At 35.6% G+C, this 135,225-nt stretch overlaps 2 protein-coding genes and 1 long non-coding RNA gene across 8 annotated transcripts; 2 read left to right on the top strand and 1 right to left on the bottom strand.

Annotated features, from left to right (window-relative positions):
• Positions 1-15,066: 15,066 nt before the first annotated feature.
• Positions 15,067-74,292, bottom strand: LOC117572816 (ras-related protein Rap-2b). 3 transcript variants are annotated; one of them, XM_034255919.2, is made up of 7 exons: positions 73,859-74,292; positions 51,520-51,707; positions 50,957-51,254; positions 46,590-46,821; positions 30,127-30,324; positions 15,985-16,077; positions 15,067-15,919 (listed from the first exon to the last, which is right to left on the bottom strand). In XM_034255919.2, exons 3-7 carry the CDS (start codon positions 51,043-51,045, stop codon positions 15,572-15,574), a joined length of 960 nt encoding a protein of 319 aa, XP_034111810.1. In that variant the 5' UTR covers positions 51,046-51,254; positions 51,520-51,707; positions 73,859-74,292; the 3' UTR covers positions 15,067-15,571. The 3 variants fall into 3 exon arrangements, with proteins under 3 accessions (XP_034111810.1, XP_034111809.1, XP_051858968.1); XM_034255918.2 differs by having other exon boundaries at positions 50,957-51,707; XM_052003008.1 differs by lacking the exons at positions 15,067-15,919; positions 15,985-16,077 and adding an exon at positions 29,941-30,055 and having other exon boundaries at positions 50,957-51,707.
• LOC127565261 (transcription factor SPT20 homolog) lies at positions 18,578-21,522 on the top strand. Its single transcript, XM_052002998.1, has 2 exons — positions 18,578-18,844; positions 18,911-21,522. The coding sequence occupies exons 1-2, from the start codon at positions 18,707-18,709 to the stop codon at positions 21,176-21,178; spliced, it is 2,406 nt and encodes an 801-aa protein (XP_051858958.1). The 5' UTR covers positions 18,578-18,706; the 3' UTR covers positions 21,179-21,522.
• Positions 74,293-106,877: 32,585 nt separating the features above from the next.
• Positions 106,878-111,949, top strand: LOC117576381 (uncharacterized). Of its 4 annotated transcripts, none has more exons than XR_007955208.1 (3): positions 106,878-106,950; positions 107,022-107,113; positions 111,589-111,949. It is a non-coding gene; the product is annotated as an uncharacterized LOC117576381 (long non-coding RNA). The 4 variants fall into 4 exon arrangements; XR_004572942.2 differs by lacking the exon at positions 111,589-111,949 and adding an exon at positions 107,183-107,544; XR_007955207.1 differs by lacking the exon at positions 107,022-107,113 and adding an exon at positions 111,428-111,519 and having other exon boundaries at positions 106,883-106,950; positions 111,589-111,947.
• Positions 111,950-135,225: the final 23,276 nt, after the last annotated feature.

The following is a 135,225-nucleotide window of genomic DNA, read 5'->3' as shown; positions in this document are numbered from 1 at the left end:
CACTTGCGAACCGGTTCAGCAAGGAGTTTGGGGATTTGTAAATCATGGAAGTGTATTACATCCAATTCAGTGATAAACATTCGTCACTTAGGCAACTTAGCACATAACTGCTTTTGCATGACGAATCTAGACGAACCACTTGCGAACCGGTTCAAAAAAGAATTTAGGAATATGCAAGCTAAGGAATCTAATTATTCAATTTTGTGATAAACATTCATCATTTATGCACTTTGCGGACACATAACTACTATTGTCAGACTCCTCACTAGCGAACCGGTTCAGCCTACATCTCAATATATGATATGGTATTCATCCTTGAGAGCAGCCTCTTTATGATTTATTTGCTATTTTAATTATAATATAGCTACAGTAATCACAAAGATATCCAGACGAACCACTTGCGAACCGGTTCAGCAAGGAGTTCAGGGATATACAAGCCAAGCTATCGATATTATACCCAATTCTGCATTCAACATTCATCACTTATGTACTTTTTGGGTAAATAACTGCTATTGTAGGACTTATTCTCACTAACGAACCGGTTCAGCTTACATTTCAAGCACATTGTTATGGTATTCACATTTGAGAGCACCTCTTTTATTATTTGTTTGCTATTTGAATAATACTTTTAGCTTCACTAATGCCAAAAATATCGAATCGAACCACTTGCGAACCGGTTCAGCAAGGAATTCAAGTGTAAGTTAAGTCAGCGATTTCATTTATCCATTGAATGATTGTTCAATATAATCATCAACATCTACCGAACCGATTGATTATATAAAAAGCTTTTGTGAAACGCAGCTAAATCAGTTGTCAGTTGTTTTACTTAATTGTGCGGCATAAGCTAAAATTATTACAGAGGGCGGGATCAACGTCTGTCAAATTTATGATCAAGACTAGCTAAGACACGACTGTTAAACACCAACCCGACTTTAAAACGATTCGGGGAGGTCGATCGTTGCATTCAAGTGCCATATGCGGATGTCGACAAGGTGGAATGAGTAGCCGGTTGATAAGGGAGGGCTGGAGAGTAGAAAGAGAGAGAGAGAGAGAGTAGAAAGGAAGATAAAAAGGAAATAAAAGGAGACTAGCGATAAGGGACGAAGTGAGAGAGAAAAAGCAAAGAGAGACGGAGGGAGTAAAAAGCGGGTTTGAAGCGAAGGTGGATCGAGTTCAATGCTTTGCCGCCCTTAATATTTTTGTACTGTTTCTAAACTTGTGTCGCGAACTGTTTGCATGCGGCGCAATAAATAAAGCGACAACAACAACAACAGCAATAAAAAAAAATGTCAAAAAACCATTACTGATAAGCGCTGAATGAATCAGGTCAAAAGCGCGCATGCGCAACATTCGACAGCAACAACAAAAAACCCGCACAACAACAATAACAACAATAATGATGAGTAGAACACAACACGGGACAACAACAAACACACAATGTAAGCTCCATATACATGCATAATGAATTAGTACAAAAAACAACAACAACAAAAAGAACATCGGCAAGAATTTCGTGTTGTTATAACACACAGAGTGGCAGTCGCTGATTAGCGACGCCATCGTCGCTGTATAAACTAATGAATACGTACGTTAAGTACACGACATACACTACAGTGGACACTCGCTGCGAACGACAACACACCACAACCACAACAAATTCAAAATGAATCAGGCAAATAAGGAACGAAGTCGCTTTTGGTTTTGCAAAATGATAACAAGCTATCAGTCAACAGTGTGCACTCGCTAAAGAGAAGCTTTGATCTTATATACTATAGTATATAATCCATTTTGTTATTGCTAAAATTTTTACGAAATTACGTGAATAATTGAAAAACAATTATTCTCACAATATAAAAAAGGTTTTGCCATTAGCCAGTGCTCACTGTAGTTGCAGCTCAAATTACAACTGAGACAATCAAACTGATGGCAAGGTTGTCTCTAAGCAAAGCTCAATGATATTTCACTTGTCAAGTTTAACGGCTTGTGCTGTAGGAAGCTTCACTGTGGAAGCGACTAAAACAGCTTAAAGTTTAAACTAAAGGGATTCACTGTATTTGTATTAATGAATTTATTGCATTCTGAATTGTAAATCCTAAAGCAACCGAAAATTTCCTCCCTTATGATCGGTTGCATACTATAGTTGTCTCTTTCGCACACTAGCTCGCTCGATAAGCTAATCAATAGTCTCAGGGGGTTAGGAAAAAAGCTTCCACAATGCGCCGACTCAGCAGTTTCAACTGAATTATTTTGTCGGCCCCAACACAAAGTGCGGCCCTGTTTTTCACTAAATGCTGCACGTGCGCATTAACTATATATATTTGATATGTATTTTTTCAACATTTCATTTGTTTGAGTTTAACACACTCGACAGTTTATTAATTATATATTTTTTTGTAATTTGTAATTTGCTTGCCTTTTGCTTTTCCCACTTATGAACGCACTTTTCTTTCACACACACAGCAAAAAAATATGTTTTAATTTTTTATTTATTTCGATTGGAGATTTAGTTAGTTTTGCTTGTTATTGTTTATTGCATTTTCGTTGGTCTCGTCTGGTTTGGTTTGTTGCTGTCGCTCTGCAGTGTTGGTGGCTTTTCCGCCTGCCCAGTGGAAGTTCTATTTGCGTTTGCTCAGACGACGACGACGATGCGACGCGACGCGACGCACACTGACAATAATAACAACAGAGTGGAATACAACAAAACAAAAAAAGTGAAGCAAGTACGAAAGAAAAATAAATGCGCTGAAGAAGAGCACGGCAGAGATATGTATGTATGTAGATAGACACACACAGAGCAAACGCGGACGCGCGACGCAAAGCAAAGCAAAGCGAGTAAACGACGACGACGACGATGACAACAACAACTATGAGACGACGACGACAACGACAGCACAGAGCAAAGCAGAGCAAAACAGAACAGTGCGAGCGAGCGAGCTGAGCGACCACACTGCGCCAAACCACCCCACGGATTGACGCCGTGTGCTTGCAGTTTCATTTTCGGTGACGACGTCGACGACGACAGCAACGACGCAGGCGGCGGCGTCGACGCAGTTAAAAATCAATACTGCGCCCATGCGTCGACGTTGTCGCTTTGCGACGCGTGAGACGGCAGCAGGCGAGCCAAAAGCTATGCGACGACGAGTGCAAGTGCGACAGAGATGGTCATACTAACGCTGCCGCTGCCTGTGCTGCCTACGTACATATGTATTGTATATATATATATATATGTTCATAAAAACATACATGTACTTGTTGTTGTTAAAGCGAATAACCACAAATACACACATACAAGAACACAACACAGCAAAACAGAAAAAGCCTTTGCCTTGCCTGCAAAAGTGCAAGCTCAGCAGGCTGGCAAGGTGTGCGCACATACACAACCGAAAAAAGCTTGCATGAAAAAAGCTGCTCTTGGCAGGTCAAAAGCTGTCACTTGCATGCGTGCCCAGCCTAATACGCCTCCTTTTACTCCACAAGTGTAAGAGAGACAACCATACATTATATACACAATACATACATGCATAATATGTGTCTGAGTTTGTGTAGAGGTCGGCAAAAGGGGCTGCGCAGCTACCCCCAAAGGCGAATCAGAAACATCCCCCACGCAAGCTTCACTGCAGCAGCAGCAGCAGCACAATCTGCAGTCGTCGTCGTCTCTGCTGCAGAGGCAACAATAAAAACAACATCGCACGCAAACGCATTACGCTTGGGCAATGAAATCATGCAAGTCGAACTGCATGTGTTGTTGTTCTTGTAGTTGTTTATGGGCCACTCGGAGCACTCGCCACTCACCACCCACCACCAGAGCAGCAAACAATGCCATCAGGTAGCATAAGCACCACCATTGTATGTGTGGAATTAGAACAAGCAACAACCCCCTAAGAACATGGGCAGTGCAGGGTAGGGTGGAGTAGAGTAGGGTAGTGGGGGGTGGCTTGGGTTTGTATAGGTAAGCTCGTTTCACTTGCGCGTGCCAGGCAAACGAGAGAGTTATGTTTACAGTGCTGGCCGTAAATAATATGACAGTCAAAACAAAAGGCAGCTACGATTGTTATTGTCGGCAATAAATAAAAGCCAATGAAAGTGTTACTATTGTGTTGCTATATATGTATTCTATTGAAACTGCTGTTTTTTACTTTTACTATAAATACTAGTAATACAAAAAAATAAAAACAAATTTTGCAAGGTTTTCGGTGTTTATTTATTTTCAACTATCTCTTAATGCATCAATTCAATTTCAATTTCTAAAAAATAAGAACATTCTTTTCAGAATATGCTCTAATAGACCTTTGGTTGAGAATGAGAATTTATTTTTGTTAACCTATAAATTCCGCTTAAAACAAATTAAAAGAGATCTTATATTTTATTTTCCTAGCTTAATACTTATAAACAAAACACATACTTGGCTCAATATTTTTAATAGCAAAGGTGTGCTTACTTTTGTTGCCACCAGTGTATACAGCTCGCTCGTATTTTGTTTGCTTTGGGGTGGTGCGTGCGCAACGTTCATGTTCACATGGCTTGCTCACGTGTCTCTGTCTGTGTGCGTGTGCGCTTGTGTGTTGTATGCGTTGAATCTGCGCAAAGTTGCTTTCGTGTGCGCTGAGAAGCATGCTACAAGCTTTGTCAAGTCAGTTAGAGACACACACACACGCACACTCACGTGAGTGTGTCTAACAATGCGTGAAGGCGACAGCTAGAATGCGCCAGCGTCAATCTTCAAAGTGTATTTTTTGTTGATTACAAATTTGATCCGATCGAATAAACAGATAATGTTGTTGATACACAAAATCGAGAGATGAAGAGAGTGAGATAGAAGAGGAGGACGACATGTGATATGGACGATAGCCAGACATAAACATATAAATTGCACACAAATGAGGGTCACACTTGGCGCCTGCGCTTTGGTCACACTTTGCTATGCATTTATTCTATTATCGCCTATGGTTATTTTTATAGCGATAGCGACAGAGGCAGAGAGAATGAAAGCGAGCGCAATGCATATAAGAAAGAATACACAAAAGCTGTTTCAGTGAGCTGCGCTGCTTGAGCACACACACATACAGACATGCATACACTTGCATAAGTAAGTGCATGCGCCCGCCGCCTAGATTCTATTCTAAATACAAGCACACCCACAGTCAAATACATACATATGTGCTTGTGTATTTGTATGTGCAGGCGCTGGCAGCTCTCCCACTGCGTCAGCGCGCTCAGTAAGCAGCTCTTTGCTGCGCTCCACATTATAAATAATCAATAGCTATTGTTTTTCATGCGCGCTGTCTCGCTTCCGCTCACACACATACGCCCTCTCAGAAACAGAGAGAGAGAGCACGACAAAGAGAGAGCTTTTCGCTGCTCACTTTTGTGTGCGCTCCCATTGCTGCTGTTGTACTTGACGCAACGTCTACAAAAACAATAAGACTGCGATAAAGTAGGAATATGGGAAAGAATTAAAAGAAACAACAACAACAATGGCAACGACAAATATAAAGTTACGCATGCGGCGGCGGTCGCGACCGCGGCAGTGGCGACGGCGCACACCAACACCCAAAAAATTCTATCCCCCCACCATTTCCATATATTTCACACAGCAACAACGCATGCCCTGTTTCATCTACATACACTCATATTCATATACATACATACTGTATGTACGTATTTATTTTGTTTCATTTTTGCCAGCACCTCAAATAAACGAAAGCACACATAGTACAGGCAGCAGCATAAGTAGAGTAATAAATGAATCAAAACAGTTCCAATTGGAACTGTACTTGTTCAACTAAGAATTTTCGAGTCAACCCCCCTCTCAGACAAGCATGCTGCTGTTGTTGCTACAGTGGCGTCATATTTGGTGTGCCCAGTTAAAGCTTTGCTCTCCAACTCAGCATGGCTGCTGTGTGTGTATCTGTCCTTATTTCAAGGGTGAGCGCTGCTCACCAACCCCCATAAATACATACACTCACACGTACTATATACATATACATGCTTTGCTTACGCCCGCATGGCCAGGTCAACAAAAAAAAACCCAGAAGAAAAAATTCGAATTGGAATTCGAGCTTGGAATTGGAATGGAAGCGAAAAAGCAACACGAAAAGAACAGAAGTGGGGAAAAAGCGCCAGATGAAAATAGCCAGAAAAATCATGTATTACGCATACGCCTTGTATGCAGTTACCTCTCTTCTGTCCCTTTAATTTATTATAAAATTATAAATGCAAAAAACGTTGCGCAGGGAACGGCGCATGTTTGAATTAGGGACACTCGCAGTAAGAAGTAACTGTTATATGGCCACAGCGCCGCTGCCGATGGTGTCTAAAAACAAGAACAATTACAAACACACACATAGTACGTATGTACATATATATGTATGTGTGTAACGAGAGGATACTCAAAGGCTCCAATGGATTATCTAACAGAAGTTACTCACACACACACACACAGACAAATACTGCAGCGACGCCATTTTTTCGTTTCCTTTGAATTAAATATATAACTGCTGCACAGAGCGAAGAAGTCAAATAAAATAGCATAGCATTTTGCGACTTTTGTTTTGTTTGTTGCTGTTGCTCAAGTCCAATTGGATTTTGTCGGATTTTGCGTAAAAAACTTTTTGCTTACTGCGGCTGTCTGCTCTGAAACTTTTGCGTTGCCCTGCGCGTGCACACACACATACGCAAACGATACGTGTATTGTAACTGCGAGTGGGTATGTATGCACATGTACTTGTATATGTGTTTGCTTGCTGGCGCGGAGCAGGCCCAGTGCGAAATTGCAGTGGAAAATCGAAAATTCTTCACGGCTGCGTCGCGCTCACACACATACAACTGTTTATATACATATATATGTGGATGCATAAATATAGAGGCTATGTGAATGATACGCACCTGCGTGTAAATGTGAACATCCAATGTTTTTAGCTTCTGCCCGCGAGTTGTTCTATTGATAACATACGCACACACACATACGTAAACGTACACGCACAGATAGATGTGTGTTGTGGGTATGGGTATTATTTATGCACATGTATACGGCTGCTGCACACACATTCGCACGCACGCACACATCCCACAGAAGAGACAACTGACAACAAAAAATATACACACACGCGCGTTAGGAGTCGCGTTCTCGACGCCGCCGCCAACGTCGATGGGTTGTGTTGTGTTGTGCTATGTTGTTGTTTCCACTACTTATGAATCGCGGCTGCCGCTGCGTCGTCTGCGTCTTTTATTATCACAGCGGCATTTTACATTTGCGCACAACTGTTTCTTCGTTTTTTCGTCTTATTCTATTTTTTGCAGCTTTTGTTGTTTTTTTTTTTATTTAGGTTCTAGCCAGCGTGACCGCATGCTGCTTACCAGAAATATCCTATTTTGCTGCACGAAATATACCAAATATACCATATTTGCAATTTACTGGCCTGGTTACACTTAATATATTACGATGGCGGCTAACTATCAAATGTGAAATAAAATAATCTCTTGAATTTCTTGCGGTTTAACTATTATTTTTACGAGTGGTGATGCAAGACGTAATAAAAAAATGCCTGGTGAAATGCAATTGGGAATGGCAAAAGATGGTTGAAACATCGACAGGTGACCGCAGGATGGTTTGCCAAATATACTATCACCGCAATGTTGGTATTATTGTTACCGTCGCTGTCACACTGCTTGCAGAGCTGCAATGTTGATAATGGTGTGTACAGGGTTGTATCGATTAGTCGCTTAGGCGGGCAATTTGAAATGTATATATCCTGTGTTGTAGTGTCCGTTGTCCCTGAATGTGAGAACGCTTTCAAAGCATTTGTTTTCCAGTTGTTTTACAATCACACGTAAGCCCTTCACAAGGCAGCTAGCAATATCGTATGATAAAAGCAGCTAAGCGCGCCAAATGAAAGACTCACATGCAATGCGTAATGCACAAAACTTTACACAAATCACAAGCACATAAAAAAAAAAAACAATCAGTCAAAAAAATTTATAATTACAATTAATTTGTATTAATTTATTTTGTTCGTATTGCTGCCGTGGCGACAAACCGATGTTAACTGCTGCCAGCTGAGGCGATGTGACGGCTTTATAAAACGCTGCCGGACACGACACACACATACACACACACACCCACATATACACTTGTGGTATACATGTATATGCACATGTTGAGATTAGGATAATGCCTGATAAATAATGAAATGCTAAGCAACAGAAATATTTCAACGAAAACTCTTAATATTCGTTGTGTCGCAAGCCCGCACAACAGTCACAAAACAGCACAACAACAAACTCAGCATAATTTTATAATTATTTTCATTACTCTTGCTCTCTCCCCCTCTCTTTCTAACATTCGGAAATCTTTTGCCTGGAATTTTGTAGTTTATCGCTTCGGGAGTCACCCATACAATACAATATGAGCAAGGTTGCAGACCACAACGGACCCGACTTGAACATTACACATAATACCACCACACTATATAATGGTTCCACCATCTTGAATTCTTCAACTTTGCGGTATTACTAATGTTTTCCAATTCAAATTCAAATTGATTTTCTAGCTCAGATTTGATATTAAAGCTAGGATTTTCGATCAGAAGAGTAGGTTCTACAGATCAACGCTGACTTAGCCGGGATATGGTTTGTGTTTCTGGTTCTCGTTTTCGTTCTTGTTCTTGTTCATCAGCTTATCAGCAGACGCGTCACAGCTTCCTTGGACGTCTCGCCGCCTCTATCGAGGCGGTTTTCCATACACACATGTGTGTGTGCAATATGTGACCGTTATAATTGTTGTCCGACATCATGAGGGTTCGGTCCCCTATAATCCACACATATCAATCACACACACACACCCACACACACATAGTCAACGGGAACGGTTTCAGCAACGACAAGTATATTTAGCTCGTATCCAATCTGATAATAACACATGAGTAAGTCCAGACTCGCGGATGCTTTGAGCGAACTTCTGACTCTGTATATATTATATTATCGAGTATTACGTCTACTTCTATCTGCATTTGGAAAATGTCAGTTCTCTTTTTCCTTTTCTTTACGTCGCTTTTCACTTAAGTTTTCCTGGAATTCTTCCGTGACTTAAGACGGTCTGATAACGTCTTTCTCTTGCTCTTCTCGGTTCAAATCATTTGGGTTAATATTAGACATCATTTTACCAGCAAATTTGATCCCGCAAATTCGTTGGAATTATCGCCCCGCATTTTGATCCATTTATAGCTGGAATTTGCGGGAAATTCCGTCACTTCGAATGCCAAGAGCATGACTTTAGTGTTAGGAACAAATTCTTTCTTAGTCTTGATATAGGAGGATATTTGGTATATGATCCTTATTGATCGTAAAATCAATATTACATACATATGTACATATATTAATATGACTAAGCAGATCTTCAGGAATCTGAATTAGTATACAAAATTATTTCTGTTTAGTTTATTTCCTTTTACTCGGCTGTGTCATAAAATTTCATATTTTCATATATAACTCACATGAGGTTAAACCATTTTTTTTTTATTTATAATGCTTTGTTTATTATTATATATATTATTACATCCGCGCTGACGTCTTAAAATAGTTCGTAAAAAAAGCTTGACGTGGTTGAAGAATGGAATAAATTTGTGTAAGCAGGGTTGTCACCTCTTCTACATCTAGGGTTGTCGCTCTCTGCTTATGGTGATCCTTGTTGTTGTGCTGTCGCAGGATAACTGTAACGAGCGCCATCAACTCGCTCCGTTTATATGCACACTGTTGCCTGGGATCGTGCTCGTGCTGTGGACACGTGCACATCACTAGCACATCTCTAACTAGCAGCTGTCAATTGCCTTTGAAGTTCATGGGACAACGCAACAGCAACAGCAACAACAACAATGGCAATTACAATCTTAATGTGCAACGTGGCACGGCCACATGCTGCTCTGTTATGCCACGCTTCGTTGCAACGGGGCAGGTGGGTTGCGGGTGGGGGAGGAGAGAGGAGGGAGGAGGGAGGAGGGAACACTTGGGAGTCAAGGGAGTGGATGCCGCTGCAAGTTACGCGCTGGCTTTGGCGCCACTTTAACAGTTTCGCAACGAGTTACAGCAAAGGCAACAACAACCACAACAACAACAACAACAACAACAACAATGAAATACGTAGTTGAGCCGGCCGGCACGATATGCAAATATTTTGTTGCTGTTGTTGCGTTCGACGATTTAATAACGCGGCGTTGCATACTTTTAGGCTGGCGCAGTAAAATACGCGGCACACGCCCGTTTAACAAGAGAACTACGACAGCGACAACGACAGCGAAAGTAGTTACAGCAACAACAACAACTGTGACAACTACAAAACAAAGTAGTGCACAAAAGCGACACCAACAACATTGATAGCAACCAGCAGACAACAACAACTTGCACTGTTTTATAACGCGGCATTTCGCATTGCATACTTTCAGGCTGGCGTGTTTCGTTCGACGATTTAGTAATGCGGCGTTGCATACTTTTAGGCGGGCGCATTAAAACACGACAACAACAATAAATACGATAACAATTATGACAACGGGAACGACGGGAACAACAGTGTGTTGTAAGCGAGACGAGACGCGTTGCAAGCTCAGGTTACGTGCCGTGCTCTGCCGCTGCTGGTCAGATTACAATGATGACGATGATGATGGTTGGCTGGTTGGTTGACTGGTTGGTGGCACAACAACGAACAACAAACAGCGAACAACGTTGCTGCGAAGGCGCCGCGAATCCGCTTACAACTTTCGGATATCGGTTTCGATTTCGGCTCCAACTGACAGATGGCCATGGCCCCATGGACACACACAGACACACAAACACACACACACACACACACAGAGGAAGACGACCCAGCGACCCAATAACCGTGGCCGTAGTAAGAGTCTACTTAGCAGCTGTAGCACGAGTCGTGTTGTAAGCACAAACGTGAGTACTACGTGCCACACACACACACACACACATGCTTACAAGGGGCACACTTACATTGTCAGCATACACATATACACATATACTATATATATATGTATATATCGCTCATACGCAACGTGAACACATTTGCGCCTGCGTCTGTTTTCAAAGACATTGTCCTGTTTGGCCTGCTTATGCTGCACTCACTGCACTGCTGGGTATATGCACTTTACCATATAATAATATAATATTAAATAGTTTATTAATTAACAACAACTCTCATGTGCTTTACTTTTACTTATATTTTTGAATCTATTTGTTATACATTTTCTACAACATATTAATATGTTAGTTGTTAAATATATATATTTTCGCTCTTTATTTATTAATTTTCTTTGTTTGACAATATGCAGAGTATTTGGCCGTCGACTTTGCCGCTTGTCGCATTCGGTTTAACCTTGAGCTTGGTCCTTTTGCACATTTTACGCTTATTTGTTTGGCCTTGTACTCGTGTTTGCTATTGCCGCTTAAACACACTCACACACTCACACACACACACAGAGACAGAGTGGCACAAGCCCCCATACCGTTAAACGTTATGTGGCCATTATTATCGATTATTCTTCTTTGGCTGCCACACCCCTTTTTTCGGTGTTATCATTTGCAGTGTGCACAGAACTTAAGGAGTTGAATAACACAAATCAAATGTATAAATAAGCATCATTATGTGTGATTTGTGTGTGTCAACATATCGAACATACAATATATGGGATAATTTAATCATATTTGCTAATGCACAGACTTGTGAAAGCCAGTTGAGTGCTATAGCAAGCAGCTGGCGGATGTAATCCTAATGTGAAGTTGCAGAGCAAGCAGTTCACATTGGGCAACAGCAAGCAGTTCGGCACAGGATGTCCATGGTATATTAATCGTTAATCGCAGCTCCCACAATAGAATTTACAAGATTCAGGAAATGTTGTAACATTCAATTGTGCATACCTATTGTTTTCGTTCTTGCAAAAAAAATAAAACTTTCTTATATTGGAAATAGGTTTAGCGGCTATTTCAGTCAGCCTATGTCAAGCAGTGGATGCGTCGTGAAGCTAATTGCTGTGGAAGGACGATAATAATCGATAACGATGTCAGATGTTGCCCGCGAACCTTTAAATGTTTCAAAACAGATTTCAAAAATGCATACTTTATGTATTTGTTGTATTCATTTTTTTTATTGTTTTGCTCTTTATTAATTACATTTATAATTATAAATATATATTTATATTTATGTATATTTATGTATATTTATGTGTATATTTGTGTATGCATATGTATTGCCGCATTTTGTGTATGTACTTGTATACAATTGAATTTATGTATGCATGTATAATATGTATGTATATTTAAGTAAATTTAAGATATCCAGCTGCAATATGATTTCTTTCATACCTTAGAGCGAGTCCACTTTGCCCTTTCCACACACATAAAGCAGAAGGGGGGTTGGGGAAACAGCTGATTATACAAATATTATAATTATAATTACTCGTACACAAAAATGTTGTTAACTTTGGAACTTAGGAGAAATGAAGAAGCCGCAAAGAAAACTTATAGAGTGTATATTTGGCATATAGTTTTTATATATTTTCAAAAAATGGACACATCAGTATTTTTTCTTCTCAAAGGGGAGAGCTAATGACGAGTACGAGTTTAATGTATATATATGTTATGTAGTATGTATATATATTAAATTTTGTTTTTAAATTCACATCAATAAAATGTCATTTCGAAATTGCAGCGGCGTATACAGCGGACACAACCTTAAGCTCCAGGTTAATGTACAGATCTAGGTTATATTTATGTATATGTATATATATGTATGTATACACTTAGTTCGAGTATGTAATACAATACGATACGATAATCAAAAGATGCAATTCTCAAAAACAAAAAAAAAAAAAAACATTATTCGGTATTTGCCTTAAGTTAGCGACATCTTTTTAAGCGCTCTAGTCAATTCAATGTGGCTTTGCTTGCTTTCGATAATCTTTTCTTATCTTCCCTTGAAATTTCCAAACTGTTTGTTTTGTTTTTTATCGTGTTATTTAGCGCATTGCGAACACTGACTTGGTGAATTCGTGACTTTCTTAATGATGCCACTCTATTTCATGCAACCACATAGCTTAGAAAGAGACAGCGATATGAATGAGGGAGATGGAAACAAGTTTGAGTCACACAATGCGCTGCCTAACTAAAAATAAATCACATCAATTTCGTTATAAATTTTAATGGTTTTTGCGTTTTAGCTGTTATCATAATGATAATTTCATTTAATACACTTGACTAATTACACATTCAATACACAGAACATAGCTTCAATTTCGTTTTTTTCCCCCGAATTTCAACTGTTCGTAAAGTGGATGTCACAGGGGGGGGGGGGGGGTAGGTAGGGACACAGGGGTTTGATTTAATTCTATACATAAATATGCATGTAATTGTTCGCTCGTTTAATAGATTATTTGTATACACACACTCACACACACAAAAATGTTACTACATTCATAATAATACGATTTGCTTTTTTTATTTTATGCTTTCTTTTTTTTTCTAGTTTTATTCTGTTATTAAATACATAAATTCTCTTAGTTTGCAGTTTTTCCGTTATTTGTATTTTTATTTTTATTGTAACATATCGATATTTAAATATTAAACAAGTTGCAACTTGTGCTTTGCATTCGTATCATTTTCGCATTTTTGTTTTGAATCTTGCTTTGAATTCGGTTTTCGGTTTTTTTTGTTATTGTACAACATATTTGCTTTCTTTAGCTTTGCTCTCTGCTTTCACTGAAGTCAGTATTAAATGAAATTCAAGCAATTGAAGGACATAATTAACTCGTTTTCAGAGCTGATTCAAGTTTTGAAATTTGAACTTGAAAATGTTGCTAATTATGCATTTCAATTGCCGCCTTCGGATGTAGTATAGTATTTTTTGTAGTATATGGTATATTTAAGATACAGATACAGACACAGACACATACACACATACACAAATATGCTGTTGTAGTACACACACATACATACATACGTTTGCTCTCTAATGAATAAGGTTAGCTTTAACATCATCTTATCAATTCGATACCATGTCCAATCTTGTAATTTATGTACCTATATATAGTATAAACGTTTAGTATATACAAGTACATAATAAATACATGCTACACACACGCACACACACACACACATACGTTTACAGTACAAACAGTTTCCCTTCTTTGTCTAGTTGCTTTTTGTTACTATGTTTTTTGGCCTTAGTTTCATTTTGTTTGGTGTTTTCATTGCGTTTTCAATCTTAACCTTCTTCATCATCATCATCATCATCATGATCATTATTAACCTTCTTTTGCTTAACTAACCAACTACAATACAATACGTACTAACATTGAATAATAAACATATGTATTTATGTATGTGGTAATAGTAATAGTAATAATAATAATTATAATAATAATATATAGGTAATCCAAAACATAAACAGTATCATGAAATGCTTAACACTAATACTTTATTCACTATGCATTTGCTTTAGCTTTCCACACTCATCTAACTCCTCTATTCATACCAAATCAAATTTGTTTAAGCATAACGTTTTCTTTTCTATTCTTTTTTCTGTTTCTGTTAGGAACTGTGTAAGAGAGTAGCAAATAGTCAGCTCATTTATAGTATACCTAGCTCACACAGCGTGCTGAAAGTTGTTGTCCCCAAACTTGCAACATTTTTGCAGCTGCCTTGCAAATTTCATGCAGATCGATGCTGAGATGTAAAAGTTATTGAATAAACAAGAAATTCAAATAGATTTCATTGAAAGCTTCGCGATAAAAGTTTCGCTCTTAGCGAAGTGCTCAACCCCCTTAGCGGGTGTCGGAACCTCGCTTCCTTGAAGATGCGAACTTATTTTCGGTGCAAGTAGCTAGGTAATACACACACATGCACACACACACACTCAAATACACTCACACAGATAACTAGAGTGAGGGGAATGCGCATTTAAGATGTTCCAGGAGCGGTTCAACAGTTTACTTCATTTAGAGAGTTTTTCTTTAGATGACTTTCTTTTCCGTTGTGCTTTTCTTTTTCTAACAAAATTGGTTTCATTTCTCAACGGATTTCTTTGGTCTAGTTTTCGTTTTGTTTTTTTTTTTAAGTTGTTTGTTTTTTTTTTGTTTTTTTGGAAACGTTTCGCTTCTGATATTGTCGTGTTGTGTTCCCAAAAAAAAACTAGACAAGAGTTAGAGACAAGAGACAGATAGAGAGAGAAAGATTGAGAGAGAGTGAGAGAGAGAGAGAGCGAAAAGTTGCTCAAGAATTTACATATAATAGAGGTACTAAAGTGATTAGCGAAAGGTACACTTGAGTTGAGTGACTATAATCGATCGTAAATACATAAATCCATTTTTTCATTTATTTAGTATTTTTTTGTTTTTTTTTTTTTTTAGCTATTTCTGTTTTTGTTTTTTATTTGTTGAAGCATTTGAAAACCATTTGTAGGAGACCGTTTGTTCAGTTTCAGTTTCAGTTGAGGTTTTAGTTTATTTTCCTTTTTTTTGTTCTTTTGTCTTAGGTTGTTTGCATTTTAAGTGGGGAATAGGACGAGGAGGAGGGGACAGAGTGCTTAGGAAATAGTGCAGGAATTGCGCTTGGCGCCCAAACTGCGCTCCTGAATACGTTGCAGATGCTGCAACTGCGCCGGCGTCGGTGTATGGGAGCCATGACCACCTCCACCGCCAGCTGCGCCAGAGGATGTCGATGCCGAGCCGGATCCGGAGCCATGTGGCGTCGCCTGGTGTCCATGCTGCTGCGACTGCGACGACTGCTGATGATGATGGTGATGGTGATGATGATGCAACGGTGTGCCCGGCCCATTGTTGCCGATCTGCTGGGGCAGCGACTGGCGGCGTCGACGCAGTGCCGGACTCAAGTTGTACGTGATCTTTGCCTGCGCTAGCAGCTCCTTAAACACCTGCGAGGAGAATTGATTATGCTTATAACTGAGACAGAGGGAGAGGAGAGGGACTTGCGACTCACCTGCGTGATGTTGTCATTGTTCGCAGCGGATGCCTCGACGAAGCCGTTCTCCCAGTCAACAGTCACCACGGACTCGGTTGTGGCGTACTCCACCTGCAAACGATAAGGATTTATACATATATTCGTTATATATTTTTATACTTTATGAATAAATCATATATATATTTCATACATATTTATTAACAAGTAAGAAAGTTACAGTCGAGTGTGCTCGAGTGTGAGATACCCGCTACCCATTTTTAATAAAGGCAAAATATTGCGGTATTATTTTCAAAATATACCGAAAATACTATAAAATATACCAAATGGTATGTTTGGTATATCGATATAGAACACTATTCAAAATATACCATAGACGGCACAATGGACCAGATTGTCGGCCAAAGCAACTAAGACCCCTAGTAAGTAGATATTTTTGCCCATACAAAAGTATTTCTTAAATAACTTTCACAATTTTTATCTGATCGCAACCAAATTTTCAGAAATAATAACTACTATAGTAGTTATTATATATACCAAAATTCGGAACTCTAGCTTTAAAAGTACGCTTGTTATTCGATTTTTTGATTTTCGGGGGCGGAAGTGGGCGTGACAAAAATTTGAAACAAACTTAATCTGCGTGCAGATAGTCTCTTATAGTCTCTGAGATCCAGTGTTTCATACGGACAGACGGACAGACACACAGACGAACAGACGGACATGGCTAGATCGTCTCAGCTGTTGACGCTGATCAAGAATATATATACTTTATAGGGTCGGAGATGCCTCCTTCTACCTGTTACATACATTTCCTGCCGGCACAAAGTTATAATACCCTTCTACCCTATGGGTAGCGGGTATAAAAATACAATTAAATACTTGAATACTAGATGCTTGATTGCAGTCAACAAATAAGTACGAAAGCTACAGTCGAGTGTGCTCGACTATCAGACACCCGCTACATATTTTGAATAAAGACAGAACAGTACTGTATTATTATTAAAATATACCACTAAAATATACGATGAAGTAATAACCGCAGTATATGTGGTATATTGATCTAGTACCACATTCAAAATATACCATAGATTACTAAAATATACCAGATTGCCAGCCAAATCAAATAAGAACCAAAGTATTTTATAAACTTCTTAAACACCTTCTACAATTTTTATCTGATCGTAATCAAATTTTCAGGAATCTACAGTTATTATTGTATGTCCCAAAAAATAACTTAAAAATTACGTTATAAATTCAATTCATTTCGATTTTCGGGTGCGGAATTAGGTGTCGCAAAATTTGAATCAAACTTGATCTGCATGCAAACTTGGCAAGTGCTATCGAAACAACTCTATCTCTTGTAGTCTCTGAGATCTACGAGGGTAGTCCGATAAGTATTAGCCACACCGTCCGATGGCGTCACTATCGCAAGAGAAATTTACTATCGTGTAGTACATTCAATCGAATCGGACTCGTAGTTTTGACTGTGTGTAGAAAAATTGAGAAAGCAATGTCGGTCTGTGATTCGATTTTTGTTTTATGAGAAAGAACGCTTCGATGCTGTGTACGGTGACTTTTCTCCTTCGATGGCGACCGTCAAAAATTGGTTGAACGAGTTTCAACGTGGTCGCATTTAGGTTTTTGATGAGCCAAGACCAGGTGCCCCGAAAACGGCTACCACGGAGGATAACGTGACAAAAATCCACGATCTCGTATTGGCAGACTGGCGATTGAAGATACGCGAGATAGCTGACACAGTAGGCATCTCAAAAGACCGCGTGGGTCCTGCATGAAATTTTGGGCATGAGAAAGCTGTGAGCGTTTGCTCACTCCGGACAACAAACGCAACCGTGAGACCACTTCAGAGCAATGGCCAAATTGTTCGAATTGGGCTACGAACTGCTACCCCATCCACCATATTCTCCAGATTTGGCCCCGTATGACTTCTTGAGTTTCCAAACTTGTAAAAGTCATGAAGAGGTCGTCGCCGCCACAGAGACCTATTTTGCAGACCTCGAGAAAAAAGTATTTTTCAGTCGGGTTAAAGTAGTTGGAGCATCGCTGGGTCAAGTGTATCGAGCTAAAAGGAGATTATGTTGAGAAATAAATCCAAAATTGTCGTTTTTCTTTTGGGGGCTAAGTACTTATCGGACCACCCTCGTATGTACACATATGCCGTAATTTTAGTTTCAGCTAATGTGTTCCTTAAATAAATGTTAAAACTGTCGAAAAAAAGTAAAGAACAAATTATAGTTTAGGGTTACACTCCTTGAGTGTCCGTTCAAAAGAGTTTGCACTACATTAGAATTGTTTGATAAGTAAATAATTCTCCAGTAATGACATTTACTTAGCTCCTAATGTCGATAATTGCAGCTCCAATTTCTTGATGACAAATATTAAATGTTGATTTCGAGTATTTCAAGATTTTGCAATTGCAAAGAGAAACTAGAAATTGATAGAAATTAGAAGAAACTGTAATTTTACCGACAAAAGTTATTGAAACATCAAATTAGCTTTGCTTTACTTGCCACTGTACATTTGAAATAAAATAACTCAAAGTAGGCTGTGCAAATTTTGGCACATTAAAGTTGACTTCCTTGCGTAGACGTTGCTGTAAAATTCAGTTTTGGCTCTGCCATTGAACATTTCACAACTGAAATCAGAAAACTCGTAAAAATCTAGTTAAGTGGTAAAACCGTGTGAAATTTGTAAGCCGTGTGAAATCGGGCATAGAAGAGAAAGCATGGAGGCTTTGCAGGAGCTGCCGCCAATTGGTTCCGAGCGTGCTGCACGACGCGCTGCGATGAACAGTCTCAACATCAACATGTGTTCGAACAAGGAGAACGAGGATCTCGAATGCGGTTGGCAGCGAGAGCAGGTGGTGAGTAAAAGTCTTCTATATATGTGTTAGTGTTATGTTGTTGATGGCAACAAATACATTTCGCAGTCGCGTTTGTGTGGCAATCCGCCGGTTAGCGGCGAAATGGAAGCTTGGCTGTGTTTGCAACGCGAGATGCAATTCGAGCGCGAACGTTGCCAGCTGGTGCCGTGGCATTTCATTGACGATGCCAAGTGCGATGAGAAGCCCAAGCTTTCCCCCGGACTGACACAGCAACAGAAACAGCAGGCACAATCACAACCACAAAGGCAACCACAACAGCAACAGAAACTACAACCACAACCACAACAGCAACAGAAACTACAACCACAACCACAACAACAACCACAACTACAACCACAACAGCAACTACAACCACAACAGCAACCACAACTACAACCACAACTACAACCACAACCACAACCACAACAACAACCACAACCACAACAGCAACCACAACAGCAATCACTACAGCAACTACAACCACAACTACAACCACAGCCACAACAGAAACTACAACCACAACAGCAACTACAACCACAACAGCAACCACAACTACAACTACAACCACAACCACAACAACAACCACAACAACAACCACAAATACAACCACAACAGCAACCACAACTACAACCACAACAGCAACAGCAACCACAACAGCAACCACAGCAGCAACCACAACAGCAACCACAACCACAACAACAACCACAACCACAACAACAACCACAGTCAGAGTCACAGACACAGTCGAAGCCGTTGCCCATGGAGGAGACCAAAAAGTTGACGGCGCAGCTGTTGAGCGCACAGCAGCAGACGCGACGTCTCGTGCAGAGCATCGAACAGCTGATGCCATCGCTGTCGAATCGTCAGCAGTTGCAGCAGTCGTTGCAGCAACTGCGACTGTTGCACTTCTTGCTCAAGCGTCAGCTCAACTTGCAGCTGTACCAGGAGATGGAGCAGCAAGATCAGCAGCAGCAACAACAGCAGCAGCAGCAATCGTCAGCATGGAAGCAGAAAGTTCCAAAGGTGTCTGAAGACTCGCAGCAGCAACAACAACTAGAGATGCAGCAGCAGCAACAACAACAGGTGCAGCAGCAACAGGATAGGCAACAGCATGAAATGCAGCAGCAGCAACATCAGCAACAGCAGCTTCTACATGATCAACGGCAACAACAGCTACAACAACAACAGTTGGAGGAGTCACAGCAGCAAATGAAGATGTTGCAGAACGAAACAATGCATCTGCGCCAGCAGCAACTAGCACATCAGCAGCTGCAAGAGCAAATGCAAAAACAACATCATCTAGTGCAGCAACAGCAGCAGCTGAAAATGCAGCAATTGCATCAGTTGCATATGATGAACCAGCATCTGCAACAGCAGCAACAAGGATTGCCGCCGGAGCAACAGCAAGAGCTGAAGAAATTGCAGCAACAGTTGCAGCATCAGCAGCATTTGTTGGGGCAGCAACAGCAGCAGCAACTACAACAACAACAACAACAGCAATACCAACTACAGCCACATATACCAAGTCAGCAACCACATCAGTTGCAGCAACAGCAGGAGCAGCAACGGCAGCAACATTTACGGCTCTTGCAGGAACAGCAGATGCTATTTGAACGCCAGCAACAACAAATGCTGAAGCTGCAACCACAGTTGCCGTCACAGCAACAGCCAGATGTTCAGCAGCAAATTCAGAAAGAGATTCAACACATTGAACAAAATATGCGGCTAGAGCAAGAGCACATGTTTCAGCAATTGGAGCAACAACAACAGCAACAACAGCAGCAACAGCATCAACAACAGCAACAGGTACCGCAACAGCCCTTAGTTCAACAACAGCAACAACCACAACTACAGCAACAAACATTGTTGCAACAGCAGATCCAACAGCATCCAACTCAACAATCTGTACAGCTACAACATGATGTGCAGAAGCAAATACAGCAACAGCAAGAGATGCAGCAGCAAATGCAACAGCAACAACAACAACAATCTATATATGTGGAGCATGTGGAGGTCCAGATTTTTGTGTATAAGCTGCAGCAACAACAGCAACAGCAACAGGAACTGCAACAGCAAGATGTTGAGCAGCAAATGCAGCAACAGCACCAGCAAAAAATGCAGCAACAAGAACAGTTACAACAACAACAGCAGCAACAGCAACTACAAGAACAACAGCAAGAACAACAGCAGCAACAACAAGAGATACCTGCATTGCAGCAGTTGCAACAGCAACCTTTAGTGGAGAAGCTGCAGCCACAGCATCAACCAATGCAACAGCACACAGCAACAGCAAACAAACAAGCTGCAAGCATCGTTAATACAGCAACAACATGAGATGCACGAAATACAACAGTTAATGCAGTAGCAACAACAGTATCGAAATCATAAACAACAACCAATATTTCAGCAGGTGCATCAGCAACTTTTGGTGGATCAGCAAATGCAGTCACTACACTTGCAGTTGCAGCAGCAAGCACAAGCACAGCAACAGCCTTTAGTGCCTCAACAGGTGCCTGCAGCCTAAGTAGCAGCCGCAACAACATCAGAAATACCTTCAGTAGCAGCAGCAATAACACACGCTGTAGCCAAATCCACAACCATTACAGCGATTACAACAACAACAACAAATGCTTCAACTGAAACCAAAATCAGCACATCAACAATAACAACAACAACAACACAGCGAGAGATACAAGAACAACCAAAGCATGAGCAACAGCAACCATCGCAGTCACTTAAAGAACAACAGTGTCTGCCAGAGAAATAGCGAGAAGAACAACATCATTAACACGCAAGCTTAAGGAGCAACAAAAATTCAGTAAACATATTCATCACTGCAGCAAAATTCACCCAAACCAACAGCAACAACAATTATCCCAAGTCAAAACGATCGAGGAACAGCAACAGCCGCAGCAACAGCAACAGACAAAGCCAAAAGTCGAGGCAGTTAATGTGGAGGCGCAAATCTTGCTGAGCATTCACAATAATCGAGGAACATCGTGTTTGTGATTGCTGCGAGTAAATTTCACATTTGATACAAGTCCCAAAACCCGAGCAGGAGCCGCCAAATCTAAATACCAGCAACATACATATCAACATCAATAAGCTTCAGCAGCAACATCAAGAAAGGAACTAACTAAAAGCCAAAGCACAAGCAACAAAAACAACAACCACTATTAGTAATTTAGGATGCAACAACAACCACACATAACAACCACACATTTAAACTGCAGCAACTATAAACTTAACAGACTTGGAAAACAAACAACACAAGGCAGCAGTATATAAATCATATCGATATATATTATCCAAGCGAAATATCGGTATAGATTTATATATTCCCAAAAGGAGAACACATTTTGAAAATGATTCAATAAACACTTTCATATGATTTTAGAATTAAACGCGTATGTCAGGTTGCGAACTATACTGTGGAAAACTATCGTAATATATTCACTACATTATATTATAAATGCACCCAAATAAAGACTTATTATAATTATAAATGAGATCTTAAAAAAAAACATAGTTTATCAAAAATATGTATTTAAACAGGTGAGAAAACGAGATACTCGAGATACATTGTGAATTAAAGCAATTATTTTTAAAATAATATATCACAAAAATACTAAAGGTTATATTTGGTATATTTATATTGTACTACATTCAAAAGAGTGCAAAATATATCAGATTGTCAGCCAAAGCAAAGAAGACCCCATATTTTGTTTTTTGTATTTCTTCTAAAATATACCAAAGAACATGTTTGGTATATCCATGTAGTACTATATATTCGAAATATACAATGAAGGATAAAATATACCAGACTGTAAGCTAAAGCAGCAAAGGACCTTTCACTCACTTTTACTCTTTCATTTTTCTAAAATACGTAAAATATACTTTTTTCTTGAGAAATAAGTTCAAACGTGTCGATATCATTGAGCATTCGGTAAGAAGTCTATTATGCGTTTTGCTATTAATTCTTATCGGGATAGAAACGCACATAGACGTCTAAATTGCGTTTGGTAAGTGATGAAAAAATGAAGTGAAAATAAATAATAGTCAATTGCGAAAGACAGAGACACACACACAGACAGAGACAGAGACAGAGAATGAGAGAGAATGAGCAGACTAACAAACTGCTGACAGAAGATGAATTTGGCAAAAACGAAAAAGGGAAAAAGGGAATTGAAGGCAGCCTCCATTTAGTTAGAGGGGAAGGGGAAAGGAAGGGGATAGATAGGCAGTTAAGCCGAAATTCGTAGGGAGACAGATAAGAGAGAAGGAGAAAGAGAGAAGAGCTCGAACCCGAACCCAACTACACAAATTGTGGCACAGCAAGTTGAACTCGCGCTGAACTCCCGCGCTGAACTCAAGAGCCCAAGTAGTGAACCAAGCCAAATTCTTCCAAATGAACAAACCCAAACATAAAAAAAGGCAAACCGTGCGTGGCTGCGTATTTTTTGGGTGTTCTTGTTGTTGCTGATGTTGTTGCTGGCCAACTGGCCAGATTCTCAAGCTTGTCAGTTTGTCAGCTTGCCAAAGAAATAAAAAAGGAGTGCGAGTAAGAGAGAGAGAGAAGGAATGAGTTTGCCCGGCTATCCGGGGCAAACATTGGCTTTAAAACGGCCAACAACAAACTGTGTCCCAGCATAACCTAAATACATAGTAAAAACCGAAAGCGCCAACAAAAAGTTAAATTCACTTCGTTAAACAAAGAAGATACCAAGCGGCTGATAGAGCTCGACTCAACTCGACTCGACTCCACTCCACATGCAGGCATCAAAAGTTTGAGCTGATTATTCGACTGCCAGATACTCTGTAAATATTGATTTTACTCTGTTTTTTGTTCATTGAAATTGCCTTGGAAATTGATCGATTTATTTAAATTTTGAAAAAGAAACAGATTTAACGTAAATTTATCTATTTCACTTCCACTCGAATTTCACTTCAATTTCACCTGTACGTTCCATAGACCCCTTTTTACAGTAATTAAACTTAACTTGTATGTTAAAATTATTCATTCAAAAAGAGTGTTTAGTTTATGAATAAACTGTGTTCAAATAATAATATATTCCATAGAGCATATTATTAAAACAAACATTTTTGTAAGTCAAAAATTGAATAAATCATATTACCAGATAAACAAAAGCTTAAATATGGTTGATATTAAAAAGTATCTGTTGCTTATTTTGTTATTATATAGTATTAAAGAGCTTTTAGTATTTCTGTTATGTTCATTGAATGGAATTGATCTTTTCTGTAATTATATTTAAATATTCATTAGATAAACTAAAGCTTGAATATAGTTTAATTCAATGAATTCTAAGTATGTATGTGTTTCTTTTATTTTGTTTCTACTCTAGTTTTTGTTAGTATTTATTTTTTAATTACAGATTTTGATCTTTTGAATTTTGCTTCTTTTTTTTATATATTTTGTTTTTGGTCAGCTCTTAGTTTGTCATTATCTTTGATATTGACAAATATAGTATTCTGCTTCTATAATATTATAGTAATATACAGTTTTTTTATGGTATTTTTGTTTCTTATTTTGTTACATGAACTTTTCAATTGTCTATACTTTAGAATTGACAAATAAATAATTTCTAATACGAACTCAAATATTTTTATTGAATTATCGCCGCTTAATTTGATACTCAATGAGTTATTCGACTCTCATCATGTCTTAAGCTGCTTACAGGGTATTTATTTAAAAAAAAAGAAGAGAAGCAAACCCAACACGCGACAGTTTGCTGGTGCGTTGCGCTGCTGGCGTTGCGCAATTTGCATTTTTATTATATTAGAAGTCGGTTAAAGTCAATACACCCAAAAGAAGACACTTGCCAGCCAGAATTGTCTCGACTATTGAAATTGACAATACACTGTCAGCGTGTGTTAGTGTGTTGGTGTGTTGGTGCGTTGGTGCGTTGGTGTGTTTGTGTGCGTAAAAAGGCACGCAGCTGAGAAAAAAAGAAATGTAAAAAAAGGGGCACAAAATGAAATATCAAGTATGCGCCAAGTGGACCAAACGTTGGTGCCAAACAGCAACGAGAACGAGAACGAGAACAACAACAAAGGGGATAAATTAAAATTGAAATTTGTAAAGAAGCAGCAAAGTCGAAGATAAAGGCGAAGATGAAGTCGAGAGAGAGCACAGAAAAAAAGGGTTGTGCCTCATTTTATTTAAAAGTAATTTAAAATGATATAAGTAGATTTCATTTGACAGTGCTGTGATTTATTGCAGCGCAAAAAGGGCTTAAATCGTTGCAGGTTAGACAACTTGATTTAGGCACAATAACAACAACAATAATAGCGAACAATAAAAATAACAATTTAGTTTAGGGCGGCAAATTGCTTGATTAACTAAAAAGCAAAGCAGACCAGTTGAAATATTACTTTGCTTTGTATTAAACTTAAGTTCAGGCTTAATCCACTCATTTTATGAAAATTTCTTGAATTTAGTTGACATTTAGTCAACTTTTCAACTTCAACTTTAACTTCAACTTGAATGGCTTCGTTTACACCCCAACTCCGTATTGCATGTGTATGTGTGTGTGTGTGTGTGTGTGTGTGTGTGTGTACTGTTATATTTGAAGTACTCGTTGCCTGGGGCTAAAGCGCAGCTGGCCCCGCCTTGTCGCAATTTGCATAAACTAATACAAAATTCCATTTGGCCATTTGCCCTAACGATGATCATTTAAGATATGCCACAGTAACACACACCGAAACACACACCCACACACACACACACACACACTCGCACATACACAACTGCATCTTATTACGAAGCATTATTTTTTGTTGTTGTTTCCGGAGTGGAGTTTTATTTTTTGTTTTGCTTGCCAAATGCGAAAAAAACAACAATAAACTGCGATTGGCAAACTTTGAAGTTTGTCAGCCAGCGAATCAGATCTATATAGTACATAGCATATCTGCAGAGTATATTAAACAAATAACTGTATTGTTTGCCACGCTCAAAGTTATGCAAAGCTCCACAGTGACAGCAGTTGAAAGCCTATTAAATGTCAGTCACAACTTTTAAAATAAAATATTCCATTTTTGTGTGCTAAAAAATATTAAGCTGTTTGTTAGCTTTATTATTTTATATATACATATATGGGTAATTCTCTATTTAAAGTAAAAAAAAACAAACTCCAAAACATTTTTTTATTTTTAATAAATATAAATCTGAAGCTAAGAATGATTGGAATGAATTGTTTTTTTCTGTTTTAAGATAATTGCAAAAAAACAGAAAAAATCCCTAAAATCAATATTGGCTCTAAAAATAAAGTTAATCCACAGCTATAAGAATAATGAAACTTTATTTTTATGTTAGGTTTATGTTTTTCGGCTAAAGAATTACCAATATGAAGTTTCTTGTTAATAGAGTAAAATATAAAACTAAAAACTTTTTTTTGACTTTCTCAGTTTCTGTTTTTTAGTGTCGTGCATTTCCCAAATTTATCACTTTGCCTTTCCCTTTGCTTTGCTTTGCTTTACTTTGACTCTTGCACGCAATATATTCTTTTTGGAGTAAATGAGAGCAGAGACATTGCAAATTTGTCTGTGCGCTTCGCACTAATTATGCAAAAACGTCGAGGCTCCTCGACAAACGGCGGCCGCATTTGATGAGATTTCATTTCGTGTGAATTTCGCGCTGAGTTTGCACTTCATTTGGATGCGATAGCAACTAACTTTGCTTCATCATCATTATAATTTTCATTATGATTATGATTATCATTTTCATTTTAATTTTCATTTCAATTTTAGTTTTAATTTCATTTCCCTGACTTTTTCAAGGCACGCAAAAATTTCATATATATACATATGTATATATTTTTTTTGAGCAGTGAATAAAACTAATTGCTAAAGAGTTTGCGGTTAGAAGGCTTTGTTTTGTAGTCTTTGAACAAAAAGGTAATTAAATTATTATTATTATTATTATTTCTACACTTAAATTTTCATGTTAAACATGGTAAAATTAATTTTTATATTTATAATTTTATAGTTTTGTAAGGTTGAAATTACGTTTTCATTTAAATTGATATGTCATTTTTGCATTTATTAGTTTATTTTGCATTTCGTTATATTACTATTATTATTTATTAACATATTTATTTATTTATACTTTAATTGTATTTATTGAATTTATGATTACTGAAGTGCGCCAGAGTATATTTATTGCTTTTAATATAATGCAAGAGGCTTTGAAGTTATTTTAGATTCAACAGTTCGTATACGTAATTTATTTCAATTAAAGAAATATCAAACTAACAAAGATGTTGCCTGAGCACCAAAAACTTCTTTTATAGTCTTTCGTACGATCGATTTGCTTTTTGTTTGCGTTCAATAATTGCTTAAATTTCTTGAAAATATGTTGACCAATTCAATGTGTTTATGCTATGAAAGTATTATAAGAAAATTGTTGACTTTGGATATCTGAACAAGCTGTGTAGCATACTGCAGCAGTAAGCTAGAGTTTAGACCAGAAAAAGTTGTCAAAAGTCAGAAATATTTATATACTTAATACAATATAATTCAAGAGGCATTAAAGTTACTTTGGTCAACAGTTCGTATACGCAATTTATTTCAATTTAAGAGCATAATATCATACTATTGAAGTCTAAAGCATACATAGATGTTGCATGAGCTAAGAAAAGTCAATCTATAGTCTTTGATTTGCCTTTGTTTTGCTTAATTTTTTTTTATAAATATGTTGATCAATTCAATGTTTTAGGTATTTCTAAAAAAATAGTAAGAAAATCCTTGGCATTAGAGAACTGAACTCAAAAAAGTTGTCAGAAGTCAGAAATATATTTACTTAATTTAATACGATACCGTCGGCATTGAAGTTATTCATGCGCCTACAGCACGTATGCGTAATTAAATCTATATATAAAGACATTCAAAGAGTCTAGAATACAAAGGTGTTGAATGAGCCTAAAAAAGTAGCTCTATACCATTTATATGGATCTGATTGATATGCTCTTTGATCTTATCAATTCTTAGCCACTATTTACTTTGTTATTTATTCATTTCTTCCGAGTATTTAAATCAGTCAAAGCAGAAGATTCTAGTCTGCCGATTGAATGCGAACTATGTGTGAAATGTTTGAGGCAGAAAAGTAGCCTAAAGTTAGAAATATATATTTACTTAATATAAAATAATACAAGCGGCATTGAATTTATTCATGTGCCTACAGTTCGTATACGTAATTTTATTCTATATAATCATATAATAATGTCATACATGTCATACATGTAATTCTCGTCTTACATGTCGTACACCTTATACATGTGTATTAATTGTTGTTATATTTTCGCGAATTTCTATTATTTATATTACCTCAATTGAAGAGGGAATTTCGGGAATTGTATGACATGTATGTCATACATGAGACATTCAAAGATTCCAAAATCTGTACAAAGACGTTGAATGAGCCCAAAAAAAAGTAGTTCCATTGCATATACAGATACGATTGATAAGCTCTTTGATCTTAGCACTTTTTTACTACTATTTAGTTTATTATTTATTAACATAATTTCTTGACTTTCCGCATACCCGACACAACTGAAGCAACTGAAAAGTATTTGAATCAGTTAACGCAGCAAATTCTAGTCTGCCGATTGAATGTGAACAATGTGCGAAATGTTTGAAGCAGAAAAAGTTGCCAGAAGTCAGAAATATGCCTGTGTACTTGGAATATATTTGCAAGTATTCAAAGTATTTATAGTGCGTATTTATTCATTGTAAATCGAATTGTTGTTTCAGGCGATGAGGGATGAGGTAGCGGGGAAGCGAAGGAGCGAGGGAGCGAGGGAGGCAAATTGTCAAGTCGCGCACAAAGTATTTTAGCCGCTGGCGATTTGCTGGACGAAATGTCTTCATTTCGCAGCAACTTGGCATTCACACGCTGCAGCAGCGTGTGGACTAGACCCTGGAGACTATAGCTATAGCATGAATATATGGAGGGATAGAGGGATGACACGGATGAAGTGGTGAGGGGGAAGTTCTCCGTCATCCGCTGCGGAGAGTTGGTCACGCTTGACAAACTTTACATAATTGCTTGGGCCCGAAAACAAAAGCAATTTGCATAGCTTATAAACGGGTTACGAGTTACGACGACGACGACGCCCATTCTTCCTCTCTCTCTCACACTCACTCTCGCTTTCTCTTTCACTCTGTGTGTGTGTGTGCGCGACGATTATTGTATAAACACTCCTTTGAGTGCTTTTGCCAACAACAATTAAATCAGTTAAAATTGCTGTTGTCATTTTGGGCCAGCAGGCGCTCTGCGAATTAAATGTCAACACGCCGAAATAATAATAATAATAATATTCAACTAGAGATAGCCACAGAGACAGCTTGATGACGGACATGACTCTGAAATACCTCGCTATCCAGTTTCATTTCTTAGCAACAGGTCATAACATTGCAATATTTATTTGGTAATCTGCAGAGTTAAACACATGGAATAAATTCTGTTTAAATTGAGCCACGTTTTGGAAGTTAGACAATAAATAAATTTAAAATTGTTTACTTAATTTGGCACTTTTGACTTTGTAGTTCTCTACGAATTTTGTTGAAACTTTCAACATACAATCCTCAAATTAAGTTTGATAATTTTGCAAATAAAAAAGTTCCCACTTTTCTCGAGGTTTACACTTTGCTCTGCACTTTTAGAATACAAGTTAAAGAATTTGGGCAATAATAATAATAATAATTAATAATAACTTAACAGTTTCACAACACAATGCTAAAATCTATATCTCATATTTAATGTCATGTTTAACATTCAGCATAAATATGTTTTGAAATAAACGATAAATAAAATAAATGTTTTTATGTTCTATGAACTTTTCTGAAACTTGTTGAATCCAAAAATGCAGTTTGCTAATATAAAAATTAAAATATTTCTTGCTCGCTTTCCTCTGATTTTATAGTTATTTAGGAATAAAAACTAAAGATTAAAGAATACGATGCTAAAATTGATATTTGATATGTATATGATTTTAAATAAATAATAAGTTATTGTATTTTGTAGTAGTTTGTACAATATAATCCAAAAATGCAGTTTCATAATTTTGCAAATATAAAAATGAAAATATTTCTTGCCCGTCTTCTTCAGATTTTATAGATACTAAGAAACTTTGCTGAAATATTTAGAATACAATGCTAAAACATAAATCTGACATGCTTTCAAAGCCAACAGCGCTTATTCAATAAATGGGAAAAGTAATGGTATTTTATTTTTGCATGGTAATTTGGGTATTAAGGGAACTTACCTCGCGGAGCTCAGTGTCCTCGGTAAGCAGATCGATTTTATTGCCAACCACAACAATGGGCACCGCTGTGGTTGCCTTCGTTTCATGGATTTGATCGCGGATGGCGCGAACCTCCTCGAATGTGGTTGCATCGGTGACATCGTAGACCAGGATGAATGCGTCTGCCGATGATATGGATAAAGCGCGCATTGCTGGGAACTGAAAGAGACAGAAAGAGAGAGCGAGAAAAATGAGTGGAGAGAGATGGAAAGCTTGTGTGACTGACTGAGCAGAAAGTGTTGAACAAGCGGCTTAAATTACAAATAAAATTCAGCGCAAATTTACATATTATTATTGTATTTGCATACGTCTCCCTTATACACACACACACACTCTCTCGCACACACACACGCACAGTTTAATAATGACAGATAATAATGTAAATTTTGTTGGAACATTTTCGGGCTCGGAGGCCTCAATTCTTGTCAAGTCGCGAATTGCGCAATTTACAAATAAAATTCACATTTTTTCCCCCATTCTCTTCTTCTTGTCTCTGCAGATAAGTGAGTGAGTGTGTACAATTTCTAAACATTATTATAGCTTTATTATGCAGGAGTTGAAAAAAAAAGAAGGAAAAAATAAACAAAAGCAAAGTTTGGCTTGGATTTGACTGGCGAATGACTTTGAAGCGACAATCGCTAAACTTGCAGAATAATTATTTGATAATGCGAGTAATTTTTATACCCGCTATTGGGTATTATAACTTTGTGCCTAGAGTAAATGTATGTAACAGGCAGAAGGAGGCATCTCAGATCCCATAAAGAATATACATACATATGTATATAGAGATCAGAGACTATTGGATAGAGATAGAGATAAAGATAAAATTTGTTTCAAATTTTCTTAATAGCTTTGGCTGACAATTTTGTACTCTGTGGTTTATTTTGAATGTAATACTATATCAGTATACCAAATATAGCCCTCGGTATATTTTAGTATTATTGCGTTACATGTATTTGATATAATTAAAGAATAATGTTTAGTACTCTATGGTATATTTTAAATGCACTACTATATCAATATACTAAATATTGCTTTCGGTATATTTTAGTATATTTGGGTTACGTGAATTTGTCATTTCTAAAAGAATAATGTGCATTACTATATGGTATATTTTAAATGCAATATACTTAATATTGCCTTCGGTATATTTTAATATTTTTGTGCATTATATGAATTTGGTATATTTAAAGAATAATACCGCACTATTATGATTTTATTCAAAATAGGTAGCGGGTATCTCACAGTCGAGCACACTTGTTAAATATATTTTCAGTATTTTGCGACAATTTCTTTATTCTATTTTACAAAAATGTTGTATTATAGTTAATGGGAGTGCAAGCCTATAAAAGCTAAGCTATCAAAAGTAAAATAAATTGTAACATTTCGTATGACGAAAAACGATTTTAAACCAGCTCAACATCGTTTTTAAGAGCAGGCCTAAAAGCAGCTTATAATGCTGGCAAAAAATCTATTTTTAAATACACTCGAGTATAAGCTCAGGTTGCTTATTTAAACGTATTTATTTTTAGCATTTGCTGAAAGGTGTGTGTGTTTTTATGAACCATTCGCAAAGGCAAAATGAAGTCTTTGCCAACTACTATGTAGTAGTATTTTGTATTTAGCCTGGTTTAATTAAGAGTTCCTGCCCCAAAATCCGTTGCCATAAGACTCTGTGCCAGAAGTAGCAATACTCTCACATACAAACATATTCCGAGAGAGAGAGAGGCAGCATGATGACTGTCATTATACCGAATGTTTGTGTCACATTGCGAGTGAAAGTGAGAAAGAGAAAGCCGCAAACACACACATTCACATTCACATATACCTATACACAAATTGTGAATTATGTTTTAAATCTTTTAGCAGCAGCCACTGGCCCAAGGAGTCGAACTCGAAGCCGACCCCGACTCCGACCCCGACCCCAAATATCACAAACAATGCAGGCCAATGGCAATGTGTCTGCTGGGAGATGAAACGCATTTTGTATACAGAACTCAATTAAGTAAATTTCAACAACACGAACCAACAAACAAAAAAAAAAAAACTTAACGAGCTCAAAGTGTTGATGTCCCTTTTTGACGAGCAAACGAATTTTAAATACTCTTTATCAAAAAAAAAAAGTTGGGATTTTTAAGTGTCAAAATCATTTACATAAAATCGTCATAGAAAAATCTTGAATAATATCATTTTCCTTTTCGCTGAAGTAATTTCTATCGTGCTTTTTGAAGTTTGTTTTTGGTTTGTTTTTTTCATTAGCAATAATGATTTTTAGTAATTTTATAAAAATGAATAAGCCCAAGTCAAGACAAAGACAGGCAATCTTTGAATTCATTAATAATGATTATTGAGTAATTATATAATAATAATTTATAATAACTAAGTATTCACTTTCTAATATTCCTCAAAAGTGATGATTTCTTAATATTAATTAAAAAATTTCTGTATTCATCTTAGCCTAAAACAACAATCTTTCATTTCAAAGATTCTTTGTTATCTTAACACTTGAATATTTTTATTTAAAGAGCGAAAGTTGTTGTTAAGTTATATTAAATTTAATAAGGATTTGTTGTGTTGCTTGAGTTTTTATTATTTTTGATTTTTACTGCTTTTGGAATAAAATTGTTTGAAAAGTAGTTGAGAATTGTTAATTGTGGATTCTTTATAGATTTTGTTAGTTTTAGGATTAACGTTTTCTACTAAACTTAAAGCTGCCTTATGTCTCGCATATTTTATATTTTGATTAATCTATTTCTGCACCAGATTATTAAAGGTGTAACTTGAACCCTCAAAAATATGAAATATTTGATGTACTCTGCTTAAAGAGCAGCGCAGAGTTGGATCAGATACAATTAGTGGAAACGTCGCCTGCTGTTTGACAAAGTGTGTGGACCCTTTGAATTGTTTAATGTGGCGAGCACAACTGGCAAATGGCAAATGAAACGAATTAGAGAAACAGACATTTAGTTAGAAGTAGACAGACGGCATCAGGCATCAGGCATCAACTAGCAGACAGGAGACAGCAGAGACAGCAGAGAGCAGACAGGAGACAGTAGAAAGGATACTAGAGACTGAGCTGAAATAAAGGGAGCTGCTTGAAGGACTCCCAGGAAAAGAGAGAGAGCTGCAACTATTCGATGGCAACCGCTGTCTGGGTGTCCTGTTTAGTCGTTTGTTTCGTCCCCATGACAGGAACTCGTTTGTCGTCAGTCTCCTCTCTCTTCTCTCTTCTGTCTTCTGCCGTCTGTCTTCTGACGACCGCAACATTTTGGGCGAGAAACTGACAACTAACGCCAGACACACCCTTTTTTTGTAGTATCAGATGAAGTGGCCGAATCGTCGAAATCATCGAAGCGTTGCAATGTCTGGTTGCAGTTTAATTCTATTCTCGTTTTGTCTCGCTCCCCACGGCAAGTTAATAAAAAGGCAGTGAAGAGAAATGTGTGTTTGTGTGTGTGTGTGTGTGGTGACTGCTTTCTAAATGGGAAATCCAAATGAAAATCAAAAAGAATAAAACTGCCAATGCCAACACAATAGCATAAGCTGGGGGTAAAACCAAAAAAAAGAGGGAAAAAAAGCTGGCAGGAAAATAGAAAAACGGCACGCAAGTGAGCTGCTGTTGCACATGCCACACAGACTCACAGACTCACAGACACAGATAGTGCAACTGCCACTGCAACTGACCTTGTCCCTGGCCTCGATCACGACCAAGCACAGGAGCAAAAGCACAGGACAACAAGGACCAATGTCCAAGGACCAAAGCCAAGCACATGCATTGAAGGCACAGACACAGGACTCCCGCATCATAACTCGCGGCTCGCAAATTGATTCGACGCAGAGCGTTGCGTTGCGTTGCAAAGCGTGGCGCAATCAACCATTCATATTTCGATTTTAAATTTGACCAGCCTTTAACCACATTAGGGCGGGTCAATTTGTGTGTGTGGGTCAAAAGAGCGTGGGACTGAATTTAAATAGTGAATTCTTAGAAATTCCAGCATTCATTTAAGGAATGTAATTGAATGCACTAAAATATATTTCGGGAATTCAAGTTGTGAGAGAAAGGAGAAAGGGCAACTAGAAAGGAGATTCATATACATATATTTAAAATCCCAATTAGCATAATGCTATTCTAGAACATTTTCTATTAATTAAATTAAATATAATTATGTTAAATTGTACAAAACAACAAAAAAAAACTGCTACCCAGTTTGAAGTAAACCAGTATAGTATTATTCTAGAAAAATATACCGAATTAATATACCACAAAATACTAAAATATACCAAAATATATGTTTGGTATATTGACATAGTACTAAATTCAAAATATACTACAGATATACAAGCAATTATGTAGGTGTTTTTCCCATATAAAAGAATTTCTCAATTAACTTATACAATTTTTATCCTATCTCTATCAAACTTTCAGGAAACACTCTAGTTTTAAAATAACGCGGACAATCGGATATGGCTATATCGTGTCAGCTGTTGACGCTGATCAAGAATATATATACTTTATGGTGTCGGATAAGCATTCTTCTGACTGTAATATATAATATATTTAAGAAATACTTTTGAATGGCAAATTATGCCAACTGTATTCGGGGTTTAGCTGTTTTTGACCTCTATTGTATATTTCGAATGTAGTTCTTCAACGATATACCAGATATATATATATATATTTAGTATTTTTGTAGTGCATTTTAAGAATAACACACTCGACTGGAGCTTTCTTTGTTATTGTAAAATCTTGAAACAATTCTTTAAAGTTCGAGCTCGTTTTTCTCACTTTCTTGATATCTTGTTACCCGCCTTGGGCAGTTTATATAGTTTCATACAGAGGTTTACAGAGCAGCTGAATCAATATTTCCATTTAGCCCAAATTCAGGGAAATGCTATTAAAAAAAGATGGCGAAACGAGCCTCGGAGCATGTCATAATTTCAGTGTGTGCATTTTCGACATATTACTTGTCCTAGGAAAGCGCAACGACACTGACAGCAGTGACAGACGTGGCAATACCCTGTAAACTTACTGATTGTAGCAATCGATAAATCAGTGTCTTATTTATTTATTCATTTGGAATATCTAAGATGTATAATATATTATATTACATAAAAAAGAGGAAATATATTTAATTTAAAAAACAAATTAAAAGAATTGTTTATCTTTTTCTTGATTTAAGTTATCTAGGGTAACTGCTAGTCGATCAATTTGATTGTAGCAGCAGCTGCAGCTGCCGTTTGCCATTGTTATTGCTGGATATTATTGTAAATAACTCGCTGAAGACAAGCTGAAGCACAGGAGACAGAAGCAGCAGCGGGCTGAAGAAATGTGGCAAGACGCAGTGGGCCAAAGTGGCAAGGTGGCAAGGTGGCAGCATCAGCTGCTGCTGCTGCTGCTGTGGCAACCTGTGTCTATGAATTGACCTATTTTCATGCATACTCAAGCAGGACGTGCGGCAGACAGGAGGCGGACAGCCAGATGGTTGCTCATGTGGCATGCAACACGGTCGCACGCTCACACGCCGTTCGCTGTCCCCACATGTGGCACTGCGGTTTCCGCTCGTTACACATTCACACAGCTGAGGCTGAGTCTGAGAGGCTGAGACTGAGATGCACAAGGAGATAGATAGCGAGAGAGAGCTGAATGGAAGGGAAAGGGAACAGAAGAAGGGCGGAAGGCGGAGGCAAGCCAAGCACAAGACCGCAAATATGCCTCAGCTGCTCAGCTCTTGTTGCTCCCTCTTTCTCTCTCTTTCTTTTCCACTCGCTTTCTCTCTCCTCGTGTCTCTATTTGCATATGTTGTCGCTTGATTTCTCAATGGGCTCGAAATTGTTGATGCTTGTCGAGCTGATTGTGTGTGCCGCCTTTTTCCTATTTTTTGGCTTTTTTGAAGAGTCGGTAAGGTTCGTTTTTTTTTTTTTTTTTTGGCTGACAGCTTTTCAATTGGATTAAGAACTCAGGCAACAACAACAACAAGAACAGTAAATGCAACTGCAACAACAGCAACTACAGCAACAGCTGCAACTGTCGCCTAGTTTTGATTGTGTGCAAGTTGGCCATTGGCTTAACTCGTTTATTGGCTTTCAAAACTTGAGCTTTGCTATTGAAATTGAATAAAAGCAGCTTCAAATTTAATCAAAATTGCACAAACACACACCAAGTGAATTGGGCAGGGATAGAAAGACAGAGAGAGAGAGAGAGAGAGAGAGAGAGAGAGAGAGAGAGAATAGGAGGAAGGGAGACAGGTAAACGGCAAAACAAAAACCAAAGAACTTTGAAAATTTTGTTACAAAAGCTATGGGGAAATTTCTAATTTCATTTACACGGACCGCACACAGCTCAGCCACCTGTGTGTGTGTGAGTGTGTGCGTGTGTGTGTATGAGGGCAAGTGTGTGCAGCTAGAGTGTGTGAGTCTTGTGTGCTGGCTACGCAAATGGTTAAATGCATTTTGGGCTTTTCCATTGCCTTGATGTGCCAATGATTTTTAGATACCCTGCAAAAATTATCATGGGGTAACTAGTTTTAATATTTAGTTGCAACAAAATGAAACGCTTATGGGGATCAATTTTGCATATAAGCCACATCATTGTTGCATGTATTAAGATAACTGAGTTAGATATATTATTCGATTTCTTTTGATTTTATACTTTTATTTTAAGTAGCTTTTTTATTTTATCCAGTTGTGTGTAGTCAATATTGTTTATATTGTTTATACTTTTTCTATGATTTCATTTTGATATTGTTTAATACCATAAAAGTTGATCTATTTTCATTTTAAGTAGTTCTAAGTAGAAGTTGCTACCCATAAGGCAACTTTCTGCCTCTAGGAAATGTATGTAACAGGCAGAAGGAATCATCCCCGACCTTGTGAAGTATATATATTCTTGATCAGCGTCAACAGACGAGATGATATAGCACTGCGCGTCTGTCCGTCTATATTATAAATACTTTTGTAAAAAAAACGCCGTATGCAATCAGGTCTTAATTGATTCGGTTGAAAATTAATGATCAGTATTCTATGGTATATTTTAAATTTATAAATCAATAGCCTTCGGTATATTTTAGTATTTTTTGGGGTATATCACATTCGAGTAAATTCGATTCTAGCTTGATCGATTGCTTCTAACTTCTTCGTTTTTCTTTATATTTAATTTTAGTTTAATAATCTGCATTAGAGCATTGTTAAAATACCGAATAATATTTTAAAATCAATGCAAACTTTTGGAGTAGATAATATAATATAATAAGAAACTTTTTGCTATATAAAACTGTTAAGAAAAGAAAAAGCGACAGCACTGTAGAGGATTGTTACAGTGGCGTCCGAAGCGGAAGCTGCGCCTTTAAGCTTACAGTGATGTCGCATAGCACATGCTGCGATCAGTGAAATTTGTACACTGGCCTCCAAACGAATGTGGACGGATAAAGTAGTCATTGTTAAATAAATATCACAGCACTGTTGATGTTTGATATAAGTATTAATGTTGAAAAGCAGATGCAAATTATGCGTATAAATATTAAAAAAATAACAAAATTCAGCAATTACGAATTTCGTATGAATTCAACGTATTTTTGCGATAGCATATTTTGACATACTATTTACTTAATTTAAATACAACTTTTGTGGTATTATACAAAAAGATTTGTGCAAATGTTTTCACAATTTGCAAGATTACCCAGAGAGAGAGAGTTGGAGAGAAAAAAAGAGTTTTTTTGTGGTAATTTCAAATGGAAATTCACTTTTGTTTTGCTTTCGGCTACCAGCTGTGAAAAGTTAAAGTCTCTCGCATGCAATTTCGTTTGATAAACTATAATTTATAAACAGTGAGTGGAATTTTCAATTATTATTATTGTGCAAATGCCGACAATGATTAGAATGTTTAACAAATATTTGTGTTTAACAATTATAATTTTATTATACGACATTAATGTTGCCCTAAAATGAATTTGCAAAATGAGGTGAAAAAATGCTTTATTCAAAGTGTTTAACAAACTATCAATGCGCCAAGGGAAGAGCATCGAAACCAGTGAAATGTAAATCTGTTTTAAATGCAAACCGCAGAAATACTATATACATATGAATGTGTAAGGCACAGCAGGAGGGAGAGAGAGAGAGAGAAATATATAAGAGTATGAGTGAAGTGCATTCTCAGTGGCAAAAAGCAATTACACACACGAAAAAACAATTGGAAATTAATCAATGTGAAAAACATATTTGATTTGAATGGAAAAATATGGAAGACATGCTGCGAAAAATATGAAAATTGTTGATAAAAATGTGAAATGAATTGAAAGCAAATTAATAACAACAGCCCAAAGGTAAACGTAATGCAAACAGCGAGCACAGATAAAAATGGACAAAAAAAAAAAAAACACGAAAAAAAGAAAACGAGATATACACAAAAAATTGTAATAAATGGATAAGCAAATATTTACATAGGTATGATAGGCACTTTTGCCAATCAACAACAGACTCGACTCGACTCGACTCGTTGCGATTTCTCATTCGGTTTTTTTTATTTTGATTGCCAGCCAATAAAGATTGCAATTGCGACTGGCGAATTGCGAATTGCGAACTGTGAATGTGTGGCATTTGGCTCTCCTCTGATGCTTCTTCTTAATGGGTTTTATGTTAATCAGCCGTTAAACGTAAGCGGCATAACTTATGCCACGGCATTAAAACGCCGGATTAAATATACTTTACTTTACACTCTTTTAATAGGATTGCCAACGATGGGGTTATCGTTAACGGCAGCAACAACAGCGACAGCAACAGCGACAGTTCAATTAACTTGTTGCATTCATTATGCATAGCAACAACTGTGTTTTTTCTGCAGATAAGTCTTTTATTAATTCGTGTGCTAATAGTAGATTTTCATTTTGATATTACAAAATTCCAGATAATCATTTTATTGCTATGCTTTACATTTTTTAAATTTCTATATTTCTATATTTAAATTCTAATTTGAGTCGCTGCAATAATTATTCTCTAATGTCCTGGCTTTAATTATGGGATTTGAGTAAGTATTAAGTAATTTAAGCTTAGCCTTTTTTTTAGTATACTCGTACTTTAGTTTTTATGCTTGTTGTTAAGGTCTAGACATATTTTTTAAATTTCTTTGACAATAGTATATTTTAACTTTAATTTGAATCGCTGCAAAAATCGTTCTTTAATGTCCTTGCTTCAAATTTGAAATTTGAATTTATGCTAGTATTCAACATAGTTAAAGAGTATAAATTAAAATAGCCTAAAGGCGTAGATATATTATTGTACTATAAAATTGGTTGCAAATTTTATGAACAGCAATTATCTGAAATAGATCTATATCAATACGTAATTTGTAAGCACCCAACTACGCAGCTTTACTTTAATATAATTTATGCAGTTGAAATTGCAGTCGTTTATTGTTGTCCTTGCTGTGGGATTGAAAGAGAGGACAACGAACAGAAGTTCGCCTGGAGTTACATACTTAATATTGTCTTTGGATTGGCAACAATTTTATTGCAGCTGCCATTGCCGTCGTTGTCGTTGTCGCTGTCGTTGTCGTTACCGTTAGCCTTAATAAAGTGCCACTCGTAAAATATGCAGTGAATGTTATCTTTGTTGCGAGTGGACTTCAGCAGCAGCAGCAGCAGCAGCAGCAAAAATAATTCATACGCACCGTGTGCCACAGCTGTTGACTGTGCAACTATTTGCACAATGACCGCTAGCATTTGTGCTTAGCCAGTGGAAACTATTTCCACTGATCCAACAACAGACCACCGCACACACACACACATTCACGCACACACACCAATACAATCAGCTTGCTGGCAGGCTGCAACAGTTGCAGGCGCGATAAGCACACATGCAACATCAACGCAGCTGATAACCTGTGCCGCAACAGCAAAACTATTCGCGTGTGTGCTTCCGCAAGGAGTGTGTGTGTGTGTGTGTGTGTCACATGTCACCACACAATGCTGTTTATTGCGGCTACTTGGCTGGAAATGATTGCGTATACGCAATGCGCGAGTTTATACTCGACTAAAGATGAAAAATGGTCATCAGCTGAGAGCAGCAAATACGACAATTTAAGCCAGCATTTAATTCGCTGTGCAATTAATTTTGGACTTAAGATTATTTGTAGTACAATTCAGTAATAATATTTATAGGTTTACTAGCAAGTTTAACCTTGGATGACTTGATTTTAATTCAAAGTATAAAATATTACAAAAAGTAAGGTGAATTTGTGTGTAAAATGAAAAATATTTAGTTATTCTTTTTATTTAATCGATAAAATAATTGTAATAAAAAACGTGCTTGCCAAAAGTTTGTCTGTATTTGAGTCATAGATCCAGTGCATGTTTGATTAAGCGGCTGACCAAAAAATTCAATTGGGCAGAATTGCAAAGTAAGCGAGCTTTATAAAGACTTTGCAGCTTGCTGAGCAACGCTTCTGATCAACAGTTACACAACAGTTGAGAAGAATTGCAACAAGTTGACCAACCCAATAGCTGCTAATCATTTCGCTTAAAAGTGTAAAAAAATCAATGCCGAAAATATAACTGAAAGTGGACCAAATGCATGCAGAAGTGTTTGACTAGGTGGCGGACCGTGATAATAGTGAAGACGGAAGGTCTAAGTGGGCGTGTCACATAGATTGCTAAGCTGTGCATGTGTGTATGTGTATATGTGTGTGCTGTCCATCAATTATTGCTGTTGCTGCTGGCGTTATAAGTAGATAAAACTGTAGCTCGCATTACAAATGACTTAGAACTTTGCTCATTTTTTAATATTAGATAACTATAAACAGATTTGTCATTTGCAATTGGATATTGAACACACCTGCTGAACTTTTTATGAATGCATATGTGAAATTTAATGAAATTGCAATAATATTATCGCAAAGAAAAGCGCATAATTGTATAAATTGTATATAATATATATAAAAATTAAGTATACGTAGAAACACAGCACAAATGGGCACTCAATAAAAATCGCATTTTAGATTAGACTATATTAAAATCAGTATTATATTTCTGTTTTTAAAAAGAATACAATACAGATCCTTCTGGCACCAAATTTTTAGTTTCATCTGACAGCACAGGATTGTAGCTGAATAAATCAGTAATAATAAAAATAGCACTCGCTATGATTTTCGTAAATTGAAAGAGCTTAGTTATTGATAAACTCAGTCAACCTGAGCAGCTGAACAACAAATTTGAAGTGCTCTCTCCACATAATCTTTGTCTACTTTCAGCTGAAGGTCGCATTTGACGATAAAACTGAAGAAATTGTTGCCAATAAAAGTTGCCATGTGCATCTTGGCCACGACACAGAGACATAGAGAGAGAGGTAGAGGGAGATAGAAAGAGAGAGAGAGAGATGGTACTGTGTTTACTCCTCTTTGGTGTCTGCATTCAATTGACAAGCGATGCATAAAGTTTTATGAGCCACTCTCTACGTACATATGCTTCAACTATATACATATATATATATGTATGTGTATAGTAGATGTAAGTATATGGACATATATTTGATGGCACTTCGATGGCAACAAAAAACAACTAAGAAAGCTGCAGTGGAGTGTGATCGACAGTGTGATATGCGGTACACATTTTCAGTGAAAGTAAAAGAGTGTAGATTATTCTTCAAAAATATAAAATTAATATGCACCGAAAAAGAAAAATATACCGAAGGCTATATTTGGTATATCGATATACTTTTTAATCAAATTATACCATTGAGTTCAAATATACCATATTGTCATTTAAAATTTTTCTTAAAATGCATCAAATTTATATATCGAAAAATATATTCCGATAAATACATATTTGGTATATTTTGGTCGATATACTATTAAATTAGAAATGTACAATAGACTTCAACATACAGACTGTTTGTTGAATTGTTTCAAAAGTGGAAGTGGGCGTGGCAATTACCTAAAACCAACTTGATCTGCTTCCAACAATGAAAAAAAAAAAAAAAAAATTGTAGCTATTATATACGAGTATTCATGTACTTTCTAGATCGAAGACGGCTTTTTCTGCCTGTAACATACAATTTCCTGTTGGCACACAAAGTCATAATACCCTTCTATCTTCTACTGTGGCTAGCGGAGTATAAAAATACAAAACAAAGGAAAATCCTTTTTAGCCCAATGCTTTCGCTTTTGGGCCATTTTGAGCGTTGTTGTTAGCCCAGTTTGCTGGCTAGTTGCTAAATTATTAGCCACTCACAATGGACTGACGCAGACACACACACACACAGGCACACACAGACACACATGGGCCGCAGCCAGCTGTCACTATTGCGATTTACGAGTGCGAGTTTGTGGCTGCGTCCCGGGGGCATATTCAACACCTCGTCAAATTTATGAGCAATGCGCAAATGTGTTAAAATTTTATGTGCACTTTTGTTGTTAGAACAGCAACAACAAGAAGCCGAGAAAAGAATAAAAGGAAAACAACAAAAACGAAATATAGAAAAAAAAATCAAATACAAGTGAGACAGACTTTTTCAGAGGAGTCTGCTTGATTGACAGATATTCGTGCATAGAAAATTAGAAGAGAATTGCAAACTGACAACTGCATTGAATACTCTATAAATTGTGGATTTGATTTGCTTGCTTCATCATCAAGTAATCTTCCCCAATAGTCTCTTCAGTTACTCTTACTAGCACCTTCAAAGCGAACTGACTTTGCTCTCAGTTGTCTTCACTTCATCTTGTTCTTGTTCGTTTTCTTCTGCCAGCTGCAGCCTAAATAATAGAAACATGCTGTTTCTTGGCTGGTTATTTATTTATTTATTTATGTGCACGATGATTGCTGTGAATTGAATTGGATTTGCTGCAACAGGAAGCACAACTATTCTATATATAGTATGGCAATGATTTGCCCCTGCGACGACTGCTCAACGTACGTTGGGCGCCAGAGACGGCAACTTGAAGTAAATTGCATTTCTTTGAAATAAATGGATTTACAAATGCAATTTGTGCACTTAACATATGTTTCAAGTTCGCCAAGTAATAAGACTGTTTCATATAATTTGGAAATACGCATTTAAAACATATTTCTGGACTACGCAAACGGTTTAAAAAAAATTTTAATTTTTTGGTATTTTGAATAGTATATACTGCTTTACAAAAGTCAAGTGTATTAGTATTAATATACTAACTCTTTCGCATTTGTTAATAGTATTTATTAGCATTAAAATACTAAATCTTTGGTATTTTTACTCTTTATAGCATAGTATTTTATAGTATATACAGCTTTACAAAAGTCAAATTCATTAGCATTAAAATATTAAATTTTTGGTATTTTAATAGTATATACTGTTTAACAAGAGTCAAATTTATTAGCATTAAAATACTAAATCTTTGGTATTTTTACTCTTTAAAAAAACACAAATTTATTATCATTAACATGATAATTCTTTGGTATTTTTGTATAGTATATTCTAGCTAACTAAAATCAAATTTTTACGAGTAAGCATTAAAATATGAATGGAAATAAAATATTAAAGCTTTGCAATCATTGCTGTTCGTGTCACGAGCACAGCGCCTACATAGATATGTTACCAAGTTGTGGGTGGCCTTGCTACCAGATACAAAGTCACAAACACGCACACACACACACACACACACTCGCATACACACATACACCACCCACACGTACACAATACATTTCCGCTTGCTGTTGGTAACAGGCAACTTGTTACTTTTGCTACATGTTACTTGCCAGCATGTTCTGTGAACCAGAGCCAGAGCCAGAGCCAGAGAACTTGCTACACTTGCCTCGCTTGCTACTTGCTACTTGCTACATGTGGCACAGCATTTCTGTGGCTTCAACTTCAGCGGCAGCTTCACAGCAGCAGACTACCGCCTACTGTTTGCCCGTCCAACTACGGAAATTGCTGCTGAACAGCAACAGAGCGGCAACAAAAAGTTGGAGAAAAAAACAAAAGCAAAGAAAGTTGCTACATCAAAATCTATATATGAAACTTCTTATCATAAGTATCTACTAATACACACACTCTATTACACACACTCGCACTCGCACTCGCAGCACGTGCAAATAAGTATCTATCGAGAAAATGAAATAAAATTTGTGCTCGTTTAATGATGTCAGCAAAAGATTTCAGTGAAAACTTGCCACACACACACACACACATGAGTCGAGTGGAGGCACGATTAATAAGCGCCAGCAGCATTCAGGATGCTTTTCTCTTCCTTCTGCTCTTCCAATGACCTCCTGTTGCGAAAAGCTGCCATTAACTACGGCCACGAGCAGCACGCAAGTGGGCAAAAGTACACCACAAAGGGAGTTTTTCTTTTCTTCTTTTTTATTGGTAATGTGAGTAAAGAAAAAAGCCTACAGCATACCTGCTTTTACTTTCCAAGCATTCATTAAGTAAATAAAAGTGCATAAAATAAATAAAATGAAAAGGAAATGTAATAAAATTAAAAAAAAAAAAAAAACAGAATAAAGTAAAGTTAAGGAACTTTACTAAAACTTAGTAAAATAATGAAACAAAATAACGAATTTCCTAAATAAATAATCTATTTAAATTCTTAAAGACTTTGAATTTTATTAAAGTATGATCTTATTAATATATAATATATGTGCGACACATTAGAGCGAAAAATATATAGACCAAAACAATTTTAAAAGTAAGTAACGATTATTTTTATATTATGAACTAGCATTATATGTATTTAGAGCTAAAATTGAAACATCAATTTTATGGTATATGTTTTTTTTTTTAAATTTAGATAAGTCAGCTTGCGACATTTTGGCCAGAGAATTACCCATATATTAAAACAAATATATTATTTTTTAAACTAGCTTACTTTGTAGCTTTTCAAGTCGAACATGATAAAAAAAAAAACTAAAATACCAAAGGAAATATTTGGTATATCGATATACTAATCCATTTAAAATATACGAAAGCATATAAAATATACCAGATCGTGATATTAGTTCTTAAATAACTTTTACAATTTTTATTTGATCGCAATCAAAACTTTAGAAATTGTAAATCTATCCTTATAGACTCCGAGTTTTAGGTGCTCATACGGATAGATAATTAAGAGTATGTGTACTTTAAGAGTTGGGAGTGTCAGTTAGGTAATGTTAGTTCTCCTTTTGCCTGTTATATACATTTCCTGTTGGCACATAAAATCATAACTCGTAACTCTCATTTGCGGATTCGTAGCCTACAAGTTGTTACAATTGTGACTTTAAGTTTGAAATTAGTTGTTTTTCTTTGTTATTCATATTTTTAAAATTCATTAAGTTTTAATACGTTAATAAGCTTTAAAAAGTAAGCATTATAAAAGACAACTGCCGAAGTTTACTTTAATTTTGCATAAAAAAACACATTCTCATATTGAAGTTTAAAAATTATTTTGTAATTAATTTACAATTAGAGTCTGCAGAGTTGAAGGTAACGATGGCTGTTGCTATACTGCTAGTAGCGACTGTTGTCAGCTGAGTTCGCTGTGTTAGAAGAGCGCTCTAATTGATTGGTAATGGCAATAATCACTTTGGACTCAATTTGTATTAGTCGCAAATAAAACTTATGGATATTACACTGACTGCAAAATGTGTTTGCGCTGCTGCTGCTGATGATGCATAAAAGAGAGAAAGCGGGAAAGAGAGGAGAGAGGAGAGAGAGAGAGAGAGAGGGAGAAAAATGAAATGCTGTTGCTATGTTGCTGGGCTGTTTCCAAGGACAAAGAGCAGCCTGGCGAGCATCCTTTTTGGCGCAAGTCACAGTTGACTTGGCTTGCATTCAGATGGATGGTTGAGTTGCTCCCGTACGTGTGTGAGTTACTGTTAGTATGTGTGTGTGTGTGTGTGTGAGTGTGCCCCATTCATATTTCTTTTCATTTGCCACCTGCTGCTGCTGCTGCGTTGCTGTTGCCGTTTGTTGCCTTGCCATTCAGTTTTATGAACAAGCATTTCAATTCGCGTTTAGCGGAAGTGGCAGCGAAATTGAATCGCAGGCTGTAATTTCCGCTGCACACAAAAGCAGCAGCAGGACGCAAAGGAGCAGCAAAAGAGAGTGGAGAGAGAGGGACGGAGAGAGAGAGGGGGGAAAGACATGGCGCCAGGACGTCGTCGACGTTGTGAAATATTAAAAACTAACTAAATGCTAGTGGCGTTCAGTGTTGAAAGCCATTAGAGGCAGGTATTTAAAAATTAAAAGCAGCAGCTGCAGCACCCACAACTACACACAACACACCCTCACACACACACGCACACCCTCACACACATACATCGAACACTTATGCAGCTACAGCTGAAGCTCAGGGCAGCCAGCTAAAAAGTCCAACCCAAAAACCAAAAACAATTTGATTGACTTAATGAACTCGGTTAGAGTAAGAGAGCGTGAGAGGGAGATAGAGTGAGTGTGAGTGAGACAGAGAGAGAGAGACTTACCTCATAGGAACCGGCCGTGTCGAGTATGTCGAGAGTTAGACTGACGCCTGCAATGGAGAAGTTGCCCTGATGCATCTCCTCGATGGTCCTTTTATATTTGGTGGTAAATATGTTGTACAGAAACTGAGTGATTATCGAAGTTTTGCCCACTTTGGCCGCGCCCATGACCACAATTTTATGACGTGCATTTGCCGGCCCAATGGCATCGTCCACCGCATTATTGCGACCCACTCTGCGAAGAAAGAGATGGAGATAGAACGAAAGAGTGAGTGAGAGAGAGAGAAAGTGAATTTGAGAGGCAGCAGAAGGCTAAAGTTAAACTTGAATTCATTTTAATTGAATTATTTTTGCGCTTTTATCATGTGTATATTAATTTAATCCTCCTTGACCACACATCCTTTGAGGCCAGTCGCAGTAGTAAGGTGATAGAGCAGAGAGAGAGAGAGAGAGAGAGTGGAGCAGTAAACAAGAGAGAAGAAAGCAGCGTGCAACGCTCCAATCTCCTCAGCGACTCATTAAAACTGTGCGCTACATTTAAAATTAATCATTTCCCCCAACAGCACAAAGCGAAACAGATAAAAGAACGAAGGCCACGTGACGCGATGCGATGCGATGGGAAAACTAAGTGACGTGTAAATGAGAACTTGCTGCAAACGCGTGCAGTGTATACGACTAGTGGATACCCTAAGGGAGATACTCAATAGCATATATGGTAAATTTAACCTCTATAGTCTGAGCTTGTAATATAAAATGTGCTAAAATTGTTCTCCTTTTTGTTTTCGAAGTTTGTTTAAATTGAAAATCGTTTGGTATCCTTAATATCCTCTTGAAGGGTATTCGTGTAACATTTAAGCTATGGCTGAACAACTTTTGTGGACTACTTAAGGCCACTCTTTTGCCTCAAACTATTAAACTAATTAAACATTTTTAAACGGTTGAAAACATAATAACAACAACACAATTAAAATGACTGCAAATTTGTTGAATTCAAAAATGAAAAATATTTTTTATAATTTGATGTTTTCATAATTTGTGGTTTTCGTAATTATTTTTTCCACTCATCATATAACATAGGCTGGCTTTAAATGTATATTACATTTTTTCAGTTTTCAGTCAAATTTTTTTATAAAAAGAACTGAAATATGCTATAGATCCTTTGTATTATGAAAATTTGGACATTTCTTTATTAAAATGTACAAAAACATACGATAATTTTGAAGATTTTCTTCGGTTGTGGTTTACCAAATGGATAATGACGGATATGCCCACATATCCTTCCTTTTTCCTTTTCCTTTCCTTTTCTTTTCTTTCCTCTCTTTCTTTTTTTATTGTCTAGTCTTGTTTAGACTTTCCTTTCCTTTCCTTTCCTTTCCATTCCTTTCCTTTCCTTTCCTTTCCTTTCCTTTCCTTTCCTTTTCTTTCCTTTCTTTTCCTTTCCTTCTCTTTCCTTTCCTCTTCTTTCTTTTTTTTATTTTCTAGTCTTGTTTAGTCTTTTCTTTTATTTTTTGTTCCCTTCTCTTTTTTCTCCTCTATTATTTTCTCTTAATTTAATAATTTCTTGTTTTTCTTTCTTAATTTATAATTTCTTATATTTTTCCTAATTTCTTTTCAAATTATTTTTTAAGAAAATGTCCTAATTTACTAATCATTTGTTATACATGTGCTTTAACTTTCCAAGGATGCGAAATGAACAACGAAAACTTTTATTAGTTTACCCAGAATTTTCAAAAAAACTCAGGTGGCAATTTGTTATTATTAAAATACTTCAGTGCAAGTACTATTGAAAATTTTGCAAATCTTTCATAATGCAAAGTTGGGCAAAACTTTAAAGGCATTCAGAAAAGTTTGGCCTTAAAGCAAGATGTGAGATTCGTCTTTAATCTTGCAAAAGTTTTCTTGGACATATCTATTGAATCTGAAGTTATCTTTTCGCTCCTCCACCACATGCTGGCTTTATGATTTCGTTCAAGTTTTTTGGGGTTGTCCTTCGTTAGCGTCTTACAGGTAGATGAGCTTCGATAAAGCGAATAACTTGGCAACTTTTCGTTTTTCGCTCGTTCGTTTTCTTTTTTGGTCGATGTGAATTGAGAATTTCGCTGTGTTGATTGAAAGATTGTGCTTGTGGAGCTTAGGTGACAGAATTGCCGTTGCCAGCGAAAGCTGTCGAGGACAATAGAATTTCAATCGCGTCAAAGACAAACAGCTTCTTGCCACCTAACCAACTTATAATTTCGTTCCTCGCGACCGTACAAAATATCAGCAAATAATCAGCACAAATATGCGAGGCAGAAAGACAGTAAAAACAAGAGAGAGAGATGGCGAAAAAATGAAAAGCGAAAAGGAAATACCAAACGAAACAAAACAGAATAAAGGAGAATAAAATAAAATTCTTGACTTGGCACAGGAAAAACAAAAGAAAAATATGCAAGCGACGACGACGACAATAATGATGATGATGATGATGATGATGTTGGATCTCGGTCCCTTAGACTGGGACAGCAAATCAGCCAGGGGAATGTCTTATCATTGTGTCTTGTGTCTTGCGTTTTGTGCTGGGTTTGAGGTTCGCCTTGATGAGCAAATAACAAGCAAAGAGATGGCGAAACAAAGAGAAGGCGCCTCAGTTTCGGACTCGGACTCGGACTCGGACTCAGACTCGGTCTCAGTTGCAGTTGCAAAAAACTTGAGAACGCTCTGAAATTGTTGTGGGTAAAATTAATCTGGCAATTGCCGTTGGCCGTCGACTGTCGACTGTTGGCTATTCCGCTTGTTGCCCGTTGACAGCTGACATCCACCTGGTCATCATCATCATCATCTGGTCACGGTCTTCTTCGTTGAATTTCTTTCTCTCGTTTGCCACGCTTTCAAACAACAACTTTAAGCGCTTTCAACTTAAATGCAGCTTACTGTTGCTCCAATATCATTTTGTCATTGTATTCCCGCTGCTATAAATATTGACTATATTGTCTACTTTATACACTGAGTACTGTCCTTCAACCTAGATCTTTATGGCCTTTTAAAAGTTGTTTATAATTAAAAATGAAATAAAGCACATTATTTATTTATGCTGTCGCCATCAGTCTGATTTTATGAGTATGTACGTGTGTCTATCTGTCAGCTATTTAATGAACGCAAAATTCGCATTTCATTAAAACGAAATCTGTTTTTAATTAAAATAATAGAAACAAAAGTTTGTCGCGCTAAGGCTAAGCTTGATTACCCTATGAATATTATTAATTTATATTTGAGGTAGCTTTGCGATTTGTTGCTTCCTGTTGTAAGGAACCCAAAATTAATTTATTTTTAAAATTTTATAGCAAACTTTTAGTTAAGTAAATGAAAAACATACTTATTTTACCCTTTTCTAATTGAAATCATATTTAGTTTTAAATTTTTATATAGTAATTAAATCATTAAATCATTAATCGTATGTGGTTGTGTTTGAATATTGGTTATAAATATAGCCTCAGTAAGTTTTGTATATTTATCATATTGTAATAGACTTGATTTCAATTAATTTTTCTTGACACACTTCTCCTTGTATAATATTTTGATATTTCACATATAAGTTATGGAGTTTACTATCGTTTTGCTATTGCTGTATCTATCGCGTTAAAATTGCATAGCGATCGTTTTACTATCGTTGTAAAGTTGAAACTATCGTTTAGATATTCTAGTTGTAAGTCTTTTCTGTCATTTTACTATCGCCTTATCGTTGCTTAAATATCGTCTTAGTATCACTTTATCGCTTAGCTATCGATGAGCTATCGCTTAGCTATTAGATTAACTATCTATAATTTTTTTAACACTTTACTATCGCTTTATTTTTGCCTTACTGTCACTTTTCTTTTTCTTTACTATCGTATGATTTTTTTAAAGCATTGCTCTTGACTATGAAAACGGTTTCTATTTATTTATTTATACTTTACTTACTTTACTTTTGCTTAACAATCGCATTACTATCACTTGACTTTCTTTTTACTATCACTTAGCTATCGCATGGCTTTCCTTAAAGCATTGGTATAGACAACTATATAACATATAACTATATAACTTGATATTTATTGCTGGGCTTAGCTATCGCATATCTATCGCATATCTATCGCTTAGCAATCGCTTAGTTAAGACTTATTTAACACTATTTACTATAGTTGTACTATTGCATTTCTATCCTTTTTCTTTTGCTTCACTCTCTCTGTTTAAAGCATCACTATAGCGAGCTACAAATTTTTCAGATGTCTTTGTAGCTTGCTATTTATTGCTGGGTATCCCGTGCTTATCGTGTATTAAACAAGAATATACTTATGCACATGTAACTGTATGTGTGTGAGTGAGTGAATGCATATGTATTTGCGGCTATAACTTACTTGTCACGCTTCGGCTTATCCTCGGCGCTGTCATCCTTCATGAACGAGGGCTGCAAGCTGAAGCGTCGACGCAAGTGACGGCCACGCATTTTGCCAAAGAGTTCTGCTCGCTCGCCTCTTCTGTTCTGCTAATGCTCTTGCTCTTGCTCTTGATTTTGTTGCTCCTTCTTCTGCTGCTGGGTGTTGTTATTGTTGTTCTTCTTGGGAAAAACAGGTGCCTGGCGCCTTGGCTTGGCAAAAAGGATTGATGTGCCGGGGTGTTGTTGGCGTTGTCGTTGTCGTTGGCGTTGATGTTGGGCTGCAACCACAGCAACCGTAAATCAGGCGAAAAAATCCTGTTATATGGTGTTTGTCACTGCCTGCGTTATCTCTATACGTGTGTGTGAGTGTGTATGTGTGTGAGTGCGTTACTTTGTGGCTTTGCTGTTAGCCCTGCATAAATTTCATCGAATCAGCCGCGGCGCTCAAAAGTATGCTGCACTTTATTATGCTCGCTCTCCAGCTATGTATGTGTGTGTGTGTAACTGTAGCTGTGTGTTAGAAGCGTTGTTGTTGGTAGTTACTTATTAGCCCGTCTGCGCTTTATGCAAATATTTGCAGCCTCTCTTGGGTTTCGCTTTTAATTATGCGCCCAACTCCGACTCCAAGCTCGAAGCTTCAGTTTTCAGTTTTCAGTTCCAGCTCCAGTTCCAGAAGCAAACTCCAAAACTCGAAACGATGCCAACTGGGATCTGGTAAAATGTAAATGTACCTGCAAATTGAAAATGAACGCAAGTTGAGTGCGAGACAAAAGTGGTCATAAATTAGCCGATGCTTCAACCGTCTGATAAAGATGAAGCTAGAGATAGCGATGACGATGACGATGACGATGGCAGAGACACATGCTGCGTTTGCTGCTTAGCTGTTTAACTACAGCAGCGACAGCGACAGCGACAACGTCAGTCGTCTCTTTAGAATTAGAAATTAGAGTAGCAACAGTCGAGAGCTGACTTTCAGATACCCTTTTTAAAATACCGAGTACAATTAATGCAATGTTATATACCCAACTTCTCTCCACTCGCATTGTTGCCGCTGCCAACGGAGATAATTAAAGTTAAAACGCAACCATTTGCCAAAAGTTTCACAGTTGGCACAGTCTGCACTGAAGTTGCGCGCAAAGTAATTAAGCAAATTTATGTGAGGCGTGTGGAAGCTGGAACTGAAAGCTGTTCTGCTGCCTTGCTGCCTTGCTGCCAGTCTGCAGTCTGCTTGCCTTAATTTTGTTTATGTTTGCCACCCAAGAGCCTCAACAAAAGTAGCTGAAAGCCGAGACTGAGACCCAAGAGATTCCGCACCAGAGACGGAGCCAGAGAGTGGGGGAAAGACATCAGCAGTTAACAGGCAGTTGCTGTGCATTTATTTTTAACTAAAAGCTACCCTGTAAAATACCAAAAACAACGTCATCTAGTTCCTTATACCCTTAGCACATTGTTTTTTTTTTATTTTGCAACCTTGCAACGATTAAAGTTTCCACTGAAAAGCAAGAAAAAAATGGAAAGGTAAATGCTTGGAAAAGGCCAACAAAGCTAAGACCTTTGGCTGCGTGAACTATTAATAAACCAGGCTAATTACAGCTCACAGCTCTCTGAGCTCGCAGTTGGCAACTCGCAACTTACAACTGGCCAAGTGTAATAAATTCACATTTAAAATTTCATTTGCATTTACAGCATTTCACGAGCAATGGAATGGAGTCGACACGCAATTTACTTGTCGCATGATCTCATTGTCATTTAAACAAATGTTTATTTCATTTCAGGCTGCCCGTGAATAACATCAATCTCGGCTCAAATGGGTTCAAGCAAATGGATTTCGAATGCCTAATTGCGGCTCAGGCTCAGGTTCAGGCTTGACTAATAGTCAACAAATTGTGTGCGTGTTTTGTATATTTATCATATTTATGAGAATTATAGCATAGAATTGAATTCTTATAAAATTCAAACAATAATTTCGTCACAGCAATTTTGCGCTTCAGGCTTTTTAAGCTTTTACTATTTGCTTGTTTTTAATTTGGTATTTAGTTCGATAAACATTTGCATTTATTAGCAAACAAATGTGTGACTCTTTGAATTCAAATGTTTGACAAGTTCTGACAGCAAAAGAAGTCACAAATGGATTCATGCAGTGTTTTTTTTCAATGAGAGTCATCATTTGCATTTATTAACAAACAAATATTTTACTTTTTAAATTCGGGCGTTTAACAAATTTCCGTAGCAAAAAAAGTCTTAAAAGAATTTATGCTGCAGCTTTTTTTCCAAGTGAGTCATTATAAATATCGTGTGCCAAATATGTATATATAGTTCATATGTTATATAATTTAACTCAACTTGAAAGCTGTGTATTGACATCAGATAATAGGTTTAATAAAATATGATAAACTAAAACGAAACAAGTAAGAAAGCTGCTGCCGACTGTGAGATACTCGCTAAACATTTTAAATATAACTGCGTTATTATTTTCAAAATATACCAAATTAATATACCGCAAAATACTAAATACTAATACTTAAAAAGATACTAAATTAATATACAGAAAAATTATTCAAATATATCAAAAGTAATTTTTCCTATATTGATAAAGTGGTACATTTAAAATATACCAGATTGTCAGTTATGTTTAAAAGACACCAAATTAATAGACCATAAAATACTAAAATATGCCTAGGACTATATTTGGTATATGAATATACTATATTACTCATTGAAAATATCATTATTATGTATTACAATAACTTCAAAAAAGTTTAATAAAAATTTTAACAAAATATATATTCATAACCAGAAGTTACAATTTGGTTTGCAATTTCATTTTTTCACCTTTTCTCTTGTACAATTTCGATATTATTCTAAGAAAGTGTTCTAATTAATTGAGACATACTCGTATAAAGAAAAACATTTCCGCAGAAATGTTTTAATGTAATGAAATGTTATCAAAGATAATATTATTAGAAAAGTCGACTTCTAACTCCCGTATATTTGTATTTCCTTTGCTGGCAAGCATTTGTAATACTTATATCGTGTTTTTGAAAATGTTCCCTCATTTATCAGCATTAACAAAGTTTTGCCTACAATAAACAAATTAAAGAAAAAGCTGGCAAATACAAAAATAAAAGAAATAATAAAAAAAGGCGGCTGCATTTCGCATGAAATACGAGTATGGATAAGTTGTTTCATGGCCCAACGTCGAACTCATTAAATGCTGGTACAACAGCGAAGCAAAAGCATACGGGATGCAGGATCGAGGCGGGGCGAAGAGCGAAACAGCGAAAGAGCGAAAGAGGAACGACCATCACCTTCATATGGTGGACACACACACACACACGAGCACAGAGACACACATGTAAAGAGGCAGCGAATACGCCCATTTGACAGATGCCGTACACCGCATGGAGCCATCAGCAGCAGACACATGAGTCGCATTTAAATACGAGCCACACACATACACACACACACACAGACACACAAAAGTGCCCATGGAAAAGCGAAGCGAGGAAAATGCGAAATTTTATCTACATATTGTATAAAACTGTCGCCCGCTTTTTCTGCACTCTGTTCTCTGTTCTGTTTTCTGTTTTCTTTTTGCTGCTGCTGCCGTTGCTGCTGCTTCAGCTCTTCCCTTCTTCATGTTCTCTGTTGTTGCCTTTTGTGCGCACGAATCAAATTCATTGTAAATGTGCTTTAGATGTCATTCAATACACGTGCACTGAGTCGACTGCGACTTGGCGCGACTAAAACTAACAAAGTGAACACTTTGCATTGCAAATGCTAAACACACAAAATACCCTGTAAAACTCTCTGCTCTAAGTAAATTTAAGCAAATTATTTAAATGCTGCAAAAATTGCATTTGTGTCAATATTTTGAGAGTCAAGTCGAGTCGAGTCGAGTCAAGTTGACTTGAGTTGACTGACACTGGACACTGAGATGAGACGAGACGCGCTCTTGAGTGTGATTAAATTATATGGCATTATGCAGACTATATATATATATATGTATATATGTTTTTATGTGGCCAAACAACTTGGTAAAAGCCCAAACTTCTTGCGCCAACTTCAAGCTTGCCATTTGCATAAAATTTCGGTTAGTTTTTTTTTATGTTCGCCTTTTAAAAGTTGCTTATCATAATATGCAAGGCGCAGATATGCAAGTGAACTTTTTCAAGAAATGAAAAGAAAGGTAAATGCAAATTTAATGGCTTTAATTAGTTGCACTTTTGCTTGTTCTGGGTTTATTTACATGTCCATTTAATGAATAAAAAATAATACGATGGCGAAGAAATTTTGTTTCAAAAAGAGTTAAACACAAAAATAAAAAACGATGGCAAAGAAATGTAGTTTCAAAAATAGTTAGACCAAAAAAAGTCTGCAAAATTAACAAAAAAAATGCACTTTAAACAGAACAATAAAAAAGAAAGTTACTACAAAACAAAAGAAAATCGCATTGAACTCAACTCAACTCAACTGAACTCAACTCTGAACTCTTCAGCTGTCGCATTAGTTTGCTGCATTGATTGTTAGTTATTGCGAACAAAGATGGAAGATGAAAAAAAAGAAACAAGAAAATATAATCATATATGCAGACATGCATAATATATGCATGGGAGAGTAATTGAAATAATTCAATTTGATGCATAATTTGTAATTTGTTGCGCATTTTCCATGAGATTTGTGAGCATAAATTCTTGTTTACTTTTTCGTAGCATACTTTTTTGGGCAATTTAATCGCTTGCCTCTCGCCATAATTGTATTACACGTACGACTGTGTCGCTGTGTGTGTGTGTGTGTGTGTGTGTGTTTGAGTGTGGCAATGCCAAGAGGGAACAGTTTTTTGAATTGCTCCATAAGGATATTGAAACTTTGATGCCGCTTCGCATCGCTCCTCTTCCCTCTCTTCCCTCTCTTCTCCGCTCGACTCTCGTTCGTCTTCTTTTTGGCTTCTTGTGGCCTTGTCGTCGAGGGAGGCATTTTGAGGCTTGAGTCTGGCTCAAATGCGCTTAGGCATGCCGAAAGTTTCGGCATTCGCTTGAAGGGCAATGCCAAGAAGTGTCAGGAAAAGGGGCAACCAAGGGGCGTGGCATTCTATGTGTATGTGTGTGTGTGTGTCTTAAGGCGATTTTGTGATTTTGCGCTGGCCATGCGCCTTCCTACTGTTGCTGCTGCTTCGCTGGCTCTTGATAACTTTCGTTGTGGCTTAGACACAAAAATTTGTTAAAGTTAAACGAGTTGAGCGCAGAGGGGTGAGGAGAGGGGTAAATGGATTACAGTTGCTGAACCTCAGTATTGAGTGGAGATGTTGTTGGTGTAGTTGTGAGTTCTTGCACTAGTTGCTGCACTGTGAATTGCTTGTGGTAAAAAGAGAGCGAGAGAGAGGGAATGATAGAGAAAGAGTGGGAGAATGAACGGCACGTGCTGTAAGCCAACAATTTTCAGCGGTTTCGACTGCAACAAATTTTGAGGTCAATTGCGGCAGCAAGTCCAACAAAAAAAAAAAATAGGTTGAGCACACGAGTTGCAAGTTGCAATTGCTGTTGCATATGTCAAAGTTTATAATTGCAGGCTCGACTCTGCGTCAATTTGTTCAGCTGGCCATTAATATGCATAATTGCAAATTGCATTCATTTGCACATTTTCATATTCTCACTTTGTGAAATTGTTGCTAATAATTGTGCAATGCATTAATTTGTCGTTCATTTGCATTGCGATTGAGTGCGTTGAGCTGGCCATTAAAATAATTAATACACCACTTCAATTATGAGTTAATCTGTATCACAATTTTAATGCTATTTTAATACAATTTTCATTTAGTTTCAACTCGTTTTTCAACACCCACTCTTTCATTTTTACAGGGTATTTTATGTTTAGCATAATAATCTATGCAGAACTTTCGCAGCGTAGCTCGAATATCTCATTTCCTTTCTCATTCCGCGCATATTTATGGACGAAGAGCAAGAGGAGGAGGAAGGGGATGAGGGGGCAGACGGATGTGAAGGCGTGTCCATTGTGCCCAGCACTTGGCACACTCAAGCACTCAAAAAAGCTATCAAATCTGGCCAAAAAAGCCGTAAACTTTTGCAATTGAATTTGGCTTTTCGATTTGCATAAAGGCCAAAATTGGTTTGCTTAATCTATTTAGCCTGCAAAACTGTTGTTAACATCGACTGTCTCTCTCTCTCTCTCTCTCTCAACTAGAAAGGTTTTCTCCCTCTTTTCACTCTTTCCACTTTCCACTTTCTGCTCTGCGCTTTCAGCATTATCTTCTGGGCACGCTCATTCAATCAAATGCATTGCAGATAAATAACCACGTGCCATAAAATTATAAATAATAAGCGTAATGGCTGCGTTCTAGCAAAAGCATTCTCTTGGTTCTCTTTCACTGTTTGCTTGTCACGCAATCATCGCAATCGTAAAGTGCGAAAAATAACACAAAATACTATAACTTGGTTGCGAGAACAAGTTAGATGTGCCAGCAAAATGTTTGAAATAAAGGCCAAGAAATGCCCTCTAAATTGTAATTAAATGTCTTTGCAAATTTACTTTTTGTTATCATAAAGTTTTAAATGGAAATTCAACGAAAAATAAAAATATCTTGCAAAAGAAAGAAAGTTCTATTAACAAACATATTGATTGTCTATTTTTTATATATAAAAATATAAATAAGATATCTAAGAAATGAGCTTTAAGTGACAATTAATATAGAACATACAATATATTTTGTAATGACATGTTGTTGAAATTAAGTTATTTCTTATTTTAAAGCGCTGAAAATATAAATATAAAGGCTAAAGTTATATATAATATTACTTTTTATTTATTACTTTTTTATTATTTTAAAGTGCAGAAAATATACATAACATACATATAAGAATGTTTGACTGACATTTAACTTTTATTTCATATTTCATTCTAGTAATATGTTTTCTAACATTAATGATAGAAATTTCGGACAAAAATAAATATCGAATTTTTGTGACATATTTATAATATATTTAGTTATAATACGTAAAGTAAGTCGAAGTCTGAAATCTGAGAAAAACTCTATATAACGTAAATATTTGAAAATGTATGGAAAATATGCTTGAACTGACTTTAATTTTAAATTTGGGTCGCATTAAGTTAATTAATATTTTAAAGCCGAATAATCTGGCGAATAATATGAATATAAAGGCTAAGGATTGCCTGACTCGCAGTTATTTTTATGTCTATATATTTGTTGCAATAAATTATAAATTATTTTTAAGTGAAGGTATTTAAAGTTAATTTAGAAAATGTCCTTTTTATTGGCTTTATATTTACCATCTAATTTTTACAAGAACTTTTTGCGAAGCTGTACTTTGACAGTCTATTTGTCCTTTATAACACTTGCATTAAATATAAATTTAAGGTCCGAGAACAACTTTGTAAATGGCAAATATTTACTCTTAAATTAAAGTCAACTCCAATTACTCCATAATTTATGCTAGTAAAAAATAGAAATCTATATAATGTAGTATGTGAATTTTCATTGATAGCTCGATATAAATGTTGTATATCAATTTCTATTTGGGATGGAAATTGTATTCTATATTTACTGCAAAACATTTCATTAAAACTTTTTGCAAATGAAGTTGCTGCCAAAGCTTGCTTGCGGTCAATTTATTTACAATGTTTATTTGTGTTAAATGAGCTTGATTGAAATATGGATTTGCCTCTAATCAAATGCAAACATATGTAAAATTTATCTGTGAGTATAGAATATCATTTAAGAGAAATTATAATATAAAATATTGTTGCTATAAGTGAAAACGCAAAGTCAAATAAACAATTATTGTATTGTCTCTAAATAACAGTCTATTTTAATGACTCAAACTTGTCAACAACAAAATGATTTAATAGTTTAATCCTAATGTATGTTAATTTTATAGACTTTATTCGTTGAGGCATATTTGCAGAGTATCTGCTAGTCACACTCAGTGTCTGCCTCGAGGGCATTCGTGTTTATTTTTATAAATGCCAAATTAGCCACACATGTTTTACAGTTGTATGCGTGTGTGTGTGATTAGCACAGTGTTGCATTGGCATAACTGTGCACAGAGCAGGCTCTCTCGCTCACACACAATCTCTCTCTCTTTCTATCTCTGACCTGCTCGACAGGTGTAGCACGCAAAAGTCTGAAAGGTGAAAGCATAAAGACGCGTACATAAGCAAAGCGCGAAGCAGCATTACATAAACATATACTATATACGATATACATACATATATATATATATATATACTATACATGTATAGTATATATCTGCGTAGAAATCTATATTCATTTCAGCGTACACATTTCTAGCTTTATATACAAATTTAATGGCGCTCTTAAAAACGGACCACAACGCGAATGCTGAGCTCGAATTGGCTTTGCTACACTCCGACTTTCTGGCTCTGGCTTTGGCTTTCCCTTCTTCTTCTTCTTCTTCTTCTTACTCAAGGTGTGTGCTGTGACCTGCTCCAAGGGCTGACTGACTGACTGACTGGCTGACTGGCTGGGCTGCTGAGTGCATTTGGCCTTTTCGAAATGCTAATATACGAGCACGCTAGAGGTCAGGTGGAGATGGAGGTGGAGGTGGAGGCGGAGGTGCCACCGGAGAGTGACTTGGGATGCATAATAAGCGCAAGTATGCTAACTACCACGACGCAAACCACGCGTCGTATACGTTATGCCGCATGCCGCATGCCGCAGCTAATACGACTGAGCACAGTTGAAGCCTTCTTTTGCACACGTACGCTCCGCACTTTTAAGTTGAAGTTCATCTGCTTGCAATTATAACAGCTGCCACAGCTATGCATTCTGCTCATCTTGGAGCTGACAAGTTGCCTCCTCCTCCTCCTCCTCCTCCTCCTTCTCCACCTCCCCCTTTTAATCATGGACAATGTACGCGAAGGAGAAGCTAAAGTTTAAGTAGCTGGAGAAATGAAACGAGCTCAACTCAAAGTTGCGCTATACAAAGTTGCTTTATTTGAAATAAATTGTAATATTACTTAGTTTGTATTGTCATATATGCAAATTAAGTATTAGAACATATTGTTTCAGATAAAGCAACTTTGTACAACGCAAATAATATTATATTGTATGCATATGCATATAACATATATATGTATAATTTGTATTTATATAATATATTTTAAATAAAAATAATGTTTCATTTTCTAAGCTCAGTTGAATTTTGCAAATGGAGCTTGTGACTCTCTGAGAACCTATCGTTATTTTTTGTAAACTTAAAAAAAACATTTCCATTCACTATTATTTATTGTCAAAGACAACATCTTTAATGATAAAACTCATCCTTTATATTCCCTGCACAAAATAAGAACTGTCTGTCAGTAACTTTTTAGTTATTTTTTATGAGTTTAAACATATTTTTTTTTTGTTCTTTTATTTTCTGTTATTAATTTTCAGTACGTCTCCTTCAATATATTTTATAAAAGCTTCTTTCAAGCATATTTTGGACAACTTAAAAACTCTGTTTACTCTAGCTTCCAAATCCGTTGGCTATCAAAGACCTTTTTCTTAATTGTTTTATTAGCTTTAATTGAATCTTATTCTCATACTCATACACAATAGTTTTTGTAAATTTCATATGTGCTTGTTCTAGCTTAAACCTACGTAATATACTGCGTAGTTTTGACTATCGGAGACCCTTTTCTTTATTGTCAATTCCATTTAACTTGGCTGTTATTGATTTGCAAGGACAAATCCTTCGATTTGGTTTATAAAAGTTTCTTATATTTATTTTTTTGATAACTTAAAACCATTGTTAACTATAGCTACTAAATACGTTGGGTGGTATTAACTGTCAGAGACCCTTTTGTTAATTGTTTTCTTAGATGCAATTGATTATCATTCAACTAATACTTATTCACTGTAGTCTATGGAAGTTTCATATATATTTTAAAATACACAAAGCTCTGTTTGTTCTAGCTTCGTAATGCATAGCGTAGCTTTGACTCTCAGAGACCCTTTAGTTGATTTTGAATTATAGGAAAACAACATCGCAATCATTATACTCCAATAGATGATGTCGCATATGTATATATTTTATTTCATGCAAAAAGTTGTTGTACTTTAGCTTTTAAATATGATGTTTAACATTGATACTCAGAGACCCTTTTGTTTATTTCCAAACACAAATAAAACATATAGTCCGTCATTAAAATAAAGTCTATAACAAAAATAAGTAAAAATACATATTTGGACATACAATTAAAAATGTTTGCACTGTTTTATTTGTGTAGTGAGTAGCTCGACTAGCAGATGCCACGTGCTCGCAGTTTCCCACACTTTTTGTTGCAACAAGTTTTCCTTTGAAATACTTTTGACAAAAGAACCTAGAAGTTCTTTTTATAAACAACGTTGCAAGCTCTCGACTAGCAGATACTGTGCAGTAAGCAACAAGGCAGAGTGACTATGCGGCATACCCGTTAGCCAAACACATACAGGGTAGTCGAAAAAAAAAAACTGAGAAAACTGCGGGTCTGAGAGCTGCCTGACGAATTGCGAGTGCTCGGCGATGAACAAAGGCGGCGCACAAAACATGGCCTCAAAAATATTGACAGACAACAGCAGCAACAGCAACAGCAACAATAATACATAATAGCAACAGGCTGACGGGCAACAAGAAGAAGAAAATAAAAGGAAGAGAGGGAGAGAGAGGGAGGGAGCGGAGATAGGGAGAGGAGAAAGAACAACAAACAAAGATAAAGCAAATGCCTGTGGGCCAATTTTTAATGCGACAAAAATGCTAATGAATCGGAGCGAGAGAAAGAGAGACAGCAAAGAGGGAGAGAGGAGAAAGGAAGAAACAGCGAGAGCAAAAGAATCTGATGAAAAACAAATAAACAAGCGAAACAAACAAACAATCAGAGACACAGAGAGAAAACAGAGCAAAAACCGAAAGCGAATCAAGCTCAATGAAAATGAAAATGAAAATGGTAATGGAAATGGAAGTATACAAAAAAAAGAAGAAGAAGAAGCAAACGCCACGCATAGGGCAATGGAGGAAGGGGGTTGATGTGGCATGTGGCAGGTTCGAGTGGTAGGTGGGAGGTGGTAGGTGGTAGGTGTCTCTCGCTGCCTTGCCCCATGGGGCACAGTCATATTTCAAATTGCGAGCATTCGAGCGCAAATCGTTGCCCCAATAATACAATGAGATTCATTGGATTTGCCAATGGCCCCGAACGAAGGCGATGGCGAGGGCCAGGACCTTGGCTCAGTGTCAGGTACCGCCGATAAAATAAATACATAAATGCCAAAAATAATCTAAAACAACAGCCAACAATTGTGCGCAAAGATGCAAAAAATACCAAAAATAAAAAAAAAATTGAAAAGAAAATATTAAATAGCTGCAAATAGTATCAAATGTTTTGATTGTTTTGCAATTTGCTTTCAAGGCCAAAGAACTCTTGTAATATAATATGGCAAATACTACCAAATATATTTTGTTGGATCTATGGGGAATACTATACTACTTGGGGGTGTCTCAACAGCTGCTGGCACTGAAAAATACTGTTGCAAACTCGCTTTGATTGCTGCACTTCGACGCAAAATGGGGGGAAAAATGTTCAATAAATCCTACGCAAAACGGATTTAAAAAAAGAATTTTTTTTCCCCCTGAAACGATTATCAATATTTATGGCAGTAGAAATTATCGCTTGAGGCATGCTTAATATTGAACAGTTTATGCTTTTTGTTTTACGTAAATATATTTTATTTTCATATGTTCCATATCGTTTAATAATTTAATTCTTTTTTGAGTTTTTAAAGGAATTTGAATGCAAATTGCATTGACGTATTTCAGTCGCATATTTGAAGAGCTAACTGCAATTATTTGCAACCACAAGTTGCAACATTGTTGCCCTTGAAAAATATTTGTTTGTTTGCTCAACAATTTTTGTACGAAAACCGCAAGAAAAGAAAAGACTATAAAAAGCAACTTAAAAATAGTTGACTAAAGGTGTGTTTTTTATTGCATGTGCGTAATTCCCAAGCAGAATTTGTTGCATGCGACACTGTTCACAGTAAAAATAACATAAACTAAAACAAATTTTAAAAAAGTAAAGGTTATTCATAAGCTATAAAGCTTAGATAAGCTGTCTCTTTCTCTTCTGTTTTTCGATCAAATATATAAATTTGTTTATTTCTTAGTTTGCATACGAAGTCGTTCATTTTTGTAAGTAGCAATTCCAAAATCAAACCTTAGCTCTAATTAAAGTGCTAATCAAGAGTTGCATATAAGAATCATCTCTACTTAATATAAAACAAGTAAGAAAGTTAAGTTTCTTTGGCAGATAATTTGGTATATTATATCTATGGTATATTTTCAATGCGGTACTATATAAATATACCAAATATATAATTTGGTATAATTTTAGTATTTTTACTTTATATTAGTTTGGCATATTTTGAATTAATAACGCACTGTTGTGATTTATTCGCAATTGGAAGCGGGTATCTCTCAGTCGAGCACACTCGGCTGTAGCTTTCTAACTTGTTTTAATGTGGTAATATATAAATATACCAAATATAGTATTTAGTATATATTTAGTATTTCTACTTTATATTAGTTTGACATATTTTGAATTAATAACGCATTGTTGTGATTAATTCACAATGGGTAGCGGGTATCTCTCAGTCGAGCACACTCGACTGTAGCTATCTTACTTGTTTTCACTTTAGATATCTGCAATTTTTGCCAACATTATATTATTCACTTTAAACTTTAAATTCTAGGTTAACTACACGTCGTTAAAGTTGACTTTATTCGATTGAAAATTTGTCACAGAAATTGTAATTTATTCGAATGCCAAAGGAATTAAATTGTGTTTATGTTAATTTGCACGTATTTGCATATTTAATGTGCTTGTAATAAGCTGAAGTGTAGGGTATGCGGTGGAAGTGTATACCCCATTTTGTGAGTCAGTTTGACTTGTTGTGTTTCGTGTGGTTAAACGCAAAAGCCAAGTGATCAACGTGGCTCTAAGTGTGACTCGTTGCTGTGTTCTGAGTCAGTCTCTGTGGGTGTGTATGTGTGTGTCTGTCTGTTTGTGTGGGTGTGTGTCTGTGTCTGTGTGAATGTGCGGTAGTTTGACATATTTGCTGTAGCAATTAATGTGATGGCTTAAGGGCCATCATGGTGGTATACCGCTAGATCCGAGCATTTTGGGGTTTAATCTCTCACACACACACACACACATTGTAGCACACATACATGCATAAGCTCTGGGCTCAAGTAATTATGCATGCCATTTGTTCTATTGTTGTTGTTGCTGTTGTTGCTCGGTTCGTTTCGTTTCGGTTTGGTTTGCTTTCGCTTAAGCTGCTGTTGTCGCTATTTGGTTATTTTTTTTTTCGGGCATGGATAAGCGATAAGCGCAACCAGCAGACGACGCCGTCAAGACAATTCAAATGACACAGAAAACAAACATAAATAAATACTCATGAGTACAGTGAGTACACACACACACACACACACACGCACACACATTCGCATGCATATTTATCATTTTTTGTTGGCTGCTTTGCTTTGCTTTGCTTGGCACAAATTTTGTGTCTGCTTCTTCCGACTGACACCAAAAAGGCAATTTAAACTGCACACCTTACACCACCCCCTTCCCCCTCCTACCACCCTCCACACCCTCACACATGCTTTCGCCTGCTCCACAAACATTGACGTTTCGCATTAGGAACCGCTGTCGTCTCCATCGTCGCTGCCGCAGGCATTACAACAATTTCACACATACAACACACAGCTAGGCGCTGTTCCTTTTTCCCCTCCTCCCACTCCCACTCCCACTCCCACTCCACACTCTACGCACTGTCAACAAGCAACAATAATAACAACAAGAGCAACAACAACTGGCAGCGCTTATCAGTGGCTACAACAATCAGCCAGCCAACAGCAAACCGAGCCCAGTTCTCAGCTCCTGTTCCCATTCCTCATTCCTCTGGCCTCTTTGCTTACTCCTCTTTCCACTTTCCCCATTCTCCTTCCCTTTTCCCACCGCCACCCACAAAAAAGCAGTCGAGCAGCAGAATGAGAAGCCAACGACCCGAACAACCAAATGACAGCACAACACACATACACACACACACACACACACGTTCACACAGTTCCGTTATCACTTATGAGCTGTTGCTACGCTTACTTAGACAACAGTGTCACAAAAGCTATCTCAACTTCGTTAAAATAATTGAATTCGATATCGTTCAAATGCCTCAAAAATGTGCTTAATTTCGACAGAAGTTGAATGAAGTTCGGTCACACTTTTATTTTGTATAACTTTATAAACTAAACTAAAGTTATTTTAAAAGTAATGTTCAATAAATCCTACGCAGAAGGGATTTAAAAAAAAAAATGTTTTTTCCCCCTGAAACGATTATCAATATTTATGGCAGTAGAAATTATCGCTTGAGGCATGTTTAATATTGAACAGTTTACGCTTTTTGTTTTATATAATTTTAATACTATATATTTTATTTTTATATTTTTTCATTCCTTAATAATGAAATTGCTTTTTTGAGTTTTTAAAGGAATTTGAATGCAAATTGCATTGACGTATTCTACTCGCATATTTGAAGAGCTAACTGCAATTATTTGCAACCACAAGTTGCAACATTGTTGTTGCCCTTGAAAAATATTTGTTTGTTTGCTCAACAATTTTTGTACGAAAACCGCAAGAAAAGAAAAGACTATAAAAAGCAACTAAAAAATAGTTGACTAAAGGTGTGTTTTTTATTGCATGTGCGTAATTCCCTATTTACAGTGAAAACAAGTAAGAAAGCTATATTAATGGTATATTTGGTATATCGATATAGTACCGCATTCAAAATATACCATAGAGGGCACAATATATCAGATTGTCATCCAAAGCAACTAAGACCCCTAGTAAATTGGCGTTTTTGCCCATACAAAAATATTTCTTTAATAACTTCCACAATTTTTATCTGATCGCAACCAAATTTTCAGGAATTTCATAACTACTATAGTATTTATTGTATATACCAAAATTCGCAACTCTAGCTTTAAAATTACGCTTGTTAATCGATTTTTTTTTTATTTGCGGGGGTTGAAGTGGGCGTGGCAAATGCTGTCGAAATAAAAATTATTGCTCTATCTCTTAAAATCTCTGAGATCTAGGTGTTCATATGGACAGACGGACAGACGAACAGACAGACAGACGGACATGGCTAGATCGTCTCGGCTGTTGTCGCTGATCAAGAATATATATACTTTATATGGTCGGAGATGCCTCCTTCTACCTGTTACATACATTTCCTACCGGTTTCGTTTTCTTAGTGAGACTGTGAAGTTTCAGTTACTAACGTAAGCTAAGAAATGTTTAATTAAGTAGCGGATTCTTGGAATGCTACTCTACGAATGTTCATCTGGGCACACTGTCAATAAGTCTCGATAGTTCAATATAATACTTTTTGAAATTAGAGTCTTTTTTTAAGTTCTGCAACTGAGCTACTATTTAAGATACTTTGCGGTACATCAATTGAACTCTGAATTAATCCAATAAGAGTGACATTAATGTGAGCTCTGAGTTAAACAAATAAGACTGATATTAAATGCTCATTTTCGAATTAAAAATAAAATGATGAGCAAATTGAACAACGTTTGAAAATAATTCAAATTTTGTTGCCATCTCATAAAGATTGTTTTTAATTTCCTGAGTAGTTTATACTTTCAAAGAATTGAAATACTTTTGGTTGTACTGTGCACCACAGTGCGTGCGAAAATTTATATGCAACTTTGTTTTAGTCTAGAATTTAGTTGTTGTTGGTTCGGCTGATGTTGGTTTTTGTTGTTGTCAGCTCTAGTTTTGTGTAGTTTCTCCACTCTTGTTAGACTTTAGATTGTTTGCGAATGAATTTTGTCGTGTGCTTTTTTTTTTGTCTGTCGTGTTCTACGTATGTATTGTATGTACAATATCAAGTATACGACGATATGGCAATAGGCGTGCCAGAGTGGGCGTTGGGTGTGGGTTTGTGTATGTGTGGGCGTGGTCGTTGGGTCTGCAAAGCCTACGACAACATCGACAAGTTTGTGCTCATTTTTATTGGCAAGCGACTTGCCAGAAAATTATGGCCTGCTTTCTTTAAGTGTGAGTGCGTGAATGTGAGAGTAAGAGTGTGTGTGTGTGTGTATGAGTGTATGTGTGAGTGTGAGTACTTGTACTAATGAGACAATTTTCACTAGTTTCGCCCGTCTGTGTGTGTTGACTTAAATTTGATCCCTAATGAACTGTCGGGACTCCATCTGACTTGTTGCTGCTTTGTGGCTGCCCCCAAAAGGCCGAAAGCATAGCTCATGAGTGTATTCGTTGCGTGGTGTGAGTGTATTCATCTCCTTCAGCTGTCACATTAGCGCGCCTTTATTGTGCTTGTCTCGTTGTTGTTGCAAGCGTTTCAATTAGTGTTTGGCAAACTAACATACAACAACGAAGCCCCGCAGAAAAAGGCCCACAATAAGGGCAAGAGTCACGCCCCGTCCACGCCCCCTTCCACGCCCCACCTCGAGGCGGCGTGGCAACCAAATGAGTGCCTGTCCATATTTATATGAATATTTAAGCTCAACTCCACTTTCACTCCCCATTTCCTGCACCGTCAATGCTGAGACTGCTTTTTATGTCCCTTTTTTATACCCTGCAAAAAGCCATCAAACGTTACGTCGCCACCACTATAAACTCTTCACAAAGTAAACGCAATTTGTATTAAAAAACAAAAAAAAAAACACCAATATTTTCGCAAGTTTTCATATCGTAAAAACGCGTGTGAAAACTTCTCATTTCCACTGTCAGCATATAAGCTATTATTCCACAGCCAGTAAAAAGGTTTTCGGCAATAAAAAAAAGTGTTTGGGGAAATATGCAGGGTATCTGGACGTTGTGCTTTGGCATTTCATATGCTAACTTTTTGCTCGAGTCCTTTTTGCTTAACTAAGCAAATATAAAAGTACCTAAAACTGTTGTCAGGTAATGGAATTGCCGTTGGGAGTTGCCGATTAGAAGCCACTGTATGAGGCAATGTCTGACCAGACCTTTCTTCTTCTCGACAACTTTAATGTGGAGTAATTCGACTCTCTTTAAAGTTGCTCCCGAAAAAAAAAGAATGTTGCAGGCAACAAAGCAACAATCGCTCCCCAGAGAACTGAAAGGTCGAAGGTCTTGGGAACTGGGTTGAAAAACTATTTTGGTAGCTATTAAATGACTATTGAAATGTATATAAATGAAATTTATTGAAATTTGACACTCTTATGTTTCAGTAATGCGAAGATATCCTTAAAGTTATCCGCAAATATTGGAGGAATTGAATAATAAATGTTGAAGTTAGTGAAATTTGCAATTAGAATTTGGTTTTTCAAAAAGATATAAAAGACGAAGAAATAATGAAAGTTGCAGCTATTAAAATACTATTAAAAATACTTATTTTTTTGAAATAACTTTAAAGTTGTTTTGAAAATTATGTACGAATTGGAGAAATTTAGTAATAGAACGTGAAGATAATAATTAATTATTATTAATTATTGAAAATAGATATCATTATGTATATAAAATTAATTGTCAATATAATAATTTAACAATTTGAAAACATCTCTTAAATTGTCTTCAAAATGTTGTAGGTAATGAAGAAGTAGTAAGCTTTGTCTAAAATATATACATTAATTTATAATAATAATATTATAATGATGCTAAAAATTCGTTTAAGCTATTCTTCAAAAGTTTGGCATGGTTTGTAAACTTGTTATTTTAAACTATTGAATGTGAAATATAAGAATAAAATGTATTAATATTTATGATCCTTAGCATGTTTATTGTTGAAAAAGTGTTGTAATAAAATAGTTTGAAACTTGCAATAAAAATATTATAAAGATGTATAACGTATATTAAAGGTTGCTCTTAAAATCTTGAAGGTATTTATAGTAAGAAGCAATCGCTTCCTTTCAACTGTTTTTGCTGTAATTAACTTAACATTAAAATATGCAATATATGATGAATATTTATTAAAGTTAGCAATAGTAATCTTGTAATCATGAAATAAAATTATTATGTTCTCAAACAAGTTATCTGTGTTAGTTATGATTCATCACGAAAAATAAAGTTTCGGCCTCATTCCTTAGACATTTGATTGTCGCATAAGATATTGAGTTTCTTATGCGACAATAAAATATGTTGTCACATATTTATTGCATACTTAACGCAAAGATTATGTATAATTTAATGACATTGAAACGAACGAAATCGTAAATCGAACTATTCAAGCACTGAAAGCAAAACGATTCTTGATTGATAATTCATCAAGTTGTTTTGTTCACAAGGTGTTTGTGTTGTAATCGGAATCGTTAATTGGATAACTTGACTCGCTTCAGCTTGAATCGCCAACAACGTTTAGCTGTTAACGCTTTTCTGTTGTGGCCAATTGAGATAGAAGGGAGGGAGATAGGGAAAAAGAGAGAGAGAGAAAGAGAGAGTGAATCGTGGTGTTAATCTGCATAGCCCGAAGAGATAGTCACAAATGTGTATTTATACGCCATTGACTGCGCGATTACTCATGAGAGAGATAAAAACTTGCCTGGCTAATGGCCACAATGAGCTGAAGAAACTGTTAACCGAAAGGAGCGAAAGAGAGGGGGAGAGGGAGAGAAAGAGTGTGGGTCACATTTAATAGGTTGCAAGATAAAAAGATGACACAGCAGTGCTCTCTCAATGCATTATACGACATTACCAAGGGACTTGAATATATGGATATAGAAAGTATATGGCATGAATAATCTGTTCGAGAGGCGCTGCAAGAGCTGAGCTTGCCTTTTTTTTATAGTATTTTTACGGAATTAGCGTTTGACATTTTTTTTTCCCAAGCATCAAATAAAAGATCAACAGATAAAGAGGAGGAAATAAATCACAGAATTGAACAATAGAACATAAAGAATAATGGCAATAAAATGCATTCATTATAAAATTCATAAAAAAGTAAGAAGAAATTGCTTGAAAACTAAATTACGTTAAACAATTATAAATATATTTTACCAAATATCTAAAAAATTAACAACGAAAAAACTGAATGGGAAATTAGTAAATGCAAAATAAATTTCAAAATACCAAACTAGAAGAAATTTATTAGTAACTAAAGCGACACAATAAGATCAAAAGAATAAAATATTGATATAATATATTTAAAATAAATACATTTATAGAAAATATAGAAAAATAAAATAAAAATGCAAATAAATTGTAAAATATTACGATTTCAATGAGTAAAAATGCAAAATAAATGAAATTAATGTAATTAAACATAAAAGAAATACAATTAAAAAAGAAAAAATTGCTAAAATAATTGAAAATAAATGAAATCAAAACAATTCTTTAAAAGAGAAAAAAATGTTAAATTTATATCAAGGAAAATAAAAAAAAAAAACCAAAAAAAAAAGTTAAAATAATGTTAAAAGATTTAAATGTGAATAAATTTGAAAACATTAAAATATTAAAAAGAGAAGAGAGAAAAACTAATTCTAAAGAATTAGATGTAACTAAACTTTAAAGTGAGAAAATTGCTAATCTTATATCAAAGGAATGAAATGTATAAATAATTTTCAAGAAATTCAACTATTGAAAAAAGAGGAAATAATTAAAAATAATATCAAAAGAATTATATGTAAATAAATTTGAAGGAAATGTAACTATTTTTGAAAAAAGGTAAAAATAATATCAGAAGAATGAAATGTAAATAAATTGTGAAATAATAAACTATTTAAAAGAGAGAAAAGATGTAATTCGGTATAACAAAAATATAAATCAAATTCAACTTAAAACAGAGAAAAAGGCTAAGGGAATATCGAATGCATGAAATGTAAACTGCTTAAAAGTGATGAAAAGGTAAAAATACTATCAAAATAAATGGAAATAAAGGAAAAAATAACAATCTAGAGGAGAGCAAAGGTAAAAGCTTTAACAAAAAGAATCGTCAGCCATAATACCTTAGATCAATTAAAATCGAACCCACACAATCACACACATAATATATCAAAATATATGCCCATCAATTAGCTGAAATGCAAGGTTGTCCCAGACAGAGAGAAAGGGAGATAAACAAACATTTTGCACACACAGATATTTCGCTTGTCAACTCTAGCGGTAAAAAAAAATCCCCGAAACAAAATCCCCGCTTTGAATTCTGGAGGCACATTTGCATGAGAGCGGCAAATGCAACAAATGCCAATGCCAATGTCAATGCCAATGAAAATGCTGATGATGACGATGGCGATGACTATAATCGGAGCAAACATAATGAGGCACTGTGACAATGGGGTGTTAATGATTATTTTTGATGAGTAATAGCTAAAGTCGACAATGAGCTATAGCCAATGCCAAAGCCACAATGCCACAATGCCAATGCCAATGACGATGGTAATGAATGCTCTTCGATGCTCTTTGGCGTCGCTTATCCTTATCATCATCATCATCAGCATTATCATCATTATCATCATTATCATCATCGTCAAGCCAAAGCTAAACAAAACAAATTCTATAAGTATTTTATCACATTATCGATTGCGATTACTGTTTGGCATATCAGTAAATAAATTAAATGTAAAAGATGAGCAATGCATTAACATAAAAACAACAACAGAAAAAAAGCAAAACAAATGTGAATAGAGAGATACACTAACGTAAAAGGATGAGAAGAGAGCAAACGGATTGAATGGAAAACAAAACCTGATTGTATTCTTGCTTCTATCAATAAAAGGGTATTCAAAGCTGGCAGCTCATCGATGGAGTTGATAGAGTCGTTAAATGGGCAACCGTTTTAGTTGAGCTCTGTGACCAACGATTCATATTGCGGTGGCAAAGCAATAACGAGCCTAACAATAAATCAACCGACAAACACTCACTCACATTCACATTCACATTCATTCACACTGAACACGCAGGTGGGAAAAAGAGCGAGAACAAAATGGGAAATAAGTAAAAGTTTGCACATCAAATGTGTTGTTTGCTGAGTCACACGCTTCGTATACACAACGAGGCGAAAGATCCAACACACACACACACTCTTACAACCATATCGCGGGTGCTGCGTACAAGTATTCATTGAATTAATTATGACAAGCGATGAGTTCATTTACGATCAATGTTGATTACAAACACATTAATCGTATCGTTGTGCGCTCCACGTGCGATTGCGATTGCGATTGCCACAACGAATGCGATTCAATGCGATGCGATGCGATGCGGTCGGTAGCCAACGCTAGAGATACAGCTACAGCTACAGCTACAGCTAGAGCCATGACCAGGCTGCTCGCCTTATCTAACAGTTCCGGCTAAACAGACACTCGATAACAGACTAATACGCTTCAAGAAAATAGCACAACATTATGCGCAAATAGTTAAAGCGAGGCAGCGAAATACTGCCAGAAGAATTGACAAATAAAAAAGCAAGTCTCGCAAATTTCGCTTCAAGAAAATAGCACAACATATTGTGCAAAAAGAATAATCAAAATAGAGGCTGCGATATACTGACAAAAGAATCGTCAAATGAAAGCACAAGTTTCTAAATTTCGCACCAAGAAAATATGGCTGAAGCGAAACTGTGAAATACTATCAGAAGAATTGTCAAATAAAAAAGAAATTTTATAAATTAAGCTTCGCAAAATAATAGTTAAAACGAGGCAATGAAGTAGCGCCAGAAGAATCGTCAAATAACAAAACAAAGTTTCATAAATTTATGAAACTAGTTTCATACTTTTTTCTAGTTTCAAAAATTTTTTAAGCTATGAAAAGAATGGAGAAAAGTTTATGAAGAATGGATGTGCATTTCTTTAATTTCAGCTTATTTAAAATATATATTGTCACATATTTTTTTAAATTAATTTAAGTGGAGAATTCGCACTATCTATATAATAGTGTCTTAAACATCACTGCAACTACATTTGAAAGATTTAAAAGTATGTCAAAAACATAGCAATTTAAGTTACTGAAAGAAATCCAAACTTTAACAAATATTTTATAAATATAGTTGCATTGTTTTTCATTATTTAATATTCATAATTTGCTTTCAATAAGTTTCTTAAAACGTGCTTTATAAAAGCAAATGCCAAGTTTATTTTTTACCATAACATAAGTAACATTTTCAATTTAATAAATAATGGTTTATTTTACTAGAAAATGACACCAAAATAAAGCAAACATTTCATCGAAAATATTGTTATTATTTTATAAGAAAATATGTTTCATGATTGCAGTATTATTATTATTATTATTTTATGTATATATATTTTACAATTTTACTATAATTATTTTTTGTATTATTTTATAATAACATATTTTACAATAGCATTGTTTTTTTTTAAATATTTTTTATTATAAATAAATTCCAGTATTATTATTTTGTTATTTATAAATAAATACGTTATAAAAGCACATATATTCTAAGATTGCAGTATTGTTATTTAATATTTATTTTATGTGCACATGAAGTTTGCACTTACTGTAAAATCTTTTATTTTTACGTTTTTTCTGTTTTAAACATATTTATGTATAATTCCACACAACTTTTTCGAGTGCTCATAAATGGTTAGCCCGAGGTAGAGCGAATATCATTTAAATTCATTGTCGAAACGATTGAGTTAAGAATATATATGTATGTACATATATACAAATATATTCATAACTTTGCTTTTGGCCCTGCAAGTTTTTCAATACGCAAAGTTTGAATACATTTCACAAGTGCCAAACAAGTTGGAAAGTTTCAAGCATTTAAAGTATTTTTCAAAAAATATTACAAATGTTCTTGTTTGTTTATCACTTTATAAAGTTCAAAAGTTTGATGCATATTTATAATTTTATATACCTGTATTTATGCGTTTTTGTTTTATTTCACTTCGTTCAAAAGTGTTCGGCGCGCAAAAATTTTGAATTAATTTCGAATGTTTGTATTTACGTTTTGTAGTTATTTTCTTCTTTTGCTGTCGTTTGATTTCGATACGAATTTCTCTCGCTTGAGTACACTTCCAGTACAAAAAAAAAAACAACAACAGTGGACCGATTTTTGGAATTACAATTAGCGAACAATTGGAACAATAAAAAAAATATGAACAAAAATCAAGAGCAACACGGAAATTGGCGATAATGCGCTGAAAACGTTGTCTGAATGCGTCTGTGTGTGTGTGTGTGTGTGTGTGTTTTGGTTGTGATTTATTTGGTCGCTGCGAGACGAATCGAGTCGAATTTGAGTTGTCGTGAGTTGCCTTTGCAGCAGCAGCTAACAACACGCTGCTTCAAGTTCCCGGGAAAAACTAAACTGTTGTTACACTTGATGCATGCCTTCAACCAGCAGCAGCAGCAGCAGCAGCAGCAGCAACAGCAGCAGCAATAGCAGCAACAGTGGCACGACGATTACACTCGACTCGCAGTCTCGCGCCACACGATTGCCGAAGCCCGAAAACTTTGCTCCGTTTGGCAAAAAGTGAACGAGCAGCAGCAGCACGCCAAAAAGGTGCGCAAAGGGTATACGCAAAGCGTTCGAGAGAGAGAGAGAGAGAGAGAGAGAGTAAGTGAGTGAGAGAGAGAGAGAGAGAGGGAAGAGTGTCAGCGCCACAAGTGCATGCCCCATGTCCCCTCTCCCTTCCCGCTTGCCGCTTGCCGCATCGCCCGCTGCCCAAAACAGAAATGAAACCAAATTCAAATGGCAGCTGGCAGCAGGCAGCCAGACCGACAGCTGTGACCAAACCAAACCAAACCAAACCAGGCTGGGGAAATGCTTGCTACAACTCAGAAGAGCTTTTTCCACTACGCTGTCGCAGTCTCAGTCGCAGTTAACGTCGCAGTTGACGTCGCAGTTGACGCTGCTGAATGACTCGCACAGCAGCAGCATAAAAGTATGCAAAGCTTTTTTGCTTGGCCAAAGCTTTCGTTGTGTGCGTGCAGATGCAACAGCTTCTCAATACAATTTACACACTCTGCACTCCCACCCACTCCACACTCCACACACACATACACGCACACACACACACACACACGCAGAGGAGTGTGTACATATGTACATGTGGTGGGTTGATTCAACAGTTGAAATACGAGCAACAATTAATTCGACAATTCATTTATTAATAACACAACTTTTTATGAAGATGAAAACGGATTCAGTTTCAATATAATGTAACATAGAAAAATATGAAATATTATTTATTTTGTATTTAGAGTTTCAGCTTCTTTTTCATTAAAAAAAATAAAACAAAAACAAAAACAATTAATTAATGGAATTCATCTCTAATAAATTGTAGTGCAGATTCATTTACTTTCATTTATTAACATTGTAACTTCTTATAGTATGCAAAGGAATTCTAATTTAGTTTCAAATTAATAAAGTCAAGAAAAATTTGCAATGATATTTATTTTGTATAAGAAACAAAAAAAAAACAATCTAATGATTGAAATCATAGCTAATAAATTGAAAATCATTTCGGTAGAACTTAAAGTTAATCTTTTTCATTAATTTCATTTTTTAAGAATCTGAGAAGAACATTTGTCCACAGACAATTCAAGAAATAACACCGCATGTTTATATTAACTAAGAATATTAAATTTTTTTACATTAAGGAATTTATTAACATCAATATTAGATAACATGAAGATTATGTGTCGTTAATTTTCCAAAAACACAACGCAAATGAAATTGAAATACAAGTAATTTTGTTGTAAATTTGGATTTTGAAATACGCTTCAAAAGAACTATACAGTACAGCACTCAATTGTTTGGGACATCATGGCGTATGTGTAATGTATTGAGCTTAGTTTACTGAATATTACTTGACTACATTTATAGGAAGACATTAAAATATGTTAAATTTAGTGGGTGTTTACTACATTAAATTCACGTAAAAGGATATTATGAATAAAGAATTAATATACATTAATAATTGCTTGTGACAACATTGCGTATGTGTAACATATTGAACTTAGTTTACTGAATAGTATTTGATAATTAGCATTTATAAGAATATTCATTACATACAATACATTTCATTCACATGAAAAGAATTATTTGTAAATTTCCAGCATAAAAAAACAATTACGTATTGATTGTGACAACATTGCGTATACGTAATATATGAAGGCATATATATTTTATAAATATTACTTGAATATTATTTTAATTGTCAAGATTAAAGAGATCTCATTTTTAAATTATTATATTCAATTTAAATTTTAATAAAATTTCATTTCAAATGAAAAGTCGGTGGAAATTTAAAATTTAAAATATACAAAAATTGCAATTCAAATAAAAAATAAAGTGTTTTAGTTGAATTTTCCCCCATTAACAACTAAACCTTGCTGCTTGCTCACAACACTTCGTATGCGTAATATCTGGGGATTAAGTGTGAATATCTTATACATTGAATACCCGAAAAAGAAAATGGGTTGGAATTCAAGTAAATGGACTTATTTTATATGTTTGCAAATGCAAGTTTTCTTATTACTGCTGCCAAAAACTTTGGGACTGACAACACTGCGTATGTTTAATATCTTGAGCTCACATTTATTGCTTATATTTTAAAGATTATTTCAATACTATTGTTGAGAGTAATAAAATCTTACAGTTAAGAGAAGAGATTACAACTTGAATAGAGATTTAGTATTTAAATTGTTGTTGCAATTGAAATAATAAAATAATAATCTTGTAATTTCGGAATGAAAGTTCTCCCCTCATTTATGAAATATTCTTTGAAGGCTTAGTTGCAATTCTAGTAAATGATTAAATAATAATTGCAATAACGAATTATTTGATAAGTTTTGCTATTGAAGTTTCCCCTATATAAACAACAGCTGCTGCTGTCAATTGTTTGGGGACGAACAACACTGCGTATGTGTAATATTTGGAAATTAAGTTGGAATATTTCTTACAATTAATACTACAAAAAAAAAAAACCAAAAAATTTGTTGAAACTCAAATAAGAGAAATTGATTGCTAAAATTTCAGAGTGAACGTTTTCTTATTGCTGCTTCCTAATAATCTTGGAGCTCAAAACACTGCGTATGCGTAATATCTCGAACTTTCATTCATATATCGAAGACTTAATCTTATAAATAATAATTTAAATTCGCATAATAAAACGAATTATTTTGTAAATATCCTCTATAGACAACTGCTGTTGCTGCTGTGAATTGTCTGGAGACAGACAACACTGCGTATGTGTAATATCTCGAGCTAAGCTTGTGCTCTCTCTATCTCTCTGGGGGGAAAGTACTTGCAGTAAATACAACTGTGAAGCTGCCCGTGTCTCAGCACGTGCACAATATGTGAATGACGGGGGGCGTGGCAGCCATTGAAATTAAAAAAGAGAAAATTTGCTGCATTATGTGGCGAATGTGAAAAGACTTAAATCCCCTTTTTGTCAGCAGTTGTGATTCATAGTATTTTGCAACATAGTGCAAACTAATCTAACAGGCTTGCTCCTAAGGCTTTAAGCGTGGATCTTGCGGCCTTAGTTGGCCAGCTAATGAATCGCAATGAGAATACAAAGTTGCCCATCGCAGATCAGGCACACAAAAATGCAGTAAGCAACTGCAAGGTCAAGGTCGTAGCTACAGAGATGGGTTGTGTTATATGAGTTAAGAGTGCAGTCCTTGAGCTAAGGGAGAGGCTGAGCAGGTTAGTTGCACATAATTAAAGTGATGTTGCTAAGTCTATACAGAAAATACAAAATATTCATAGTATTTTGCAACATAGTGCAAATTAATCTAACAGGCTTGCTTCTAAGGCTTTAAGCGTGGATCTTTCGGGCTGCCAGCGAATGGTTAATGAATGACAATGATAAAACTAAGTTGCCCAGCACAGATCAGACTCACAAAATTGCAGTAAGCAACTGCCACAATGTGGATGGTCAAGGTCGTGACTATATAAGCTGAGATGTAGTTGGGTTGTGTTACATGAGTGCAGTCCTTGATTTAAGGGAGAGACTGAGCAGGTCAGTTGCAAATACTTAAAGAGAGGCTGCTAAGTCTATATAGGAAATACGAAATATTGAAGTGAGCCCCAGTATTGGAAATTGAGCTTTAAAAGTATTTATTTTATTTATTTCAAAAAATTAGATTATTTTTTAACTAAGATAAACTTATTTCTAAAGGCCTTTTGTTGTAAAAGAATTTAATTAACATCGCTTATTGCTGAAATGCTTTAGCAAGAGAAAAGACTTAAATCTCCTTTTTGTCAGCAGTTGTGATTCATAGTATTTTGCAACATGGTGCAAACTAATATAACAGGCTTGCTTCTAAGGCTTTAAGCGTGGATCTTTCGGGTTTAGTCTACCCTCTAATGAATCGCAATGATAATACTAAGTTGCCCAGCGCAGATCAGACACACAAAATTGCAGTAAGCAACTGCCACAATGTCAATGGTCAAGGTCGTAACTAAATAAGCTGAGATGTATGTAGTTTGGTTGTGTTATATGAGTGCAGTCCTTGATCCAAGGGAGAGACTGAGCAGGTTAGTTGCTAGTACTAAGTCTGCAAATCAAAATGGTAAATATTGAAGTGAGCGATTGTATTTGAATTTAAGCTTTAAAAGAATTTATTTAATTCATTAAAAAGGTTAGATATAATTAAAATTAATACTCACTTATTTCGGCTATTAAAGAGACTTAAATCTCCTTTTTGTCAGCAGTTGTGATTCATAGTCATTTGCAATATAGTGCAAACTAATCTAACAGGCTTGTTACTAAGGCTTTAAGCGAAGATCTTGCGGGTTTAGTCTACCCTCTAATGAATCGCAATGATAATACAAAGTTGCCCAGTGCAGATCAGTCACACAAAATTGCAACTACCACAATGTGAATGGTCAAGGTCGTAACTATACAAGCTGAGATTTAGTTAGGTTGTGTTATATGAGTGCAGAGTGTAGTCCTTGAGCCAAGGAAGAGACTGAGCAGGTTAGTTGCTGAGCTGGTTTACAGTTTATAATTGCAGTGGCATAAATCTTTTTAATTAGCTGATAAACAGGTCGTATACGCGATTAGGTTGCACTCGGCATATTCTGTTAGCACTTGTGCTTGCCACACACACACACACCAGAGCAGAGCAGAGGTTAACTTCAACCGCAGCTGCCTGTCGTTTGCTCCCTGCTGTTGCCTTATTTGTCTAGACTATGTGTGTGTGTGTATGTGTGTGTGTGTGTGTGTGTAGTGCGAGTCTGACACACCATAATGCGTTTATCGCCACGCCAGGCGATGCCACATTTAAATAGCAGCGACTGTGCGCAGCAAACTATAATTATTGCATTTTAATTTCTTCGCTCTCTGCACATTGTGCACTTTATGCTCGCGGCCAACCTGTCGTATGCGCCATATGCTGTCAAAGCCGAAACCTCCTGCTGCTGCTGCTGCTGCTGCTGTCGTGGTCAGAGAGGGGCGTGGTCGAAGTGTGAAACTAAAACATATCCTGCAGACAATAGCTGTCTCTCTCTCTTCTTTCTCTCTCTCTCTCTCACTTTTCTAGTCTCTTTTCAGCTTGCATTTTTTGTATTTTTAATTGCTTTTTTATTTTTAAATGCTATTTTTATTTCATTCTTCTTTCATTTGTTTATTGGTTTGAACGTATTGCATTTTCAGTATTGTATAAAATCTTTGATTAGCACTATCTACAATATTTATCAAAAATTTAAACTATAATTGCAAGCAATATTTTTTATTTGAATATTTTTTCAATTTTCTGTGAAATGCATTTTGAAATTTTATTTTTCTCGAAATTTGCTTAGAGCTGTAAATTTATGAACTTTCAATTTATTTTGAATTATTATTTGTTAATACTTTAGTTACTTCAATGCTTTATTATATTATATAGTATAGTATCATAAGCTAAATAAATAATATATTTATTTACGTTTTTCTTCTTTTAATTTATGGATAGGCATTTGAAAAGAGTCGGCAACAAATTGAAGTTTTTCAAAGGGCATTCACTTAAGAGTTATACCCGCTAACAGTAGGGTGGAAAGGTATTATAATTTTGTGTTTTTTAGAACTCTATGTTATATATTAAATGTAGTACTATATTTATATAGTAATATAGACTTAGTTATATTTTAATATTTTTGTGGTATATTAATTTGGTATCTTTTAAGAATGACTACCAATCTGGTATATTTTGCTCTCTACGGTATATATTGAATGTAGTACTATTAAGAATATTCTAAATATAGACAGTGGTATATACCAAACATATTTTTGTGGTATATATTTTTGGTATATTTTATATAGTATACCAAATATGGGTCTTAGGTATATTTTAACATTTTTGTGGTATGTTAATTTGGTATAATTTAAGAACCAATCTGGCATATTTTGCTCTCTACGGTATATTTTGAATGTAGTACTACTAAAAATATTCCAAATATAGACAGTGGTATATACCAAACATATTTTTGCGGTATATATTTTTGGTATATTTTAAGAATAATACACTCTACTGTAGTTACAATATTTGTTTTTGGTTGGCTTTCTGGTTTTCAAACTGAAATATCGAACAGTGACAAATTATTTTAAATTTGTATTTCTATACACAAACTACAAGCTATGTATATATATCATTTCCTTATAAAAAATGCAAGATCAAGGCGTGTGAATCGCCGATTTTGTAAAATATGAATTCGCTGTCAGCAGCAGCGAAAATGCGTGTTAATTAAACGCTGAAATAAATGCAAATTGAATTGAAGTTGCAAAACGTGTTGTTTTTCAACCTGCAACCTGCAACCAGCGACAATAGCCAATTTGCCACAGCTGCAACAACAACAACAACAACAGCAACAACAACAACAATGAGAGCAACAAATCAACAATGTGGCAATGTCAAATGTCTGCGATGAAGCAAATTGATTGTTGTTGCCTTTGGCGAGGATAACTGATAGCCGCGGCCAGGTGTCAATTGCTGCCAAACTGCAGCTGACATCTGTAGCAGCAGCAACATCTCTTAAAGGCGGGGAGAATGGGGCAGAGTCTGCATTCAATTCGCGGCACGTGCCACAAGAGCAGTGAAAGGGGCCAGCGGCCAAAACAGGTAAATGAAGTATCGATTTGAGTTGCGTGAAGCTGCAATGACACTGACAATGGCAACAATATGAGTGGCATGCATTAATGAACGACTGACGAATACCCTGTAAAGTTAGGGACAACAAGTTAAAGAGGCATAGTTGAAATAAAAAAATGAAAATAGGATACATAAACTAATGCTGTAAAGTCAACTATATAATGGCAACAATATGAGTGATGAGTATTAATGAACGACTGACGAATACCCTATAACTGTTACCGAATAGTGATGAATAAAAGATGAATAGTTAACTACAAATAGGTAAAGTAAAATACTTAAAGTGAAAAACTTTATAGTTAAATACTTAAAGTAAATGTGCAAAGTCTATAAAGCAAATATAAAATTCTAAAGTGAGTATTTCTATTTCAATTTGTGTTTTAAATAAATTGAACTGATATCGCTTATTTCTTAAATGCTTTGGCATTAATTATTTTTGCATTGTTTGCTCTACAAATGGCTTAAATAAATGGTGTTACTATAAACTGAAAGTGTCGCAGTAAATGAAATAAAAACAAGTAAAAAGTAATGCGATTGTGCTTTGCATATACCCTATAAACTCAATGCTGCCATGACTACGCATAGCTGTTCAACTGTTCGATTTACAGGGTATTTAATAGTATATTACACTAACGACAAACACGGCAGCAGCTGCAGCCACAAGCGACATGGCGACAAACCAAAAGCCGCCAGTCAAACAAAACGCACAAGTTGCTATCAAAACGCAGTCAGAGCAAAGTGTGTTAGTGTATATGTGTGTGTGTGTGTTTGCGTGAATGTGTGCGTGAGCTTTTTTGTTTGCCTTGGCCTGCCACTAAAATTTCAATTAATACTTATGTACTGTATGTACAATGTGCGATGCATGTGAAAGAGCAGAGCGAACACGGAGTCAAAGTCAAGAGCACCACAAAAAGAGCAACAACAAGGCCCAGCAACAACAACAACAACAACAACCACAAACGATGACAACAACAACATCATACACTTCAAATCGTTGACATTCGGCAACAATAACAACAAGTTTGTGTTGTTCTTGCAGCCGCTTGAAAGTTTTCATTTAGAGATGACACTGTGAAAAGGCTCGATGTGATTTTTGTGAAGATCAAATGCTATATAATCGAGTTATTCATATTTTCCAAAGATGTTAAATAAATTATAGAAAATAAAATAAATTTTAACAAATTATTTAATATTCACCTACTTATTGTGGTTTGTTTCAAAAATATTATTTCTGTGGCAAAAAAAAAAAACAGTTGGCTTTAAATGGCTTTGGTTGACAGTCCAGTATATTTAGCATGATATGGTATATTTTGCATGAAGTGGTATGTATTATTTTCGGTATATTTAAGCACACTTGATTATATTATTTTAGTTTTTATTATTCAATTTGTTTTATTTAATTTCATTCCTTTTTATTTCATTTATTTTTATTCGATATTATTTAATTTCATTTTAATTCATTTTTAATTTTTTAATTGGCTCAATAAAATTTAATTTTAGTTTCTTTTTATTCTATTTTATTTCATTTCATTTCATCATCATATTTTGAATTATGTATTTTATTTTTTAAATTCATTTTTTAAATTTCCGTTATCCATTATTATAATACTTTTAGCTGCAGCTAAGCTTCATTGTTTTACTTTCTCTATCTCTCTTTACCCAAAATGCAACTCTAAATCAATCTCACTAAAATGTTGCTGCAGCCAACTTAACTAGACACAACATAACCTCACAAAATCGCAGCTAATCTCTTTTAAACGAAATAAAAATCATGCATTAATGTGTTTAATTACTGAAAAAGTAGAAAAGAGAAAAAGATACTTAAATATATTTGCAATCTTTGCTTGGAAAGTTTTCAATTCCAAAGAAAATAATCAGAAAAGAATCTTTTCAATTCAAGCAAAAATCAGTTAGCTGGCAGCAAGTGTTGTTCGTGAGCTGAAATACTTAATCACAGGCGGGAGCATCACTAATTTCGTTCAGACTTCAAGATAGATGGAAGGCAACGCGTCTTATGGGACGAACCGGAAATTGTGGACCACACGACGACAAGCAAAACAAGGAAACAAAAACACAACCCAAAAGCAGAAAACAAAAACAAAAACAAAAACTGAGCTGAGCTGCACGGAAAAAAGGTCAAGCAAATGTTGTAACTGTTGTTGTTTAAGTTAATTTGAGCAACAATAAAATAAATTGCTCAACGCTGTTGCTAAAAATTTTGATTTGGGTGTTTTTGGCCTTTTTGTTTTTTTTTTTGTTTGGCCAAAAACCAAAAAGGAAAAAGCAGAGACTCGTTTTTGTTGGTGGCGATCAAAGGTCACGACGTTGCTTAAGTGTTTAGTTCACAGTCGACGCATCTATCAACGGGCTGACACATGTGTGTGAGTGTGTAGGAGTGTGAGTGTGTGCTTCCCTCTCGCTCGCTCCTTGGGTAATATTTGGTTAACCCTAACGGAGCAAAAGGAACAAGGAGCAACGACTCCGTTTGCCGCGCCTCCTTGAAGAGGAAAGCCACAAGCCGTTATAAAAGCCAGTTATGTATGAAAGTGTCTATTAATGAGTGTGTGAGTGTGCCCTCTACATGTATGCGTGTGTGTATGTGTGTGCGTGTGTGTGTGAAATTAAACATGCATGTCGACACAATGCGTGTGTGGGCGTCTTAAGAGTTGAAAGAGTTATTATGTGCTCATAAATATCTAAAGAAGCCCAAGAAGAGCAAAACACAATATGTATGATGAAGCAACAGAAACAACAACGGCGGCAACAATAGCAACCACAACAAGAGCAACAGCAACAGCAACAGCAACCACAACAACAATAAGAACAACAACAAGCAGCAGCAGTAAAAGCATTTTACTTCCGTCGCGGCGCGTCGCGTCGATTTTGTAATTTGAAAAATGCTGTCGAACTTGGCATATGCAAAAAGCCAAGTCAAGACTGTAGCACACTAATTAACTGATGTTGCTGCTGCTGCCACAGCTGCTCACAGCAGCAGCAGCAACAGCAATAACAACATTGCATGCAATGAACAGCCAAAGAACTCATCAATCAATCATCGTCATTGTCTCATTATCATTACCAAGCTCTGGCTCTCTCTTCCTCCCTTCCTCATTTCTCCTTCCTCCTTCCTTCTTCCACAGCAACGTCTCCATTTTGTTGCTGTTTCCTGTGCCTCGTTTCGTGGCTCGCTCCTTCATCCGTTTCCTTAACGTCGCCATCATAAAATTTTCATTACCATCCAATAATAAGCAAACAGCAGCCAAGGAGCTGCCCAGGCGAACAGTCAATACAGATAAAGAAACAGAGAGAGAGAGAGACAGATAGAGAGATTGGGAGAAAGAGATGGCAACTGAATGGAACTGCAAACGAAATGATATGATAAGCACAATTCGTGTGCGGCTTGGAATGCGGCACGTTCAACAGCAGCAGCAGCAACAACAATGTGGCAATGTTGCATGCAACATGAGTTTTATTGCAATTGCAATCGCAAGTGCTCAATGCTCAATGCTCAGTGTTCAATGCTCAGTGCTAATCTCATTCAATCAACTCATCACATCATATTTTCACATCTTCGCTATTTTATCTCGTTTTTTTTTTGTATGTTACGAATCTCAAGCATTCACTAGCTTATTTATTAATGTGTACTAAATTGATAGTTTGTTTATATCGAATATTTTATTTGCCTTTTAAAGAAATCGAACTTAGGTATTTAAAGCAAATAGTGAAAAGCAAGTCAGCAGCTTTAAATCTTTTTCTCTTTCAACTGTTATTTTATTGGAAATTCATTTGGAATACTTTCTGAATATTCTCATTTAGGTTTCTGAGAATTCTATAAAATATATAAATATAAATATTATCTTCTTTATTTTTTTAATCTGTAATATTAATATTAAATAAATATGTAAGCATTTCATATAATTATTAAATTATTAATGATAAAAATGTATTATTGTGGGAATTTCTTGTGCTTTTTAACTAATTTTATTAAAACACTTTTTGAAAATACATTTACCAATTTTATGATAAAATCTACAATATGAATAAACTATAGTTATTTTAGATATTAAGCTGCTATTATTTTTAGCATCAATATAATAAAATCGTTCATTTACTGTATAAATAATAAAATTGTTGTAAAAATAAATTTCGTCAGCAGATTTGAAGCAACTTTTATATTAAGTACTAAAATCGATAAATAAATGAAAACAAGTTCACGGTTTTTATTAGATAATCTCAAACTGATGCATATTTAAATATGTGAATAAACTTAAGTTATTTTAGACATTAAAGTGATATTAGTTTTAGCATTAAAATGATAAAATTGTTTATATGCTAAATAAATAATAAAATTGTTTCTTAACTTATAGAAAAATAAATAAAGTTAGGCTGTTGATGTGAAGCAGTGTAAAGCAGTAATAATATTGTTCTTGCTATATAATATATACACACATTAATTGCAGTTAGTTGATCTAAAAGTAGTAAATATTTTATGATATATAGAACGTTTCCATGATTGTTGAATAAATAATAAAATACAATTAAATGCATGTGTACTTTAAAATTGTCTGTTGGACAATTGATGAGAATTTGTTGTTAAAATAGTCTGAGACCTCTTTCGAGTGGTCATTGCTTAACAAGCTGCTGGTGTGACCACAAAAAGGAAGAAGGGCAAAAGAAGAGAATAAAGAAAAGGACACGAAATATGAGCATGAGAATGTTAAGCGTGTCCAATGATTCAAAATGCCAGCAACTTGGACTGCAAATTAGATTTACCGAATGTTCAGGCAGAGTTACAAGCACACACACACATTCACACACACAGTCTGATAAAGTTACTTGGGGCATGGCAGCTGGCTTTTGGGTTATTGTTATGGATGTGATATTTAGCCAATCCCCATTTGCCAGCTGACCTTTGGCCCTGGTTATTGGCTTCTAGTGCAGTTCCATGTTGCTGCTGCTGTTGCTGCATGCAGCATGTCCTCGTTGCAAGCGAGCACAGACAACTCTGGCAGTGAATGCGAATGTGAAGAAATTGTTTTTGGAAATCAGCTTTGGGCTTGGGCTTGTGTTTGTGTTTGTATTCGTGTGCTGTGTGCTGTGTTGTGTTTTCTCCAATAGTCGAACATAAATCAAATGCTCGTTTAATTGAAATGTAATTGAACAGCAGCTGCTGACGTGCCCCATGATGTTGCAAGCAGTTGCATGCCTTGCCTTGCCTTGCCTCGTCTTGCATTCCAACTAGCTGGCCATGAAATATCAATTTCAATGCGAACGCGAGACATACAAAAAAATGTGAAGTAAAAACCAAACCAAATTACCGAGAGAACAATCAAAATAATTTTGAAGCAGTTGCAGTTGCAGTTGCATGTTTTCTGAATATTTTTGCAGTTCTTTTCAAACTGCAGTTGGCATTGTTTGCTTACATTCTCATGCCTTGCGAGTCATTGCTGAAGCTGAGAATTCGACAAGAGACACAAAATGTACTCAAATAACAATCCATCATTCAATCTACTTTAATTCCTAAAATCTATTTACTACTACTACTAATTAATTACTTATTCCATCAGCTTCAGAGTACACCTTTAATGTAGTAAATAAATATGGTTAAAAAAAGATTGCCAACACTATTCACAATCAACAATTTTTTGCATTTCTCTATTATCATCACTCAACCTACTATAATTTTTAAATTTATGTATGAATAGAGTTGAATATAATCCTACTATAATAACCTTTTAATTAGCGATTAATTTATTATTCTATTTGCTTAAGACAACATCTTTAATGCAATAAATAAATATGCTTTTGCTTAAAAAAAGATTGCCAACACTATTTTAAAGCATTTTAGAATCAAAATTTTGTTGCAATTCTCAATTATCATCACTTAATATACTTAGACTTTTAAATGTACGTATAAATAGAGTTGAATATAATCCTACTACAATAACCTTTTAATTAACTTTTAATTAGCGATTAATTTAGTATTCTATCTGCTTAAGACAACATCTTGAATGTAGTAAATAAATATGCTTCTGTTTAAATGTAGATTGTAGCTGATGCTGTTTCAAATCATTTGCATATATTTTGAGGATGAATTTGACAATATTTGCAAACATTTTCATATTATGTGAGTCATTTCTTAAAAACTGAGAATTCGACAAGAGTACAAAACTGTGTACAATTAAGAACCCATCACTCATTCTACTTAGATTCCTATATTCATATTCATTTAAGTAATTTTTTTTGGGTAACTGCATAAATATGGATAAGGTTAAATGGAAATATACTATACTTACATATTAATTACTTTTTTCATCTAGTACCAACAATGATTTAAGTGGGGTAAAAGAATATAGATAGCTATTTTACTACACTATTCATATTAAATAAATAAATAATAAATAATTTCTTTCCTTAAACATTCATCGCTTCTCAACACTATTGGCAAACTTAAATGCTGTACAAGTTTGTTCTCTTATTTGTTGTGGACCACTCAATTCGTTAGTCACTCACGCTGTCAGTCGATCCATCAGTGCGTCAAAGAGCTAAAGGCAAAAGGACATTAATATAATTTGGATTTTTGTCAGTGCCATTAAATGTGGAAACTTTTTGTACACCCGCTATCGAAAGCGTTGAAAGGTATTCATAATGAGTGGCAAGTGAAGAAATGTAAATACAATTTATAATATTTATTTCATACGCAAATAAATCGCACTTCAATTCACCTCATTTTATTATAATTTGCAAAAATAAGTGGCAGGTAAATTGCAGTGGAATTTAAAATTTTCTTGAATTTTTTAGCATTTTTGTTTTTTTTTTTTAATTGTCTGGCGAGGTGGAAAAATTTACGAATGTCCTTCAACGCGGCGGATGGGATTAAATGTGCAGCAATTGAATGAATGAACAAGCATTGCATGCTTCAAACGAAATTTGTGCTGTGCATAATTGGATTTGCTGTAAATTAAAATGCAATTACAAGAATACGGCACACATGTTGTGTTGTGGCATGTCGTCAACTGCTGTGTTGCTGTGCTGCTGTTCTGCTGGATTAAAGGCTGATTCTGAGAACTGATTCATTTATTCAACAGCTGCCAATCTTCACTTTTTGCGTCGTCGATGTCAGTTGAGTTGACCGAGCAAAGTAAGGGATATTAAGCAAAAGAAATCAGTGATAAGAAATGAAAGCAAGTCACATACTGATTGATAAGACTGAGACTGAGACTGCGACTGAGACTGAGAGAGAAAGCTAAGCTAAGCTAAGCTCAGTCAATCAATTAAAAGCTGCCCAGATACTTCACGTAATTTAACCACAATATTTTAGGTCTGAACTAGGTCGCAGAGTCATTGAAATGAGCGCTAATTAGTTGCTGAAATAAAACGGAAAATTTCCAATGTCGAATGGAAACAATTGCTGGCAATTTGCTGCGATTTGGTGTTGGGGATTGCAACAATCAAGTATCAAGCAGCAAAAACAATTTGATTGCACCAGCATTGGCATAATTGATAGCCAGGGTCAAGTTCAGATTCGAATTCGAATTTGAAATTCAGGGCAGTTTTTCATAGGCAGCTCAGGTTTTTATCGTCATAATCAAAATGTGTAAAATGAAGTGAATAACAACAATATCGATGTCGCATACGAGTAGCATATTGTGACAGTATTTAACATGTTTGTGCATGTCGTTGCTTGTGCATTCAAAAGCTATCGTGTTACCTGGCAACAGCAACACAAACAGCAATAAATTGTCCATTGCACAATCGTCATCAGTTGCATTTTATTTCGTAACTAAACGCTTCTTTTCATTGCTTTTTATTGTTAGCTAAAAATTGTTGCATACTTTTATGCGTTTCATATATTCCTTCATTGCTTGCTATTCATGAGTTCTTAAACCTTGAAGCATTTTTATATCAGCTACCCATAGGGTAGAAGGGTATTATAACTTTGTGCCGGCAGGAAATGTATGTAACAGGTAGAAGGAGGCATCTCTGACCCTATAAAGTATATATATTCTTGATCAGCGTCAACAGCCGAGACGATCTAGCCATGTTCGTCTGTCCGTCTGTCCGTCCGTCCGTATGAAACACTGGATCTCAGAGACTATAAGAGATAGAGCTATAATTTTTTTCGACAGCATTTGTTATGTTTGCATGCAGATCAAGTTTGTTTCAAATTTTTGCCACGCCCACTTCCGCCCCCGCAAATCAAAAAAATCGAATAACAAGTAATTTTAAAGCTAGAGTTGCGAATTTTGGTATATACAATAATTACTATAGTAGTTATGATTCGTGAAAATTTGGTTGCGATCAGATAAAAATTGTCGTAAAGTTGTAAAGTTATTAAAGAAATACTTTTGTATGGGCAAAAACGCCTACTTACTAGGGGTACTATATCGGTATACCAAATATACCATTTGGTATATTTTAGTACTTTTGCAGTATATTCAGTATATTTTGAGAAAAATACCGCAAAACATATTGATTTTATTCACAATGGGTAGCGGGTATATCACAGTCGAGTACACTCGACTGTAGCTTTCTTACTTGTTTTAAGTTTGAAGCATTTATCACTATAACAATTTATTATGTTTTTTTATTTATGTTTATTATTTCTTTTATTTATGTTATAAATACAGAATCATAGAATTCCTTTTACCCAGTCTTAATGACCTTGCTGTACTTTCCCCTCTTACAAGCTTTTTGCTTGCTTCGCTTTACGTGAGCTAAGCTTCAATTTCACAGAAATCTGTTGCATTTGCATAAGAGGCAAGGCATTGCATATGGTCGGTGTGTGTGCCTGCTTGTGAGTGTGTAAAGTAAGCTCTACTTCAGCATCATATAATACAACTTAATGAATGCGACTACTGAAATAATTATTATGTTTTTTTTCATATATTTGATTTCTTTCACCAATTTAATTATCCTTGAATTTCGAAACACATATTCAAATTAGCATTGAGCACATTTTTTATTGTGCAACAGTTGCGTGTTTTTACAACAGTAAGTGACAAAAAATTGCTGATAAAATTTCATATTGATTATGTTTTCATTGCCAGTGATGAATTTTTTCTCATTCATTCAATTTCTATACATTTACTAGCCAGCTTGGGTTTTTATTGAAAAGCTTTTTTAAATGTGTGCAAATTTTATTATTTCCTTAAAAAATTCATGAAATTACAAATATTTAACAAAATGAAATAAAAACATACATAATTAATGTGAGATTTTGAAACTGCTTTATAATGAAGGTTTCAATTAAAATAAAATAAATAATGTAAAAATTTTAAAGTGTTGAATGAAGTTTTAAATTGATATTAAGTTTTAAATTTCATATTAATAGAATATAAAACATTAAGAATGTTGTTCAATATATTTTTTCAAATTTTGTGCATTAAACTAATGTTCTTAAGGCAATTATAAATGAGTTAACAATGCTTAATGAAGAGTATTTTTTTGTGGTGCAGTTGCCTTCTGCTGATGGTAAATAATGAAATAATAATGCATATTTGTGATGGGATCTCCGGTTGCGCTTCACACAGCTTTTAGCTATGCGTAAGTTGATAAAGAAAATGGGCTGAAGGGAGGTGGAGAAGTGGGGGGGGGGGGGGAACTCACGTTGCAATCGCTTCTGATTTCGGGCACGTGGCAAACTTTAAGCTTTTAATTATTGGCAACATTTTCAATTTATTTTCAACGCAAGTATGTATTTTCTTGCTTTCACCAACAGCAGCAACCAGCAACCAGCAACCAACAGCGAACAGCAACTATGTTATCATTGTGGTTGCCTTTCCCTTTCCCTTTCCCCTTTCCTTTCCCTTCCCCTTCCTCTCGCCCCCTCTGTGCTGTGTCGGTTGGGCAGCTTGTCTGCCTTTGAAATCTCATTTTCACATGGCTGCCTGTTTGGAGCCCTCATCGCAGTCGCCATTCGACTTTACATTTTGGCTGTTTGCAGACAATACTCCTCTGCACACACAAGCGCACACGCACACTCACACCCATACACACACGCATATATACATACACAGACAGACACAGACTCAGAGCTACAACCGCAAACGAACGTCGTATTCATTTTGGGGTCAATTGTATCTGGTCGCGTTTTATTGATGCCATATTCCCAACACTCTCTCTCTCTCTCTCCCTCTCTTTCCATCTCTCTCATTCGCTGTGTTTGTCTGCGCTGCCAGCTAATAATTGAAATTTTAATTGAACGTTTGTGCAATGGCATTGGCATAAATAAACAAGAAATTAAAACCCTTCGCGGCCTAGCCAACCGCCAATCTCTCTCTCTCTCTCTCGCTGCTTCCTTGTCTCTCTCTCTCTCTTCGCTATTACCAGTAACTAGACCAGTTCTCGCCTTAACTAGTTGAGCTCAAAAATAATTACTGTAATTTCTTCTTTAAATAAATATGAAAATACTGCAAAGTAATAAAAACTTAAGCCCAGATTAATAAGTTAAAATATTATATATAAGAAAAGTCTTAACATAATGTGATTGAAAATGAATATATAAAAGATAAAAGTTAAAAGTTGATCTTTGAATAATTCAGTCGCTAGATTTCATAACAAAACTTACAATCAATCAGCTAAAATATTTTACGCATATTAAATCTCATCTGAAGTTTATTGAGATTAAAGATATCTTTAAAATGTATGAAACATTTCTACTTAACGATTTCAAGTTGAGATTGAAACGATATATTTAAAAATCTTAACTTAATATCTTTAAGAAGAAATGTTTCATGAATTTTAAAGATATCAAATCGTAACTTAAAGTGATTGAAATAAAATACTTTGTGCAGTTGAAAGATTACTTTTAAATTTCTAACTGCACGAAATATTTCATTTCAATCACTTTAAGTTACGATTTGGTATCTTTAAAATCCATAAAACATTTATTCTTAAAATTCATGAAAATTTTCAAATGAAATTTTCCGGCAATCAAAATATTACAAAGCTAAGCTTTAAATAAAGAAGGTAAACTTAAAGTAAATTAAATGTATTTCTGGCAGTTTCAAGATGTGTAATTCAAATGAAATATTCCATGCAGCGGAAAGATGCCAATACATATTTTAAAGTGTTTGAAATTAAATATTTAAAGATGATTTGTAGAATTAATTCAGTTAAAATATTAAATGCAGTTTCAAGTTTTCAAATCCAAACTGAAAATAATTTAGATAAAATATTAAAAGCAGCTGAAAAGTTTAAAATAAATTCTATGAAATATATTGAATAAAACCAAAGTTAAACATCAAAACAAAAAATGTAATTTTAATTTAGATATAATATTTCATGTGGTTGCAATATATTAAATCACAACTTAATATAATTCAAATGAAATATTTCAGTATTTCAATATTTAAGTTTATGGATGAAATATTTCTTCACTTGACATATTTTTAAGCTATCAATTCATAACTTGAACTTATTTATATGAAATAGATTTCAAGCAATTGCTTGACTTTAAATAACAATAATCAAACGCTGCACAGTATTTTCTTTGAAAATATTTGTTTTTAATTTTATGCATAGTTTACTTTTTTTTGTATTTATAAGCAATCACATATTGCACATACCTCGTGTATACCTCGTGTATAATAAAGTCACCACGTCGTTTCATTTGGTTTTGTTGGGCGTGGCAAAGAGATTGAGCTGAGCCCGAAAAATTCATTAAAATGAAATTGAAATCAATTGAGCGTTAAGTTTGAAGCGAATACGTGTGTGTTCTATATATAAATGCAGGCGTATGTACAAATACAAATACAAATACAAACGAATACGAATGCGAATACAAATTCAAATACATATGCACAGTGGAGTACATACTATAAATTTGAGTGTGTGTGTGTGTGTGTGTGTGTTGTCTGGCAGCATGCACACGTTACGTATACGTAATGTTTAACGAGCGTCAATGAAATTTTTATGCGAGCCACATAAAATTATTGTAAAGCAGCGCAATTGGAAGGAGGCAGGAGGGAGGAGTTTGAAAGAGGGAGCGGGGGAGAGGAGAGAGGAGCTGACAGACGTTTGAGCGAAACTCGAGCGCTTACCTTAATAATTCAATGCTCAAGCAAAGCATTTAAATCACATCAAAATTAATCATGCGCCGCCTTAGCCGCAGTCAGAAACAATTTTACATTTGGAACACACAGTTGATATCATTTTATCACACGGCGTCCCCCGCTGTCGCGTTCCCTTTCCCCTCTTGCCCCTCTTCCCTCTTCATACACACATCGTTGCTTTTGAGAAATGCTACTTTTTTTCTGTTTTCGGTTGCCCTCTGCTTTCTACTTTGCTGGGGTAGCTGAGCGAGCAAACCTTGCTTGCTACAATCCTCAAGTTGTTGCCAAATTGTTGACAAATCGTAAAAGTAGTTTAATGAAAATAAAAATTTTGTTTTTATATATTTTTATGACTTTTCCCTAAAGAGAATTGTTTATACTTTAAAAATTGCATTGATTGTCTTGCAAAGTTTCTTATTTTATTTTCTTTGATCTAAGCAATTCTAAGTCTAAACAATTAAATAAAAAAGGTTTTTTTCTATACTTTACAGATTATTTTATGTACTTTAAAAATTGCATTAATTGCTTTGAAATGTTGATACAAATTGTGGCCAATTTTCTATGCAACAATTGCTGCAGATTCATATAAAAAAATGTTTTATTTCCATTTACTTTATTCTATATTCTATAGAATTTGTTCTCTATTTTTTGTAGGATATTTTGTTTGCATTATTGCTTAAAAATCATTAAATATTTCCGTCAATTGTTGTTCGATTTTCTATTTCTATTTTTTCTCTATTTTACAGGGTATTTCGTGTGTATATAGAATAACATAATTGCAGCATTGATTGCTTAGAATTCACTAAATTTGTCCGTCAATTGTTGGTTGATTCTCTATGCTTTTTACTTTGTATATGAGCGGATGCTGTAGATGAGTATTAAAGGATTTTTTATATTTTTGAGAGCATTCTTTGCTTTATAAATGTTTTTTGATTGCATTAAAATCTATTTGCTTGCAATTGCTTTTCTAGGCTGCGAAGAATTTTCTATTTCCTGTGTAAATGAATATAAACGGATTTCTTCTATATTTTACAAGTATATTTTATTTAATTTCAGCACTGATTGCTTTTGAATTAAGTTATCTTAATTAAAGAAATATTTCTTTCTATTGTTAATAGATTTTCTACGCTTTTTACAGGGTATTTCTGAGAGTGCAACGTATGCGCTCGATATGGTTTTTTTTTTGTTGTTTTGTATCATTAAAAATTTACTCAGAGTTTATTATGATTGAACTGTTTCCATTTGGCATGTGGCACCCGCACGGCATTAATATAATCCCCACACACAACACACACACACACAAGCGAGAAGAGAAAGTGGAAAGGGAGAGGGAAGAAAGTACTGATGTATCTATAGATGCATAGCTGGAGTGGAGGATAGACAGTCAGTCAGTGAACGAGGCAGCCGGAGGCAGACTTCATTTACATGCTGCACACATAAAAATCGGAGGGGGAAAGCCAGAGAGAGTTGGAGACAGACCTGGAGAGGCTCAAAGAGTCAAAGAGAGAGAGAGAGAGAGAGCATGTAAATCCATAATGTTCAATTCGTTTGCTTTTTTTCTTGAGTGAGTGAGAGAGAGAGAGAGAGAGAGGAAGAGACTGTGCTTAACTTATGCTGTCAACTTGATGAGGTTTATGGCAAAAAGGTGAAATCAAGGCGGAATCGATTTGAAATCTCCACGATTAATAACAATTCAAATGGGGCGCCAGCTTATGCCAGCTGTCTAGGCTGCAAAGAGGGGGGAGAAGGGGAGCTAGTGGCATGTTGCGAGTGTTGAAGCGGAAATAATGTTGCATGTCATGCACATACAAGCAGCTTACACACACACAGACACACGCATAAGGAGAGCCTACATTGATTTGCATGTAAACAGTTGTGATTGTTGTGTCAGTGCGGGTTATCGAGGGAGCGGAGAGAGAGGGGGAGGGAACAGATTGACAACATGAAGGCATTCTGTTGTGTGCTCAGCTTTTAGCTCACAACTCGCTCTCTCTCTCTCTCTCTCTTTCTCTCAGTCTTGCTGCCTCTTTCACAAATCCATTTCAGCCTGACTGCGTTCTATTCTTTTCCTTTCCTCCCACGCTTTAGCTAGACTATGTGAGTGCGTGGGTGTGCTAGTGTGTGTTTGTGTGTGTGTGTGTGGCTCAGCATTATTGTAAATTCAATCCCAGTTAAATATTTTAAATGTCAACGCAACAAAGCAACAAATGACACAAACACACAACAGCAGCAGAAACTGACTTTAGCTTTTGCTTTCGCTTTCACTTTCGCATTTGCTTTTACTTTGCCCGACCACATTTTACATGCTACATGCTACTTGCTACTTGCCACATGCCACATGCCTCACACATGATGCGAGTGCCCGGTCTTGTGTGTGTGTCAAAAAGAGCTGATGCCTTGGCCAAAAACCAAAACTGACCAAAACATCCGACTCAAAGGGATTGCAACTCGGGCTATTTAGAATTCATTTTCATTTAATTTTTTGTTTTTGTGTGCATAATTTCTTTGCCTTAGTACGTTTTGCAGTTGCCTAATTAAAGTGAATTGGTGAACAAAAACGCATTGCGTGGAAGTCAGTTGCTCAAAGAGTTGTTTAGCTAAGGCTAAAAGAAAGAAATTTAAAGAGAAAGAAGGACGAGAGCTTCCCAGCTATGCTGTCAACTCTCTTTTGATGTTAGTTTAATTATTACACTCTCATCTCTTTTGAGTCTCGCGATCAGTTTGTATTGAAGAGTTAAATATATTTGCAGGCTCGTTAAACAGAAAGACATTTCACAATGCGTGTTTTTCATTTCAATTTTTATCTTCCACAAAGTTAAGTGGGAGAAACACAATTTATAATTCAATCTCTTATTAATATTGTCAAAGTATCGCTGGCATATCGGTATAGTGATGACCGGATAGATCGATAGCAAATGGCATATCGATGACGTGCAGAAAATGAAGTCACTTAGAGTCCACGAAAGTTAACAGACGTAAACACTAAAGTGTAGAACTTAATCAATAAATGATTTCTGTTTATAGTTATAAGTTGTTGTATTATTCGCATCATGTGTTTCTTCCATTTATTCCTCTATTATGAATTGAATTGAATTGAGTATCATGAAAAGTACAATCAAACTTTAATATTTACGTATGTATTTTGAATATATTAAAAATAAATAATACGAGTTAGTCAATCTAAACTATTTTTTTTTATATATTATGCAGGTTTATTAATATTAGAGGAGTGTAAAGCAGGCTTCCATCAGCTGGTTCACTTTAGCATTCCACTGCCCATAGAAAAATACCGCGTCAAAAAGTTGTCAGTTATCACACAGAATCGTGAAAGTAAAGTCATCACCAAGCAATTGGTGTGAAAAAGAGTTATTTTAAGTTTCATTCCGAATTAGATATAGTTGGTCAATTTAATATGTTTTAACAATCTTCCAGTACTTATGAAACCAAAGTCCAAATAAACAAATGTTAATATGTCATTTCCCACATAGTATTTGCTGTCCAACACTTTTGCTATCTGTCGTCAGCGCAAAGTGCACTTTATCTTTTGAGTCATATTTTGAGAGTAAGCTTTCAGCACAATTTTAGACACAATTAAAACTGCAGTATGTCACTTCGTTCTGAGCCAGACGGAGACAGAGAATGCAGAGTGGATAATTGCAGTGGCTAAAGAGCTCTCTAGCTCTCTCTCTCTCTATATATATCTCTCTCTTTCTCTCTCTCTGACAACTGTACAGTAGAAGAAAGTCTCTTCTTCTTATCGAGAGCTCGAGAACAGTTGTCGGGAGTTGTTTATTTATTTTAAAAAAGTATAGCATACTTTTGAGGGCGAGCAAGGCGAATCGTGTTCTGATTCCGTCAATTGCTTAAACTGCAATCATAAATAAATCAAGTGAGTGCGAGTAAGAGAGAGAGAGAGAGCGAGAGACAGAGAAAGAGAGAGAGAGGGGGAGAGTGAATGCTTGCAGTACATGAAGTAATTAGCGGTGCCAACATAAAGAGAAAGAGTTTGGAATCCGAGTAGCTCAAACTTGCAGCCAAGTTTGCCCAATGCTAACACACACACACACACACACAGACTGAGGTTGTTCTATGGTTTTTGGCTGTGGTTAAATTCAATTGTCGTTTTCATGGTCTCTCTCACAATTACGAGTGGAAATTAAAAACTTTGTTGCAGCAACGGCAACAACAACTGCAACACAATGTGGCATGTGGGTAATGCAAATCTGTTGCAGAACTTTCAGAGCGTGCTCCTGGCAGCAACTTTTCTTATTTTCCGTTCACTCTTCAAAATGCTGCGAATAGTCAAAGTCCGACTAACTCCATGACCTCTCTCTCTCTCTCTCTCTCTCACTCTCTTTCTCTTTCTCTCTCTCTGTCTCTTGGGACTACCTTCTAGCTGCTTGCTGTCTACATAGTTTGCATTGCATTGCATAGTCCACATAAGCACAAGTGGGCGTGGCTGTGGGCGTTCGTCTTCCAATGAACGACAGTTGACCGCAAGAGCTTAGCAAAAGTTCCCTCGAAAAATGTGAAGCAGAAGAAATTCTGCTGTTGTTGTGCGTATTTTGATTCAATTTGCATTCCACACCGCAATATATGCGAGATTCTTCAAATTTTTCCATTTCTCTAACAACAACAATTGGGAAAAGAATGTAAGCGGGGTATGCCATATTGTAAATACCCTAATCTAATGCTCTTGTAACTTTTGCAGAGTACCAAAAATAATAATATTATTTATATTTGGTAATTGCATGATTTGAGAACTAATTTGCGATTAAGAAAATTTTGTTTCTAGTAGGTTATATAAAAAATGTACGTCTTTAGATTTTATTTTTTTTTAGTTTAATATAGGTTACAAATATATCACTGTAGCTTACATGTTTTTACTATAAAGCACAGCGAGTCGAGTTTTATCTTGTGTCTGTTCTTCTTTTATATTTTTGGTGACTCCTTTGAGAACAATCACGATACGCTTAATCCGTATAGTTTTCTCTCTCTTTACCGAATTTACCAACACTCCTTTTGTTTTTTTGGTTTTCTCTATATTCAATTGTTTCTTAACCTTAATACTCTAAAGGTTATATTAATTTAACGGTCGTATTAATTTCAACTTAACATATTAACTTCAATTTATTTCGTTTATTTACTTTACTATTAATTATATACATACTTATATTCATAATTTATAGATATGATTTATTTCCTATTTAGTATTTTTATATGCATATTTGCATTTTTAATTTAGATCTTATATTTATTTACAGTCGTATGTTTAATGTACATATTTATATTCATCATTTATTTAGTATGTTTATTCCAAATTTATTATTTTTAATATACATACTTATATTCCAGTAATCTTATTACATTTTATTTCCTTTAGTAGCAATAATAATACATACATATGTATATATTCAGGCGTTTTTCTCATACATATCCAACATATTTATTCAGATTATCATTATGTTAATTTGAATTAACATTTGTCAGCATTTTTCACAAATTATTTTATTCATAGATTCAATTTGAAGACTATAACTAAAAAGTTATTAAACATAAAGTCATTTACAGGGATGAACATGCAACTTTCTCCATGAATCGCAATAAATATTGCTTTTATTTCAATTCAATTGCAAACTAACAAAAATGCATAGGCAAAGGTTTTATTTAACTAACTTTTCCTCCACGCAAACTTCACTCACATCTCAAATCGTATTTTGAAATGTGATGCAAATGTGAAACGCTTTTAAGCTGTTAAACACTGCGTATACGCAACGTGTTTGCAACAATTGCTTCTCAATTGATTGCTTCGCATTTATTTCTGTTTTTTTTTTTTTGTAATATTTTTAGTGGGTAGCAGGGAAGAAGGAGCCACTTGGACACAGATCTAACATATAAAGTGGACCCTTGAGATGGCAGAGTCGATGGCAATGTCGGCAATGCCACGCTAGACATTTGGCAGCAATGCGGCCAAAGCTGAGGCTGAGGTTGAGGTTGGGGCTGAGATTAAATGCCAAGAGGCAATCAACGCATGCCAAAGCCGAAGCGTCTGTCAAGTGTCTGTCCGCATTGCCTGGTTATAACTAAGTAAAAGGCTGAACCAGAAGCTGAAGCAGAGGCTGAAGCTGGACATGTCATCGATACGTCGCTTGTTCGTTCGTTCGTTGGCCGGCAACGGAAACAGCGACGGAAGCAAATCAGGAAGGAACCTACTCAAATTCCTAACAATACTTTGACATTTCATTTCACTTGCCCCAAGCAACAACACCAGCCACAGCAACAACAACAACAACTTTTAGCAGAGTTCAGCTTCAGCTTCAGCTTCAGCTTAGGGGAATCGCATTCTCCTTCGACATCTGCAATGAATTTGTTTTTTTCGCCTGCTGCCACGCCTATCACTTTCGCACGCATTCCTTTGGCTGTGGCTTTAGCTTTTTTCATATCCTGCAAATACTTAATTAACACATGGGGTGGCAACGACTTATTGATATATTTCATTGCTATTTTATAATATAGAAATAATTTCCACTTTTTGATATACTTTGCAAACGTAGAAAGGCCATGAAATAAAATAAACATTGCTGTTTATTTGGACTATAGCTTTTTTACTTGTTATTAAACATATTTTTTAATTCATAATTGATTTATTATATTTATTCCATTTTGTAACAAATATAATACGTTAAAATTAAAACAATTATCTCATACATATTCAATATATTTTTCATATTAACATTATACTAATTAATATTAATATTAATTTGTATAGTTGCATGTAATAATAAAAATAAATTATTATTATTATATTATGCAAAGTATTTCGTATTTTACAGCTTGCAATATTTATCTAATTCTATTTAGTTCGCCTGCTGAAACTTTTGAATTAATAAGTGAAAATACAAAATATTTGTGTAACATTTTAACTTTAAATTGCAATTGCAGATCAACTTATTAATTTATATTAACATTATCTTAATTTAATTCAATACAATTTATAATTTTTTGTTTAAAAATTATATTTTAACGCTAAAACTAAAAAAGTGTACATAAGCTTTCAATTGCATCAGCTGTGCAACATTTGTTGAAATTGAGCGAGTTTTTTTTTGTTTATTATTTGTTAATTAGACCAATTAGTTTTTTTTTTTTTTTGTTATATTTTATATAAGAAATTGTTAATAAATATTCAAAGAATAAACACAAAAAATTTGTGTTCATTTACTTCTCTAATATTTTTTTTATGCGAGCCCAAAGTAAATAGTTGCAAACATTACGTATAATTCTCATTCTATTTACAGTGAAAAACATAAAATGAAACAATTTTAAAAATAAATAAAAGTTATACTTATAGCTCTGTATTAACAGTATATTTCAACTTTACACTAATTTTAGGAACTTTTTCTGTTTTACGATCAAATGTAAACTTGCAATATTGTCTGAAAATGTTGGCAGTTGTCTTTTAACTACAAAATAGAGCAGAAGTTAAGAGACTTTTCTGTGCAGTATAGTTTATATACTAAGTTAACATTTCAAGAAATTAAACAATTTAAAATCAATTAAAATGAAGAGTAGAAGACGTCACTTTAATGTAGGAAATCTGGGAGCAATTTGTACAGGGTATTTTCTACTCTATCAGACTTTAGTCTATAGCTTGCTGTTGGCTTTGCCAACATACTTTTTTTTCTCATTTGCGCTTGTTATTGTTTGGCATACTTGACTGAGTAAGCAAATTGTTTAAGATTGACAGCTGGTCGACAGCAGCGACTGAGCTGAGAAGCGAGAAGGAAGGCAAAGCGAAGCGAAGAGGCAGATGGGCAACCGCAGAGAGACGCATCGCGTTATACCATTATATCGCTTGATATATATATAAATGTGTGCTACATACTATATAGTATAGTCTAGTATATATATGTATGTGTGTGTGTTATGTACCGTTAGAGCCTGGACTCGTCCAACACTTGTAGTACTTGCAATCGATGTGATTTGAATGCTGTAATGAGGCCACTGCCCTGCCTCGACTTCGTCTTCTTCTTTTCCTTTTCCTTCTCCTTCATCACTCTTCTGTCTGCGAGTTGGCCAAGTTGCCAATATATTTCAGCGCAATGATTCATCATATTGTTGTTGTTGCTGGGAAATAAAACCCAGCGAGCGAAGCAAGAAAACAACAACAATAACAACAACTAACACTACGCAATCGAAATCCTTCGTCGTCTTAGGCCAACAGATTTGCCCCAAGTGCAAGTTTTTTTTTATTGCTGTTCTCTGTTCTCTGTTTTCTCTTTTTCTTCTTCTTGTGCTGCGAACGTGCAAAAATTCAACGTTTATGCGTGGCCTCAAAGCACGTCCAAACGAACAGACATGCAAATATTTCCACAGGCAGAAAAAAAAGTCGATTAAAAATGCGGCATGCAAATAATTTGACAGCTTATAAATGCAGTTAATTTGCTTCTGAAAGAGAGTTAGATGGGAAATTGATGTAGGTATAGATAAGGGTAAAGATATAGGTATAACATATATATGTAGATATTTGTTGAAGTTGAGCAATTTTAATCATCTATATTTACTTTATGTTTTTTTGTATTCCTATGCTTAATATAAACGTAGTTCAAGTCAAATTCTTGTAATCTTATGCAGTTTACCAAGGTTTGAAATTGAGCTAGCAATAAATAAGAAAACATTTATTTCTATAACTGTCTATTAAATAATCAATAAAATAATTCTAATTTAATTTAATTCTTTATACTACAGTTAAATTTAAATGCAACTTTAAATAGCACCTCTTTACTTTAATTTGAGTAAATTAATTCAATGATTCTAGTATATATATTTAAATTACGTATACGACAAGTGAGCATGAGCTTTAGGTGATCTTATACATATGTAGGTATATAGGTATAGGTATAGGTATAGGTATAGGTATAGGTATAGGTATAGGTATAGGTATAGGTATAGGTATAGGTATAGGTATAGGTATAGGTATAGGTATAGGTATAGGTATAGGTATAGGTATAGGTATAGGTATAGGTATAGGTATAGGTATAGGTATAGGTATAGGTATAGGTATAGGTATAGGTATAGGTATAGGTATAGGTATAGGTATAGGTATAGGTATAGGTATAGGTATAGGTATAGGTATAGGTATAGGTATAGGTATAGGTATAGGTATAGGTATAGGTATAGGTATAGGTATAGGTATAGGTATAGGTATAGGTATAGGTATAGGTATAGGTATAGGTATAGGTATAGGTATAGGTATAGGTATAGGTATAGGTATAGGTATAGGTATAGGTATAGGTATAGGTATAGGTATAGGTATAGGTATAGGTATAGGTATAGGTATAGGTATAGGTATAGGTATAGGTATAGGTATAGGTATAGGTATAGGTATAGGTATAGGTATAGGTATAGGTATAGGTATAGGTATAGGTATAGGTATAGGTATAGGTATAGGTATAGGTATAGGTATAGGTATAGGTATAGGTATAGGTATAGGTATAGGTATAGGTATAGGTATAGGTATAGGTATAGGTATAGGTATAGGTATAGGTATAGGTATAGGTATAGGTATAGGTATAGGTATAGGTATAGGTATAGGTATAGGTATAGGTATAGGTATAGGTATAGGTATAGGTATAGGTATAGGTATAGGTATAGGTATAGGTATAGGTATAGGTATAGGTATAGGTATAGGTATAGGTATAGGTATAGGTATAGGTATAGGTATAGGTATAGGTATAGGTATAGGTATAGGTATAGGTATAGGTATAGGTATAGGTATAGGTATAGGTATAGGTATAGGTATAGGTATAGGTATAGGTATAGGTATAGGTATAGGTATAGGTATAGGTATAGGTATAGGTATAGGTATAGGTATAGGTATAGGTATAGGTATAGGTATAGGTATAGGTATAGGTATAGGTATAGGTATAGGTATAGGTATAGGTATAGGTATAGGTATAGGTATAGGTATAGGTATAGGTATAGGTATAGGTATAGGTATAGGTATAGGTATAGGTATAGGTATAGGTATAGGTATAGGTATAGGTATAGGTATAGGTATAGGTATAGGTATAGGTATAGGTATAGGTATAGGTATAGGTATAGGTATAGGTATAGGTATAGGTATAGGTATAGGTATAGGTATAGGTATAGGTATAGGTATAGGTATAGGTATAGGTATAGGTATAGGTATAGGTATAGGTATAGGTATAGGTATAGGTATAGGTATAGGTATAGGTATAGGTATAGGTATAGGTATAGGTATAGGTATAGGTATAGGTATAGGTATAGGTATAGGTATAGGTATAGGTATAGTAAGTTTATAAAGATAGGTATATTCAGATTCTGCAGATTCTTCTATTCACTCTTCTACTTCAACTGCAATGTTTTAGTAAAGCAAAAAAGCTTGCTAATAAAAATTCATAAAAAGTTAAAAATCGCATAACAAAACACCAAAATGATATGTATTCAATATATAAATATCGATCTTTGAACTGATATCGATTTTAGAGTTAACATAGTTGGGTTCATGCCCATGCCTCTGAAGTTACTTTAAGTTGTGAGCTGACAGTGAGTGGCAACAATAAAGAAAAATATATAAAACTAAAGTGCCAAAGTGTTTAATCATTTATTTAGCTTGTATAGCATATAACTTAAATCGATTATAACTATCTGTTTCATTAAAAGGAACTCAATAAATTAAATTTATTTGCTTGGCCATTAAATGTGATTGATTCGAGTGTTGTTTTATTAGAGAGTCTTAAAACGCCGTTGGAAGTGCTTTATTCTTTAATTTGAATTGTGAGAATTCTCCACTTAAATTTATCTACATATAATTACAAATTTAAAAAAAAAATTGAATTATTTTGTGTAGCAGGACGTGTGCCTACACACACATACACACATATACATTAACTCGATGCTCTCTCGGCTATCCGAACTATCTCTCTCGATATTGACTCTCTTCATCATTTCTCTCTTTTCACATTCTATGTTATACATAATTAAGCTATGCGGTCAGTCTTGATCGAATAGCGTAATAAATCGGACGCTAAGCTACAATTCGTATTGTTTTATTAACTACCACATTTGTGAGTAAAATATATATAGTTTTATACAAAAAATTCTCTATTCTGCAGTGTAAAAATATTAAAGTTCTTAGAGTGAAAATTGCTTGCCATGAGAATTTTAGCAAAATTTTTGGCTCACTTGAGCGTCTCTTTTTTTGCAGGGAATGAAAATAGGGACAACTCCCGATAGCAGCTTATCATTGAGTTGATTGGTGGGAGCAGCGAGCAGCGAGCAAAACAAAGTTCATGTTGTTGCTGGCAATTCGGTGGCGAGCGAATAAAATAAAATGATATCGTGTAATTGGAGCAAAGTTATCAACAAGTGTTGCGCATAAACGCAATGCATGTTCTTTTGGGAGGGGGGAAGGGGCGAGAAGTGTTTAGTCTGCGCGACTTCTAGAGAGAGGGAGAAAGTGAGTGAGTGCGTGGAGGGGAAAGGGAAGTGAGAGGGGCGAGGAAAGTGTGAAGTGTGTGGCATTGGCATCGAGTTTAATATTACGAGCAAAGTGTGTTGTGCTTGCTGCTTGCCTGCTACATGGTGACGTGGCGTGTGGCATGCGGCATGTGGCACAGTCTCTGCGGCATAGTGAGAATTGAGTGGAGAAGGGGAGTGGACGGGAGACGGGAAGTGGGAAGTGGGCAGAACAATCGATTTTGCTGGCTTAAGTCAAGTAAAACTCAACCTTAAAAATGCGCTTAAGTTTTATTGTATTCCAATCTCATTAAGTTCTTTTATTATTATTTGTATTTTGCTGGCTGTCATGCTAGCTCCCTCTATCTTCCCCCCTCTCTCTCTCTCTTCCTCTTTTCCACTCCCCTCCCTTTCGGTCTCTTTTGCTGTCGCTTTAATGCTATGTATCTGTGCCCATTGCCTTGGCTCCAATTTACGCGCTCACAACTTGTCCCTTAGCATCTTATTGTTGTAGTTGTTATTGTTGTTGTTGCTGCTGTTGCTAGTTGTTGTTGTTGTCGACTGTTGCTGGCAGCGTTTGACGCATGTTGGCAACAAAAGCGTGGCCTGCGTGTGCGTGTGCGTGGTGCAAATAAAATCGCATAAAATAAAGCAATATCCTTCACTTATTTGACATTTTGGGGCAACATTAATGAGGCTTGTTGCTGCCACACTTCGATGGAGGCGAGAGAGGGGGGGTGGGGGAGCGAGGGCAACACGTTGCGTGGCCAAAACGTTTTCGACAGGCGTTTTAAATTCAGTCGGAAGTGGGAGAGGGAGAGGGGGGAAGGAAACGACAGCCTCAATATTGGTTGTGTTTGCGCACATGCTGCCATCTCCCTCACTTACTCACTCTCTCTCTTTCGCTCTTTCGCTCTTCTTCTCTTGTTGTCGGCATCGTCTTCGCTTTCGTCTTGTTTGCCTTTTGTTGCATTTTGCATACTGTACATCGATTTGCATAATCTTAAGCTTTTGCACTCGCCAAGGGATTTTACAGCACACGCCCAATACAACAGATCCGTGTCCCCCTGCTTCTCCCCTCTCTCTCCACTCTTCTATCGACCTTTAAGTCTCTGTTTCAATTTCATGTGCAGCTTGCTTCGTCTCTGCATTTGTCTCGCATCTCAAATTATTTGACTGCATCTTTAACTGAGCATAAACAATTGTTGCAAACTGTAAACAGCATCCACTGCAACTCGTGCAACAATTTGTGGAACGTGCCACATGAGTGCCGCACATAAATAGTGCAGAAGTAATCCCTCATTTGGGGATTAAAGCAGATTCTCTTCTATGCATTCATTGTCTTTGGCTATTGCTTTTGCTTTTGCACTTAAACCCTGCTAAATTGTTAATAACTTCGACAACAATTGCACAATGCACAATTCATGGCACATTGCAACTTAATGTTAATGCTCTTTACCACTTGTATTACACAATTTGTGCTCTCTCTCTCTCTCACTTGGTTTAAAACAGATTTGAAACAGCTTAACCACAGCTTCAATTGTTTATAGCTTGCATTTATATTCGTAATTCACACTTCTCTTCAAACACTCAACAATTGCCTCGGCATTAACAATTTATGCGAATGTTAACTGAGCGTTAAAAGAATGCACAATTTTTCGGTTAATTGCTTCTATTTCAATTTGTGCAACTTGTGCAATTTTAATCGTCTCTGCTTGCTTTAATTTTAACTAGCAATTTCTTTTAATGAATTTAATTTTGTGCAATGTTTGAAATAAGGCTAGTGTAATAGGCCGCTTGTCGTATCTGAAATTGGCTAAGCCTAAAAGTATGCAACATTTTTTTTCGTTCTTTTTCTATACACATACATATTTCTACCTATTATTTATTATATTATTTATTTATATGTTTATTGTACTAGTTAATTTGTATTATTTAATTTGTTTCGTTGTATAACATAATTTGTAGTCTGAGAAAATGGTACTCAATGTCTTGTCGTGTTTTGTGCTTAGAAGCGGAGCTTTATTTACAAATGATACTGAAAGCTCCAGAAATAGCGCCATCTATTGGTGGACCACGATACATGCAAGCATTAATTGCTAGATCAGCTGATCGTGTGAAGTCCAGACCAAAATAGACAAGCGATTACCTTTTTGAGTAGGATTAATTGTCAAATTTCCGAAAAAAAAAGGTTTTTGTTGTTGGTTTTTTTGGCAAGAAAAATGGTTGGCAGGTTATGTGCCGAACCTGAAAAAAAATGTATACAAGTGCATGTGACTAAAAAGTATATATCTCAGTGAAGTGGTTGGCGAAGCCTGATGCAGATATCTTACTTGTAAGTATACAATGATACTGCAATGTATAATTGTTATACTGATATATTAATGGTATTTGTTCTCGCAAAAGTGCACCTTTGCCGTCAACCCAACACATGCAATAGATGGTTGTCCACTGCAGGAGTTTGTCCTCCCATACCAAGTGCCGTTTTCCAGATTAGGGTAAATATTTGTTGAACGTATGTTTAGTTTTTCGTTGTTCTAAGTTTAGTTTTGTCTATTTATTTTTAGATTCGGCACTTAGTCATATTTTATATAAAACCTGGTATTAAACTGACTCTAATGACCCAGTCATATTTTATATAAACCCAGCCATATTTTATATAATAGCCCAGCGGTAGAATTTTAAATTAATTTAAACTGCAACTTCAACAGACCCAACTGCTTGATTAACGGCCAACCACCCAAAGCTCCACGTCGCAGCTGTGCTGGCCAGATCAGCTGTCTGGACAACACAAACAGTTGAGCGGTTGTTAGCTTCAGACGCTCATTGAGCATCAGGAGAATTGCAGGCTGTGATTCTACTGCCGAAAGCACCTGCGTCTGCCAGCCGTGCGTTCTTCGTTTACTGGTTGTTCCGCACTTGTGGTGGCCCAGGAGAAAGGCGAACAGCTGGATAGCAGCTTATGTTTTTTTTTTTGTTTGTTGATTCTTGTTAGGTTACGTTGTTCTGTCCCAATTATGCATCTATAAGTGATAGTCCATCAATGTTGTAAGTGTACTATGATGTGGCGAGAAAGTTGAACCAACAACTTTTCTTGGGCCCTCATAATACAAGTACCGCTGTACTATTGTATAAAAATAGAAGTGACAATCATTTAAGAATGCATGTAAGGCAACACATATAGGCAAATTATTATTGTAAAATTGTATTTAGTTATAAAAATTAATGTTTTTATATTGCCTGAAAAGCATGTAAAACCATACTTGCATACATTTGTATGTATGCATGTTTGTTTTGATCGACGCTACCGGTCATAGCAAGCAGCTTCCCTGCAGGCGCAAAAGCTCGCAATTATTATTATTCCCCACAGATACACCACAGACAGGCACCAACACAAGGAAAGATCTTTCTGCGTGGGAGTCTCTAATGTATGTAAGTCTGTTTCACTCTAACTAATTAATAATCTATGAGCTAGAGCTAAAGCTTCCCTTTTGCTGGTGGTCCATCTGACCATAGCGCTGCTACAGCTGTCTGCAATCCCAGCGGTCAGTGACCTTGCGAGACTGGCAATAGCAAAACATTTCACTGAGTGACAGCCATCAGCTGATCCTCATTTTTACTTGCATCTAGTGCTTGCCTATATTCGGTGTGATGGTCTAACATTGCATTCCTAAATGAACCAAAACTAGTTCATTTTAGCTCATTTTTTTCCTTCTCTTAATTTATTCAACATTTAAATGCAAAAATAATTATTTATATTATAATTATGCTAGATCATATTTTATATTTATAGGTTAATTATTTTTAGTTTTTCTTTATTTACTTTTTTTTTTTTGCCTTATTTAATTAATTCCGCCTCATACACACTTAATATGTTTGTCCGTTAAATTATTTATTTATTTATTTTTCTTGTCATTTCGTTTGTAATGTTAAAATTCAAATCACTTTTCTTATATGTTAATAAATTAAGTATGTCCGCTTAATTGTTCACTTTTATTTGGAACCATGCCTAACGAAGCAGGAGTAGGTTAGCCGAACCACTTCTTTTAGGGATCCTGCCAACTTTTTAGTTTTTGGCATTTGAATGCAGGATCACGGTAGGGTGGGCGTCTGCACACAATAACAGCTGTGTTGCGTTAGAGAGTGGCTCCGTCTTCTTTGTTAACCTACCTTCCTCTCCTTCCCTTTCTCTTCTCTTTCACTATTGTTTCATGTAACCTTCCCATTGCACTCCTTCTCTGTTTTCCCATATGTACGCGAATTTTAAATGTATTATTATTATAAGTGGTGCGTCCTATTAGTTGGCCCTTTCCTTGAACCCCATGCTATCTGAGCAAAGCCCGGAGAAGCCAGCGCGTACGCCATACTAGTAATCCTTCCACCAGCACCAGACGAATATTACACTAGTGATTCGTTACAGATATAATTATAATTTAATAATATATTTTGGCGCCCAACGTGGGGCCTGTTTTTGTATAGAATCTAAACATGGCCTTTAAAAATATTATATATGCTCTAGAATCAATAACATCTAGTGATTCAAGTCTTTTTGTTGTCCTTCTCCATAATTGTGTACTAGGTTAGTCTCTTTGTGTCTGTGTTATTAGTGAGAAAGTAATACCTCATCAAATCAGGACAAAAGAACTTAACCAAGACGGTAGTGGTTGACGTTTTCGAAAATAATAGCTTCAAAATGGCTTTATACTCAAACGGTCAAACTGTCTACTGTCGTTTATATGCTATCGTATTTCTTAAGGTGTAGAGCTTGCTTTGAAAAAGTTCGTGGACCAGATCTGCCTCTTGCGGTAAGCAAAACACCTAATGAAAACGATGGAAATAAAGTAGTACCACAAAATTAATTCAGCAATTGACAGTTAAACTCATTGACTGGGGTTGCATAGTCCCGTGGTGGCGCAAGTCAGCTTAGTGTGTTTAGTACTGTTTATTGTCCGTCTTTAGCGATCATAAAAGTTTACAGTGTAATATTACTAATTAGGCGATCTATTATCGACTGAGTATGGTTTGCATGCGCTATTATGCTATACATAGTTTTGAAATAATTGCTCTTAAAGTTGGTATTATTAACAGGCAGAAGCTTTATGAATGTTTATATTGTTCCCAATTTCTTTTCTTTTAGTGGCTGTTAGGGCATTCACATTTCAGTTAGTGTTTGAAACGGATCGTGGCTCAGAGCTGCTTTCTCGTCATACTAATTGAAGGTATGCTTATCTAGCAACTAGTCCTATCCTTTTCCATTCATTCCTATTCTTTTCTTCTTTTTCGATATCTGCTTTTTGATTCTGTGTTGATCACTACACACGAGCATGGTCGTTATCTTCTGCGTGGATACGAGTGTAAGTGGTAGTGATGCAACCAAAATCTATCTGTAGGTGGACATTGGTTCTAAATATTCGCTTGGAACAAGTAAGTGGTTTCGAACTACTTAACTTGCCGCTATATTTGGAACTATGTTTTTTCGAATTCCCTATTTTCATTGGTTTCGATATATACTTCTTTTTTGTGTTAATCACTATACACGAGCATGGTCGTTATCTTATGCGTGGATACGAGTGTAAGTGATAGTGATGCAGCCAAAATCGATCTGTATCTGGAACAATGTTTCGAATTTCCTCTTTTCTTTTTCAATATCTTTTTTTTCTGGGTTAATCACTACACATGAGCATGGTCGTTATCTTCTGCGTGGATACGAGTGTAAGTGGTAGTGATGCAACCAAAACCTATCTGTGTTCTTAAATTTCCTATTTCCTTTTTCATCCATATCTGTTTTCGACTATTAGTTAGCAACTCTTCTTTCGATAAGTGTTGCATGGTTCCAAATTTATTCATGGTATATTGGTTTATATTTTTGAGTTTGATTTCGATTATTGTTTGTTTATTTAATATTGTTTTGTGTTTCATACGTTTTTTATTGTTTAGTTTGCAATTTATAAATAGTCAATTTCGCCAAGATGTTTGATGCACCCGGCTCAGACTGACAGCGTTGCCTCAATTACCTTTGACAATTCGCAGCAACTCGAGTTGACATCGGAGCAACAAACAGAACTGGCAAATTTCATACGAAGGACCTTAGGCAATAATCGTTTATCTTGCATCATTGCAGTTAAGCTACCTCCAAGCGGGTATCCCACTTTGTCGTTACAACGACTAAGTGTGATTTTGCCAGGGGGATGTGTAATAGGCCGCTTGTCGTATCTGAAATTGGCTAAGCCTAAAAGTATGCAACATTTTTTTTCGTTCTTTTTCTATACACATACATATTTCTACCTATTATTTATTATATTATTTATTTATATGTTTATTGTACTAGTTAATTTGTATTATTTAATTTGTTTCGTTGTATAACATAATTTGTAGTCTGAGAAAATGGTACTCAATGTCTTGTCGTGTTTTGTGCTTAGAAGCGGAGCTTTATTTACAAATGATACTGAAAGCTCCAGAAATAGCGCCATCTATTGGTGGACCACGATACATGCAAGCATTAATTGCTAGATCAGCTGATCGTGTGAAGTCCAGACCAAAATAGACAAGCGATTACCTTTTTGAGTAGGATTAATTGTCAAATTTCCGAAAAAAAAGGTTTTTGTTGTTGGTTTTTTTGGCAAGAAAAATGGTTGGCAGGTTATGTGCCGAACCTGAAAAAAAATGTGTACAAGTGCATGTGACTAAAAAGTATATATCTCAGTGAAGTGGTTGGCGAAGCCTGATGCAGATATCTTACTTGTAAGTATACAATGATACTGCAATGTATAATTGTTATACTGATATATTAATGGTATTTGTTCTCGCAAAAGTGCACCTTTGCCGTCAACCCAACACATGCAATAGATGGTTGTCCACTGCAGGAGTTTGTCCTCCCATACCAAGTGCCGTTTTCCAGATTAGGGTAAATATTTGTTGAACGTATGTTTAGTTTTTCGTTGTTCTAAGTTTAGTTTTGTCTATTTATTTTTAGATTCGGCACTTAGTCATATTTTATATAAAACCTGGTATTAAACTGACTCTAATGACCCAGTCATATTTTATATAAACCCAGCCATATTTTATATAATAGCCCAGCGGTAGAATTTTAAATTAATTTAAACTGCAACTTCAACAGACCCAACTGCTTGATTAACGGCCAACCACCCAAAGCTCCACGTCGCAGCTGTGCTGGCCAGATCAGCTGTCTGGACAACACAAACAGTTGAGCGGTTGTTAGCTTCAGACGCTCATTGAGCATCAGGAGAATTGCAGGCTGTGATTCTACTGCCGAAAGCACCTGCGTCTGCCAGCCGTGCGTTCTTCGTTTACTGGTTGTTCCGCACTTGTGGTGGCCCAGGAGAAAGGCGAACAGCTGGATAGCAGCTTATGTTTTTTTTTTTGTTTGTTGATTCTTGTTAGGTTACGTTGTTCTGTCCCAATTATGCATCTATAAGTGATAGTCCATCAATGTTGTAAGTGTACTATGATGTGGCGAGAAAGTTGAACCAACAACTTTTCTTGGGCCCTCATAATACAAGTACCGCTGTACTATTGTATAAAAATAGAAGTGACAATCATTTAAGAATGCATGTAAGGCAACACATATAGGCAAATTATTATTGTAAAATTGTATTTAGTTATAAAAATTAATGTTTTTATATTGCCTGAAAAGCATGTAAAACCATACTTGCATACATTTGTATGTATGCATGTTTGTTTTGATCGACGCTACCGGTCATAGCAAGCAGCTTCCCTGCAGGCGCAAAAGCTCGCAATTATTATTATTCCCCACAGATACACCACAGACAGGCACCAACACAAGGAAAGATCTTTCTGCGTGGGAGTCTCTAATGTATGTAAGTCTGTTTCACTCTAACTAATTAATAATCTATGAGCTAGAGCTAAAGCTTCCCTTTTGCTGGTGGTCCATCTGACCATAGCGCTGCTACAGCTGTCTGCAATCCCAGCGGTCAGTGACCTTGCGAGACTGGCAATAGCAAAACATTTCACTGAGTGACAGCCATCAGCTGATCCTCATTTTTACTTGCATCTAGTGCTTGCCTATATTCGGTGTGATGGTCTAACATTGCATTCCTAAATGAACCAAAACTAGTTCATTTTAGCTCATTTTTTTCCTTCTCTTAATTTATTCAACATTTAAATGCAAAAATAATTATTTATATTATAATTATGCTAGATCATATTTTATATTTATAGGTTAATTATTTTTAGTTTTTCTTTATTTACTTTTTTTTTTTTGCCTTATTTAATTAATTCCGCCTCATACACACTTAATATGTTTGTCCGTTAAATTATTTATTTATTTATTTTTCTTGTCATTTCGTTTGTAATGTTAAAATTCAAATCACTTTTCTTATATGTTAATAAATTAAGTATGTCCGCTTAATTGTTCACTTTTATTTGGAACCATGCCTAACGAAGCAGGAGTAGGTTAGCCGAACCACTTCTTTTAGGGATCCTGCCAACTTTTTAGTTTTTGGCATTTGAATGCAGGATCACGGTAGGGTGGGCGTCTGCACACAATAACAGCTGTGTTGCGTTAGAGAGTGGCTCCGTCTTCTTTGTTAACCTACCTTCCTCTCCTTCCCTTTCTCTTCTCTTTCACTATTGTTTCATGTAACCTTCCCATTGCACTCCTTCTCTGTTTTCCCATATGTACGCGAATTTTAAATGTATTATTATTATAAGTGGTGCGTCCTATTAGTTGGCCCTTTCCTTGAACCCCATGCTATCTGAGCAAAGCCCGGAGAAGCCAGCGCGTACGCCATACTAGTAATCCTTCCACCAGCACCAGACGAATATTACACTAGTGATTCGTTACACTAGATAGAAATATAACAAATTGATTAATCTATTACGTTCAGCTTTAGGTCATGCTTTGAGGTACTAACTTATTTTAATTTATAAATGATTTAATACATATTAAGTGAAAATTAATTTTAATAATTCTAATATTTAGATTTTGTAATCATTTCATATACAACAAGTAAGAAAGCTGAGCTGTGAGATACCAACTACTTATTTTGAATAAAAGAAATATATTTTGCGGTATTGTCCCAAAAATATACCGATTATACTGCAAAAATCCTAAAAATATACCAAATGGTATATGTGGTATATCGGTGTAGTACCGCATTCAAAATATACCTTAGACGGCACAATATACCAGATTGTCAGCCAAAGCAACTAAGACCCCTAGTAAGTTTGCGTTTTTGCCCATACAAAAGTATTTCTTTAATAACTTCGACAATTTTTATCTGATCGCAAACAAATTTCCAGGAATCGTAACTACTATAGTAATTATTATATATACCAAAATTCCCAACTCTAGCTTTTAAATTACGCTTGTTATTCGATTTTTTTTAATTTGCGGGGGCGGAAGTGGGCGTGGCAAAAATTTGAAACAAACTTGATCTGCGTGCAAACATAACAAATGCTGTCGAAAAAAATTATAGCTCTTTCTCTTATAGTCTCTGAGATCCAGTGTTTCATACGGACAGACGGACAGGCATACAGTCGGACATGGCTGTTGACGCTGATCAAGAATATATATACTTTATACGGTCGGATACATTTCCTGCCGGCACAAAGTTATAATACCCTTCTACCCTATGGGTAGCGGGTATAAAAAGCGAGCAATAGCTTAAGATTAACAGCTTTCATTTAAATATGTGCAAATTGTGCAATTTCAAACGTCTCTGCTTACTTTGTTTTTAGTTGTATTCTTATACTTAATATAAACTTACTTTTTAAAGTGTCAAAAAGCTGGCAAATTCTTTTAATAATTTATGTATTTCTTCAAGGTTTCAAATTAAGCTAACAAGAAATCCAAAAAAAAATAAATACTATAATTATCATAAATCAAATATTTATTAAATTATTAAGTTCATTCATTTTATTATAATTACTTTAATTAATTTATAATAATAATTCATTTCAAATGCAACTTTAAGAATCTAACTTTTTAAATTTAAATAAACGCTTTAATAAGTGAGATGCATTTGTAAACAGAGAAGCAAATCTAAAGGCGTCAATATTTACATTTCTTATTCATTACGTATACGACAAGAGAGCATAAGCTTAAGGTTAACAGCTTCCATCTCAGTTTGCAGCTTGTGCAATTTTAATCGCTGGTTTGCTTTGTTCTTTTTGTTATCTATTTATGCTTAATAGATATTTAATTTTTGAGGTGTTTAAAAACTTGCAAAAGCTTTTAATTTGTTTATCATTTTTGCAAGTTTTGAAGTCAAACTATTTAATTATCAATAATCAATTATTTATTATTTATTATTTTTATAACTCATTTGTAATTTAAAATAAAGAAGCCAAGTATTGAAATATGTGTGTCGAATTTATAAAAAATGCATAATTATTATGAAATATTCTCATTGTCTGCATTACGTATACGACAAGTAAGCATCAGTTGTCACTATATAATTGTGATAATAATAATAATGTTATACAAAATTAAAATGTCTACTAAATAAAGTGAAATACAAATCGAATTTAGTTTTATGACTTTTGACCAACAAATTTAATTGCAAATTATTGAGATACAATTTTTATTTACTACTTTGAATTGCTGCAAAAGACAAATGATCTGAAATACTTCTAACGAATAATTCTAAGGATTGTTATATTTACTTTCTATTACGTATACGACATAATTATAATTGCGTATCGAATATGTTAATCAAATTATGTTTTATTGCTTTTGACAATTAAAGGCTGCATTTCAAATTATTGAACTATGATTATTACTCATGAAATTGAATTGCTGCAAAAGAGTTGCATTAAATGAGAAGAGGTCTGAAATACTTCTAACGAATAATTCAAAGGATTCTTATATGATATTTACTTTCTATATACATTACGTATACGACAAGTGAAGCAAAAACTGTCATAATTATAATAGCAAATAGTTAAAAATCTGTAAGCTTAATTCAAATATCGAATATGTAATTCAAATTATGTTTTATTGCCTCTTTTCAAATTATTGAACTATGATTATTACTCATGAAATTGAATTACTGCAAAAGAGTTGCATTAAATGTGAAATGATCTGTTGTGTTATCATAACCAAACTTAAATACTAACACATATTTCATTATCTTATAGTTTCTTTACAGCAGCTGATTAAGAGTTGAAGTTGCTGTTTGAGGTCGCTGTTAGATAAACGAAAAGTTCTGTTGACTAACAGAGGCTGTAAAGCTGCCTTGTTAATCGTATTGTTGTGTTGTCCTGTTTTTGTTTATGGGTTTTGTTGTCATGTTATTGTTATTGCTGTTGCTATTGCTGTTGTTGTTGTTGCATGCAGCATGTAGCATGTAGCATGAGTGAGATTTTGTCGTGGCCTGTTTGTTTTATTCATGTAGTTGCCAAGCTCTGCCGACACTTGTTGTGGCCTGTCAAAGGACTCCGCCAAAGCGACAGCATCGAGCGTCGAGCGTCGAGGTGAGAGGCAACAGTGCGTGTTGCATGCAGCTGCCACCCAGCGGCACACACACATGCAACATATACAAGCTGCCACATTTGTCAATAGAAAGAAACGAAGGAGGAGGAGGTGGGAAGAAGCTCGGATGCATGGTTAGCTGGCAAAGCCGATTAGTTGCCCAGGGGAATGGCCAGTCAAAAAGGGGGGGAGGGGATGAACGGAGAGTCGCAGCTCGATGCTCGATCTACGTGTTTGTGTGTGTGTGTGTGAATGCGGTCTGTCTGCGAGTGTGAGCTTGTGCAACATTGTAAAATATTTAGACGCCTCCTTCATTGTTTTCAGTCTTTTCTCTCTTTCTCTCTCTCTCTCTCTCTCTTTCTCTCTCTCTCTGTTCTCGCTGCTTTCCCTTCTTTTCTCCTCGCTCTGCTCTCCCTCTCGCCACGTGAAGGACATTATTGGGCCCCAGCGTGGGTGGATTGCAAGGGGCGAGGGAGAGGGAGAGGGGGGAACGATGGCAATCCCTTGGGTGCATTCGGAAAATTTACTGAGCCATGTGCTTTGTTAGTTTTCAATCAAGAGTTGTTTATCAATGTTGCAAGCAACAAAAGCTAATGGCTAATAATAAGCAGAGTTCTCTTTCCTCTCTTCCCTCTCATCCCTCTTTCTCATACTTCTTCGTCCAACGTTGCTGCGTCATCGAGTGGAAACTGAAATGAAAAGTATAATTTATATACTCTCGCTCTCTCTCTCTCTCTCGCTCACTCTCTCTTCCTTTGTACTTTATGAAGCATCATCGAGATGTGCTGGCCCACATTGCGTATACGTAATGTGGCTGCTGCTGTGCCCATTTCGCATGCCAGCACATCGATTTGGCACTGCGACCCGTTTTGGCACTTGTCTCGCTGTCTCGCTGTCTCTCCTCTTGTATCACAGTTTCGCAACTTACGACTTGCAACATTGCGAGCTGTGAATTGCGACTACTTTGGCCAGGCGCCAAACTATTGACAGCCCAACAACAACAGCAACAGCAGCGACTAAAAGAGCTCACCTAGTGAAATATGAGCGACATTTGCTGCCCAAGGACATGTGAGAAACGCATCCAAAAATAGCCAGTAAATATTATAGCAGTAAACTAGTTTCCATTTCTGTTCTTCTTTTATTTTTTTTGGGGAACTGCCAGTGAAAAAGTCAACTAAATTTTGCAGTTGACAACTTTGAAGCTAGCTTAAAATAGTTTTAAATTTTACTTTTATTGTAAATTTGTAATTTGTACGAAGAAAATTATTTCAACGATTCAAGTATTTATATTTACTGACATTACGTATACGACAAGTGAACGTAAGCTTAAAGTTGACACCTTTTATTTTAATTGGCAACGACAACACTTTCTTTTATATTTTATTCTTCTGCTTAAGTTTCCTTTTTAGTTCAACTTGAAATGGTTTTAAGCTAATCATTTATTAAATGTTCTGTTTGTTCATAAAAATGTACATAAAATGATATGTGAAACTTACAAAATATATAATAATAAAATAAAACAAACATAAAATATAGCAACAAATATGTTTGGTTCAGGAGTAGCCGTTAAAAAAACTTTGAGTCAACATAAATTGTGAAGCGTATCTCGCTCTTAATTTGTGAGTCCTTTTTATGCTGCTTTCGTTTGTCATTTCATTTTGAATATTGTACTTTCGATCACTTGCCAATGTACTTGCGATATTTATAACGTGTTGAACAATATAGAATATATTTAAAGTGAGATTCGTGTTGATTCATTTGCTACTCATAGCTATACAAAAAGTTCAATATAATATAATATACAATATCCAATCGAGAATATTGGGGCCTATATGGGTGCCAAAATAAGAAAGCGAAAGCCCAAAACTATGAAGGAGCTAAAACATATTATAGAAAAAGTATGGATACACGATATAACGAAGAAATATTTGTGTTCCATTTACGATTCAATGCCCAATAGGGTAAAATATGTAATTAGGGCCGAAGGCGGCACTTCTAAGTATTAAGCTAAATTAAAAAAATATGTCTATAGTTAAATTGCCTAAATTTAATATTTTTGTTATAGTTAGTAAGGTATTCAATTGGAAAAAAATAGTTTTTGTTGAATTTTTTCATTATTATAACTTTTATGATTTTTTTTCTAAAGTTAAAACTAGGGTGAAATCAAAAACAACATTTTTTTTTAATATTAAAAACAAATTTAAAATAAAAATTGGTATGCACTTTTATTAATATACCATCAGTTAACTTGTTAAAAAAAAATTGGGCGAATCCGCAATCATATAATGGAACCACAGGCCCCGAAAGTTACAAATTTCTAACTCTTCAAAGTGCGGCTTTTTTTGTGGCGCTGACTGTATAATAGTTAAATCTTATCTTATCTTATCAGTAAGAAATTCTCTTTTTAACGAGTTAAAAATAAATTATTGCTACAACTTAATTAAAACGATTTCTTTTTATTGAAACTCAGCTAAACATTTAGCTGATTCGTTTCTTTCTAGATAATTGTTGTTGGCGTAGCGTAAAGAGAGAAATAAATTGTAATTTGTGTCGTAGATTTGCGTTGCATGATAAACACAGCACATACGTTAAACCTTTTCGGTTAATGGGTAATCGAAGGCGACATTCTAATCGGCATCCAAATCGAAAGCAATAAATACTTTAAAGCGCTTACTCTCGCTCGTCCAATTTGAAAGAGGAGAAGGAGACGACAACAACAGATAGCTGTGCGCCATTTGAACCAAAGAGAGAGAGAGAGAGAGAGATTGTCAGAGAGACGTGCCACACATGAATTGCTGGCAGAGGCAGCAGCAGCGACATAAAAACGGATACAATTAGGCCAAAAATAGAACGAAAACAGATTTTTGGAAGGGGGGGAATTGCGTGACTGAAAAGGCACAGAAAGCAAGCAGGCAGGCATTCAATTAATTATTGTCAAATTAAACGTAAAATATCAAAAGCTATTAATAATGCATGCGAATAATTTCATTAAACAAATCGTGCCACACTCAAATCGCTGCTGCTGCTGCCACAAGCTGAGGCAACTGTGGCCGTTAAATGGGCACGTGTTCTCAATGTCTCCACTGTGTGTATGTGTGTGTAGCCTGCGGAAGCGGAAGCGTCATGGAAATCGTAGACATGTCGTCAATGTCACAAGCTAAACAGCGACAACAACAAGCAGGAAACAGTGGCAAGGCAAAGCGTGGAGAAGGAGAATGAAAAGGAGAAGGAGAAGGGGAGCAACATTAACGTTGGCGCCTCGCTTCGCATTCATCATCACCTGCACGGCAACACCTGTGGGCTATGTGTGGCACGTTGGATGCTGGATGCTGGCTGCCGCTTGCCACACGTTTCACGTTCCACTTCTCACGGCCCACGTTCTGCGTTCTACGTCCCATGTCGCTGTGAGCTGCAAGCTTCAAAACTTGCTTCCAAGCGGCTGTCAACGACGTCAGAAAGCGGCTGTCATAAGCAGAGCAACAAAGCGTGATGAGATGAGATGAGAGGCACAGCAGAGAGAGACCACATGGGAGAGAGAGAGAGAGAGCAGAAAGAGAGCGAGAAGTGCTTGGACTGGGTGGGAAGCAGATGCGGCAGACAGGCAACAATGTAGCTATGCTCTAACTGCGTGTTGTTGTTCAAACTCACCAAAGCAGCAGCATAAAGAGTGCTATGCATTGATGACATTCTAGGTAACCAGACATAAGAGATACTGCGACTTGTTCAGCATTTAAAGGAGACCTATTAAGCTTTGCCAGTTACAAAGTCAGTTTTAAAATACTAAATAAAGTGTAACGATTAAAAAAAGATTATTGAAAGTTAGTGTTTCACATTTAAATGCATAATTAGGTGCTCCACTGTCGAGCACGCTCACCTATAACTCTGTCTGTTTAGTTGTTTTGGGCCTGATTGCTTGGCAAGCTGGAGCATCGTCGCTTTGCCGCATCGCTTCAACTCATAAAATCTACCTAATCCACTTAGGTACAATTAACGCTAATAACATCATGTAGTTAGGACACGTGTGCTAGCTCACGTATCTGTGTCTGTGTCTGTGTGTGTGTGTGTGTGTTTTTGTGGGTGTCAAAGGGGTGTGGCCGCACACTCACACACACACTGGCACTGTAAACTCTTTGATTTTCAACTTTCAACTCAGTGCCATTTGTGCTTTGGCTGCTTTATAATTAGTGCAATAATTGCAGCTGCAACTGCAATCGCAATCTCAATCGCAAGAGCAACTGCAACTGCAACCCGATGATGGACACCGTCTAAGCTTCCCCAAAGGTAAGCCTAGTCGAAGCGTAACCAGACCAACGAAAGTCCAAATGGACAAGCCAAGAGGGTTAAGTTCGCCAATGGAAAAGAATGCTTGCCCACATGCTCGCATGCCAAACGAAAGCGGCTTAAATTGCTTCAAACTCCCTTTTCATTTGCAATGCTCAATAATGCTGTGTGCAGAAACAGACTTCAATCCAAGATTACCAAATTGAAAGGGTAATAAAAGTGTTTGACTTGTTGTTGGCACCGAAATCATTGAGCAATGGAAACTAGCAACAACTCTTTGCATAAATTAATATTAGAACGTCACTTTAGTTTTTTAGTATTACTGTATTTTGCAGTTTTCTGCTTTACACATGGCATACTTCAACGTTGCATACTTTTACTGTCAAATATTTTTTTAAATAAATCAGAAATAATAAACAGAAAATTAATTATGTCAGCAGCACATAATAAATATGAAGTAAATAAAGATTGTATAAATTGAACCTAAGGATATACGAGAAATGTATGAATAGTCGAATATTTAATTGAATTTCTGAAGTTTTTTTGAAAACATACTGGTGCATACTTTTAGGATCAGCTAATAATATAAAGTTCATTTGGTAGGCAACATTTATGTTGCATACTTTTAGGGTCACCCAGGAAATGCAAGTGTTATTGAAATGCGGCATTTTTAACAATCAAAAAGTGTGGCATACTTTTAGGGTCACTCGTTAAATTAACGCGTTGCGTTTTGAAATATTTGTGTGGCATACTTTAGGGGTCATTTTACAAAAATTTTCCAACATCAACATGCTGCTCACTTATGTTCGCCTGGTATTTCACGTGCTCACTTGGCACTTTTCGGTCGTTCATCGCGGTTTGATTGTGAAATTTTTTAAACATAATTTATTTGTTTAACAGTGAGTATGCATAATGATGGTTAATATATAATTAGATTTAGTTGCCAAGCAATTATAAAATAATGTCAAATAAAACCAAAAAGAGACAAAAATAAACTCGTTAAATAATTAAATGTAGATTAATTAGAATGCATAATTTTATGGATTATCAAACAACGCCATATAAAATTGACTCTTATAAAGTAGTTAACATGTAAATTTGGATTTAATTTGCCTTTATATTGTCAGAAGTTCTTTGTAGAATTGGTTAAGGAAGCTAGTGCTTAAAGCTCTTGCTGTTGCATGACTCGCTGCAGGTTTGTGGCATTGGCATCTAAGCACTAAGTGAGCCTGAGGGGCTGTGCCACAAGTATGTACATGCCACACCGACTGATGCGCACTGCAACTTAGCTGAGCAACGTCCCGTGGGGTGGGAGAACTCATACTTTGCCAAATTGTTTTCTAAGAATGCGCCAAAGTTGATTGCGTGGCAACAACGAAACTGCCACGTTGCAAGTGGCAAGCAGCAAATGGCAAGTGGCAGCAAACGCTGTTGCAATCGTTTTGCGTTGCGCTAAGTTGCATTCCATTTATCAACTGTCTGGCGGCACTCGCGGCGTATGATTAATGCGTTCGTTGTTCGTTGTTCAAGCGACACAGTCGCTCGTCGCAAGTCGACTGCCCAAAAATAGGGAGGTCAATGGTGTGGCAACATTGCCAAATGGTGTGGCATCAATCACAATGTACAGTCGCCGAACAGGAGACACAAAGCGTCGTCGCCACACGGCGTATGCGTGATAATAATGCCCTGTTATCAATAATTGAATGCACGTCACCTCGGATGTGTGTGTGTTTAGTAGGCGTGTCACATTCACACCGCCCACTGACTGTTTAGCGTCCAGCCCAATTCATTCGACATTCCTGTCGGATGCGAATCGCCATTTTTAGGAGGTGCCATTGTTACGGTTCAGGAAGTGGCACAGGATATCATTACGGCCAGAGAAGCAAGTGGTTCAAAGATCTGGACAGCTTGCCGCACTCTAAGTGTGTGTGAATGTGGGCGTGGCAGCCTAATTACACATTAGCTGAATATCGTTTGCCATGCTAAATGACATTGACGCCATTGCCAATGTCACAACGCCACGTTGCACACGACAAAGCAGCAGGATAAGCAAGCTCTGAGCTCTGAGCCAACCGATACAGTAGGGGAAAAAGACAAATTAAATTGCTAAAAAGAAATTTCAATGAATTTCACAATTTAAGCACAACATTCAGAACATTATTGACTAATTTGTACTTTAGAGAGAAAGTCTCAGAAACTGAGGCCTTTAAGCTCACCTCCACAATCTTAGAATTAACTGCTAGTTATTGCTCTGCTTTCTGTTTTCCCACAAGAGGCAATAAAACGTTTACAAATTGACAGTAATTAAATTGGAATTAAACCAATCTGAGCTGTGCTTGCTGTCTCTCGTCTTTAAGATTCTTATGTAACTAGCATTTGATAGGGCAAGTCTCTAGTTGTTATTAAGTAAAAAGTTGTATTTCTCTCAAGAATAGAAAAGCACAAAAATAGATAACAAGTAGAGAAAAGCATTTACTTTAACTATATGACAGAAGGGTTTAGTTAATTGACTTTTAATGGTATAATTGTACATACAAATAAATAAACATTTTTTCAAGTGCACATATTTCGATGATTGACTAAAATCTATGTATGTATATATGTTACTCGTAATATACAAGCTGACATTAAACATTTCTATATTCTTTTTTAAATGGCCTTTAGAGCAACTTCATGTAGTTATAATATTATATTATGTAAAAAATGTTTTATCAAAGTTTCAAATATTATATAAGAATTCACAGCGTTTGTAATGTAACAATATTATTTCTTTATTTTATGGTAACCAACGCTATGGAAAATGTATGTCGTAAAGAGTGCTTGTTGTACAAATATATCTCGGGAATTCCGTTTCGACCCCACAGTGCACATTGCTAGCGTCTGCTTATTTGTTTCTATAGCCTACCTTTTGGCGCTGTCTCCACTTCAGTGTCGCTTTCTATACGAGCGCGTGAAGCGGGCAAAAGTGGAAGCAAAGACTGGCTTTCTGTATCTCCCACTTCCTCTCCCTCTCTCTCTCTCTCTCTCTCTCTCTGTCTCGCTTTTGAATACATATGAGATGTCGACTGGCTTGTTTTGTGGCCTGGCCGTCAACTCAACGAATGCGTTTGCAGCCTCCAGGCTCCAGTTTGTTGGTCTGACTGCCCGACTGTCGACCGACTGACTGTCTGCCCGACTTTGTACACCTGTACCATCTACCATCTACCATCTCCCGTTCAGCATCCACAGCTATTCGCTATTCAGTGTGCCATGGAATTGCCCTCGAGTCGTGTGCAAACATTTTTTTTGCTTACCTTTCGTATATTTTTGGTTGTCGTATTTTCTTTGCAACTTCTTCTTTTGCTCGTCCTTATTTTTGTTTTTGCTCGAATGGGGCGGGGGACAGAGCGCACTTTAATAGCCCCGACGCGTGCCACGCCCAGTCGGACAGTTGGACAGTCGGACTGTCGGACAGTCGTAGACTGTCCAGCTAAAAGGACACGTGAGCAGGATTTCTGGCAATTTTTGTATCGTTTGCGCTTTGCGTGTGCATTTTGTGCTGAGACACGCACTTTTTTCTCCCCGGACTTCGCCCTTAGCGCAAATCGCTTTATCATCAACACCTGTAAGCCAACCTACCTCGCCCCTCTCCCCTCTTTCTCCACTCTCTTTGGCTCACCTTCGAAGAGCCTTTGGTATGCTGATGAGAGTGTGATATGGGTTCCTTAGCGGCATTACCTACCATTGATATGTTTACAGTCAGCGCTCTCCACGCTCCCCTCTTCTTCCGCCTTCTCCTCTTCTTCTTCTGTATGTGTGCATATGTGTGTGTGCGAGTGTGCGTGTGTGTTTGTTTGCGTGCAAATTGTTTGCATATTTCTTATGCGCATTTCAACGCACCATCGGATTTGCGCCTAAAATAACACACACTAAGGCAAGCCGCAGCACACACAAAACACACACACACACACTCGCACACATACACATGCTATACTAAAAGTTTAGAGACTCGCACGCAGTGCTTCGCGTTCGCATTCGCCGAGCAAATTGCATTGCCTGACTCAGTATCGCGCCCAGTTTGCAATCATCTGTCTGTTGTTATACCCTGCACCTAGGCGCCATTAGCAGGGTATGCTAAACTACTCATTAAAGAGTTAGTGTTGTGCTAAATGTTTAATGCGGTTTTTTGTTTATACGTTACTATCTATTCTATACATTTTTACTTACATTAGCTCATTCTCAAATTTATTAAATTTTATATCTCACTTTTTTACTATATATTATATATATACTATACTATTCATAATATCATCTATGTATCTTGTATTAGCTTATTTTCCATTTTATTGCATTCTATAATCTCTATTCTCATTATTATTATGCCTAGATTAAGTTCCTTTCATATCTCCCCCTCTATTATATATATATACTATATAATTCAAATTTCTATCTTAAAGTTATCCCTTCACTAACTTATTCAATTTTAAATGTTTATTCATTTCGTTCTCTTTATTCCATATTTTACTATCAAAATTTAGTTTCATTAATTTCTCTATTTTAAATCATATTCTACATTATCTGTTAACTATATTATATATTCCTCTCCTCCTTCGTTAATTTCTATATTTTATTATTAGTATTATCTATATTCAACTCTATTAATTTCTCTACTTTATTCTATATCATTTTACTTGCTAAACTTGCATTTATAGTCTATCTTCCTTTCTCTAATTGACTCAAATTCTATTTCCAAATATTATTACATATGTTCATCTCTATTCATTTCCATACAAAATTATTTTTTGCTCTATACTAAGACTGCTATTAATCCTAAGCTTTTTCTACTTTACAGAGTATCTGCAAGTACATCACTCTCTTGAGTTTGCAAAATTGTCCCCTCTTTATTCTAAAGCCAAAATGGTGGCAATTTGGCATCTTTTATCATTTATTTGTATATAAGTATTTGTATGTTTTGGAGATGCCTTTTTCCCCCATCCATTTTCCCAGCTTCGTTCACTTCTGCGCAATTTTTTGTGCTTCATTATGCCCTATAACGAGGCAACAGCAGAAGGAGTCTTTACTTTTTGACATGCAATAAATTTCGACGCCTTCAACTTTAATTTGCTGTAAGAATCTATTTAGAGTATCTAACGGCAATCATTTTTATTAGTAACTCATTTAATATAATTTTTTTTCTAACTAAATTCTCTTTTAAATAGTTCAACAGGGTATTTTAATAGTCAGTCATTAACGTTGCCAATGCTTGCCTTTCCATTTTTTTCATGCATTTTTCGAGAGTTATATTTATTTAGCTTGTTGCTTTCAGGACGCAGTCGGAAAATGGAAAAGCCTTTGAGTAGTTTATTGCTCGATGCGGCGGCGTCTGTCGCATCAATTTGAGCGATTTGCCAAATTTACTAGAACGAAGCAGTGAAGGAAGCAAAGGAAGCGAAGGAAGCTAAACGAATGAATGAATGAATGAATGAACGAATGAACTCAAGACGACGTCAAACAATTGAGCACAATACAATTTGTCTGTTGTTGCGGTGGCTTCGATACAAATCTTCGATACCATTACCAGTTCAACTTGAATGCGATTATCAATCGCGCCTGACATTTGAGCTCCGAGTCTATAAATACAATTGACACAACACGATGGCATCGATGCGATTCGATTCGATTCGATTCGCTGCGATTCCATTTGAGTTGTTGCTATTCACATTCGATTCGTGGCATAGCTTTAAAGCATTTTACTTTTGAAGCTAGAAATTTTTGCAGTCATACTTTAACACTTTAAAGACTTTAAAAAGTTGTTGAGTTTGTATTCTAAATAGTATGAAAATATATTTATAATATTAATTCTAAAATGCAGATAATTGAAAAGTGTACTAAACTAAAGAATATATAAAAATAAGCTATGTATTTATACAGTTATACTTTAATCCTTTAAGGACATTAATAAATTCTTGAGCTTGTATTCAAAATAGTATGGAAATATATGTATAATATTAATGCTAAAATGCAGATAATTGAAAAGTGTACTAAACTAAAGACTATATAAAAAGAAGCTTTGTATTTATACAGTCATACTTTAACCCTTTAAGGACATTAATAAATTCTTGAGCTTGTATTCAAAATAGTATGGAAATATTAATGCTGAAATGCAGATAATAAAATACATAGGTTATTAAACTAAAGAATATACAAAAAAGAAGCTAAGAATTTATGTAAGCCTACAATTAAAATAGTTTTAGTCCCAATTTTAAGTAGTGTGAAGACAATGTTTGCTACAAGAAAAGTTGATCTTAAAGGGTTACCAATAAATAACATAATTTAAACATAAAATAATATAATAACTGACTTATAAGTTTAATGATTCGGAATATCAATTTATATCTTATTTGTTGACCTAGCAATGCAGCTATAATTAAATATACTTTTTATGATAAAATAGTTAAATTAATATATCTTTTCACATCTATAATTTAAGTAGTATTTTAGTGCTTCAAAAGATAAATTTATTTATCATCTTTTGGTTTAGCACACAGCTTATATAATTTGTCAAATATTTGAATCTAGTTTAATCTAATAAATTAACAGCGCAGATACACTTTACCAAATATTTTAATCTAATCCAATAAATAGATAGAATTATTTATAATTAAAAAGTATTTTAAAGTATAAATTTATAGAATTATTGATAATTTAACAAATATTTTAGAGCTGAAATAAATCAATTTATATATCTTTTCAAAACTGCTTCATAAAATAGATTTTTTAATCATCTTTTGGTGTAGCAATGCAGCTATAATTTAACAAATATTTTAATCTAATCTAAGCTAATAAACAAATAAATTTACTTGAAATTCAACGAATATTTAACTATTCAAATAGATAGATTTATTTCGAATTTAACAGATATTTTAGTGCTTAAATAGTTGTGCATTGCATTTATCAATTTATGTTAAGAATCCCTTATCGAACTATCAATAAATTCCGAAAGCTCTTCATCAATTTCCAGCTGAAGCTGCTTGAATCGATTTAAGACGCATCCTGAAAATAATATATGAGGCCAAAGGAAAAGATCATAGAGTTTGTGGCTTGCGTATGAATATTTAACCGGATTAGAAGCTGAATATTTTGTGCTGCACAAATTGTGCTGAGCCGGCGCTGACTTTGTGCTTTAATGTGGCACACTCTCACATGCTACATGCCGCATGTCCCAAAACCAAATGCGAACCCTAAAAAAAAAATCGAAAAACGAAAACCGAAAACCGAAAAACAAGGAATCCCAATTGAAGCTTGATGTTGCCCCTTTTCAATATGAGACTTATGGATATTTGCCATTAGCAGGCGCTTACCAAGAGTCAGAGTCAGAGCTGGAGCCAGGAGCCAACTCGGAGGTCAAGACGAGGCGCAGGTCAGGTCAGGTCTGGTCTGGGTCGTGAACTGAGAGAAGGAGGAAGGAGGGGGGAGGGAAGATGTCTAGGATGGGGAGGCGGGAGTTCCACATTATGTATGTAGAGCTGATGCTGTGTACCGATAACAAACAATTCTTTTGGCCTGCCCACGTGCAACTTCATTGAACAGGAAACTCGTAAAACGGTGAACCCCAACAACAACAACAATAACAACAAGAGAACAACTTAAAGATACAATTTGGAGCCGAGTTTGCGATTAGGATTAAGGCATGCTAAAGGCGAATCGAAGCGAGTCGAACCAACGAGAAGCTGCCTCTTCTTGCTTGCCACTTGAAAGTTTTTTAATATGGGAGCAAACCCCATCGAACTTGCCTCCCTCTCCCTTTCCCTCTCCTCTTATTCCTCCTCTGCTCATTTGTGCTCTGCTCCCACGCCGGATGTTTGATTTGCGTGCAAGCGCGTTTTGCATTTTCTCATGTTGATTTTTCGCTACCTGCCGCATTCAACCATGCCACATGCCCTCACAGTATATGTGTGTGTGTGTGTGTGTGTGTGTGTGGCACATTGGCGCCGCAGTTGCCACAATTTCCACGTTTTTTTTTTTTTTTGCTGCCGTCGTTATGACTACTGCAACTTGGCGTCCTTCAATGCGTTGCCTGACCCAATGACTCCGTTTTGCAGCCAAGTGCCACAGACTCCGCGGCGCCGCTCCAGTTTTGTGTGGCAACTTGTTTTCGCTTTTCCTTTGTTGTTGTTGTTGCAGATTTCTATTTTTTTGGCAACATCGTTCAACTGTCAGCATATCCTTAACTCGCAATGTTTCCCTCATTGTCCTCATCATCATCGTTGTCGTTGTCGTTGTCCAATCCCAATTCTCATCCCAATCAGCTCGCATTGCGGAGCAACTAACTGTTTTTGGTTCAAGGCATGCGAATTCTCTTAACAAAATAACACGACTGCCCGCTGCAGGTGGTAAAGGAGCTGGGATAGGAGAAGGGGAAGGGGAAGAGGAAGGGGCCAGGAATGGAGATGGGAATGCGAACGTAGCGATGCAGCTTAAAGGGCGCCAAGTTATGACCAATTGAGGAGCATATCGTAAATATTCAACTATACATACATATAACATAAAATCACACACACTCATATTCACACACTCGCACTCGCACTCACACACACTCACGCTCACACACTTACACTCGAACTCATATTTATGCATTGCAATTTCCCCTGCGAAAAGCTCAGGCGCAGCTTGGCATAAACTTATTCAGCACAAGTTTGGCAGCATAAGCTTAAAGCGCCTTCTCCACAACTGGGTTTAGAACTGCAAAGCACGCATTCTTTGCCGAGTGGTTCAAGCAATGGCTGAAAAACTTTGCAATGTTTGAAAATGATTCAAAGTTAAATATATGAATATTTTGAATATTCAATGCATTTATATTATATATGGAAAATTCTCTGACATAAGTCTTAACAATGAAAAAAACATAAACTAAAACAATTTTAAAAATAAGTGAAGGTTATTCTTAAATCTTTGGATTAACACTATATTTAGAGCTAAGATTGATTTTAGGAACTTGTTCTGTTATACGATAAAATAAATAAATTCGTTCATTTTTTGATTTGCGTACGAATTTGTTCATTTTTGCAATTATTAGAACAAAAAAGAAAGCAGAAAAAAAATTCCAAAACCATTCTTAGCTCTAATTAATTCTTTTATCTAGAGCTATAAGAATAACTTTTTTATTTTTTAAATTGTTTCAGTTTATGTTTATTTTCACTGTAAAGATGCTTTATTATCCATATATCCATACGTTTTATTTGCAATATATCTGGCGATAATAATTAAAGTTTTTGGTTTAAGAAAACGACAGACCTTTTTACATGTAGTACATATTACTGAATTAATTATGATATTATAAGAATTAACAGAAGTTTCATTTTCTCAAGTCTTCTTATGAAATATGATAGAATTGTATACTGGAGTATATAAATAAGTACTGAGTTTAAATTACACTGAACGAAAACAATCTAAATTGAAAAGAAGATTACAAATCTGAATATATCTTAAAAAAAAAAAAAAAAACAAAAAAAAAAATTTTAAAAAATTATTTTTAAATTGAAGAAATCTTAAATCAAGATTTTTATGCAAAATTTGCTTTTCAAAATTAAAAACATCTTTGTTCAAAAATATTTTATTCGAGATTGAACAGATGATGGCAAATCTTGATTGTAGAACTTTTTAACATTAACAAAAATACCGGAAATAAGATATTTAGATTCATGAAATCTAAAAAGAAGAGTTTCTTCTGCAATCACGGTTTTGGGATTAAAAATATCTTCTTTTAAAATCAAAAAGATCTCAAATTCGATAACTTTGCTCATGTTTATTTGTATAGAATATTATGTATATGTTTTTGCAGATTTATTTAAAAAAAATTGTTATGTAGTTTTGCTTCTCCCGCACTGCTATTTTAATGAACACAGCTGTAAGTTTAACAATTCTAATGTCATTTCAATATACATATAACATTTGAAATTTTCTATATTTAATTTCCCAATTACTAAACCAACAATGAAGTTTGTTAAATGATATTTAGCTTCATTAGTTGGTTTAGCAATTGAGTAAAGAATTGTAGAAAATATATGTAATGAATATCACATCATTAGTATTATTATATTTTGCTGCACTATATTAATATAATAATTATATTGCTAAATATATTAAAACTAATAATGTGATACATTTTTATACTAATATTATCATTCAACTATTTTCAATACCAAAAAGTCTACATTAAATAACATTAATTGAAATTTGAATGCCACATTTGAAAGACTAGTTCCAAGCTAATAAAATATAGAGCTGGCCTTACGCAAAATGAAACCAGATCACAGAGCAAAGTCGGTGTGAAATAGTATAGCAATATTTAATACACATCGAAATTTGGAATTTAAGTATTTTACATTTACATATTATGTGCATATTGCATTATATTTCATAATTCATAGATCATTGTGTTTCCTAGTCATGCAGATTTGCCATCGCGCAGATCATAGTTCATAGTGCTGATATTATTCAAATGCTCGAGTGGCAAAATATGTTTGCTTTGACTCCTACACTGCGTTGACCTGAATTCAGCAGCAACTGCAACTGCAACCGCGACTGTTGCACAGTGCCACAGTGGCTGCCACAATGACTGGAAGACTCTGAGAGTGCTTACATAATGAGGTTGGCTCGCGCTTAACTTAAAACTTAAATATGACAACGAGAAGGGAAGAAACGAAGGCAGAGTCCTACTCATGTGAAAAGTGCTGCTTCAGCATAGCATAAATAAATAGCGAGTGTGTATTAGTGTGTGTATGTGTGTGTGTGTGTATGTGGCATACCACAAACGAGGCGCTGATGCAGTGGCATATGCCTCTGCTTAGCCTATTAGCTAAACTCTCTTTCTCCCTGCAGCTGAAGATGAAGCAATAAAATCAGCATGCAACACACCGAGGCAGCGGCAGAGTAAGTAAAGAAGAGAGAGGGAATGTGGGAAGTGTAGAAAGAAGGCGAACAGAAATGCACACAGAGAAAAACTACGATCACAACCATATGAAATGCAACAAAAGAATTTATAAATGAGCATAAATACATTCCGAATCAATAAATAAATAATGTGATAATGATTTATACACAAAGAGAAAAAAAATGTGGATTGAAAATTAGATTGCAAATTTGATTTATGATTTTTTCGATCTAAAAAAATTGTTAAGGTTAAATGCTATACTTTCATTTCAAGATGAATATCTTGCTTAAAGAATTCAAAGAATATTACCTAAAAGAATTAATTAGTGAAGAATTATTATACTATTTTTTGTTTTGCATATAGTTTAGATGGAATGCATGTCTTTATTTAAAATGAAGTATTTTACATAACTTTCAGCTTAAATTTCAATTAAGTATTTAAACAAAAAGTTTCAAGCAACAGATATTTATAATGCATTTAATTAAGTATTACAACAGATAAGAAAATTAAATAATTAAATCGCTTGTTACTTTTATTTCATACCCTTTTTTATTGCTTCACAAGGATGCGCGACTCTATTAACTTTAAATATCATTAATCGATATTTATATATTGTATAAATATCATTGTGACTCTTGCTGTGCAATTTCCAACAGAATCGATATAATGCTATATCAAGAATTTATATGATGACAATATTTTAAGCAACGTATACATTATTTACTCATTAGCAACTACTTGTTTCTTTCAGTGCAGAAGCGAGATAAGAGACTGAGGAGCAGAGTTTGAGGAGATGGGAGTCAAGAGCTGGCAGTTGGGAGTCGAGAGTTGGGAGTCGAGAGCTGGGAGTTGGGAGTATGCCAGCATCGCTTCTCATGGCGGAAGCAAAAGCCAAGCGCAACGCTTGGTGGCATTGTCGCTGTGGTGACAGCTGTTGCAACTCGCGACTTTCGACCGCGTCAGTTGCAGTTGCAAGCCGAAGATGCCGCACACTCGTATCATGGCAGCCAAGTGGTTGCCTCGTGGCAGCTTGTGACACCAGCTGAGAGCCCAACATTTGCACATGCTTACCGCTGTGTTGCCGCGTTGCCAAGTTGCCAAGTTGCTAAGTTGCATGTGGCGCTGTGGCATTGTGGCATTGTGGCGCGTTGCAAGCTCATGACGTGGCAGCACCCAAAAGCGATGCCGCAATCCAACTTGTTGTTTGCGATTTGGTTGCAAGGTGTGAAGCAAGCTCAGCGAAGTCAGCGAAACTGTCGCCGAGCAGTCGCCACTCGCCACTTGCCACATGCAGCACGTTGCTTGCCCCCTCCCTGCCAAACAAATTAACGATGCAAATTGCACTGCTGCAGTGGCAACAACCGCAGCCAATAGACGTGGCAAGTGCCACACGCCGCAGCGTCTGGAACGGCGACTCAAATCGGGGAATGCTTCCAACAAAAATAACTGCAGACTGTGGTGTGAAGCGTCTGGGATTGTTTGCACAGTGGGCAACTGTCTGCGAATGCAATTTTAAGACTGCCAAATTATAACCATGGCCAACTGGCTTCACCCAGCAGTTGTCAAACTGCGAAAGAGGTATTTTAGGCTGGACAGAAATCAATGTTAAGAGTTGAGAACAAAAGCGAGGAAGTGACAAGTTATCTTCTACTGTAAGTATGTTCAAATAGGGAATATTCTACGGTTTCATTCGGAATGAAATATTATTTAAATTGAAAACTATTTATATACCTATTTTTACTTATTTTGAAACATAGTAGTATTAACGGATTGACAAATCTCTTCTACTGCAAGTTTATCAAAATATGCATTATTCCTTCCATTACCATATTTCTTTACTTCAACACTGAAGTCAAATTTGACTTACTTACAATAAATACACAGTATTTGAAATTATTTATAGTAATTACAGGGTATTGACTTCTGTAAGTAAACATAAATAGAGAAGACAAATAAATATATTATATAATAGAGATTTCTCTGAAATCTTAATTAAATTGAAAAGTATTAATATACTCATTTTAACTTATTTTTATATATATTACTTACAGGGTATTGACTGATCTCTTTTACTACAAATGTATTAAATTCCCTTTCCATTTTCATTTCCTTCGAACATATTTTATGTTACATAATAATTACAGGGTATTTACTACTTTGTTAAAATAAGTGAGGGAATAAATCTTCCTTTTCCTCTCATTCTTTTTCACTGTATTTCCAATTTAAATCTCTTACACTTAGTAAAGAAACTTAACTTTTTTCGCATATCCTATTTACAGGGTATTTCCTAGCCACCCACTCTCTGTTAACCCCGCAAATTAGTGCTCGAAATACGCTGGCCATAAAAGCAGCAGCATCTAACATAATAAAACTGGAAATAGTGTGTGCTAAATATACGTGTGTGTATTGAATGGGATGCAAAGAAGCCGGTTCGAAATTCGAATTCCATCGAGAGATTTGCTTGGACATTGCAAAGCATATTGAATTTGTCGAAAAATTGTTTAATGAATACTCTTCGAGTTCAGCCCCACTGTACGCGTTGTGTGTAATTTGCATGCGGTAATTGAATAAATAACTTTTTTTTATGCGGAATTATTGTTCAATATTTCATATTGTACAAGTGGGCAACGACTGCAGTGGAAGAGTTGGCAAAAGTAAAGTTTTGTGCTTTATAAAAGAAGAAAGAATTACCAAAAAATTGTATGAGAAGGAAATGTGTAAAACAATTTAAAATATACACATATTAATTATATATTTAATGGCAATCAAATAAGTAAAATATGTAGGATATACATAAATCAAATACAATGGCAAGCACATGTGGATGCATTTTTTTTTAATTTTTGACCGAAATATACTAAATAACTGGCAATATTTCGCTGATAATGAACATAATGATCTTTCGACCAAATATTAAAAAAATTATAAAACTTGAAAAACCCCGAACATGTGAAAACTTTGACTTTTTTTTAATAAAAAATAATTCAAATTATATAAACAATACTTGTTATTTGAATACTTGTTCCATTTATATTATCGAAATTAACAAAGAATTTTGAAAAAAAAGGGAAATTAAAGCGTTTAACACATTTCTCTGTGTGTATATTGTATTTTGCTTAAGCAAATCTTCAAATTAATAGAGATGGATATGTATGCAAGCTGTAACATAATAAAGTATAATAATATAAAGGCAATATTCTTGATTGATTATTCGATCTTATTATAAATTAAATTCATTTTAGATAATTGTGGTAAAAACTGCAACATAGCAAAGTTGTAATATATCTTAAGTTGGCAATACTTTAAGCGTCCAAGCCATTGCTATCTATATAATAACTATTTCTTAAGTTTATAAATGAATAATAAATTTGATGTCCAATAGATCCTATGGAAAATAGTATTATCTTTCCTCCAAAATTATATTAGTAGAGTATTCACACTTCGTCAGAGTTTTGTGGATTGACAATTGTGTTTGCTTTTACGACTTCTTCTACTTCTACTGCTTGTTGTTTCTCAAGCTTTGTGAGCTTTAATTATTTTGCAGTTTGCGGGGTTTTTGCTCGTTCTTGTTGTTGTTGTTGTTGTTTGTTGGCACTCTGTGGCAAGGGTCTGAGGCGCCACAACTTTTAATTGCTGTGGCAGACATTCACTTTTTATTTTCGGTCGCTTTTCGGTTTTTTATTTGTTTGTTTGTTTGTTTGTTTGTTTGTTGTTGCCACAGTGTCGAGGCGAGTGTTCGATGTCACTCTCTGTGGATCCTTTTGCAATCGTGCTTCACGTTTGATTGCCCAAGAATCTATCTGAGGTTGAGTTATGGCCCCAGCACCTCATCCTCAACACACACAGCACACAACACACATCTTACGCCCCCCGCTGTCAAGTGCTTAGCACTCACACACACACACAGCTTAATTAATTGGCGTTTCATGTTTGGCCATTTGCCGGTCAGTCAGTCTGTAGCT

This window comes from Drosophila albomicans, chromosome X, assembly GCF_009650485.2.
Source record: "Drosophila albomicans strain 15112-1751.03 chromosome X, ASM965048v2, whole genome shotgun sequence".
Lineage (NCBI taxonomy): Eukaryota > Metazoa > Arthropoda > Insecta > Diptera > Drosophilidae > Drosophila > Drosophila albomicans.
Note: the sequence above shows the minus strand (reverse complement) of the source record. Positions and strands in the feature narration are given on the sequence as shown.

Coding starts and splice junctions, on each gene's coding strand:
- LOC117572816 (XM_034255918.2), bottom strand. CDS start 51,045: ATGCGTGGCCGTCACTTGCGTCGACGCTTCAGCTTGCAGCCCTCGTTC. Junction 46,822..50,956: donor GATAAGCCGAAGCGTGACAA/GTAAGTTATAGC, acceptor CTTTCTTCGCAG/AGTGGGTCGCAATAATGCGG. Junction 15,920..15,984: donor ACAATGACAACATCACGCAG/GTGAGTCGCAAG, acceptor TTCTCCTCGCAG/GTGTTTAAGGAGCTGCTAGC.
- LOC127565261 (XM_052002998.1), top strand. CDS start 18,707: ATGGAGGCTTTGCAGGAGCTGCCGCCAATTGGTTCCGAGCGTGCTGCA. Junction 18,845..18,910: donor GTTGGCAGCGAGAGCAGGTG/GTGAGTAAAAGT, acceptor TACATTTCGCAG/TCGCGTTTGTGTGGCAATCC.